The 144179-nt window shown below is 32.4% G+C and overlaps 3 protein-coding genes and 1 long non-coding RNA gene across 4 annotated transcripts; 1 reads left to right on the top strand and 3 right to left on the bottom strand.

Moving 5' to 3' along the window:
- Positions 1–1824: 1824 nt before the first annotated feature.
- LOC123656102 lies at positions 1825–2217 on the bottom strand. The gene is made up of 2 exons (XR_006743494.1): positions 2136–2217; positions 1825–2020 (listed from the first exon to the last, which is right to left on the bottom strand). It is a non-coding gene; the product is annotated as an uncharacterized LOC123656102 (long non-coding RNA).
- Positions 2218–9175: 6958 nt separating this feature from the next.
- LOC123655637 lies at positions 9176–11492 on the bottom strand. The gene is made up of 4 exons (XM_045591401.1): positions 11383–11492; positions 10852–11031; positions 10028–10177; positions 9176–9434 (listed from the first exon to the last, which is right to left on the bottom strand). Exons 1-4 carry the CDS (start codon positions 11458–11460, stop codon positions 9264–9266), a joined length of 579 nt encoding a protein of 192 aa, XP_045447357.1. The 5' UTR covers positions 11461–11492; the 3' UTR covers positions 9176–9263.
- Positions 11493–15608: 4116 nt separating this feature from the next.
- Positions 15609–22984, bottom strand: LOC123655493 (phenoloxidase-activating enzyme 1-like). The gene is made up of 7 exons (XM_045591271.1): positions 22918–22984; positions 19290–19498; positions 18280–18460; positions 17922–18033; positions 17292–17479; positions 16411–16503; positions 15609–16105 (listed from the first exon to the last, which is right to left on the bottom strand). The coding sequence occupies exons 1-7, from the start codon at positions 22967–22969 to the stop codon at positions 15792–15794; spliced, it is 1149 nt and encodes a 382-aa protein (XP_045447227.1). The 5' UTR covers positions 22970–22984; the 3' UTR covers positions 15609–15791.
- Positions 22985–74782: 51798 nt separating this feature from the next.
- LOC123655489 (headcase protein) lies at positions 74783–130673 on the top strand. Its single transcript, XM_045591267.1, has 5 exons — positions 74783–75372; positions 102318–102414; positions 129348–129536; positions 130233–130421; positions 130503–130673. Exons 1-5 carry the CDS (start codon positions 74783–74785, stop codon positions 130671–130673), a joined length of 1236 nt encoding a protein of 411 aa, XP_045447223.1.
- The last annotated feature ends 13506 nt before the right edge of the window (positions 130674–144179 follow it).

The following is a 144179-nucleotide window of genomic DNA, read 5'->3' as shown; positions in this document are numbered from 1 at the left end:
CTTTACAGCAACCATGGTCACGGGAGGACTCCTCACAGTCCCAAGTTAATAATAAACCGCGATAAAATCCGAAAAAAGTTGTTTCATTAAATGAGTAAAATTCGCGTAAACATTAGAAAAAAAAATTATATACCTTTTTTATCTTTTTGAAAGTTTTTATGATTTTTTTTTCGAAAATTTTACGCTATTAACGCTTAATAATTATTATAATTAATTATTTTTATTTATAAATGGCTAGTAATTAGTGTTTTTATAGTCTCTTAATGCTTTTATGGTTAATGAACCATAGTGAAAGATTTTTTTTATGATGTAAGGCAATATGAAAAGTCCTCTTAATTAGTGATAGCTTCAATTTCTGTTCGTTGTTCCCGTTACAAGCATTCGTGAATACCTTCTTCGTAAATTTAATATTCTTACCAGATACTTTTACCTCATTTACGATTTTTAATTAGTGTGACTAATATTTTGTGCAGTAAAGTTTCACTTGATTCAAGTATTCAGTGTTTGCTTACAGACGACGCAATAAAATAATGATCAAAGCAACGAGACGATGTGCTACTGATTACGAATGCGATTAATGATCAATTTGTATTTGATGTTTATTTTCCTAATTTATTGTTATTGTTAATTTTTTGTAATCTCTTTGTACTCCACGGCATCTATCATCTTATTATTATTATCAGGCCATGTGTCGGACTTGGGAAAGTTAACACAATCGTTAATGCCCAGAACACGAAAAATATGTATGGCCTATATTATGTAGGAGAAGTGAACCTTAGAAAAACAAAATAATCAGACTGGAGATATTTGAACTCAAGCCGCGGTCTTATGGTTTAGGGACCGTCCGTTTTCCCACCTGAGCTTAGCTGTACAGATGTTGACGAAATTTTCCTTCATATTCTAATAATATTTCAGCAGTTTTTCATTGCCTGAAAACATTGATAAAACGACATTTTCTAAAACTGAATCCTAGTTGGATAGATTTATTGCCCCCTGCATACTAAATTTCACGAATATCGTTGGAGCCGTTTCCGTGATTTATACAAGAATTGCTCGTTTTAATGTATTTGATATAATTGTAAGAAATTATATTTTACGTACTTCATGTGTAAAACGATGTAGTACCAACTACCTTTCTTATACATATTCTCTTTAAATGTTATCTGGCAAAATTCGCTACTTAGCGATAACTCTGCTTTTGTATTAAATATTTTTTATATTATTAAATTTCTTTAAGAATTAAGTTCTTAAAAAATATATATAACGTCTAAAAAAACTAGCTTACAAACTTCTATACCAAAGTAATAGTCACATAATACTTAAAATAACTCTTCGATGAAATTCCATTTTGCATGAATGGCCAATATGTTTTTATTTTCATTTATGCCACAGATATGTATTAAATATGACAATATTATCTACATCACGATGTGTTTAAGAGGAAAAGAAATGCGAACTTATTTTATTTTTGCCCGACTTAAAAAAGGAGGAGGTTACTCAATTCGACCGTATATATATATATATCTTATCACTTTCACGCGAACAAGTCAATATTGTAGCTCTATGCGATATTGCACATCATTTTTTCATATAAATTCGAGCGGCGTCTAATGACGTTGTGCAAATAGCTGATGATATTAGTATTTAAATATATTGCGCTGACGTTCCTAGACGTCGACGTTAATATACGCCACGCTTCAAATAATTTATAAAAATCTACGCAGTAGCGCATGGGATGTCGATTTGCGATATGCACTTTTAAGATTTGGTAAAGTAGATGATGGCTGACCAAGAGGTCATTGGCCATCTGTAGAAAGGTTCTGCAAGAGTAGCTGTGACTGATCTTCTAAGTCTCTAAAACCGCTAAGTAGAAACGCATCCTCCAAAAGGCCATCTCCTACATTTTTCGCAATACTTCAGAGTCTATTTGACATATTTGCAGTGCTATCTGGACTGGGTCGTAATCAGCATCCGATCCAAATTCTCCATCGTCAACAAAAGGGTCTGGGGTGGTACATATCTAAAACAAACAAAAAATACTAAAGATGTATTTTGAACATATTCAGAATGATTAAAATAAAGTAAAATAAATTATTATAATGTATATAATGTAGTAAGATAGTAAAAATATTTACATTTTACGTCAATATTCTACGCGAACACAATCGGCGCACGCACTACCCCCGCGAGGCGCACAAGTCGAGTGAAGTAATAAAACTTCTTAGGCGAAGCGACGTATAGTGACGTTGTGCGCTAAAAAAAGTAGGTACTGAGTATCAGGACGGAATGCCATCAAAGAAGGCAAAATTAAATCGGTGCGGCGTAGCACTACAATTTTTAGAATTCGATATGTTGTGCACAGCAACCAAACTTTTAAACATTAGTATGGCCAGGCACCGAACCATTACGTTGTGCTCAATAAATCGGGGTTTTGCTGAACGTTATAGTACGTTGTGCCACATCATATCTACCAATATGTGACGTACATACGTACATACACATACAGACGTTGTTCGCATGAAAGTGTTATGTATGTTCGGGGATAACTTCGTCGTTTTTGAACCGAATTTGATAATTCTTTTTTCGTTGGAAAGGGGAAATGCCTGGTGCGGTACCATGATTTGATGATGGGATTCCAAAGAAATCGAGGGAAACTCTCGAAAATCTGCATAACTTTTTACTGGGTGTACCGATTTTGATGATTTTTAAGTCAATGTTTTTTTTAGCTGATGTTTATCATGTTACATTTAAATTTCATCGAGATTTGATTACAACTTTTGGGGTAATCTTTGATAATGCGTATTTACTTGACTATTTTTTCGTCTACCTACGTTGTATTATTTGTCGATATAATTGAAATCGGTTTATTTTTTCGTTTGCTTGCAAACACAATTATCATAACGACATGTAATGAGGATTACAGTAACGATAGTTACAATAATCTCTTCAAACTTCAAACAAATAACTATATTATTATTATCTCCTGCGCTGTAACGAGCATATACAAAAATAATATCAAAGTACACCACTAATGACAACAATTATTAAAAATAAACTATAAACTTTCAAGCGAAGCGGAGATCGTACATTCATCAGCGGATTCGATCGACGTCCAAACAATACAGACGAATAGTTGAACAAAAGTCCTTAAAATCTGCATAAAATTCAAAAACTCTTTATCATCATTCCACTTCAATCGTAATTCCTGCAAAACAAAGGGGAGCGATTGGGAAGATCAATGGTGGCCGACGGCTCAGCGAGTATTTACGGCTTACTGCGCTGTAAATTCAGCGATATCGCGTATGCCTAGGGCGAACCTGCTGCCTGGATTCATAATAATGCTTAAACCTAAATCTCGTTGATTATCATTTTACTGTGCTAACTATGTGACAATGTGCTGAATGTATTTATTTTGTATAAAACAGTTTATTCCGTAGTTATTATGTATATCAGCCGGTTGTTAAGTACCTGAAATAGAGACAGGTATTAAGTTGTTTAATTCTGGCACAGACTACTCTGTGTAAGTGTTTAAAAAATATTTATTTATTTTAATTATAGAGAATTTATTTAATTGTCAAAAAATTACTACATAAAATGCGTTTATAACTACGCATTTAAAATAATTAACACAGAAAAAACTATAAACAAGCAATCCGTTAAATACGCACTTGCTTTATAAAACATCATATGACCAGCGCTGTAAGCCTGTAACATCCGTTTCGATACTTATCTACTACTGATCATTTTCGACGGTTTCTCTTATGTCACGTGACAGGATGTCCTATGGCTTATATGACTTTGTCAGTAACATTTATAATGATCAATCCTACATTAAAATGGGTGATACAAAACACTATGTTAGAAATTAATATATTTTTTACCATATCATAAAACTAGCTATGCAATTACGTTTTCAACGTCCAGACAACAATAGTCATTCATTGCATTCCAAAGGAATATTAATTACTTTCTTCTGCAATGAATACCAGCCACATACAATCAGAGCCCTTGTTAATATCACGTTTATTGTTGAGCCGTAAACGCCGCAACGTTTATTATTTTCCCGTCGTAAAACAACAAAATAATATTGTAACAATCATCTGCGCCCCTATAATCACGATGCGACGTATTTCCAAAATAATACTATTTTATTATACATTGTAATTCAGATTTTTATGCCACATGAGGTTGTTTTATTGCCGAATGAAAACGGGACGGTAATAAAGTTACTGTGCTTTGACTAATCCGGAGAGTGTCTTCTATACAATGTTGACTATTTCGCGATATTCTATGATATATTACGTGCTTTGTTGAATTATTAACACTTATTTTACATTGTAATTTAAAAATAACATTCGATATTATTTTTCAAAAGATGGCCAAATTTTCAGTTCAAAATTTTAAATATAAAATATTTTTGAAAACTTAAAAAATATATATATAAATAATATATATGTTTATATATAAATTAATATATACATGTTTATTATTGGTAGGTGAATCACAGCTGCGCACACAAATATATAAGCATTGACGTTTGATTAAAAAAAATTGATGCTACGGTAAATATAAACTGAAACCAAACCGATTATTATAAAAACTTAGAAGCTAATCATAATGACTTCTGCACACATCAATCAGCATATGCACGAAAATAAAATAAATTAGTCTAGTGCCGTAGTCATATCATTTATCCGTTTTCATATTTTATGATTAAACTTAAAAATTGTTACATACTAAAAAATTTAAATAGCACTCACTTATTCAGTCGTGACTTTAAATCTATATTCACGAGAAAACTCATAAAAGTTTATATTTGTCCCGTTGGTAAATAGCCGGGATATAAACATGTCGTATATGAAAAGATAACTTTAAATGTAATTGAGCTCGCGTCATTTGAAAACGGTCTTTATCCACACACAAATAAAGATTCAAATTCGATATAGCTTAATCTAATTTAGGGAGTAATATTATCTTCTCATTCGAATAGATGAGAAAAAACGGGGGTCCGGCGAGCGAACTTTTTAATTTGTAATTACAGGACAGCGTCCAAGCTTTAAGCATCATTAACTTTCCTCCTAAATGTCTACGTTGTATGTGTTCCGTACATACTTTTTCCAACATAGAAACATTTTATTGTCCGTAACCAAATTAATTTGGATTGTTGAAAAGAGATAGAGCGTATTTGCATAATTAGTTTATTTTTATTTGTTATACAAATAAAATAAATTTAAAGAAAACTTGTACGGAATGTGTGACGTTTATGAGAAAAATTGTAGCGCATTTATGAAATGAAATGTGTACATTAAACTTTATCAATTTATCCGTACCGTAATGTTGAAAAATGTTTATATGTAATACATACATATGCATTACTTGGAACGCAGATAAGGTGAATTAAAGTATTATTATTTATTTTGTGTATATGTTTTATTCATTGTGTTATAAAGTCGTTTAGTTATTTTTATTCACTATACCAAAAATTACTTAAGCCAACGTAGAAATATATTTCAGATTAAAATATCGTTTAAGAATTTTGTGCCGTCACATTTGCTCATTTATTAAAAATTATTAATTATTATATTTAAAATCGAGAAACATTGTGCTTCTTCACAACCTTTTACTAGGTATAAAATTTATATTAATAAAAATATCTTTATTTAAAAATGTATTTTTTAATTATTATACCAAGTTTTTAATCCTTTCCATTTATTTTGGACTTAAGTTTCACATAATCCTTTCTTAACAAATGCTTAAGTCATTTACGGTGATCAATTTTGAATCTGCTTTATATTTTCAAATGTAATTAAATATATTTAGGATTATGCAAAAACTATTTTAATCATTCATTCTATAAAAAATAAAAATACACAACTTAAAATCTGTTTATAATTTTTCATAAACGAAAATCCTTAAAGAAAATCCTCAAAAACTCTATATTGCAATTTATTACAAAGTATCTTCAAGAGGTATTTAATTCCAATATCCCTGTAATCATTCAACATGTTTAACTCAAAAACTCAGCCTCGGATTTCAAAGTGCGTCGTTAGCAGATCTCTACTTGACAATTTTATTACGAACTGACAGCGTATTATTGGAAGTCTTCAAGAGCTCTTCGCACCTCCCTTACGCTAGTTATCACATATTTTTGATGCGTGCGGCTTTTTTGTCCACACTTCACGCGTCTTTTTATGTCGTTTTAGTATAGAGTCTGTCGTTGCTATTGATCACACGTCTTTCATCTTTTGAAAGGTTAAAGCTGAATAACGCATTCGATATGAAGTATTTCGTATATTTTGTGAATAGTACCATTACTAGGTACTTAAATTCGACTAAATCACAAAAATAAACTTGTATGTGAAATCTGAGGATGTCTCTTTAAATAAATCTCATTATAATTATGTCATCTTTAACTAATCTTTAACTACGCGTTACCTTTTCCAATCTGTCAAAGTAAAACCTTTTCCGAGTGTCCGCTTAGATTCCCTCTCAAGTTTTTCGAGACCTGTCCACGACACGGTTTTTCAATTTGGAAAATAGTGCGCTGTCCACTAATTCCTTTTAGAATGAAATGCTGCAGACGGAATATAAAATGGAACGCTTTCCAAAGAAAAAAGTATAACGCATGTTTAAAATTTCTGCTAATCTACAATAGTAATATTAATATTGATTTAAAACTCAAGTTTAAAAGTAAAGTAAGTAGTATTTTGGATAATAACGAGTAATACCTATTTCGTAAAACTATACGTTTTTTTGTTTCAATTATGTCATTATTAAAAAGATACATTATATTTTTTGTGAGTTGTAAAGTCATACGCCTCAAAAATAGGAAATAGAAATTCTTCATTGTAATTAATAAAAGTTGTCAAACTTACTCCATACGTAAACATTCCGCATAAAATGAACAAAAGCCCGTAGAACAAGCAAAGCTGAAATAATTTTGCTCGGCTCGACTAACCCTTCTTCGTAAATTAAAGCACTTCCTTTATCCTGAGGACACGCCAGACGTCAGCGGCATTGTTTTCTCGTCTTCACAATGAGTAACTCCAAATTGTTCACATTAGAGCAACCGCATAAAGTCACTCTTATGATTTTCGTACGCAATATGAAAAATATCATTTTGCATAATTTTATTAAAACCCGTAGCTTTTATTCCAATATCTTATTAGTATTTATTTTTAATTATATGTTTAGTCTGAGTGTTAGCCTTTGTGGGTGTACCCATGCCTTGGAAAGAGAAGTCGTCAGGTCTAGTTGCTGTCAAATACCTACGCCTGATAACAATCATTAGCTTCGATGAAGTTCGTAGTGACTGTTGTGGTATTTTAGTTCATATTTGTTTTTGTTAATGTCGATAAAAAAAATGAATCGCTGAGTGTGTTGCTGAGCGTAAAATTGAATAATTTTTATATGATTAAGACATAAATACTCATACTAAAGTGCGGTAATATGCTGAGTGAGCCTTATTCCAGGCACTTTAATGCAGGTGAACATAATTTTGACTATAATTTTTTTTATATTTACGTCATAAGTTACATTCAGTCATTTTTCGCATTTTAGTACCCGTTATTTAATTTCTTTATTTTATATACAATCCGTTAGAAAAGAATGAGTAAGTGATTCTCATTATTAAATGTAACTATAATTACATTACTGACTTTTATTTATATCATCGTTAAAAAAGTTTTTGGAATTAGTTAAAATTATTTAATTTACTCACATGAAGTTAGTTCAATCATAATACAAAGTATAAATGACAGGTAGTGAAGATCTCTCCGAATTAAACTATGTATTTTAGCAACGATTCGAAGTTTAATGAATCTCAAAGTTTTATTAGGTTTTAAACGAACTGTTTGAAGATGCCGACAATGAATAAAAGCTATGACGCTTAAAGAGATTTTCAATGATTGTGAGGCTTTAATAGATATAAATATGGTAGACAATTATTTTGTAAGTATAGCATTTTATTTGGTATTGTTTTACTCAATAAATTTTGTAACATTTTCAGTTTATTTTCTATTACCATATTTAATTTGTATTATTACACATTTTATGTTTATTTATTATATTTAATGACGTGAAATTAAACTAATTAATGTAAATTTTAATGATTTTAGCAAAAATTAAGTCATAACAAAAGTTTTTATTGGACATTTAAAAGATAAATATGATAATAAAATGACATTTTAAAAGTCAATCTAAACTTTAAACGTGACTAATTATTTTTTCAATACAAAATCACATAAATCCTCCTCGAAATATAAACGGTTATTTGAATAATATTGTAATTTGAAAACGTCGGGCGTCAGTTCATTTGCATAGAACTGATTGTGACCTCAGAAAACTGAGAGTTTTCACGTATGTTTTTCAAACTTTGCGAAAGTTAATGTCGAATTTATCGCGAGAAGTTAAAATTTAATCTTTATATTAAAGTAACGTTGGTATATTATTAAACTAATATTTTTTTAAATATTCTATTACGTTTTCGAACATTTGATTTCATAAATAATCTAAGTAAACTGTTTAAAATTTAATAAACGTCAACTTTTTGACAATCTTGTTATTTTATGTTTTAAACTTTAGTGATCACTAATTAACTTTACGAGTTAGGGCACAATAGGAGATATCATGCTTAAAGTCTGGGGCAGCCTGATTGGGAAAGTACCTGACAGAAGATACACAGCTAAGTAACAATACTCTAAAGCAGTGTTGTGCTCCTGTGTTGAGTAAGATAGCTAGAGCTCCTACGAAGGGTCGGGGATGGAGTTCGCAACGCATTTGCGATGATCGTCTATAAGCTACAGTAATCGCTTACGAGAATATCATCAACGTATTTGAAATCAATTAAATACGCATTATATTAGGGATAACTCAAAAGCTACTCGTCAGATATCCTTCAACCTAGGTTTCATGACAAACACCAACTTTTGAATTAAAAAAAAAATCGGTACACCCAATGCAAACTTATTATTATTTCTTTTACATTTTGAAATATATTTATAAAAAAGAAAAATATTAATTGTTTGCTCGCAAACGAAAAAAAAACCGATGAAACTCCTCCTTTTTTTGAAGTCGGTTAAAAATATATCATTATTATACACGTAAAACGTCATACATACAGTTGAATAAATGTAAATTAAAAGAAAATTAAAATGCAATAAAATTGTGTTGAGAATTGAGATATTTATACAGTTTAATAAAACGAATTTAATTACACATTTATGAAACATATATGAATTATTTTGACAAATAGGTCAACCAACTTAATCTTTTGTCTTTTCTGAAATTCCAGCAAATAGAATGTGACAAGATAGCTGATTTTCAAGTTGGTCTATCATAGACAGTTGTATTTCGTACTCTCCAACGAACTCGTGACGCAAGACGTCCTTCGCAAAATCTAGTGACAATACCATGTTATCTATTGGATATTCTTTCTGAAAAATGAAATAAGAATAAATATCGAACTATATTTGTTCAAATATCTGTTGCCGGTCTAAATGTCAGTCCTTGTGCGTCCCCCACCGTGCCTCGGAGAAGACGTTTGGCTATCGGTCCCGGTTGTTATCATAAGCACCTAATTGCGATCTTTACTCATAGTAGGAGAGTGTAGTACTCGCTAACGTACTACGTACGTAACGTACGTAACGTATTGGAACGTGACGGATTAAGCTACGACCCCTTTCCTATATGGAAAAAGAGGCCTATGTCAAAATTATCTACCTGTTAAATGTTATATTTAAGGGACAATTTTGTAATCTTAAAAGACTTTTTATGAGTCAATCTACTAAAATTATAATGTCACAATAATTAAATCATGATTTTTTATGTCGCTGATTACAGTTGTTAACCGGTATTGGGGAGACGTTGTGAAATATGAATAGCAAATCTACTTCATGTTAAAAATTGTTATTGAGTAGTTAAATCATCAAAAACATAAAAAGGCATCTTCCTAAGAGTCCTCAGTCTTTACAGATATATATTTGTTTCATAAAGTTCTAATTTTAAATAATGTATTACGTATAATTACTTGTTTTATTGGACATTCAGATGACTTTAGACTCTTGACTAAAGGCCACCAAGGTGTGTCTTCTTTATGAAGCGTAGCACATATGCTTCCCGATATTGCATACATGAACTCTTTGGCCAAATCCGTTTGCTTCCATACTTTTAAATCTATCTACAAAAAAAAATAATAATAATTAATGTACCATTTCAAGTCTTAAAAATCAAATTGAGAATTCTGGGTATCTCACTCATTACAGGAATATAAAACTAATTAACAGCAGAATTTTTTGTCTTTTATCTTCTGGAAGTAATGTGTGTTCGTTTAAAAGCACACCCCTGCTACATTACTAAAAATAGATTAAAAATCTCAAAGAATCTCTGACTTAGATATCACTAAGATGTCTTAGAATATTATCAAGTATTTCTTTCACCTAAATCATTTAATTTTATCAAATTATTTTAATTTCAATTTTGTATTTTAAACGATGGCATGAGACGGTGAAAACTGGACATGCTATTACATTTATATGTTCAAAAATGCTGTAAAATATTGTTTTATAGTATTTATTTCACTTCAGCCTATCGCAGTCCACGCTTGGACATACAAAATATACTAAATCGCGATCATACCGTCTGTCGCATACAAAATACAATCTACATATCAAAGTATAACTCAGCGTAAATTGAGAAAAGCCTGGCGCACAGCTAAAGTTAAGGATTGATAACTAGTTACATATACTAATTAGTTACAATAATAAAATCGATTCACAATACTCAGTCATCACAGAAGTTTGCAAAATGTATCACAAAAATTAACGAATAATAAATACATAAAAATTCACATACACTATATTCGTCAGTTATATCCGCCAGTAGTTCTAGTTTCCCAGAGAGACCTAGTTTTCCTTCTTCTTCTTCCTCCTCCCCCTTTATATATGATACAGTTAAGGAATTACATTTAAATACATTGTTTTCGAAACCATCACAATCTCTTATTTCGTCTGTGAATTCCGCAACGTAGTACACCTTAAATAAGTTTATTAATTTACAAAAGTAGCATATTTTTAAGCACAATTAAGAAATATAAATAAATGAGCAATTATATAAAAGGTAAACTATATATATCTCTAAAAGATACTTGTTAATTATGTATAAGATTCTAAAATACTACTAAAACAAGCCATTCGTTATACTGCAACTTATATTATGTATAATTTGCTTTAGAAAAAAATTATGGAAGTGCACACTGGTTCATTGGGGCACAAGCTTTTGCCTATCACAAGAACCAGGGAACTCATTATTGTATGTAAATATTTTTATGAATAAAGCATTATTATTGTTATTTAAAAAAAATCATATTTTTGGACAATTACTTACATCATTTTCTTGCGAAAAACTTTTTGGTATGAATAATAGCAGTAACAATGATCCAACAATCAACTGTATATTATTCATGATCTGTAAACTTTATTGAAACCAAATGGACACATCGTAAAGTGTGCAATCTTTTATATGCTGTGATAGAAATTAGTGCGATTTCCGATGTGATAAATTCTAATGACAACACAAGTACTATTATTGAATCACATAAGTTTGCGTGTTCATTCTTTTACTAAACATAAACAAGCAAGTGACATGAATTTTTGTCATGCACGGTTTTATCTATAGTTTTATCGAAATTACTTAACAAAGTTGCAGTAGACCTTTAGATTTATTTATTTATATCGTATTTATACACGACTTTCAGCATTTTCCTTCGAAACGTTCGATACTGATCCTTACTGGCGGTTAACCACTGTTACTGGTGCATTTTCGACTTTAGTTCTATAAAAATAGATCCTAGTTTATTGTTGACTCCTGGCAGCCTACGTATTTTTATTATTCTCATGTTGAGTTTTGAGGTCACACTATCATCATATTTACTTATTATCTTACTTATCTTTGGATGGTATTTCTATTAGCACAGCTATTTCTAAGGATATCACGAGGGTTTGTTGCTCAACTTCTTTGGTTGCTTGCTCCAAGACATCGTAGCTATAAGTTCATGTTTCAATTTAGTAGATACCAACTTTAGTTCTATATCCTTCATTTTGCTGCCCTGTTGTCTGCACCATTAAAAATAGACTGTTCCATTTTCATAATCTGTTCATACAGTAATTCAGAGCAAGCTCGCAAGACTTCTGATTTCCTCGCGGAAAGTCATCTTTCTCTCTCGACTAATATCCTAAACCTGTTTGTTGTTCTTGATAATTAGGTGTCGTCTTCGTGCACTAAGATACTCACAATCGTTCTCGTGGTTGTCTTCGGGGACCACGAAGGAAAATCTGCGTGAGATTTGATTTTTTGATTGATTGATGCTGAGAGATTTTTCACACACTTTTCATAACTCCATTCTAGCTCGGGGTACTTTAGTACATTGGATCAACATGAAGTATATTTTCACACTTACTGCACTCCAATCTGGGAAATTTACTGGTAACATTTTTTTTTGCATTAAATAGATTTTTTAGTAACATGATAGAAATATAAAGAGCATAAAGTTATAATGGAAATAAAAATTAATAAAATTTTGTTGACAAATGTTAAATTACGGAAAAAATATAATTATAGCTAGTCTATTAAGCATTATACACATTTTCAATTCACAACTTAAGATCGAAATATTTACAGATAGTTTAGTACAAATCATGTCCATATAACTCGTATTTGAACAACTGGATCGAGATAGTCACAGTCCCACACAAAGTTAGGCAGCTAGAATAAATAATAAACTGTGTTACATATGTTTAACTGATGATACAAAAACGATCAGTGATCTTACAAACAAGTAGTGTTTTAATGTAAGCTTAAAATGTATGAAATGCGGCACCAGCGTTGTTTGTAATATTATATTAGTTTACTTTGTTCCATTTATATATTATACATTCCATTTATACCAAAACTATCTGTAAATATTTAGTTCTTAAGTTATGAATTGTAAATATGTATAATGTTAATAAACTATTGTTATAACTTTGTTCCATGAGCGACATAGTAACATCGCATAGTTTAAAAAAATGGTTGTCTGTATAGTTAGATTACGGACGATAGTTTAAAGTAACAACGTCATAACAAAATATTTCCTCGGACGCATAGGCCAATCGAGTGGAAAAGAGATAGTTACGGCGCAAACGTATAATGAACGTAACGGGACAATGAGCGTGACGCTACAGCGAGTCATTCTTTCTCGTACATGCAACCAGCGTTCATCGATTTATTAGATGTTGTCACGTCAAAAAATATTTTATTACAAATGCAAAAAGCTTTATCTTTATAAAACTCAGTTAGCTTTCTACACGATCGTTTTTTATTTATATGTACGATATTTTGTACGAACGCGTTCATTTTAATATTGTAATTTTTTTTATTTATTTTTTTAATTATTAAGAAACAATTTAATACATAAATAAAACAAGTAAACAAAACAAAACTGCTTTTCAAATTAGTCGAATAGATATTCAGGATACGCGGATCCGTGATATTTTTCGCATGAAGTAAACAAATGGGGTGCGTGTGGAGAGTATATCATTTCCGATATAGTAGTTTTATGTAAATGCTGCCTACTTTTAAACTGCCGTAATTTTTAGATTCCGATTGGAACTCCCAATGCTCCCCTTTACGAATTTATTATCTGTACGAAATGAATGAATGTATTTGCAGTTTTGATTTAATGCCGGTTTTTTCTTAACTTTGTTATAATAAAATTTCGGAAATTATTATCTACCGTTACATACATATCATGTATTTTTTTATTGATTTTAATATTTTCTGTAGTTTATCTTGCTGTGCCTTTCTAATGTTAATAATAAATTATTTAGTAAATCTCTTAGAGTTTAACATACAGTGTTAGCAGTAGGTACGCTAAATTTATGCATACAAATACTACTACTATAGGAAGAGTTGCCGGCGACTTATATTCGATACAAATATAAGTCACTACTATACTACCGCTTATGTTATTCTTTATAATCATTTTATTTTTTTCACCACTGCCTTAAAAAAATTTGAACACACACATTGAAAACTATCTTAAAGAGTATGACAAAGTTATATCAGGTGAAGTTATATAATAGTTTTATTATTAAATAAACGTCGCACTCATGACATGCTCATACAACGCTGGTAATTATAATAAGATGAGAGGTACTAAAAAGATAATATAGGTACTGGCTAGACTTCGCAATTAAAGTATGATATTTATGGGAACGTAATTAAAACAATCATGTCATTGAAAAACTTTGGCATAAAATTAAGCAGACAAAGCAAAAAAATTAAATATATATCTTAAACGTAACATTTTAGAATTTAAAGTACTTAAAATATTTAACTATAAGTAAGATTTTTGTTGATTTTCTACAGCAAACAGAAAAGAATCACTGTCATATAAATCAAAATTACGTACTAACAACACAATTACCAACATATTATACCTAGTCCCTCACCAAGAACAATCTCATATTTTTTATCAAAGCAACGGGTTAAGCGCCATCGCCTAGACTACCTACTATCTTATCCGTAGTATTATTATGTAGGTATAAGCTTCTCATTCATTATAATTTTAACATCAAATTTCTTCTTAATTTTTAGCAAAATACATATATTTATATGTATTTGTAGTTGTTGTCTGCACGTCAATTTATTCAAAAAAATAAAAAGTTGGTAACGAATATAAAACATTATGAATGCAACAATGAAACTCATGTCCATTTTTTTATATAACTAGGCCAGCAAACGAGTGTACGGCTTACCTGATAGTAAGCGATTACCGTAGCTTATAAACGCCTGCAACACCAGAAGCATCGCAAGTGCGTTGCCGACCCTATCTCCAATCCCCGCCAGGAGCTTTTGTCACCTTCAGTCAGGCTGTTCCATATTTTGAGCAGGAAATTTGCTGCTGTGCCCTACTTCAGTTAAACATATAAAATAGTATTGTAAATATTCCTATTTCAAAGCAAAAACAAGCTATACATGGACTAGTAAATATATGTACCCATCACTATTCCAAAAGACGGAACATGAAAATTCCATTCCGTCAAGAATTAATAACACCGAAGGGACTAAATACAAATAAAATTTAAGGTTTCCATACCCGTATAACTTTAAAGGGCAAATAATTAAATTATGCGCATAGAATTGTCAGCGCTCCACTTAATTTGATTGCCAGTGACACCTATGCAAATTATACGTTAAGAGTAATTGAATATCTCTGTACTACGGGGATTCTCAATAACTTTGAACGGCATGTGGTGTTGTCTTATATATTAGACTATTTATTAACAATCTACTATATAGAGATACAAATTTTTGATATAGCCATAAATATCTACTTACTATAAATGTGAAAATATTAACCGACACTCAACATTTGGTTTCAAACAAAACATCGTCTTACATTACACAGACAGGTAATAGACATTCCTCATTAAAGTTAATTAATTTATCTAAAAATAGGAACAAGGTCCTGGAGTTGCTAAACGTATTTAATTTTGTCGAAAAAACTGATATTAGTCAGTTAATAACGCCTCCGTCAAATTTAATATATATTTTTCACAAAAACAATAAAATTGAAATTTTAATTCATTTATTATTTTCTTTTAAAGACAGTAATACAATTTTAAAAGTCATTGCAAAGAAACAAACAGTCGGACAGCTCGTATAAAATCTAATCAGGCACGCACATAAGCGTATATTATAATTTTTATGACAACGACTTCGTTTACACTAAGTTTTATTAAATTTAAAGATGGTTATATATTAGTTGAGCGCATTGTATTTTTAATCCAGTCAGTGTAGCTAGATACCGAAGTGTACACGCCCGGCCAACCCTCTCTTCCACATCCATAGCCGAAGGAGACCACGGCCACAGTTTCCCAAATTCCAGAAGGTATTCTTCTCATCAAAGGACCGCCAGAATCTCCCCTACAAGCATCCTGAGCAAAGATTCCTCCCGCACAAAGCTGGCCATCAGTCAAGTCGGCACCAAGAGATCTATACTTAGAAACGCATTCGGATTTGCTGTATATTGGCATACTAAGCTTTAGTTTTACTGGGCTACTCTTTCCTAGAAAAACAAAAACATTATAATATTAATAACATGGTCTCTTTATGAAAACGTTGTATTGTGTATATGTATAATCTATCTTTAATAGGCTAACGTGTTAATAAAAATTAAATAAAATAAAATATTTAAACCATAATCAGTAAAACAGTTTTCAAATTGATGCAAGAATTAAACAGTCAGAATAAAGACATTCTAATTTTGTTTTCTGATTATTCTATACGTAAACAGATGCTATACCATAAGTTTAATAGCATTCTAAGAAAAACTAATATGTTATGAGTAAAATCAATAACAGGGTAACGTACCGGACTCGGTTTTTCCCCAACCGGCCACAAATACATCATTTCCGACACCCAAGCGAAGACTGTTGTCAACCAAACAGATAGGCTGCACGTAATCTGCAAAAAACAAATGTTGGAAAGGTAATTATTAGAACAAATAATATTTATCCTTATGTATATTCCAACAACCATACACGGCTATGTATTTTTATTTCAGTGTGCTTATAAATTACTAGCTGACCCGACGAACTTAAGAGTACCACATATTTTTGTAAATACATATATCATTTTTGTTTCAATTTTCTATTATGCAAGTCTTGTTCAGATAACAACGAATAAAAAAATGATTTGATACCATCGTTCAGAAGTTATGCGAGTTTATAACATCGACGATTTGTTCTAATTCGTATAGATCTACATATAATAAAATGGTAGGAGAGTCAAAACTATACATTGAATATTTTTTTTAAAGAATACTTGGGGTGTGATCTACAATCGATACCGAAGCCAAAATATATAGTTTTTAGAATTTTTGTCTGTTTGTCTGTTTGTCTGTATGTATGTCCGGGATAAACTCAAAAACTACTGCATGGATTTACTTCAAATTTGGCACGAATATTGCTAAGAAGTCGGGTCAACATATAGGCTACATAATATCAAGCTATCTCTTACGGGGAACGAGCAGTGAACCTTTATTTCTTCAACGCATTCTGTAACAACGTGTAATCTAACGACTCATATTTGAATGTTGTTATTATGTTAATAACCATGTCATAAGCTAGCTTCACACTATAAATGAAGACATTCTGTAGTATATTTAGTATCAGCATTGCACCCGTGCGAAGCCGGGGCCGGTCGCTAGTAATAAATAATTTAAACAGATCTAAGAGGATATTTTAACTTACATGAGTACTTCACTCTTTTAGCGAGTCGTACAAGAGCGATATCGTCTTTTCTGTTCTTGTTTCTATCAGAGAAACCAGGGTTTGGATATGCTGAATGCACAGGTATCTCTTGTACGGGATCAGCGCAGGTGTCGGAGAGGCAGTCTACTTCCGATTGAATGTCGTATTCACCCAGCCGAGCGGAGGCTCTAAAATAATACATTTAGAATTTATAATAATAATCATCATGAGCAGACAGACATGATTATAATTGAAATTTATAAATATAATATTAATATTTTAATATTATTTTCTCCGGCGTCGAAATATGTAAGTAGTTTTAAAGCAATTACCTAGGTCAAGTTTCTAATGACAAAATATTATAATTTTTCCTTATTATTTACATATTACCATTTTATGACACATTTTTTAACTTATGAAGATATTTAGAATGTAAAATGAAGCTATTACTATATATATAATATTTGTTACAAAATGTTTCTACGGCTGTTCTGTAGGTTTTTCTGACTATATCTATCTAACGTGTTCAATAAAGATTAGAACTAACCCATTGTAAACTTTACGTCATGTTCGTTTCGCGATTTTTTAATGTAAAAGATTAATTACTTAATTTTCTTTAGAAGTACTCACAGTTTTCCAACAACGGTTTCAATTTCTCCAACAACGCAATGTGCAGCCGTGAGGACGTAACGATGGTTGATCAACACACCTCCACATTGATAAGTCAGTGGCGCATTATTAGCTAATTAAAAAATATAAAAATATTACAAACTTAAAAGTCCGATATGTAAAGTAATCTTAGTTACGAAGAATTCCTCACATTTTCTCCCGTGTTTATTGTATAATGGATAAATATTTCTTAAGAAATTAATAGTGTCAAATTTGAAAATATTAGTTTCATGCTTAATTTATTCACTATATATAAAATCTAATAGAAATTGAATGACAATAATACAATAAATTTAATATATAGTTGCGTATAACATACGTGGTTGGTATCCTAACAATGCCATCCATGGAAATTCGTCCAGGTCTGTGAACTGTCCGCCGTAAAGACGATCACCATTGGTATCTATGCCACACTCGTTCCGTGGCGACGGATAAGAGTCTTCTTCAGATATTGGGTCTTCTCCTGTTGTTGGTCTAGTTGGTCTTAGAACAGGTCGTCTCTAAAAAATACCATATTATGTTCATATAATTCATGTATTACCTTTAGTCTTCGTAGTACATGCTTTAAGAATATGATGAGTTTAATGAGGAAGTATAAGAAGAGACTATAGCGGCAATTGTCCCAGTTCGGATAAACTTTGTGACAAATGTTACAAATTTTATGATGATTAGGTACGTTTATGTTTGTTTTTTGGCATGTTTGCTTTATGATATGTCTGTTTTATAATACTCAACGTACAAGTCGTTAAATAAATAAATAGGTAAGTGACTTTAACTGAGGTAGGGCACAGCAGGAATTTCCTGCTCATGTTGTTTCCTGCTCATTTCATGCATCTTCTATAATCTGGTACCTCGACCTTACAGAAGATCACAGCAAAATAATACTGTTTTCAAGCAGTATTGTGTTCCTGTTAGTGAGTAAAGTGACCAGAGCTCCTGGGGGGATTGGGGATTGGGTCGGCAACGCGCTTGCGATACTTCTGGTGTTGCAGCCGTCTATAAGCTACGGTAATCGCTTACCATCAGGTGAGCCGTACACTTGTTTGCCGACCTAGAGACATAAAAAAAAGTGAATATATAACAAAGTAAATTTTTGGACTACGGACGTTTTCGAAATCCTATCCCTATGGAAAAAATCTCATAAAACATGAACAAATGCAGACCAAATTCTCATACCGAGTTATGAGAGTCTACGAGAACTCTTATGCTCTCATATCTTATGAGAATTTGGTCTGCATTTGTCCATGTTTAATGAGATTTTTTCCATAGGGCAACACAGTACATCCGATAATCCAAAGTAAATCAAAATATTTGTCACTAAGTACTCACTGTCGTAGGTCTCTCCTGCGATTGTGATGGCATGGGACCACAGCACACTCTCGGTACATATCCCTCGAAGCCACATTGTGACTGACGTAGGAAACTGACTGTGTTACTCTTAAGCGGCCTTTGTTCGAACGCAGTAAGAAGGTCTCTACAATCGTATATTGACACGCACTGGCTCTGACGACCAAGGGGTGTCACGCAGCTCATTGAATCTGGTGGTGAGAATGGTTTGATCGTTTGTTACGGATTACAAATTTTATTTTTATAGGAGCAATATGTAAGAGAATAATGATAGTTTAAATTACAAATAGAAATTTCAAACGTACATACATACATGCATACGTGCATAAACTGCAAGTAAAATAAAAGCTTTTAATTAAAATAAATAATCTTCTATACATTACGTGAAGTAAAAACTTTGTACCCCTTTTTATGAAAAATTCCCGGACAGAGGAGTATGAAATTTCGCACACGCATAGTTTATACAGAGAAGACGAACAGAATGCTAATATTTCTTTTCAAAATTATACATAAAAAAAATACAATTAATCAATAATTTTTTTTTTTATATCACTAGGTCGGCAAACAAGCGTACGGCTCACCTTATGATAAGCGATTACCGTAGCATATAGACGCCTGCAACACCAGAAGCATCGCAAGCGCGTTGCCGACCCAATCCCCAATCCCCCCAGGAGCTCTGGTCACCTTACTCACAAACAGGAACACAATACTGCTTGAAAACAGTATTATTTTGCTGTGATCTTCTGTAAGGTCGAGGTACTACCCCAGTCGGGCTGCTCCATATTTTGAGCAGGAAATTCCTGCTGTGCCCTACCTCAGTTAAACACACACTACCATGTATTTGACACCTACGCGTACTCTTACACATAGACTCTTTTGTTTATTATCATAGAAGTAAAGTCTTTGACAACAGAACCTTAATAATGTTAAACTTATAAGATAAAGTAATTGTAATCGAATTTCGACCACTGGGCGACCACTAGTTAAAATAAATACGACAACCGAACGAAAACAGAGTGACTTGATTTTTTGATTGATGACACAAATGTAAGTAAAAACTGCATTTGAATCTAAATGGTACATGAGAGGGTCCGAACAATAGGCTCTTGTAATACAGTTAAAGTGTTAAAGGCAAACAATATACTATTTCTTTGATTCTATAAAAATAAAACGTAAAATATAGCATTGGTAAAAATTTCGTAACAACTGATTGACAATAAACTCAAAACAGATCTTAAAAACATTATTAGGCTGCTTTTTCGCGGAGCCGATGACAATACATATAAATAAATACGTTAACGAGTATGAGTTCTTCGGGTATGGTAAATATTATTATATTATTGAGAAAACCCCAACTGCTTTAACCCTTACTGGGACTTACCTACAGCCACGTACAACACGATACTGGCGAACAAGCCTGATATCGTGTTGGTGAACAGGGGACAGTCGAGGGTGCTTTAGTGAACATCACCATTTCGCATGAAGAGAACCTCGTGAAAGCCGAAAGAAACGTATATATTGTCGTAAAGATCCGTGAAATCATCCCTGTCGTAATATCTGCCCACGATTTCATCCCGGATTACACTTACACACTTTTTAACACTTACCATCTGAGGCTACTGGGGATCGAATGCAATGGGGAAATTACTTGACTAGGCTAGGATTGTCCACCGATTTCTCAGCCTATAGGCCTAACCCCCAGCCGTTTGATCTCCTTGCTAGGGCGTAATCCCGCTTATACTTATTTATGTAAGTATAGTAAATTTATTTTACTATCAATAAAATTATTTATTATATCATATGTTTCTATTATATATTGGTGTGACACCCAGCAATATAATAAATAAAAAATTTCAATACAAAACTTCTTATTCCCTATGAAATTACTTTATCTCTCTATCCTACAAATACTACAGGCAGTATTAAAATTATTGTTGCACGCCTCAGAATTACAAATTCGAAATTAAAAAAATCTTTATCAGATTAATCACATATCTCTGTTATTTGAAAGTTTATTTACTAACAGTAGTCATTAAATATATCTGCAAACTTTAATTACTCGTGTAAATAACATTATTTTACGATTTCTTCTTCCCGTCACTTGCAGTCCTTAACAAAGACTTAATAATTACATGCTTTTGTAATCGTTAGTACGTCGATGTCTTTTTACAATTAACGCTTTTTATAAGGCCGTTCGTTACGCCACAAAGTTGTTTATTAGAATATTATTTGAATGATTTTTCCTCAAATACATTATATTGGTTTATACTCAATTATTATATTACATAATTATAAATGCTAGTAATATTGCGTTCCAATTTATTTTAAATCACATATTTGGGAGATTTTGTCGATTTGTTTGAAAAAAAAAATTGTTATCTTTAATAAGGTACAGCAAATCTATTCTTTGTTTATTTAAGATTTTTAACACAACATGAATTCATTACACTTGACAAGTTTAAAAAACTCTTTGATATATCTGATAATATATAAGAAAATTCGAAATTTTAAGGAAAAATTTATAAATTCTATCTAGACAGACATACCGCGACGATTTTCTATAATATTTACTCGTATACAGTGACGTCAATTAAGCTAACTTAATATACTACTGCTAATTAAAACTGAAATGAAAATAAAATAGATAGAAAAGTAAATTATGTATTTCTATGTAGTTATTAAGTAAAATATTCACGCTTTATCCATGTGAAATTTAATTAAAGGTGAATTCTCGTTTTATATGAAATGATCTTCAATTTGTTTGTTTCTAACAAATATGAAGCATAAAATATTATTTATTTAACATCGAAATATATACAAAGGTATAATATACCCGTAATAAAAAATCTGTTAGCGTTCCGCGTGATATAGCTATGGTTTACACTAAGGTTTTGTTTACATTTTCATTGACTTGCTACATTAATAACACCCTACATTAAATTCATACATCTTTTATCTCCAAAAATACAATTTACTTCGTCTTTATGATATTTGTAGTTATGAATTGTAAAACCATGTTCACTTTTTATACATATAAAGACTATATTACTATAAACAAGGAAAATACTACTTCTACTTAAAATATTCATCAGTCGACAAGATAACGTTGACCTTTTAAAACTAATATTTATGAAACTTGCTTATGTAAATCACGATATAGCCGATATAAGGAAAACATTTAACCAATCGTATTTTTAAATATTTTTTATAAAATTATTCTTTTAAGTTTTTGTACAAAAATTCGAACGACTACATACATTAAAAAAGTTAAGTTACTACTAATTACTTTATACAAAAACCAGAAATCGTAAAAATATTTATTAACTTGGAAAACCAACACAAGAATCATTTCTGACACTTGGCATAATTACTTTAACGATGTGACGTTCCAAAAATGTTTTACATGATGATACATCCAATTTTATTAATAATATAATTATGATAACATTATTATAATAAACTTTTATTAAACAGACTAGATTTTTTACGTAACTCTTCCAATACTAATGGACAACATTAAGCAAATAAAATGAAAATAATAAAAAAGAAAAATCTATATTTTACTGACAAATATGTAAATATAATGTATAAATTAAAAATAAATACTCACATGCACTGGCCCATAAAGTCATAAAACTACAAAGTATAGCAATACACTTCATTTTATTTAATTATTCACTATTAAAATACAATTAAATCACAGAACTTTGTTCATCACTATAGTCAATGTCACGGACGCTAAGTTATGAGTGACTTGAAACACGACGAGATCACTTGTTCGTTGTTCGTTCGCTTTACTATACTGGATCTTAAAGGTCAAATTCAGTACATATATATATAAGTCTTATTATATACACGAGTTGCGGTACAGTTTGCAAGAAAAACAATATATTAGAGTAAAATAAAACTTTTTTTAAATTAATTTTATGTAGTGTTATTATAAAATTAATGTATCGCTAGAATTATTGTAAATAATCGTAAATCATTATTTTTTCTTTAATAGATTACTAAACATTTTATTATTTTTTATATTTAGGTTAAATGGTCAGAAATATTTTAATTATATAATATTAATTTCAAATAACTTTATTAATTTCAACTTTACATACACATTTTAGTTTTCTTATCTAGTATTCCTAATGCATATTTTTAAATATTAATAGATAAGTTAATTACAAATGAAATTAGTCTTTTGAGTTGACTGTACTCTTATTTATTCGATGCGTCAGCCACGGATTTACCGGTTTTTGTAATAGCTGTAGTAATAATGTAATAAATAAGAATACATGAATTTACCATTTTTTTACTAACATAATATTATTTGACTGAATTAAATCAGTAGCCATATGCTCGCACCTCTCTTTCTAGCTCCGTTCGCCTCACCCCCCTCACCCGATCACACTTTTGGTAACGCTCGTCACGCATTCACCAACTTACTCCTCAAGTCAAGAGCTGCGTAAAGAAGTTTTACTTCAAAAATTATGCTTTAATACTTTCAGTCATATATTTTTGTAATAAACTTTATTATAAGCCTTCATAGTAGCAGTAAAACGAGACTTTGTGCTCAATCTACAACTAAGAGTTGTTGTAACATACACTTAAGCGATAAAAGCATTCCGTGTTCCACAATTATTGTGTTTAATGAATCAACGGAGATTTTTATCTAGTTATTTTATAATTTTAAATAGGAATAATAAGAACTTAAACTCTTTAAAAATTTATTCAATAACAAATCACTATTTGATGAAATCTGTAATTCATACTGGCGATTTTAACTATTAACTTATTTCTGATGGGCTTGTTATGGCGTTAATGTATATGTGCAAAAATTATTTGTGGTCTCGAGGATAAAAGGAAGGAAAACGGAAAATGACATGATAATAGAATCACAGCAATTTGTTTAATATTATTATTGTATTTCATACATAATGAATATTTGTGTGGACTACACAGATAATTGTCGAGATCTCGTTGCCCGTGTTCACCCCACATAGGGTGCTTATTGTTACCATATCCCGAGCACAGGATCAGAATCCTGCGGTTCTAGATGAATTGTAGCGGGGCCGTTGGATGTCAAAAGTTTACACTACCGTGCTTAGGTAAAAGGCATTAACTGGCTTTCACTGCTTTCGTTAAATTTTGTCGTCTTTAACTTTTTATGTTTACGATTGTAAAATATATCATTAAACCTATATTATAAAACCTATGTTCATATTTTAATACTTTATATTTAGTTCTAACAATAAAAACTTTGAAATCAATTTTCTCAGATTTGGATCATTTTATATTACCGTATTTATATAAGCATGGCTCTCACTGAATTACCAACAAGAGGCAAGCATGGTTAAGAGGTTAGAGAGACAAAGTTCTTCAGAGTCTAATTTTCGCTCATATAGTAATCACAATGATTAAATAAATATAATTTTTGTTACAAATATTAGAAATTATGGCTGTTATATCATAAAATAATGATAAAATTAACTTAATGAGACTTCATTTGTTATGAAAATTGTAATTATATAACTCTGTTCTTTAATACATATGTAAACATACACATTTAACTTTATTATACCTACAACGAAATACAATTTTCGTTAAAAAATCAATAAATGCTTTTAAAACTATTCAACACCATTTCTGCATTTCAATAAATAACGCAAAAGCTTTTGCTCGTCGTATTTTTTTTTGTGCAAGAGGAATGACAGTAAAACTGATCAGGCAGGTCAAGAAATGCAAGAGGTTCTCAATTCAAATGTATTTTATTTATGTGTGCTATCTCATAACTTTTTAATGGGTACACCAATCTTTATGATTATTTTATTAATCAAAAGCTAGTACTTTTCTGTGGCGCTATAATTTAAATTTCATCGGGATCTGACGAGTATTTTTGAGTTATCCCTATTTATAAATAAAATCCCTATATATAAATTGAATAATGCGTATTTAGTTGATTATTTTTTTCAATTATCTACGTCGCGTCGTATTACATCTCGATGTAAATTGAATTCAGTTTTTTTTCTTTTTTCGTTTTCGAGCAAACACAATTATTTAAAGTAGGTACCTACCGCGTAACCTTCCATATTATATAAATCTTCAGATTTAGTCTTGACTTCTCATACAAATGTATTTTTAAGCAATTAAAAACTAAAACTATCTATATGCTACTGCAACAAAAAGACTTGAAATAAATGTTTTATATTATGAACAATAAGTAACTCTCACCCTTTTTAACTAACTTTCAAAAATAACGAGGTTATCAATTCGATTGTATTTTTTATGTATTTTTTTAAAGTAAATAAATGGTATCAAAGATTACTCAAAAATTTGTATCCAGATCACGATCAAATTTAAATAAGACTACTCGATAAGCATTAGCTTTCGATTAAAGTAAAAATCATCAAAATCAATAAACCCAGTGAAAAGTTACGCGGTAAGTAAGTATAATACAACGTAAGTCTAGAAAAATATTGTCAAGTAAATATGCATTATTAGATATAGCTCAAAAAGTGCTAGCTAAATCTCAATTAATTTAAATGGCACCACATGACACACAACACCTTTTGATTAAAAAAATCGTCGAAATCGGTCCACCCAATCAAAAGTTCTGCGATAACATACATTAAAAAAAAGTTTAAAAAATACAATCGAATACAGAACCTTCTTCTTTTTTGGAAGTCGGTGTAAAAAACTGAATAAATTGTATCAACGATGATACTGGTTTAGTACGTATGTCGTAAATCAGCACCTTGTCGCTGTTCACTAATCGACCCAGTGCCCAATCAGGCAATTCGTTAGAAAGTAGAACGCAATTTCCTTCGCAATTCGCTTAAGGATTAACCTCATTAACTTTCATGTCTCGTCTGCTAATTGTGTTCAGTTCCCCAATTCCTGTCTTTATTCGATTATACACTCGTTATGGGAGAAAATACTATTGGCGATAAATAGTACACGCATAATTTGAGCGTGATTCGAACGATGGTACATTGCTCTTGCGCCGAAAAAAATAAAATAAAAGAATACATCTAAGAAGAAGTAAAAGTTAGAAATTGATTTAACTGAAGTAGGGTACGGCAGCAAATTTTATGCTCAAAATATGGAGGGGCCCAACTGGGGTAGTATCTCGACCTTACAGAAAATCACAGCTATATAATAATACTTTCAAGCAGTTTAGTGTTCCTGTTGATGAGTAAAGTGACCAGAGTTCCTGAGGGGAAATGGCGATATGATTGGCAACGCGCTTGCGATGCTTCTGGTGTTGCAGACGTCTAAGCTACAGTAATCAATGTCCATCAGGTGAGCCGTACGTTTGTTTACTGACCTATTTATTTATTTTTACAATTATTACTAAGTCGGTAACAAGAACTTGCAAATATAAACCAGATTGACATATCTGTCTATAATAATATTTTTACACGATCTTTTTATACGCTATATTTTCAGGAGAATATGTCTAAATAGTTTTTATTTTTTATTTTTTTCAGTGCAAATGAGCAGCGAGATGTACGAGAAGTATCTTAAGGATATATAGGTTTTTTTTTATTGAAAAATTTAAATAAACAAAAAACATCGAAAAACATCAGGCAAATCGTACTATTGTAACTAAAGCACGTATTCAATCGAATGCTTGGACAGAGGGCCGCTGTGGGACTATTGTGAACTCGAGCGAATTAATGTACGTTCACAATCGCCGTTTAAATAAAGCCGTAGAGTTGAATAAAATAGGTACTAAAATAACAAAATAACCAATAATCAATTAATTTTTCAATCAAATGACCTACATAAACAGATTTAAATACAAAATAATTTTCTAAAATGTTTTGAGATAATTGTTTACGTAACATTTAAAATAAAAATAAAGGCAAGTGTATAAAACGTCGTTTGCTATCAAAAATGTACAAACAGTGTTACAGTGGCCTACGTTTCTATGTTTCACAGTGGGTGATAAACCATAGAAACGTCTAACAAAATTAATGAGCACAAGAAGGGACTAAACTTATGTTGATTCTTTTTAAAAACAAACATTAGGTTCAATTACTATACTCAACAAATTCTGTAGTGATTCAATGTTTTTTCTTCTAGTGTAATGAAATTATTGACGAAGATGCTTTCAAGACATACTACTTATACATAATTATATTATTCTTCCAATGATGGTAAAAATCTTAATGTATATAAATTACGCGTCACGTTGTTTGTCCGTGATGGACTCCTAAACTACTTAACTGATTTCAATCAAATTTGCACACCGTGTTCAGTTTAATCTAACTTGGAAGATAGGCTATATTTTATTTCGATATAAATAATTATAATATTCACAAAAAGGCGGTATGAAGTTCGCCAAACCAGCTAGTAAGTTACAATAAAATTTAAAGATAACATTTTTGTTTATTATTGTTTCTTCACAACAATATCTGCAATTACATATTAACAACATCTACACCAGAGTTTATCATTTTCATATATAATACACATATTTACTTTAAGCCTACAGAAGTTTTTATTTACTAAAGATTTCTTAAAAAATTATTTATAGCTAAATATTTTTAAAAGAATAAACAGCAAAAAATTAAAATACTTGCTTTTTACTAAATGCATATGGATACACGGTACATATACCAAAATAACATTTTTTACAATTTTTGCCTGTCTGTCTGTCTATCTGTCCAGTGTGTATCTACTGTTAGTTCCGGTTAATCTCTGAAACTGCTGGACCGATTTTGACAGGATTTTCACTGGCAGATAGCTGATGTAATAAGGAGTAACCAAGGCTACTTTTATTTTAGAATTTTATTTATTTTGTAACTCTGCGAAGTGAACAATATATATTTTTTTAATTCCACGCGGACGAAGTCGCGTGCACAGCTAGTTTACTAATATTTTTGTACTTTTGAATAGACGTCGAACTGAACCGATAGATTTCATGATAAATTACTGATCGGAGGCAGTAAAGGTTGTAGCGTCTCCGAAGTCTCGAAAGGCTACTTAAATAATTCCGAAGAGACATGAGGGACAGTTAACAGTTTCGTACTTGTTTTAAGCATTAGATCACGTATTTTTATACTTTTTGTTAAAATGTACAAAAATTCTGAAAAATTAGTTTTTATTAAAAATGAAAAAGACTTGTTTTTAATTTATGTTTTATGTCTTTAAAAAAAGCAATACAATAGCTTAACGTAGATAAAACACTAAAATTTCCACTAGCCAATACAAACAAGAAGTAAAAATTAAAAGTTAGAAATTATTAACTAATCTAGACTAGTATTTGAAACAAATGAATACAAAATTAAAATCTTATACTATTGTTACGAGCAATTCTTGTATATATGTATATATATAATCGGAATCTCGTAAACGGATCCAACGATTTTTATAAAATTTAGTATATTTTAGTATATTAGGATTCGGGGGAGATAAATCCATCTAGCTAGGATTTGTTTTTAGAAAATGTCGTTTTATCCCTGTTTTTTGGGAGTGAAAAAATATCGTTAGAATACGAAGGTAAATTTCGTATTTCTCAATTTAGTTGCAATAGCTCGGTAGAAAATCGGCCGGTCGAGATCAACTGAGAAGATCATGGTTCAAATCCCCATGTACCTGAATTATTTTTTCTTTTTTTTTCTAATTGCACTCGTTATTTTTTATTTAAATAGCCAGTTCTTATTTTTTATTATTATGTCGGTAAAATCGAAAAATGTTATTCATATTTTATCATTATTATCTTTTAAATATTTTTTGTTTTTGATTTTTTATATTGATTTATATTTTTTATTATTGTTGGTAAAAAAAATACTATTTATATTTTATAAATATGTAATTCGTATTTAAATATGATTTTCAATAATTGTGTGTTGTATGCAAACGAAAAAAAATCGAATTCAATTACATCGACAAGTAATACAATGTAGGTACACGAAAAAATAGTCAAGAAATACGCATTATCAAAGATTACTCCAAAAGTTGTAATCAGATCTCGATGAAATATGCCCACATGATAAACATCGGCTTTTGATTAAATTAAAAATCATCAAAATCGGTACACCCAGTAAAAAGCTATGCGGATTTTCGAGAGTTTCCCTCGATTTCTCTGGGATTCCATCATCTGATCCTGCTTTCCTTATCATGATACCAAACTAGGGATATCTCCTTTCTAACAAAAAAAGAATTACAAAAAACCGGCAGCGAATCATTTTAACTCTTTCTTCTACTACTAATCCTTCACTATTTACTAAAAATACCGAGCTGAGCTCGGTCACCCAGGTACTTCTTATTAAATCTAAGTGTTAATAATCTGTCAATTAACATAGTATCAATAATTATTTTAATCAATAACTTTTCTACTTTTAAGACTTAAAAGTGCACAAGAAGATTTATATACAGTATTAAACATTTTTAACCGGCTTCAAAAAAGAAGGAGGTTACTTAATTCGACCGTATGTATGTATATATATATTTAAATGTATGTTCGGGGATAACTTCGTCGTTTATTAACGGATTTTGATAATTCTTTTTTTTTTTTTTGTTGGAAAGGAGATATACAAGTGTGGTACCATGATAAGGAAACCAGGATCCAGGATGATGGAATCCCAGATAAATCGAAGGAAACCCTCGAAAACCGTAGTGACAACTAGTAATTGAGTCATTACCAAATTTTTTAAAATTTTAGTAAAAATAGATTTTACTTAACTCTTTGTAGCTTTTTAACGACTGCGACCATTCACTGGTGACAAAAGTTAGTAATATCTTGATCAGCGTATATACATTGTTTTAATATATTACCGACAAAATCCAAGGTTTATAGTGATTCTTCATGAGATAGATGTTTATAATTATACAAATATTTATATCCAGTCTAGCTGATTTTCCTTATACGTCTTCCATGCCTGAGAGTACGCAGAGCTTTCGATATCGCATGTTGGTTGGTAGGAAAATTATTCGTAAACTCGCAGCTAAGTATATAAATAAATATCTTATTACATACACACACGGTTGTCTCTTTGGTTGGTCCCATGGTAATAAGCTTAATGCTTATAAGATCAATGAAATCAAATCAAAAATAGTGTATTACCTAACAGTAGGACAGCTGACAATCTGATTCAGTTCAAAGTCAGTCAGTTCAGAATCAAATATTTTTAAATTGCTATACATTTGTTTAAAATACATAGTGACATAAGAAGTCGGATTTGAACAAGCTGTTTCGTTCTATTATATTACTTAAAACTTTTCAATTTAAAAATCTCTGAATATGATTATTCTAAAAAAAAAAAAACGTAATAATATTTGTTGTTGTAAATTTTTCAACACGCTTGAAATTTAAATCAAAATTACAGTTCACATATGAACGAGTAAATATATCAAATTAAAGCCTCACTTACAAATAATGATTTTCACGAGATTGTTGAGGTAGGGTACAACTGGATCTATTCAGCTCAAAGTCTGGAGCAGGCCGACTGGGGAAGTTCCTCAACCTTACTGAAGATCACAGCTAAATAACACTGCTTTCAAGTAGTTTTGTTTTCCTGTGGTGAGTAAAGTTTAACTGGGGGAAGGCACAGCATGAAATTTCGTGCTCAAAATATGGAGCAACCCGATGGCGGGATAACCATCCAACTGCTGACTTTGAAATACTCAGACCGAAGACGGGCAGCAGCGTCCTTGGTGCGACAAAACCAGCCCTGCGGTCACCAACCCGCCTGCGCAGCGTGGTGACTATGAGCAAAACACATGAGTTATCGCCATTTTTGGCGCGACTGCGATAGGCTGATGAGTGTGTGATGTGTATACGATTTATTTTTCAGAAAAAAAACGTCGACAGGATGAGTCATTGTTGTCAATATATTCATATTTACAAAAATTAAAAAAAGCCTCATAATCAATTGGATTACATTAAAATATCTCAATTATATAAAAAAATCTTAAAAATAAATTTAAAACATTTATTTGAAGAAAATTCTGTACGAACCACGCTTTTCACGTCAAATTCGCCGTACCAGTTTTTAGCCGGCCGTCTTTGTTTACGTTATACTTAAGAAAAAGTAGCGGGTGACGGGATAATATTGAAATATCGAGGTGTCTTGAAGCTTAACGTCCTACGAGGTGTCAAGCTGTTATCGATGTGTCCTAAACATTATTTATGATAGTCCAGTAGACAACGCTATTTGCACCGGGATACGTCGTTGATTTATTACTCCTTTTATACCTCTTTTTTCTTTAATAAATATCAAGTCATATTTATATATGTACATTTACTCGCGTGATGTTAAGCTTGTTTATTTATTTTCAATTAACAAAAAATTATTCAAATACCAAGACGACCTCGTACCTAATTCCGGAACATTGTAGGTATAGTACAAAAAAATGTACGTTTTACAAATCGAAAAAAGTCTTGTAATCCTTGAATTTGAAATTAGTTATAATAATTTTTATTACGTCCTTTATCAGTGACTATGCTCTCGGTGTGATTTTTAGGTGTTAATACAATATAACATTTCAAAGAATTCGAATGAATTCATATAAGACAGACTAACAGATTGACTGATGAGAAGTTCAGAGAATTTCACAATTTCCTTAAAATACTTTTTGAATTGATGTGATTATATTTTATTTATTTTACAAGATTTTAAATAAAACATTTATTAGCAACTTATAATATAATAATAGTAATTAGATAAATAACATTAAACTAAAAAAACCTTAAGTATATATATATACATAATATAATAATTGAATTTTTGAATTTGTGTTGCAATTATTAAACAGTGGGCAGGTAAGTAGAACATGCAAAAAGTAACCGATAGTCACATGGTTGAGAGCAGGAGTTTCAAAGGGTTTATTTTTTTCCAGATTTCACATGTGCAGGAATAGAATTCGGTCACGTCAAGACAAATAATAGGCTATACAGATATTTTTCGTGGGCTTGGCGTGAATTATGTGTGTGGCGTGGGTAACGGACCCCTGACTCAGGATTCACATATCATTTTTAGCTCATCATCATCATTCATCATCATTCCAGCCTATTGCAGTCCACTGCTGGACATAGGCCTCCACAAGTTCGCGCCAAAAATGCGTGAACTCATGTGTGTTGCCCATAGTCACCACGCTGGGCAGGCGGGTTGGTGACCGCGGGGCTGGCTTTGTCGCACTTAAGACGCTGCTGCCCGTCTTCGGCCTGTGTGTTTCAAAGCCAGCGGTTAGATAGTTATCCCGCCATCGGTCGGTTTCTTAAGTTCCAAGGTGGTAGTGGAACCTTGTTATCCCTTAGTCGCCTCTTACGACACTCACGGGATTCTTTGGTGCCGTAGCCACACAGCACTATTAGCTGTTGAGCACGAATTGTTTATTATTTATTTACATGTAAAGAAATAAGTTTCTCTTTTTTAAATAAGTGTAAAAGAATCTTTAATTTGAAATAAACATAGTTTTTTTTTTAATAAATTATTATACATAAGCAACAATAAGAATGCACGTATATACACGACATTTAGGTATAGGCTATTCAATAAACATTATTATTAATATGTTGGTATTTACCATAAAGTATTTATACATTATGATTTTCCTAGTGTCATAAGGTTATCAAATAATAATTAACAATATTTCATAAAGTGTATAAGAAATGCTGAGTTTTTACACAAACTAGTTGTAACTCGTATATTAATCTGCTTTAATTTTTAACCGTTCATCATCATCATCGTGGCTTATAGCCAGGCCTCTGCCTGCAACACCAGAAGCATCGCGTTGCAAGCGCGTTGCCGACCTTACCCCACCTCCCCTTCCAGGAAATCTGGTAACATGACTTACCACAGAAAAACAACACTGCTTGAAAGTAGTGTTATTAAGCGTGATCTTCTGTAAGGTGGAGGTACTTCCCCGGTCGGGTTGCTCCAGATTTTAAGCAGGATATTTCCTGCGTAGTTCCTTAGTAGCTGTGCCGTAACTCAGTAGAGTACCTACGCTTCAGCTTGTAATATCCCACTGCTGGGCATAGGCCTCTTTCTCCGTGTAGGAGAAGGATGAGAGCTTAATCCACCACGCTGCTTTAATGCAGGTTAGCGGATATACTCCCTACTATGAGTTACGATCGTTATCACGTTTAAATGATAACAACCGGGACCGACGACTTAACGTGCTTTCCGAGGCACGGTGGAGAGACCCACAAGGACTGCTCAAACACTCAGATCACGGCAAACATCTGTATGGTCAATACAAATGTTTGTCATGTGCGGAGATCGAACCCGCAACCAGAGCTGTGACCGTTGGCGCTAACACGGTGTCGACTCGATGCTCGGGCACTCGGTGGCGGCGAGTAGAGTACCTAGTGAGTAGAATACGTAGATGATAACCAACCAATTTCAAGGTCACGTACTTAAACCGAAGTTCTTACCCGTCATTCGGATCAGCAGCAATAATAATTGTTAGGGACAATTGGTAATACGGGCAAAACTACGAAGAACGTCGAAAATTTAACAAGAGAATATGTGTTTACCGTTTATCTTTAACATTCACACATTCTAGATACTAATCGTCCTGTTGTTCTACGAATTTGAGTACGCTCGAAAACACCAAATAAAAATTAATTGTTTTATTCTTGTTAACAATTTGCTAAAAAACAATACTATTTATGTAGTCACGATTCTATATTACGTATTGATTAGTTTTTCACGTTGATTTAGCTCTCGTAAAATAAACTAAAGGTATACCTATTTAAATGCTAACAAAACATTCAGCTCACGAATTACGACTAAAACTGTAATTAGAAAACCCGCAAAGCTTTAATGAGCGTGGTTTGAATGAAGCTCGCTAAAAGGTTTTTTCAGAGAGCTCTTGTATTGATACAAATGACCGAACTCGTGGATCGAACAGTACGATAAATCAAGGGTAAAGGTCGAGAGATACGCTCTTGTTTATACGGTAACAAACGACGTTGAATCGTGGTCATTTTCGTAATCAACTTGTTTTGCTTTAGAATCGAATGAATCGATGTAAATATCAAACGAGAATTCAACTAACTGTTACTAGCCAAGTACTCGTTTCAATTGATTGTTATCATTAAAATTCTCCTTTGATTAGTGCATCTACTTCAACAGTTAAAGATGAGGTATCAAGATAAATTATATATAAAGAAGTTCTTACAACTTCAGGTACATTTATAAAAAAATTAAATTACACATCCAATCTCAAATAATATTTACCTATCTCTTAAAGTAATAGTAAGATGGGAAATCGTCTGTTTAATAAATTTATATACAAACTGTGTTGTATATTTGTGATAGATATTACACAGACGATGTTTATATTATATGTAGATTATGTTCGTCTCTTATCTTTTTAAGTTGGTTAAAATTTAAAAGTATTTATTTTGAGAATTATTCATCATTTATTTTTTTACTAACGATTATTTCAAAGTAAACATGAAAGCTATTAAAACTTTTTCTCAAAAATAAAACGTATTGTAAAAAATCGTCTAAGTCTATAATAAATTTGTTGATTAAGAAATATGCGAAGACACTTAATTTTATTTCAAACCAATTTCGCAAAATTTCTCGTTAGAATATATTGTACAGTGTACAGCTTATAGTCATAAAATAATTAAATTTCTGTCAGTTGCAATAAATTACTCTGTTATTCAGCTTGTTACAAAAAAGTACAAGAATTCTCAAAAATCACGATATCCTAGTATTATACACAACGTTGATTTATTGCCATCTTCGTGTCCTAGTACTTTATACATCCTTTGTTTGCGTACGACGTCATTATACGTCGCTCGTTTACGCAGTTACGTTCAGTAAATACGTCAATTCAAAATATAAAAGTACTGAATTCACCAACTAAGAGTATGACGACCAGACTAGACATCGCTCCAATTTGTTAAAAAAAAATTGTTATTCAATATGGCATAGCTTACAACTACAGTATTGTTGTAAAATTAGAAGTAAATGTTTTGAGTCCTAAATGAAGCTATTTCAGAACCTAATTTTGTTTTGTTTTGATATGTTTATGTAATTGTTTTATTTAATAAACTTCATAAGTCTTGTTAATGACTTATTCTTTTAATAACGTACTTGGTCATGCAGATTTTTATTCCTAATATGTTAAGTTATTTACTATCTCTAATTTTAATTATTATAGCCGTTTTAAATAATTTTAATCTTAATTATTTTCTACAATTTACTTTTTTTTATTTAAATTGAACAGAATTATTAATCTTAATAAGAACAATAAATAAATAATCTATATAGGATTGAATGCTTATTTTGATCCGATTAGAACCATTGAGAAGGTTAAAAAAATATTTATATACATGATACAAATAAATTCAGTATTATGATATTCTTAAACAAAGTGTAGTTAGAGGTGAGGGGTTGACGCCAGACGACGCAGTTGCGGCACGGCAACACGGTGAGGATGCGACGACACGATGTCACGAAGACACGACAAACGGATAGGGAGGCAGTAAAGACAGACTGCGTAGAAATAGAATAAGAGAGTGAGAGTGAGAGAGAGAGAGTAGAATAATATTTATCCTAGCAGGGTGAGACTTTCTGAGAGCAACCGGTCAAAAGGACACGCTATTAAGTGCGTGCACAAACCAAGCGCTAGAGACTAGTGGACCAGGAGAAGTGCATTTCCTCATGTCTACAACTGGTAGCCAGGAAGGTTTATTCATTTTTACGTATAACTTTGATAGCGTAATGTAACTGAGGTCAGCGCAATCTAACAATGTCACCTTATTTTAATAAAGTTTGTTACAATTCTTATTAAAGTACATCCTAATATAACTTTAAATATATTTTATGTTCAGAGAAAATCAACACTTGTACGTAAGTTTTAAAAACAACATTTGCTGTACAAATTTTCAATTCGAAGTGTATTGAATGGTTGGCGACGGAAATAGAAATCATTATTTAATGTCAATGTTTAACTAGGTTCGTCCCCGGTTCGCCCCGCAAATGGGCCGGTAATGATCGCCTCCGTTTCGGCCGCAGACCAATATCGAAAAAGCAAATTAACTGTAATTCTTCAGTCACATCAATTTATTTGAAATGTACTTTATTTATAGATGGATATTTTAAGAAAGTTTCAAATATAATTTTTCTTTTAAGTTTTCAGTTTTTATAGAGCCTGAACTGCTGTGTTCTTTTTTTAATGGTTCTTGTGAATAATATTATATAAAAATATTTGTAGTGATTAATGACTTTTTAAATGCTTTGCAGTCTTACTGAAACTTTAATTAGTATTATACCTTTTTTATTAGTGGATAATTAGTATTATAAAATTTAAAAATGACAAATAAGATTATTAAATATTCTTAAAATTTATTTTATTAAAAACATTTCAAAACGCTATTTAATTCTATTTCATAACTTTTAATGAAATTGCTTTTTGTAAAAGCATTTGATCTTTTATCAGGATCAGTCAATCCGTGCTTACAGTTTCGTAAATAAAAATAAAGAGCGTCATATAAAGGAGTTTATTTAATATCATGTGAGTGGGGACATCAAAAGACCCATCAAGAATGATATTGAAGTTTGCTGGCTGTTAACGACATTTCTATCGAGTCTGCGACTTCATTTTGTGATTAAAGATTTATAATGCATTTAATCATTGTACAAATTAATCTACATTATAATACGATGAGTTATCGTTTATTCGTAGACTAGCTGGGCCCCGCGGTTTCACGCACGATTATTTGAGGAAAAAATAATCTATAGTAAATCTCGTAAAACGGGCTATTGGATACAAAAATAATGTTTCAATTCGAACCAGTAGTTCTTGAGATTAACGTGTTTAGAAAACCAACCAAACTTTTTAGCTTTATAATATTAGTATAGATAACGGAACATTAAATTTTGATTTTATTGACAATTTCAAGATAGAATTAACTCACATATGTATTAAATTTCGTTCTAATAATATGAGTTAAAGACCAAGAAGAAAGATAAACCTAGATAGAAACACTTCGACAGAGCAATGAACAGAATTCCCCTTATACCCATCTCCCATTTTTTTTAAATATTTTTATGTGTAATTAGCAACATCACTAATTTAATCCTATTATTTTAACAAAAGTCCCCCAATTCTAACACCTAAGCATAACAAATCATATAAAAACAAACATATACGCGCCAAAACAAAAACATCATCCAATTACTTGTGAGATCAGGTGCGAGGTCGACAATTAAAACTGGATATTACGTTGAGGGACATTTAGGTACCGTCTCTTTACTTTATAGTAGCATAAAGAAAGTAAACGCTCTAAAGTCAACGTAAATCGCTTATACGGTGTGTGTGTGTGCAGCTAGACATAAAGGGGAATTAATAAGGCTATTTCGAAGAGCGATTTAGTAGACATATAGCCAATCTTACAGTCAAGAAAAGCTGTTAAAATACACGGCGATATTGAAAGTTATTGATTTTGGGAAATTGCCGTTGCAAAAATTAGGTGTTCGCTCCATTGAGAATAGTTCTGGAAGTGAAATTAGAGAAAATTAAAAATAAAGTAAAAAAATTAAATATACCTCTACTAAAAGGATAGAACATGAATTTTCTAATTGATGGTGAGAACTTCATTATGTAAGTTATAGTGTAGGAATTTTTTTTTCTTATAATGAAATTTAAATTAAAATCGAATTAACAGTTCATGAAATTTGCGCTTAAGTACAGAAATATAAATCCAAAGTTTTATAATATTAGCATAACTCATTAACTTTAATACAATTAATAATTTAATATAAAAATAATTATTTATATTTAATAATTTAATATAACAATAATTCATTAACTTTATATACGTATGTGTATGTCTATTACAACTTTCCATTTATGTATGCCATGTACGTACATATACTTTATTTTAATTTTTTTAACATTATTTATTTGTCTAAATATATTGTATATGTTTAGGTAAAACTGTTCACCTAAACTGTCTACATATATACTATTTCCTTTACCCAAAGGTTGCCTGGAAAAGATCGCTCATTAGCGATAAGGCCGCCTTTTGTACTTATCTCCTGTTTTTATTTTTGTAATTTTGCTCACTCTTGTTGTACAATAAAGAGTTTTTATTATTTTCATTATTATTATTATTATAACCCTTTCAAAATAGTGTCCAATATTATTAAAGCCAATGTTATATTTTTTAGCACTAATATGATGAGACATATTCACAAAATGTCTCATTGCCTTTATATATTTACAAGGCGTCGTATTTAGAATTCAGTCAACTTTTACAAGGTGACGAACTTAAGCTTCATACAGTTTTACTATTACTGACTATAAAAATAAAAAAAAAACATAAACCCACCCTACATTCGATATGTCAGTAAATTCGAACACTTAGATTTGGGCTATCAAAGCTTGAAGCACTCAAAAATCCATTTGAAAAATATATACTTATAGCTTTATAGCGACTACCATAAGAGAATTGGCCATTTAAAAAGGGTGCGTTTATTTTGCCCTCATTCGAATAGCTCCCTTCATCGTTAAAATCTAAGGTGTTATTAGAATTACGACCAGAGTAAGGGTTATATTCTAATGGCGTCTTTACGTCTCTTCACGGCTGATATTAGCAATAAAGTTATGTCATATCATTGTACCGCAGATACTATTTTGTGATATAACTGCTTCATGGTTAGTTTTAATCGCATGTCGTAACAATTTACAATCACAATAATAATTTAATTCTGGTTAGAGTTTGAGACGGGGATCAAAACACGATATTAGTGCTTACCCTCGATACTCGTTTGCATTTACATTGATGATATCGCGTTTGTTGTTATTGTTGTTTGATTCTAAATCCGGACAATAAATGCGTTAAATATTATTTTCATTTGTTCCTACTAATATTGCATAATATCCGTGTTGAAAATGCTATTTGTATTTTGATCTATTTCGAAATCAGAAAACAATTGTCTTATATTATAGTGACAAAGAAAGAAATACAAACAACTCTTTAACTACAAATAAACAACAATCTATATTTCTTTTCGTGTGCTCGTATATAAGTGCTAGTACTTAAATACTCTAAAAGGCGTATGCTATAAAATTGTTACCAAGCGCCTGTTTAGTTATATAAAGCAAAGTAACAAATCGGAGAAAGGATGATGTCATCTTGCAGGGGTAAGGGATGACGTCATTCGCTCCTACCCCTGCGAAAGTAAGTTAGCGGGTCAAACTGGATATAACACATTATAATGATTTATCAACATGTTTGCCTTTGTTGCGCAATAATGTAACTAACTTTCTTTAGCTATTTCACTTATTGTTCTGTGTTATTTTTTATAATTACTTTTATTAAATCATTGCTTTAATACGATTTTAGAGAGCTTATAATTTCCTAACAAAATTATTGTTTATCCAATTTTTAAAAAATTATATAACTTTACCTAAAGTGTAAACTAAAATTAATATTGTACTTTACCAATTTTAAATTGGTATAATATTTAAAAATTTGTATTTGGTGTAAAACTCAAATTTTAATAACATTTTAATTTGGTAGCTATCATCTCCGGATGTGATTGAGTGGCGAATTTATCATAAGGAGTTAGAGCTATATTTTAGTGTATATTCTAAGTATATGATATAGAAATTATTTTAAACATTACCTGGAACAAGACAGGGCGACCAAACGGTAAACCTAGAATACCAATAGCATGTAATTTCACTAATGTTTTTCACCGAACTTCAAGTCTGTAATCTTTCAAATAGATTTCCTTTGCCTTTAAAATGCTAATGCCGCGCTTACATCGAAAATTCAGTTTAATTTTAAAACGGTTGCCTCAGGAACATAATACGAATTTTTATGTAAATATTGACCCTGATCTCATCACCATTGTGAAAGAACTTTCGTGCTGAATGTGATGATTTATTTGCTTATCATACATCTGACGTCGGAAAGGCGAAGGTAATTTTTTAAATTTTTACCGCCTGCTTATGATGTAATATTACGAAATGCGGCACACGGGTTGAAATGTTCGCAGAACAATAAACATGAATTTAATTTAGGTAAATTTTTACGGTTGTCAATTCATATACTTAAACATACTTCATAATTAACAACAAAAAATATTAGTAGGATGAAATATTTACATACACTTTTTGCTTTAAAATATACCGCACACTGTGTATGATGTTATGGATTTAAGAACAGTACAACTAGTATAAATATTGTTAAACAATGATATTGCCATTACTTAGTAGGTATACACGATATATTGAAGAATCGCTTTCGTTCATCAAATAATTATAAAAAAGGAACTGAAAAAAAGTAAACGAGTAACTAATGTGTAGGTACATTTTGCGAACATACAATGAAAAGTTCTTAAGTAACTGGAGATTTCGCCGTCCACTTGAAGTGACAAACGCTTGAGACTCCGAGAAACTTGTTAGAAAACTAAAAAGAACTCGTTGGTAAGATGTTAAGAGAGTCCCGGGCGGGTCCCGACCGGGGTCTTCAGCCACTCGATTTAATTTACATCTTCGCTCGACTGTTCTAACTTCTTGAGTTCGACGAACCGCCACCGTTGCAGATTTATTTTACTGAAAAATCATCTAAATTGATTTTAGTTTTGCATAAATACTACGCTAACTAGTTTTTAAATTTTCTCTTTACTCGACTCGAGTTTTACTGTGAACCAATATATCCTGTAAAGAACGTAAATATCTTGGTAGTCATTTTAAAATGTCATATTTCCGCCAGTCAGTAGTAGAAAAACTTGACGAATTAAGCTACATACAATCTTTTGAATCTTTTAACATGAAAAGATATTTTTACCAAGCCTTACAAATTGTAAGCTACTATAATAAAATACATTTTAAATAATGCCAATATCAAGTCTCCAAGACAGTCATTCGTACTTTTGTTAATGTCAGAACAAAAATTCGGAATGTAAATAAACGCACATATAAATAAATTTGTAAGCGATCCGGGCTTCGAATATATATCTAATTAGAATAAAATATTTCAATTAAAATAACTAACGATTTTTTTTCCTCAATGAATTGAATAAATAAATTCAAAATTGTAAATGTGATCTATCAACGCTCATAAAAAATTTAATTACGATAATTGACGCAACGGGCCTCCTTTGAATAAAATAACTGTTGTTCTTTATCGCTATATTTCCTTCATTAATTTGGTACAAATTATGTATTCATATACATAAATATAATGAAGCTAGTGTCAATTCAATGTTTTATTAAATTTTATTAACTGTAGACTTTATTTCGACTTTTATTTTCAGCCTTGGTGTTTTTTAATATGTATGCATACTTGATATAGTAGAAAAATTGCAACATATTACAACAATAATGTTCTGTATTGCAAACATCCCACAACTGGACACATATGTTTCGTTGCCTTACGAATCCATTCATACTTTTTAGCCGACTTCAAAAAAGGAGAAGGTTACTCAATTCGACCGTATATTTTTTTAAAAGTATGTTCGGAGATTTATTTATTTATTTTACACTTTATTATACACCAAACAAATAAAATAAGCAAGCAACATTAGCAATAATTTGTAGAAAAAAAAATGTACAAATAGGAGATAACTTCGTCGTTTATGAACCGATATTGATAATTCTTTTTTTGTTGGAAAGGAGATATCCCAAGTGTGCTACCATGATAAGGAAAGCAGGGTCTGATGATGGAATCCCAGAGAAATTGAGGGAAACCCTCGAAAATCGTAGTGACGACTAGTGCGTTTGTTCGTTTTTTCCGTCTACTTAGGTTGTATTACTTTTCGATGCCACTGAAGTCAGTTTTTTTCATTTGCAAGCAAACACAATTATTTTACAAAGATAGCACTACTTTCATAAAAAAAAATCAGTTTAAAATAAAGCTGTTTATTTGGGTTCGACATCGCATAACATATTTTTAAGTATAATAATTGTTGACAATTTATCCAACTGCTACTGAGATTTATAAGAATAACTTGTCCAGTTTTTTTTTCTCATAGCACTAAGTTTTAAGTATAGAAAATTGAAAGGATAGGCTCCAGTATACGATTGTTGTGTAAATTGTTGGGTAATCGCAGTATCACAATTTTTTTTATTTCTTCAATTAATGGTGTCTAACTGTTCTTATATCGATTAAATTATACTCACAGGAATTACTTACATATAAAGTCGCTACGCTGTTTCATTTGCAAACAAAATCAATTACTTTATCACTTTATAGCGTCATATTTTTAATAGCTTAAAACGAATCTTGCTTGCTTAATAATAGGTTAAGGAAATAGCAAAAAATTTAAATATAAAACAAAAAAAAAACATTCCATTTACAGATTAAACAGAACTAAGCTACGATTATACACATGTTCAAACCAACAAATAAAACACTCTTCAGCTTTTTAATATTAGCATAGATTTATAGTCTTTGCTTGACAATGACAGAAGTGCATTTCGTTTTTCGAATTCTATATGAATAGGCATAAGGTGTATATTCCACTAATACATTTATTCCTAACGAGATTATTTAAATTGAAAAAAAAATCTGCTTCTCAGTGTTATGTTTAACAAATGAAAATAATGAAGATCGTATAGAGATAAAATCTGACATTTTATACTTTGAATATAAATCTTTTCTTGGAATATAATACGCATTATAAACGATATAAGGTTTTAATACTCAGAGCACGAATTCGTCGCCTGACAATCTTGATATGGAACACTGTATGATAGATTTTCTTGCACGATCTCACCTTTCAGATTTATGATAAAAGTCGAAAAATAGATTATAAATATATAGTTCTAAAGCTGTCTACTAAAAATATAAATGAATTTCTCATATCACTTAAAGATTTGTATTTTTAGTAAATACCTAGTGATGTACTTACATTGACTTTCGGTATTGTTTAATTAGTTAACATTTTGGTTTATTGATTCACAATTAATAGTCTCGGTAAGAAGTAATATAGCCTATAACTATCCAAAAACCTAGTAGGCTTGGTACCTACAGTTTAATGCTCATTAAATATACATTTATTACACAACAATTTGAAGCTTTAAATTTAATTCTATAGCACCTTATTAACACCTTATTATTTTATTATTATTAACTTAATAAAATCGAACATTTTTAGCTTTAAATTAAAAACGTTTAAAATCTTTTAAGATTTCCATATCCTATAATAATGCTATAACGAACTATTTTGTTTCCAAGGATAGTTTGCCTGTAGAGCTGAATATTACGTGCAATGACATAATCAGAAAATTTTATATGATTGCGTATTTTTTTCTTTATTTTATACATTTTAACAAATGAAAAGACTCACTATATTTATAGTCTCAAATTTTTTGGAAACATTTCCATTCTTTTATTAAATTATCAAAAGTAGTACTTATAACGAAATGTCGAAATTGTGTGAGAAATTTTGTTTATTATTATTGAAAAGAGAACTACAAAGCTCGCTCGTGGTAAAAAATCTTTAAACGATATAATCGTTATATTTATAGCAAAATAATTTTTCCAGACTCCCAATACATCGACAACAAATCTTACTTTTGAAACACTTCAGACTTATAAAACAAATTCTTTAGAGTTTGTTCAATCGAGATAATACTCGAAAAGTTTTTTTTTTTCTTAAAATAACTTAACTAGAAAGGCATGAAAGAATGTTTATATGTTTCAACTTAGGCTATTCTTTGTACCTAAATATACTTAAGAAAACAAAGAATTCGTTCTTGGTAATAACGCTCCTCGATTTCGAACGTTCACAATAAACAACGGGTCATAAACTTCGCTGACTGACACGAATATTTCTTATTTTTCTTTGAAACTGATCCCAAAATATTACCCATAGCAGACCGTAAAAGCTAGTCTATTAATTAGAATACGTGTTCAACTTCTGAACGCATGACATCATGTTCGCGGTCTCTCCGACAAGGCCCCTTTGTCTAACTTGACAGATACGGTGTAAATCTTCGTTTTTGACAGGCTGAATCGTTGAATCCGAGCTGAGAAAATATTAATTCTCTGCTTCTTCGGTAGTTACGTCAGAGTTCATCTCGAACCGATGACTACGTGCTAAATGATGAAATGGATTCACGGTTGCATTTGTTTGTACAGGGTACGATAAATATACTGAGTGCCGCTCGAGAAACGGTCGGTTAAAAGAACAAAAACATCGCTGGCTTGTATATTATATTTTTATTGTTGAACAGGCGTGAATCAAATAGTTTTTTATTTCTTACTGTTTTGTAGAAATTTTTATGCAGAAAGCTGCTTTAATATAATAAAAATGACATTAAGCCTTATTATTTTCATATAATAATTATTTTACATACTTCCACGACTACACGTAAAGCATTGCATATGTTTTAAGTTTTATTTTCGTTCCATACGACAGCTGACATATAAGGGCGTTTTGAGAACTAATCGTGACGATGACGGGAAAGTATAAGTGGAAGTAATTACAAGATGGTGTCTTCGACAAAGACACCCGAGGCGATGTCAGAAACAGAAATAGAATGGCGTTTCAGGCGATTTGTTCTCGGATTTGTTTCGAATTTTGTCTAATCAAGTTATAAAAAACGCTTTTAGTTATTGGTAATCACATGATTTTTTGTCATAAGTATATAATCAAATTAGCAGACAAACTTGTGGTTAAGATACATCTAGAACCATTCGTTACATGGTTCAATAAAATTTTAATTTTACGAGAAATTGATAACATATTACAAGTGGGTTTGTCAAATGTTCTGGTATAATTTTTTATGATAATTTGTAACATCAATACATTATTTTTTTTCTAACCTGCATTCCTGCAAGTTTACATCTGCTACTATATTACTTACATCGAAGTCAATAAAATAAATGTATACTTTAAAAGTTATTTGTATAAAATACAGAAGTAACATCACCAATTACCGGTCCATATATAACTTTGCAGAATGTAAAGTATTTCGGTTTGTAACAAGATGCAATACAATTGTACTTGGAGAACGTGAGACACCGAGCTTGAATCCGAGGTGTTTCCAATTTACCAACGACGTTTATAATGCGGGACAAGATTTACAGTCGGCGTTAATTTAAAAAGATCTCAGTGACATAAGGAGCTATATTTGTAAATCTCATTCGAATCTTGCACAAGTGTACGTGACAGTTTCACGATATTTATGATACCCTGGTATCAAAACGAACATTAATCACGTCATATTGTTTATTTATTAAGCGTTTTATTGAAAAATTATTGACAGCTCTATCTTTTACTCTTTAGTTAAATTTTAACCGTAGAGGCAGCTTTTATAAATACTGTAACTTCTAAATAAAAGTAAATCAACTTTCTATGTGTTAAAGTTTATATTCTAAGCAATGATTAAAATTTTATACAAAATTTTCTAGAATAAGTCCACTGAAATAAGCTAAAATCTTTCAATAAAATAATTACAAAAGTACCATGAAAATGATATAGTTACCTAAAACAAAATACAGCGAAATCGAACGAAATTCAAATATTTCCCAAACAGTAACAACATTTTGTGCAATAAACACTCAATGTTTGAACCATTTTTCTTCAATCAGCTCATGTAAATGCGGACGAGATACGTAACACCGCTATAAAAACGCCGTAAGACACGAATTACTCTCCACACCCAGACACGATCAGATAGACAATGTACACGTGGCAACACAAAAGCAGTAGCATTTATATTTTACAGAATAAAGACCAATATCCCGTAGCAATAATAACATATATATATTCAAATCAGTGATTGGGCCATTGTAACCGTGAAGACGCTTAATTAGTATCAAACACGCGATCTTTGGCTTTAAGAATACAGTTACTTGGATATAAAAGAAGAGTACCGCCCAGCCGAGCTCGTAAAGTGGCTGTGCAATGAAAAAATCGTAAAACAAGGGAGCAGAGGCGAAAATATGAATTTTGTGGCGCTGTTCGCCGAAATAAGTTATTTAAAAATAAACCACAGTCTTAAAAGAAATTGCCAAACTTCGTCTTTTACGTGAGAAACTTAGCTGAAATATATTTTGAATGGAAATATGTTAAGAAATGAGTACCGAATGCGCGGTCATGATGTAAAAAAGTAAATTTATGTTATTCATTATTTCGTATCATATAAAAATTTATGTAAAACTCCTCTATATTAATAATAAAAAATATATGAAATTCGATACTTTTTTATTAAAAAGTTAAATTTTTCAAAAATTAAAAAATATTAAAAAAAAACACTTCGTGGCATAGAGTCGTAAAAATGCAGTTGAAAGCCTTCCACTTTTTAGTTTAAATCGTACGATTATAATTTTAAAATAAGCTTGAAAAAATAAAATACCTTGATGTTTAATGCTATTGACAAAGATTTGTTACTAGCATTGCTTACTCGGTACCCATCTCCCTGGTATGAAATCGTTTTCTTTATATCTTCGCGGGCGTAAACTGGCTTTACGTACTAAAAAAGGCAACTCTGATCGCTGTTACGTAGTTGTCGGTGTTCCTCTAGGTGAGATTATATCAATGAAATATTACCTTCTTTACAACTCAATTAAATCTACATTCGATTGTTGTTAATAAGGTCTTTAAGCTGGTGATCACGGTGACACACAGAGTAGTAGTCTAACTATAATATAATCTGCGGTAACTAAATATTCTCTAAAAGCTCAAAATTGTCTTACAAAAGTTCTTTAGGTAAAATATCATGTGAGACTACTATATTAACTTAGGAATGCAGTTTGAGATTATAAAGTTATTACTATGCTTTTACTCATTTTATAAATTAACTTGTCCAAACGACTGATACCAGCCATTATAACTGATGTAAGTGTAATTTGAACGGACTTGATATTTTCAATTACTTTCTTATTTGTATTAAACAGCAAAAAGTCCTATCAATTTATCAAGAAAAGTGTAAAACAAACTGTAGTCGTTTAAATTTTTAAACTTATATCATTAAATGTGACGAGGATTTATTTACACCTATACATCTCTACAAATAAATAAAATTGGAGTGTCTGTTTGTAATATTAAAATAACCGCTTTTTACTAAACGCATATGGATGTATACATGTTACATATTATACCAAAATAACATTTTTTACAATTTTTGTCGGTCTCTCTGTCTGTCTGTTTGTTCCGGCTAAACTGTGAAACGGCTGGACCGATTTTGAGGGGACTTTCGCTGGCAGATAGCCGATGTAATAAGGAGTAACTCAGGCTACTTTTATTTTAGAAATGTATTTATTTATTATTTTAGAAATGTATTTATAACTCTGCGAACGGTACAATAAAATTTTTGTTAAATTCCATGGGGATGAAGTCGCAGGCATAGCTATTTATATTACTATTATTTATTAAAAATGGCTCATAAGCTTATTATATCTTTTCTTACAGTTGTTAAGCGGATATGATTAAATGATATCTATATAAATAATATATATTAAATGATATCTATATAAATAAAAATGATTGTTGACATGATTGTTGAAAGCGCATAAGTTGAGAATAGCTAAAAAATATTGAAAAAAATAATAATTTTTGCAATTAACTTTTGACAGAATAAAGTCTGTCCGGGCAGCTAGGATCTTCGAGCTACGTCAGGACCGACGTCATCCACCGCGACACCAGGACGCCCACCGTGAAGGAGTATGTGCGTCGCCTCGCACGCGCCATGTTCGCTCGCGCGGACAGGAGCACGTGCACGCACCTCCACGGTATCGCACCGCTGCACGCGAGACCGCCAGACGTACGTCCCCTGCCTCGCGTGCTCCTGCTGTCACCGCCGGTTCCCAACACCGATGTCGGTGGCGACGACAGTGATGACTATGACACCCGGGTTTTAACCGCGGTGTCCCCTCGAACTACAATCAGTACAAGATCTCCACATATTTTTTTTTACACAGGCCATAGCCTACTATTGGTAGATATGTCCCTGACCCATCGGGTCAAAACGCATGATCCCGAGGGCGAAGTCTCTCGGTGATGACAGCCCGGGTAGAGAGGCTATGCGTATAAGCCCGTACCCGGACTGACTTAGGTCAGTCTGGAGATGCTCTCCTCCACAAGCGCGTTGCTGACCTTACTCCCAATTCCCTCCAGGAGCTCTGAAAGCAGTATTATTCTGCTGTGTATTTTCTATAAGGTCCAGGTAATTCCCCAGTCGGGCTGCTCCAGATTTTTAGCAGAATGTATCGTGCTGTGCCCTATCTCAGTCAATAATAATTTAAATAATCAGTTAAAAATAAAATAATTTAAGTGTTACTAAAACTTGACATTTTTGCAGAGACCCTAACATATTATTGTTAACAATTATTTTGATGAGTAGGTTATTCATTATTTTGACCGCTTGTCAAACCAATGAAATAAGTTACGCGTTTGCCTGCGTTGTTCTAGTTGAAGGAGGGTATTTGTTTTGACTAAATTACTACTATTTCCTGTATTTTTTTTTTTATAGTTAAACGAAGTTGGTAAACTCAATCGGACCGAACAATCTCTTTCGTGTATTCTCCATTCTACGTGAAATTGGCGAAATCATCTGTGCCATCATGGCACTCATCATTCATCATTACAGCCTATACAGTCCACTGCTGGACATAGGCCTCCACAAGTTTACGCCAAAAATAACGTGAACTCATGTGTTTTGCCCATAGTCACCACGCTGGGCACTATCAGAAGCCATTATACCAAAGAAATGAATGAATGTTTTTTTTTGCATTTTGCCTAATGTTTTATTTTGTTTCGTACATATTTTAAAGAAAATATTTACATAGCTATTTTGATCAGCAATGAGTCGGGATATTAGTGATACTTATTATACATTTTTAATGTCTACTTATACAAGCAACGGATTCGAAGTTCGTTACCTGATTATAAATGTTAGTTAAATTAAATATAAAATGGAACGAGGAAGGTACGTGATTTTCATATTTTTGAATTCCTCACATGCTTTGCTGCCCTTGTATTTATCATTTAAACGGTCAATAACCTATTGAAGGGTTTCTTGATAGTGTATCGTCTTCCTTAATAATTAATTTTACTACTTCAAACGTGATTCGTTTGACAACAATGAAACACAATTAAATGCAAACCATATATAAATACATATTCTTATACATTTTGAATTTAAATTAATAATACTTAAAACCGAAGTAAATTTTTGAAATATATTTTATTTTAAATTGGTTATATTAAACCGAAGTGGTTATATTTTAGGTTTTTTTTTTTTATCAGGGCCGTTAGGCAGTTTATAGGGCCGGCAACACGCTTGCGATGCTTCTGGGGTTGCTGACGTTGGTACAACGGTAATAACTTTAGCCTAGTTATATATATATATAAATACATTACATCCAGAGTCGGGGCGGGAATCGGACCCACAACCCCGGATCAAAAAGCAGGATTAATGCATATTTCGCCAACGGGTAGATCAGGATATGTAATAGCAATAATCGACGTAGTGTGTAGAAAATGTCATAACAAACGGGGTCGCTAGTTAACGCTAGTGTTGACTAAATCTCATATCATGTAAATGTCATTTTAAAGGTACATCAAAAGGAAAACTGATCCCTTTTCCGGTTTGATACCTACCTTCTTTGTCGCGTAGACAGCCTCCGACTTCTTCATTGTGTCGGGCCCTCATAACTTTTATCAATGGACAGATTTCTTTATTACACGAATACTTTTCTAATTCAACCCTCTGATCCTCCTGCTCATTTATTTATTCGTTTCAAAGTAATTCGGTGAAAGGTAATGTGAAAAAAACCCCATTTTTTCTTATTAAAATAGTCCACTGGGAACACCCTAGAGACCTTATTGTTACTCCACCTGCATTCTTCAGCTTAGTTCAACATAAGTAAATCTTATTATATTCGTCAATGGGAATCGAGTTACTTTAGGGAACTCTCATTCTATATTTATAAGACGCCGCAAGTAAAATTTTCAGAAACGACATTTAAACATATAACTCGCTTACAAAGCTGGATTGACAGATAAATATTTTTGACGAACTATGACAATTAATGACAAGGCGTTAATTAAGTGTCGAAGTTTTATTATTATTTACTTAACTAGTTTTCGAGACGCTTCTAGATATAAATGCATATCAAGCAAAACATACTTTGTCGTTAGTCTACTTAAATTATATTACAAGGAAAACTACGATTTTATCTAAAAATAGTATTAAATTAATTTCAATAAAAAACAGAGACATATTAAAGTAACGAATTAATATTTATGAGTTAACTATATAATGTTGGTATTGCCTTATTACGTCGTTAATAAGTTTGGAATGAATACCTCAGCCCGTAAGCACCATAAACTTACTGGCAACCTGATAGCTCCCCTAACTTCACGTGTTCACATAGATTTTTAAACAGAGGAACTGAAGGGTCGCCTTTATTTTCTGAGTTAAGTACACGGTTACGACACACTCGTAAAACACGGATCACTGAAAATTTTTGATATGTAACTTTTCTATTCAAATGCCGAGTTTACGAGCTGGCCCGTTATAATTTTACTGACGTCATATTTTTTCTCGACGTCGTGATTATGAACGGTGGTTCAAAAGAATTTTTTAATAAAAAAAATGTTATTTCTTTTTAATCACTTCCCTTTTACGGCGTCCCTGGGACTTCTCTTTTCAATTTTGCACGGTGGCACTATAAAACTTGTTTATTTCTGTTTTATTATTAACATTTCGGAATTGGCGGTAATCGATTTCTTTTAACTAGAAAAACTCGTTCTGTTTTAAAGTGATTTAGTGCTCGTACAGCTAATAACAAATTTATATTACGTTAGATATACCTAAATGTTAAATCATATTGTAACTAGTCTGGCCATAAATACTGTTACATAAAAACTTTTCCTTTTTTTTCAATTTTTTAATTATTTTGAAATTGGAACACGTATATTATTTTAAAAACTTATTTCGATTTTGCGCCATTTCACTTATTTTTTCGTGTTTATTATCAAATTTCAATATGGAATAGGGTCTTAAAGAAAATAGGATTGCAGTGATCACCTTGCACAAAGTGAGTATGGAGCCGTCGATCATATTCCAGACACTTCAAAAGCTTGGTATCAGCCGTATGTTCGTATATCGTACTATCAACAGATACAGCAACACTTCGTCTGTCGAAGACCAGAAAAGATCGGGGCGGTTGCGTGTTGTTGGAACTACAAAGGCTGTTAATGCTGTTAATGCCAGAATTCGTCGAAACCCGATTAGGAAGCAAAAAATCTTATCGCGAGAAATGAAGATTCCCAGGACAATTCCTAGGACTCTGTCGCGTATTATAAAACAAGACCTGAAGCTCGGTGCTTATCGCCGATATACAGTACATACCCTAAATCAATCTTTACAATTACAGAGAGTGGATGATCAAAAAAGGCCTTCTGTCGCGATACGCAGGCGAAAGGCACAGAAATATCCTCTTTACCGATAAAAAAAATTTCACGATTGAAGAACACTACAATAAGCAAAACGATAAAGTATACGCTCACAGTTCTAAAAAAGCTGCTCAAGTTGTCGAAAAGGTACAACGTGGTCATCATCCTGTGTTAGTGATGGTTTGGTGGGGCGTGTCCTTAATCAAGGAGTTACAAAACTACATTTTTGTAAAAAAGGAGTGAAAACTTCAGCCAAAGTGTATCAAGATACAGTCTTGGATCATGTTGTGAAACCTCTCAGCAATACATTTTTTAAAAATATACCGGTGACTTTCCAGCAGGATTCTGCACCTGGTCACAAGGCACGAACTACCCAAGCCTGGCTTGAAATCAACGTTCCGGACTTTATAAGAGGTGAAGACTGGCCCTCATCTAGCCCAAACCTCAACCCTTTAGACTTCAAATTATGGTCAGTTTGAGAAGACATGGCCTGCTCTAAACGACACGGCGAGTCTCTTAAAAACTCTTTGGAGCAAGCAGTAGCGAAATTTCCCTTGGAAACAGTGCTAAAAGTGGCCATTTCGAATAGAACATTTTTTATTTTTTGCTGAGACGTTAATAAATAAATATGTGGTATAAATTTTAACAATATTACATTAATTCATTAAAAAAAATGCATTTTCATTTGTAACAGAACTTATGGCTGGACTAGGTATAATAAGTTTATTGTGACACGTATCCTTGTTGGACCACAAACACATTGAATATTTTAATAACTTAAAATATTTACAAATCTTTACCCGTACTTAAAGTGAATATAATGGTCTAGTTGTCCGTGCAAGTGGCTAGGCTGTTTAAAATGATTAAGTTTAATATGAGTGTATGTGCGTTGTCTTTATTAACCGATTTCCAAAAGAGGAGTGGGTTTTCAATTTCATTGTATTTTTTATATAGGTACATATACTTTTGACTGGGTGGTGACTAACTTTTTTAATCGAAAGGTCGTGCGTGTCATGTGGTACTTTTCGAGCTATGTCTAATAATACCTACGTATATACTTGACAATTTTTTCGTCGACCTACGTTGTATTACATCGCATAACTTTTCACTGGGTGTAATACTGATTTTGATGATTCTTGTTTTAGTCGAAAGCTTAGTCAAATTCTTGTTTTGTAGTTCAATTTAAATTTGACTGAGATCTGATTACAAATTTTTGAGTAATCTTTAATTACTTAACGTTTTATTACTTGTCAATGGAATTGAAGGTTTTTTTTTTTGTTTCGTTTGCGAATAAACACAATTATTGATATACTTTAAAGGCAATCAAATCGTAACATCATTTCCTTTTTTACCATGCTAATGAATATTTAAAAAATATATATTAATAATGTACGAATAACACAAAAAAAAAATTGAACACATTTGGCCGGCTTTATTTATCGTTAGTATATAAACAAAGACAAGTGTCCATTGTGTATTGACTCAATCGTCCATTGCTGAAACTAACGGATTTCTTACAATCAAATTTTTTCGCTGCTATAAATCATTACATTCCTGAGACTTAAAATTATCATTTACAATTTTTGTCACGTCTCCCAGAATCGCAGTTACTATTCTGCAAAAGTTTGGTCTCTAATAACCATAGGTTCGTCAAAATATATTGATTTATTATCATATTTATTTATCCCTTTAGAGACAATTTTTATCATATAAAATAACATTAAGAATTAATAGGTATATAATAAGCAAATTAGTCTCCCAAATAAAAAACTTAATAACGAAGTGATTGTATTGAGTTATAGGAAAAATATGTAAATTAGGTTAATTCCCTTTATTATGACAATTACCGTTTATTCGAGTACATACGAGTACATGAGTATGTTGCTTGAAGCTATTGTAACTAAAACTTTTAAAATGCCTTATACTATATATGTTAGGTCCTTACACATGAAATTGGCGTTCTGGATAGTCGGAACATAAAGACGATTTTTTTTAATATATAATATATATTAATCAATGCTGCTGTGTGACTACGGCAGTAAAGAATATCCCCTATCTTCCCGTGGGTGACTTAAGAGGCGTCTAAGGGATAACACAGTTTCACTACCACCTTGCAACCTAAACAGCCGACCGATTCGATGGCGGGATAGCCATCCAACTGCTTGCTGGCTTTGAAATACACAGGACGAAGACGGGTAGCAGCGTCTTCGGTGCGACAAAGCCAGCCCTGCGGTCACCAACCCTGCCCAGCGTGGCGACTATGGGCAAAACACATGAGTTCGCACCATTTTTGGCGCGAACTTCTGGAGGCCTATGGCTAGCAGTGAAATGCGATAGGCTGGAGTGATGATATTTAATTAATCAAAGTATGTACCATAGCACATAAATTACCATAGCATAAAAAACAAATGAATTATGGTTTTTGAAAGGCAAATGCGTAAACAGCTATATAAATTTGAATTTGGAATTTTTAACCAAAGATTTGAGAGTGGCCAAGTACGACAAAACGCCAATGTCATAATTATATAAGGATCTTATACACAGATGTACTGTTGTAATAAATAATATTTATGCTAAACATAAAAATATGCTTAGGTACATAGCTATAACAGATAATGAGTAATAAAATAAAATAAACAAATCCATTTTTATTGCCATCACGAATATCAAAAAGTGCTCTAATTTATAATCGTATGATGTCATATGTATGCTGGAAGTCAATAAGAATAAAAGATGCGCAATGAAAAACATGTGGCGCGGTAGCGTGAGAATATAAAAAACCAAACCGATAAAAGAGACAAGTTTTATTCATAAACATTATAAACATAACTTTCGTGCTATAATTTGATGCAATCGACGCAAAGAAACCGCGATTATTCTTGTATCAAAGATACGAAAGGTCGTTAAGATGTTTAAACTTCGGTATGTTCTTATGACTGCATTTTAAATTATAAGCTATAATTCTCAATGGTAATCTTGAAAATAAATGTAATAATTGTAGGAAGTAGAAAATATAATTACTAAAATAGCCAAGCCATTGGTGACTTGGTAACGTACGGGACAAGACATTTCATTAGATCAATATCAATTAAATTAGTAAACAAATTGCAAAACAATGACTAGCTATAAACACTCGTTTTCTATTTATACAGTTTTTTTTCTTCAAAGGCCGTTTGTTAGTAATTATTAACGAGCATAAAGAACACATCTTTTTTTTTCTTTCGCCAAAATGGAGGCGTAGTAACGACTACCGTTGTGTTAAAAGGATAAAATGTTATGCTGACACACACACATGTCAGCCTATTGCAGTCTACTGCTGGACATAGGCCTCCACAAGTTCGCACCAAAAAAGGTGTGAACTCTTGTGTTTTGCCCATAGTCATCACGCTGGGCAGGCTGCTGCCCGTCTTCGGTCTGTTTGTTTCAATGTGGGCAAAACACATGAGTTCACGCCGTTTTTGGCATAAACTTGTAGAGGCCTTTGTCCAGCAGTTGATTGCGATAGGCTGAAGTCATGATGCTTTCTTTCTTTAAACCTTCTAGTACAGATACTTATTATAAGAATAACATTTCACGGCACATTACATCACTGATTCACGTGTGATATTAATATAAATTGATCACGTGCACATTGTGAGCTTGAAATTTAGGTCAATTAAGTGGTAAGATAAAAATCAAAATAAATAAAGCTTTTTAAGTTTCCGAGTATCGGAAACAGGGTCAGGTCAACAGTCGGGTACAAAGTATGTGTTGTTTTTTGACCACAGTTATGCAACAGGGCGTTGAACATGAGTAGAAATACAAATCCGAAGTTTCTTAGAAACGTGCTTTAGAGAGAAACATCGTCGTTTTATCGATCCGAACTCGATATGGGAACATAGTCGAAATTCAAAGCATACTTTATTAGTTTGTTGAAATAGAGCGACTCCAATTAGCGATGTTTTCGTGTGTTAATCGAACATAACAATCTGTTCTTACGTTTTCAAGCGACTAGTCTACTGCTTTCTTTTCATATACCTTCATACCTAATCATATAAATTTCGATATTTTAAAAATTTACTACATTGGACTTAGGAGTAAAAGAAATAAAAAGGGATTACTGTTGATATATAAAAAAAATTCTTTTTACATTCACTAATTTGCTGTATTTTACTTTAGTAAATCCGGGATATATGCCAAACTTTTTTTCTTTTACTCGTAGCTTCTAACATACATGTAATATACACTTGATTTTCATATGTTCCCTAACTTTGATCCTGTATTCAATAAAACATGTATCGTTTTTGCCGACTAGTCAATAAATAAACCATGTATTTTAGTTTGAAAATTAAATTGCATACCAGGATATATGTTTCAAACGCCGTATATATGCCCCAGACTTAATTTTCGAGAGGGGATATATGCCCTTTGGATTTATTAGGTATTTCTTTCTTAAAGAAAGTAAGAGAAGAGTACGTGTTATATAGCTAGTTAGAACAAAAACAAAACATTACGAGCACAGCTTAGACGTCAATCATCTTAATTTTTGATATTAATTTCAAAAACTCCTAAACTAGTCACTGGATAAAACAATTGCTTAACTAAACACATGCAATAAAACATTTCAAGTAAAATATTTCAGAGATCAACATAATCATTGCTGTTGGTGTCACTGTAATAATCAAGACATTCCACGCAATGATCTATAAATATATTTATTATGATATATAATTATATTTATTTTAATAATTTATAATAAAATCCAAGTGAATATTTAATATTGTGTTCATCACTTAACAGATAATACGTTTTTGTTATTGAAAATCGTTATACTTTGTTAACGGTGTTACTAAAAAACAATTTAATTTAACGACGTCACTATATATCTGAACTAACGATTCACGCTCTTAAGTTTAGTTATTTCGTCCTCTGTCTGAACAAATATAAGCTTTAGGAAACCTATTGAGTCTCACAAATAGCGAAGAAGTCGGGTATGTAGGTACAAACTAAACAAGTCAAACAGGTCTCAGGTTTTCAAAGTATCTTTTTATACGGTTTCCAATTTCTTTCTCGCACAAACAACATAATAAAGGGGATGTATGCAAGCTACCGTGATAATAGCATCGTGTTTGGATAGAGGTACGGCAAATATGTACACAGAGTAACTCAACTAGGTGGAAACTATGATCGTTATAGCGAAATTAAAATAAAAACGAAAATGTTTTACAAATTTTACTATATCATAGTTTGTTATAGAAGATATTGCATATTAAAATATCATACAGGAGTGTATTTTTTATTTTATAGTTTGCTATGAACATTTTTACAACTACTACTTATACGGGTCTTGAGCCACCCGTTACCACGGCATCTGCAATTTCGCCAAAATGTCGGGAGTTCCAAAACGATAATTGCGGTACGTCTCATTGAATTAAAAGTGTTCAAAAGTGAATTATTTAATCCCCTTAACTATATATGTAGTGTTATGTTGAAACTGGCCATTAGAAGTTAATTGAAAGCGTGCCTACTCATGTCTACAGGAAGACACTAGATCTTGCGAATATATTTGTATAATTAAGAAATATTTTTAAAATGTACCCAGTAAAATAAAGTAACCATATACGAGGTCAAGCGGAAAATTTTTGCGGAATCTAAAGAACACGCAGCTGTATAAAAATTGCGCGGCGAGCTGAGCGACCATTATTCCAAACCATAAATAACTCCACTCCACTATACAAAAACGACTAACCCTTCATTGCCTCTTCCTTTTACGGTTCCGCGAAAAGAAATAAAATATGTGCGAACCAAAACAAAGGCTATAACATCGAAATGACATGGCCACACGGTTTTCGCGGACCGAGCGTTGGGGGAGTAAAAAAATTGAAACTATAATTTCGCATTATGTAACAGACGGAAGGAGTTGCCCGACGGGATTCATATGCAGGCAAAGTTTAAAAATAACCCAAGGTTAGCCGGCGGCAAACCGTCGAGGGTCCCTTTCAGAGATCAAGGTCTACCAGTTTTGCGGGATGCCTTCGACTACATCCACCATGTTTTGTTCAAAAAACCAGAATTGGAACTGTATAGGTATGGAAAGTTGATGCGTATCTTAATTAATGGAATAGCGATTGCTCTTGGTTTCTTCTTATTTGAATAAGTAGTTATTGTAGCAAAAATAAAAGCTATAACACAAAAGGATATAAAAATAAACACGATTCAAATTTTTTTGACTAAATTCTTACAATTTTTATAGTCATAATATATGTTTTAGTTGAATATCTAGGTTAACAAAGTAAAGTTTACCTTATATTATTCAAGGATTTTTATAAAAAAGTGAGTTAGTAAGAAAAATATAATCTAATTTCGTAAATCATTAATAACAAATACGGTACTGTATTTTAAAATTCTTTTAAAAGGAAAAACGTAATTCGTTAATGTAAAAAGTTAAATACCATAAGTGTAAAAAGGTAACTTAAATTTTCGTCTTTTGATACTTGTATGTCGTGTTATTCAGTATGCTTATAATATATGCTTATATTATGTAGTGCTTTAAAGTCAGTTGCGCGTTAATTTCAAACCTTATGCGCGTAGCAGAAAATATGTTAAGAACTTTAGAAGTAGATGTTTAAGTGCAGAAGCCGATATATTAACTAATTACAACATACTAACATAGGTTTGGTACGTTGAAAGATGTCACATCATAAATAAATAAAATGAGTAAATTTTTGTGTGTGGTGAAACTTTTTGTTCTGTTTTAATTTATTAAAAATATATTTTTGAATGAAAGTATTATAAAACCATATAACTAAACGTGTTGTGCAGAAAAAAAGTTATAGGAATTTTATAACTGAAAATTATTTCTTAAAGTATTTTAAAAATATTCTCAATATGTCAGAAGTGTAAGCCGTTATGCTATTTTCATTATCTTAAACGATGTGTGACAGCTGCGCACTATTATACTATATACATAATATTATTAATTCGCACCTTTAACATTTTTTCTTAAGATATTTAGAAACGAGCTTCGACGTAAGTCCCTACAACAAATATATCCAATAAACAATTGACGTAAAAACAAGTTCACCTATAAAAGTTTCCTCGCACGCGCAGGCAAAATACAAGCAAAAAGCGTACATCGCAGTCCTTGAACAACCCCTTAGCAGGTGTACGCTTCGATGCACCTGCCAACATTATGCAGTGACCTATAAAAAAATAATTAAACAATTTGTTCCTCTATTACTATCACTTAGATGTGGGTCAAATAAAAACGTTATATGTTTTTGTTTTGACGATTTAGCTTCGTCTAAGGCTACGCTTTGTTGTGTCGTGTCCAAAATTCATTGCGCATTTAATTACGATGTTTTGATCGTGACTTTGCATGTCATGTTAGTTACATGACTGTGTTCCTTTGCTCGTATTACTTTACCTAAAAAACGATTATTATTGTTATTTTAAATAACGAAATAGTAAGTAAAAGAAATAAATACTAAATTCTAAGTAAAAAGTAATTGTGATTAAAAGTTTTATAGTTCATATTCAGTAATGGATTTAATTTAAATATTAAATAAAACTTTAATTGGTATTTTCATTCTTTAATTTTTATTAAATAAATTCTATTTTCCGTTGGCTTAAAATACAAATTGGGTTAAATTGTGTGTTGCATAGAATGAAAAAATACATGCGATCCATGGAATTTGCAACAGTACATGGAACAGCGCGTAAACGCTACGATCATTTTTCTTAATAACCCAGCAGTAGGCATTTAAAAACTGATTCAGTAGTCAATAGATCAATCACTAAATTTTAAATTATAGTAAATAATGAATCATATAAAAACTAGACATCTGTTAATTTGTATGTATCAGAACAACCATTGAAACAACGGGAAATCCGCAACAATAAGGCTAGACGTTGGCTCATCGTCAAAACACCGCAGAATCGTAGCCATCAGTCATTATGTGCTAACGAAGTCACACTCGGCAAAATAATATGTAACGTTTTTTGTATTCCACAGCGCATCCGCTCTGCAGAGGAAATGAGGGCATTATGTAAAAATTCACTGGAACGTTTTTATGGTGTACCTACTACTACGCATCGCTTAACAAGATGCATTATTTTGTAATGGACTTATTTTTAATTAAAATTATTGTTTTTAATTTCAAAATTACAGCTTGTAATTTGAGCTTTCTTTAATATCTTGACTTATATTCAATAACTTAAAGAGCTGTAAAGCGAAGATCATAAATTTCGTTTATTACTTTTCTGTAAAGTTAAATACGTACAGTCAATTATAAAGGCATAGTTTATGTAAAAATACATCTGTAGTTAAAACTTTTATGAGAGTTCTTTTTTACAAAACGATTCATGAATTTCGCATCAAATTTTTGTAATAAATAATTCAATGGCTATACAAGAGGTCACACAGATGTGCGGACTTCAAACCGCACCTTTAATAAAACAAAGATGTAACTCAAAATTTGTGGATTTGGAGATTTTACAAGAAAACCCGTCTTCGTCGCGTAAAGAATAGGTAGACTTCGACTCCGGCGTTTTAACTATAAGATACAGAGAGATACGCGACTGTTGCTCTCTTTTCTATGAACTGGAACTGACAAGTCAGTTCTTATAAAGTGGCGTGATTCAGAGATGCACCGGCAGTGAGCGGAGATTAAAGTGCTGCCGTTTTGAGTAACATCAAATAATTCGATATTAGATTAAAAGGGATTTAAAATAAAAAGATGATTTTTGTTATACTTCATTCTCTCAGAAAACGCATTTGATAATGATGTGTAACATTTGGATTTACTTCGGTTTTGTTTTAAAAATTGACAAATTTTACAAAGTTAACGCCTAACACTTCAGTTTTATATTGAAATATATGCCTTAGTTGTTGTAGTAATTGGTTAAGTATCACTTTATTGTAATAAATAAGGCTATTTATAAAAGTCACTTTTGTTTACTTCTTTTTATTATTTAGAATGACGAAAGATAAGTAAAAACTTTCAACATTAATTCCCTTTTCGTGTAAAAGCTAAGAATAACTTGTAACTGTTGTGCTTATTTGTATAGGTTTTGAAAACGGAGTCGTCTTAGAGCTCACAATTTTTGTTAAGTTTCAGCGTATCGAGCGTAAAAGTTATAAGATAAACATAATAGTGTATCATTACAACCTATACAGTCCACTGCTGGACATAGGCCTCCATAAGCTTTCGCCAAAAATAGCGTGAACTTATGTGTTTTGCCCATAGTCACCACGCTGGGCAGGCGGGTTGGTGACCGCAGGGCTGGCTTTGTCGCTCCGAAGACGCTGCTGCCCGTCTTCGGCCTGTGTATTTCAAAGCCAGCAGTTGGATGGTTATCCCGCCACCGGTCGGCTTTTTAAGTAATATAATAATAGTGTAATAAGTTATAATTTTTTTTTCATCTGATTACTGTAATAAATGTGAAAGTTTATGAGGATGACGTATGGATGGATGATTGTTACTCTTTTAAGCAAAACGACTGAATAGATCATTGTCATTCAACAATGCTGCTATTTTGACGTTAAATAATTATGATTATTATTCATCCTTAAAATATACTAGTGTTATGAATTATTGTTATTTTAGACTAAAGAAGTTATGCAGGTTGAAGAGGAAAATCAACAAAATACATATATCTCCAGAGGCCAAAAATGTAAATGCAGAGCTGACGAAAATGATGACACCGACTCAATATTTTACTGTCACTTATGAGTTGACGAGAAAAATGACACCTAAATAATACTAGCCATTTACAGTCCTCTAGTTCCGATTCATCTAGCTCATCATCGTCAAGCTCTTCTAGCTCATCTTCATCCAGTTTTTCAAGCCCCAATAGTTCAATGCCTACCCAAAACCCTGCCCCACAAAACTTTACAACGGATTGTGAAGAAAAGACGTCTTACACCAATTCACCACAAAATACTGAGCAAAATATGAGCAAATTCAGCTGAGAGAGCGACGAAATTACAATAGTGTGGCCAGTTACAATATTTCTCCAGTATAATACACAGATCTAAATGACGTCGACCTGAGTGACGACGATGCACTGTAGATTTTAATACGTTGTTTAATAAGCCTGTCAACAGAAGAAATTTTATGTTTGAAAATCAAAGTTCTTCTGACTCTGACTGCAATAATAAACCAAATATTTGTCAGTCAGTTCAGCCTATTGCAATGCACTGCTGGACATAGGCCTCCCCAAGTTCGCACTAGACATCCCGGTTTTCCGCAATCCTCATCCAGCTTATACCGGCAATCTTAGGTAGATCGTCGGTCCAACGGGTCAGAGGACGTCACACACTGTGTTTGCCAAGACGCGATCTCGTCTCCAGGACGCGTCTGCTCCAACAGCCACCGGTCCTGCGCCACAGATGACCAGCCCACTGCCACTTCAACTTGCTAATTCTGTGGGCTATATCGGTTACTTTCGTTCTCTCGCGGTAGTCTCGTTTCTAATCCTATCTTTGAGGGAAACCCCAAGCATGGCCAGTTCCATTGCACGTTGCGGGACTTTATATTTGTGGACCAGTCCCTTCGTCAGTGTCCATGTCTCGGCTCGGTAATGTTAACACAGGCAGGACGTATTGCTCGAAGATTTTTGTCTTCAAGCATTGCGGAATCTTCGAAGTGAAGACTCGACGAAGCCTGCCAAATGCCGCCCAGCCCCACCGAATTCTCCTATCGGGCTCCTTCTCAAAGTTGTTGCGGCCTAGTTGGATAGTATGGCCTAAGTAAATATAATCCTGAACAACTTAGAGAAGGGTACCATCGACCGATACCTGTCTCGGTATGACTTGGTTGTTAGACATAACTTTCGTTTTGTCCAAGTTCATACAGAGAACGACACGTCGGGAGGACTCGTTTAGACCGGCTAGCATTTGGCCTAACTCATCTAACGTGTCCGCAAAGATGACGATATCGTCGGCGAAATGAAGGTGAGATGTATTCACCGTTGACATTGATGCCTTGTTCAAGGTCTTAAAGATATCCTCCAGCGCAGTGGTAAACAGTTTCGGTGATATTACATCATGCTGTCTTACCCCACGCCGCAGGGAAATAGGTCTTGTTCTCTGGTCCTGGACATGAACGGTCATCGTCGTTGCGTCGTACATACATCTCAGTATCACGATATATCGCCAGTCGATATGACATCTCTGCAGAGAGTCCAGGACAGCCCAGGTCTCGACACAGTTGAAGGTTTTCTCGCAGTCCACAAATTCCATACACAGCGGCTGATTATATGTCTCTGTCTTTTGAATAATCTGTCGAACAGTATGGATGTGTTCTACGGTGTTGTAGTCATTTCGAAACCCAACCTGCTCTGGTGGTTGGAATTCGTCGAGTCTTATGGCGAGACGATTCAAATGTGCAGAAAATATTAGATTCCGACGATATTTAACTTAGGGTTTCACCAACCAAAAAAAGGTCAGTGTGATATATGTGTATCATATGATAATTCAAACAATGAGCAAAAACAAGATGATAGACAATATAAGAAAGAAGAGACTGCTGATTTTTATACTATTTACTAGCTGACCCCGCAAACGTTGTTTTACCATATATGATAACTTAGGGGTATGAAAAATAGATGTTGTTCGATTCTCAGACCTACCCGATATGCACACAAAATTTCGTGTGAATCGGTCTAGCCGTTTCGGAGGAGTTTAACTACAAACACCGCGACACGAGAATTTTATATATTAGATTATTTGTGGTTAGTAATTATTTGTGATTTTAGGAGATATTTACTAGAGACTCATCATCTTCATTACAGCCTATACAGTCCACTACTGGACATAGGCCTCCACAAGTTTACGCCAAAAATAGCGTGAACTCATGTGTTTTGCCCATAGTCACCACGCTGGGCAGGCGGGTTGGTGACTGCAGTACTGGCTTTGTCGCACCGAAGACGCTGCTGCCCGTCTTCGGCCTGTGTATTTCAAAGCCAGCAGTTGGGTGGTTATCCCGCCACCGGTCGGCTTTTTAAGTTCCAAGGTGGTAGTGGAACTGTGTTATCCCTTAGTCGCCTCTTACGACACCCACGGGAAGAGAGGGGGTGGCTATATTCTTTGGTACCGTAGCCACACAGTACCCGTAGCCACACAGTACCCGTAGCCACACAGTACTAGAGACTAATTGTACCTAATTCTTATAATAGTGTATAGTTTTTGTTTTGTTTAAAAAACAATATTTGTAGCCATATAGAGATATATAAATATCGGATAATTAATAAAAATTTGTTTAATTTAAAAAAAAGGTGATAAATTTCAGTTTTCGTTTTATAAAAAAATGATGCATTAGTACATACAACATCATAATTACAATTAAATAATCATAAAACGAAACATTGTGATTTATTTTTAAAACTTTTTGTTATGTTTTAATACTAAAGAGAATTTTTTTGAAATACTACCTAAAATATTAAGTAATTTTTGGCATAAAGAGATTTAAGTCGGAACTTTTTTTTCATCTCCATTTTACAGCTATTATAGATTTTAACACAGTTGTTTTTCTATTATTCTATTTATCTCTGTACTTTAAACTACTGATATCAATAATAAAAGTCATTAAAAGCATTACAAATAATTGGTAATTTTTAATCAAACACAATGCGGAAAAAGTGCTAAACTTCAAACGCCAATTCCCACAAATTGCGATTTTTGAGTTACATCTTTGTTTTATTAAGGGTGCGAAACAAAAGGTTTACCTATACCTAATAATATCGCGGGATCGAAACGAGTTGAGACGCAGTTCCTGCGACTTATTTTCTTTGCACATAACATTTCATAAGAACTCCCTTTGTACCTTGTATTAAAGTTGAGTTTTGCGTAACTTTAATGGCTGACAGATATTTTTTAAATTTGTTAAGATATAATTCGGCTGGTGCTTGATACACGTGTTTAGCTCCCCTCGAAATGCACCTATCACCTGGTGGGGCCAGTCGAAATAAAATTGGGTCACACGTTGTGCCACTAGTTTCATAATTCGACTTCACTACGAAATATTCCGATATGATCTGCTCGGTACGATACTCCCACACGATAAATTTCTTTTTATCAACGTTTATATCATTTTAATAGATTGTTTAAACTAATTTAGGATAATTCTATGTATTCACACAGTGTTTAACACGCAAATATAAAGGCTGTTATTTAATGGAACAAGTTCCGTAGTAAGCTGCGTAGTTCGGCTATGCAATAAAAGACGACATTAACATCATATTATGTGTAAAATATTCAAAATTTAATCGCGGAATGAAGACTTAATCGCTAAATCAATTAAAAAAAGAACATACCATTCTGTAATTCTCTAGGGCTTGATCTTAGCCTTGGACCGGTCCTGGCGCCATTGTTCCTTTCAACACCACCCCATACAAATGGCTATAGTATACTACACACGTGCGCACTTTGAATAATCGGCATTCGGTGTACATGAATGACGCTATAGTTCTTATTATTTTCGTAAGGGAATTGGTCAAACGCGTTTGTTTACAATTTTTTTTTATACTGAGAACCGTGTTTATTTTTGTACGATCTTATAAAAATTAAATTTTTTTAATGTTGTTTATTTTTCTAAAACATGAATTAATATTTAATATAGAAGCCATTTGCACATTCTTAATTAAATAAAACCTTGATAGTAAACATCTTCCTGCCCTTATCCCACTTGTAGAGTAGGGTCGGCAATCGCATACTCTAATTCTCAAACTCATGTTTTAAGTGATTTGGCATGGTATATTCTACGACCGGCCGGACATCAACCCTCCTTGGGAATTCTTGGCTATGAAGAAGGATAGGTGAGAAGGATTTATGTAAGAGAAGGATCTGAGGTTACGGATACCAGTGCCGCGGATTACGGGAAAGGGTATGTGACACTAGCAGCTAGAGCAATTCGGGGTCATTTTTTTAAATAGTGACTGTTTTATTTAAACTAGAACAAAATCCAAATGGAAATAAAGTTTTTAAATAATTTAATACGCTCCAACAAAACTTTTGAATCGTTTTCACATAGTAATTATTTATTTACAGAATTATTAATAACGTGAAGATGCCACCGATTTGAAAAAGCATTCTGCTGATAAGAATCGACAAGAAGCAGAACAGTACTGTGTCTGAGTACCTAGCTAGGTACAATGTAGCTGATGATCTGAGAAATGACCATAAAATATTTTCTACACATTTGAAAAAGGTTGGCTATACAAAAAAGCTCGATATATAGCTGCCACAAGAACTCACTGTAAGAAACCTAATGGACCGTGTACTCATTTGCGATTCTCTCTTAAGACGTATATCGAACCATTTTTGAAAAGATTGATCATGGTTGACGAAAAAAGGATCACCTAATCGTAAGAATATACAAAAGAAATCTGTGTCAAAGGTCGGCCGATGTGTACAGACTATCGCGATGGCCTATGTGTAATGTTGAGTGTATAGTGGGTTTGGAAGGGCATCATTTATTTTGAGCTTTTACCGCCCAGCAAAACCATCGATTCGGATTTCTACTGTCAACAGCTGATGAGACTTGACCACGAAGATGAGACTGAAGCAGAATTGATCAAAAGAAAATATGTGGTCTTTCATCACGATAACGCCGTCACATACGTCTGTAGCTACTCAACAAAAATAGAGTTTGACTGGGAAGTCTTAAGGCATCCACAACATATATATAGCCCCGATCTTGCACCCTCAGATGGAAATCTGTTTCAATCTCTTCAGAATTATTTAGGTAGTGTAAAGTGTAAGTGTCAAGTTAATATCAAGAGAGGACTCTCAAAACTACTTGTCGTGGTTTTTTGATAAGAAGTCTCAAAATTTCTATAGTAATGGAATCCTGTCCTCTCTACCTACGAGATGGCGACAAGTTATCGAACAAAATGGTACATCCATATTATAATCAATGTAAATAAATGTTTGTAAAATCAATAATAAAATTGAACTTTTCCCCGACTGATATAGTGTTTTTTAAGTAATAAACTAAGTTAGCGCTAAGTGTATCGGTGTAGTAAGAAAACCATAGCAAGGTATTTTTTTTGTATCCGCGCTTTTTAAACGATTTTTAATGTATATGCCGTTACATACATATTACATACCTATATGTATTAGGTTATATTCGTATGTTTCTATATGTTCACCGCTGTCCGCTATATCGTCAAGTTAACCAATTAAAAAAAATTGAAGTAAATCTCTTTACGCACGCTTGACTGGGGTAAGCTGGTCAATGCGTGACGTGAGCGTTACGAAAACTGTGATCGGGTGAGACGAACGGAATTTGAGAGGGAGATATAAGTTAATGGATAGAAAGAGAGAGAGTTACGTTTCGTAAGTTTTACGTCAGTCGTCAGTGTGGTCTAAAGCAGACACATTTTTTTTTGGTGGAATATACGGCTCACTCAAGATGTAGTGTATATGTTACGCTCAAAGATCGAAAACGCTCATTGAGCGGAAAAATAGCTCACAACGCGATGTGGTCACAGTAAAACATCCACATAGCGAAATTCGTGTTATGGCTCTAATGAAAACGCGCACGACGCGTTGTGGCAATCAAAGAAAGACCAAATAGCGAAATTCGTGTCGTGGCTTACATGCTATTCGATCTCAACGCGTTGTGGCAATGAAGAAAAGCCATGACGCGTATGGAATACTATTTGATTACAACGCACACTACTTTCCGATATAGATCCTACTAGGCCTAGGCTGGAAACGTTTTGGTAGATGTCCTTAAGAAATATTTTTCATTTTATAAAATCACGGCATAACGTGTTTCTCATTATCAAATATATTAAGTATATAATTATATAAATTAAATGAAATGAAATCTCAATCATGTCATAGTGTGTGAATATTACGTGTTTGATAAACGCAAAAGACATGCTATATTCAAATTACTGACGGCACATACGAATACATTTTTATTTAAAATGTCTGATTTATTTCTAATTAAAATGTAATTAATTTAACAATACATGGTTATTCTAACTATTATCTAGTCATTTATCACGTCATAAAATCACGGCATAACGTGTTTCTCATTATCAAATATATTAAGTATATAATTATATAAAATAAAATGAAACGATATTTATTATTTATTGAGATTACTTTATATTTAAAAAAATCAATGTATTAAGTAATAACTGAACACAAAATATTCATATCATTTGTATATTACTCATAATTCACACAAAATGATAAGAGTTTTAATTTTTTCATGACAATTAAAATTCTTTCAATAAATAAAAATATTTAACACAAATGTTTATTGATCACCAATAAACAACAACAATGTATCTATATTAGAAATAACTATAATTGTGAAAAATAAGTATTTGATTGCTATTTATTTTTACATGAACTATTACTGTGGCATTTTGAGTTGCATTTTATATTCTTGGAGCGACACTTGCACTTTTTAACCGACTTCCAAAAAAGGAGGAGGTTCTCAATTCGACTGTATTTTTTTTTTATTTTTTATGTATGTTACATCAGAACTTTTGACTGGGTGGAGCGATTTCGACAAATTTTCTTTTAATCGAAAGGTTGTGTGTGCCAATTTGTCCCATTTAAATTTATTTGAGATCTAACAACTACTTTTCGAGCTATATCTAATAATGCGTTTTTACTTGACGCTTTTTTCGTCGACCTACGTTGTATTATACCGCATAACTTTCTACTGGATATACCGATTTTGATAATTCTTTTTTTGTTAGAAAGGGGATATCCCTGGTTTGGTACCATGATAAGGAAACCAGGATCTGATGATGGGATCACAAAGAAATCGAGGAAACTTTTTGAAAATCCGCAATAAATTTTTACTGAGTGTACCGATTTTAATAATTTTTAATTTAATCTAAAGCTGATGTTTGTCATGTGGTCACATATAAATTTTATTGAGATCTGATAACAACTTTTTGAGTAATCTTTGATAACGCGCAGTTACTTGACTATTTTTTCGTCGATCTACGTTGTACTACTCGTCGATGTAATCGAAGTCGGTTTTTTTTCGTTTGCGAGCAAACACAATTATTATCAATACAGTATCTTTTGCAGTGGCACATTATAAACCCTTGCTTACTTCCAGACGATAATATAGATGCCGAGCGAAGTGTTAACGATAAAGTTGAGGGCACATCACAAATGTTAATAAAGTTGGTTTCAGAAAGTGTAAATTCATTACGTGCATAAAGTCTATCGAGTGTACCTTCCTTGTTTCCTAACTGGTAGAGACCTGATGGATTAATGCTCATAACAACACACATAACATTCCTGGGTGTTGCACGTCCTCTATCAACTTCAGGAACTCTAACTAAAACGTTAGTACCAATTTCAACACAGGGAAATTTCAAATTAGACAATGAAACCATTTTGTTTGCCTGTTCCTGTAGACCTAATTTAACACATTCTCTTTCAACGTTTATGCTATTCTTTCTGAAACAGAGCTACAGTAAGTTACATTTGCTCTCTTTACTTTTTCTGTAGTCATAATAAAACTGCGATCAGTGCTTTTTTCCACAAACTCACGTAATTTATCGTAAAACAATTCTTTTTTATTCGTCATAATTAGCGCTGACATTAAAATTCACTCTCATAAACAGAAAAGAAATGAATAAAACTGAGGTTTCAATGCGTCTTTGCACCCGAGCCGACACCGACAAGTTACACCTGTCCGTCGTGATATGGTTAACACAATAAATGCTCAGAACGTGTCATGGCTTTTCTTCATTGCCACAACGCGTTGAGATCGAATAGCATGTAAGCCACGACACGAATTTCGCTATTTGGTCTTTCTTTGATTGCCACAACGCGTCGTACGCGTTTTCATTAGAGCCATAACACGAATTTCGCTATGTGGATGTTTTACTGTGACCACATCGCGTTGTGAGCTATTTTTCCGCTCAATGAGCGTTTTCGATCTTACTTTATCTTACTGAGATAGGGTACGGAAGGAGGTATCCTGCTCAAAATCTGGAGCATTCCGACTGGGTAAGTACTTTACAGAAGATCACAGCTAAATAATACTGCTATCATGCAGCGTTGTGTTCCTGTGGTGGTAAGGAGAGAAGAGCTCCTGAGGAGATTGGAGTTAGGGTCGGTAACGCGCTTGCGATGCTTTTGGTGTTGCAAGCGTCATCTATGTATAAGCCACGGCAAACGCTTACCATCAGGCATGAGCCGTACCTACGCTCGTTTGCCAACCTAGTTGTATATACATATAAGAACATAGAATCTAATTTAAATTTTCAGCATTTACTATTCATAATTATAGCAAACACTCATTTTAACTTATAATTTAGTCGACAGTAACTTTTATATAAATAATTGTGTTTGCTCGCAAACGAAAAAAAACCGACTTCAATTACATCGACAAGTAATACGACGTAGGTAGACGAAAAAATAGTCAAGTAAATACGCGTTACCAAATAATACTTAAAAAGTTGTAATCATATCTCGATGAAATTTAAATGTCACCACATGATAAACATCAGCTTTCAATAAAATTAAAAATCATCAAAAACGGTTCACCCAGTAAAAAGTTATGCGGTATAAATACAACGTAGGTCAACGAAAAAATAGTCAAGTAAAAACGCATTATTAGATATAACTCTAGTGGCGTGCATAAAGTTTTTAAACAGGGTAGGCAGTCCAAAAAAATATGAACAGCCACACTGCACCTACTTTCTCGCAATTTTTTCCTAATTTATTTCAATTTTGTTGGGAATAGAGGCTTTTAGATAATTTCAAGAGCAGACAAGTAAATTATTGGACACGTAAAGTGCATTTATACTAATAATGCAGGCATACAAATACACGTACAGCAACCAACTGATACTTATCAAACAAATCTGTTACTAGATAGACACAGTGACCTCATAAGGCCGGCACTCTGATAATTTCGTTTGTGTCAAAAATAGGAAATCATCGATAACACTATTAACTAGTTACAAAATTGTATGCTTAATAATAAAGTATTTGTTTATTTATTAATAAATGAAAAATTATAACGTCATTGTTTATATGTATATATATGTTAAATCGATACGCCTGAAGAATTTTTAAATTTATCCGTAAAATAGAACGTGTTGAATTTGGATGCACTATTTACTTTCATCAAACACACATCTCCGTCACATATTTCACAAGTAAACTTATTCATCACTAATAGGGTAATGGCACCAGTGGTCAGCCTCATAACAACTTTTTGAAGTTTGGAAAGCTGGCATTTTTACAGGAGTCGTCGGATAATGAAACGTAGTACATGATTGGATTAATTGTTTATTATAGTTTTTAAACAACATATGTCAAAAACAACCTCTCTCTTTATAAAATATATATATAAATTCAAACAAAATATGGCACTTTTTGCCAGTGGTCAGCCTCTAAAATCCAGTAATCAGCCTTGATGAACCCAGTGTTCAGCCCTTATAACTATGAATAAGCATGAGATCAAAATGAGTATTATTTATATCAAAATCAACAATATTATTTATATCTCTCTTATTTCTTATAGCTAAACAATCACAGTACTTATTTGTGTTCTTATTTTTCTAGAACTTAATCATTAAAACATCAATATTTATTTATAAAATAATCAACGACATTAGTATCTGTGCATACTTATATACTATGTAAATTTCTTTTAGGTTTAATACGCATAACACGAAAGAGAAAAGGGCCACTAGCAAATCTACTAATAGTACCTAGTAAAATCTATTTACAATCAAATAATCACAGCCATAATCTTCCTATTTTTGTATGTCTCAACTCTCTTATATATCAACGAAGATATCTATCTTGTACTCATATCTATCTAATCATCCGAACTGTTACTTGTAATTAAGATATACATTATTTCCCGGTACCCTATACACTTAGATTTTTTAACACACTTTTTTTATTTTCTTTGGATAGGGTTTCGTCAGTAGGAACTGAATCTCAAGATCTATTTTCCTTTTCCTTGTTCACTTTTTATTTACTTTACTAGTGCTCACGCTTACTTTTTTAATTCGTTTGGCTGCTATTTTTTCTGCGTGTTCTTTTTTTATTATTTCCCGTTTTAATTTTCTTTCTAAGATAGAGAAATCACTTTTCCAGTTTTGGGGCAAATCATAAAACTTGTTTCATCACCATTAAATATTCTCATAGGATCATCCAGTATATTCAGAGCATCGTGTTTTTTTAAGAACTCTGTCAAGTCTTAAAACCACTTTCTTATATATTCTTCTGTTATTACTGCTCGTCCCTTAGAAATTTCTTCAGCTGTTCGTATAGATAAGGAAGGGTATCTTCGAAAAAAGGATTTAAGCCATTTTTTTCCTGGTCTGTCATTTACGAAAGGATTAGGTCTTCCATCGGCCTTTACTATTGCTTGGACCGTATTTAATAAATTGTCAGTCTTTAAAGGAAACCCGCATTTTGTTAATTTTGGACACAAATCTACCAGTGCTTATTCTGCTTTATTAAAAATGGAATCTGGACCCATTTTTCTTGGACCTTCTGGGACACGTAGGTGGAGCCGATCTTGTAGTGTGCCTCCAAGAATTCCAAACGTTCTACTAGCCTCTCTTATCGGCATTCCGTTTCGTATGGCTTCGATGGTGGAAGAGAGCTTCTCTGGAGGATAAGTTTGTCTTGGCGACATTTTGGGCTAAAAATATCTTCTCAATTACTGAAATACAAACTACCTAAATACATTTTATAACCATTTGAGGTAAAACTAAAATGTAGTCTATCGGGGCTGAATACTGGATCAGCAACACCTAGTGGCCAGCCGCGTAAAAATAAAATGTTAAATGCGGCTGACCACTGGGTTTTTTGTGGAATATGAAAGAACATGCCTTACTAAATTTGAAAATTTTAATTTATTGGTTGTAATGACGCCTTTTCTCGCAATTTTAAAAATAATTCAAGAATCCAGTGAACAGCCCCGGGGGGCCGACCATTGGATCTTTTATAAAAAAGTAGTACCCAATGGTCAGCCCCTACAATATTTACTTAAATCAGCGATATTTTTATTCAAATTTAATATAATTCAATACATGAAGTACTACACAATGTCAAATTGCATAAAAGCCTATCACATTTAATAATAAAACATGTTTTTTCTTACCTTTTAAAAGAACACCACGCGAAGTAAAAAATATGGCGGACGTGACACTACTGCTCTTTTCAACCGCCGTCACCTGTAAGAACGGGTTTAAATCTCCCCCCTGATTCCCTGCCGCACCTATTGTGTGACATATTATTCAATGAGGAATCAAAGTTTCTATTTAGGTACACGTGATTCATTTATTCTAATTGTAGCAATATTTATGACCAATAAACGACGCAAAAGGCTGACCACTGGTTACTGGCTGGCCACTGGTGCTGTTACCCTATATTATTATTTTTACTAATAACAAGATCGCACAAACGAAAAATTCAAAGCGAATCACTACTATTACGAAATTACTCTGTGGAATGTTGCGATTATTCAACCGCGTCAAAAATCATAATTATTGGTAAAAACGGTATCGAATTCAAGACAATTTGATTTGACAGGTTATTCTTAGGCTGTGCCTACTGTCATTGTTAAACCGACCAATGTTAAAAACACAATACTTTGTTCGTATTCCATATGATGTGCGACATTATAAAATTGTAGGATTATATAATGTCCTACTGTCATTGCTAACATTTTGTTAGCGATTGTAGGCAGAAGTTTCTTAAAATGCCCGTCGTCGATTCGCGCGAAGCGCTGATATCGCATAGGTATATGACGGCGGGTTTTTCAATTGAAGCGGATTTAAATTGAATTATGGTTTATGTCTTTTTCAAAAATATGTAATGTTCATGTTTTATATATCATTTTTAGTAACATGACAAGGTAGGCAGTTTCTTTCTGCCTATATGGAATGCACGCTACGGCCTAACTCGAAAAGTAATTGTTAGATCTCAAATGAATTTTAAATGGGACCAAATAACACGCCTTTTGATTAAAAAAAATATCGAAATTGGTCCACCCAGTCAAAAGTTCTGAAGTAACATACATAAAAAAAACAATCGAATTGAGAACCTCCTCCTTTATTGGAAGTCGGTTAATTAAGTATCTAATGTATTGCAAATTAGAACGTAAAAACTGAACTTGTTGGTTGTGCCTTCAACGAGTGTATCAAATTTACATAACTTTAAAAAAAAATCAATAACATTGTCTAAGAGTAGTACTGAACTACGATCGATTTGAAAAAAAAAAAAAAAAAACTACGAAACATTTTGAAAATTGAGTCAACCGTTAATGAGTAGTGACTAGTGCGTTTGTTAATTTTTTTCGTTTACTTACGTTGTATTACTTGTCGATGTACCTAATTGACGTCGGTTTTTTCGTTTGCGAGCAAACACAATTTTTAAAATTTTCAATTTGACTACAGACTTTGACAATCAACAAAAAAGATATGCGTGTATGTGTCAAATACATGGTAGTGTGTGTAATGTTTTTTTATTGATTTAATATATTATAATTATAGTTTTATGCATAATTAAAAAATTTTTTTTACAATATTCCTACATACTATCATGTAAGTATAATATTATATATTATAGATGTAGTATTAAGAGTAAAAACTAAAGAGTTTCTGAACCAAAACAATCAAAGGAATTGACCAGATAGTGACCAATTAATAGTAATATATTTCAACCAGGCAATTCGAATGAGGTATTGTTAGTGTTCAATCATGTTTAACGAAACTAGATAATAAAATAATAATAGCGCAGCGTAACGAATTTAGTGCTTGCCAATCAGAAGTCCTGGCAAAAATACATAGTGCAAGGCTACTTGCACATCGACATCGACCACCGCTGCCTCGTCCGTTCCCGCGCGAAAGTGAAAATTTGCTAGGCACTTTCTCCCCACCCGGCCCGACGCGCGTCGGCCGCATCGCCCCGCCCCTCGCTGCACCCCCGCGCCCCCTCGCGCGCCGCAAGGTCAGCCCCGCGTGCAGGCGGGTGGCGCGGCGGCGCGGCGACGCGCTGCGCTCTTGAAATTTCGCTTTCGTTCACTCGCGGTTATTAGTCGGCCGCGCGCGCTCCGGCAAGCATGTGTATCGCGTGACGCGTTTTGGTATTTCGCGGCGGCACGTTCGATTTCGTTGACGAGTCGATCGTGGTGCGACATGGCTCCACGACGACAAGGCGCGACCGGCGAACGTGAGGCCGAAGATATTCACGGGTGCTGCGTTCCCGGTGAATGCCTCCGCCCCCGAGAGCCTGTACGCATCGAGGACGCTATCCGCGTGCTATGCAACAACGACACGTGTGCCGTAGGCCGGTACATGCATAGAGAATGCTTTGAGCAATGGGAGGCCGGGGTGCTCGCCTATCTTAAATCCTGTGGCCGCGCTCGTTCGTGGTCTGAAAGGCAGAGACATCAGAATCTTTGGACAAAGAAAGGCTACGACTTGGCTTTCAAGGCGTGCGGGTGTCGTTGCGGTCGTGGACACCTAAAGAAAGACCTCGACTGGACACCACCAGGATTAGCTATCAGAGCTGACGATGAGAAAAAGAAGCGGAGGCGAGCGAGATCCGGTCGGACGCCGGCTGTTGTTGACGCACGCAGCAGAGCCTTCAGTCTTTCCAGTTCTGGCTCCTGTTCTCCGCCCTCTGCACCTTCAGAGCCCTCGACGAGCCCTACACATGCTGCACCTCACACAATGACCCCAGCGAAGAGAAACTCTAAACCTGAAATCGTTTCCGACAGAATTAGGTAAGCAAAGTTGTCAGTTATTTAAAAATATATATTTACACAACATGGCTGTCTTTTAATAATACTCTTTATCAAATGTTCAATTTACCAATAAAAAACTTGAACATCTTGTTAACATTTCAATGAATAATAATATAAGGGCAGGTAAGTATACACGATGGCATTAATACGAAAGTGTGTTATTAAAAGTCGAAGCATGTCTCCTGTTCGCGGAGTTGTAACAACCGCATACGTATAAAATAATAATCATGACTTGTTTCCTGGGATTAAGAACGAGCGGCGCCATGCCGGTTAAAACGCAAACTAGGATATTAATATAAAACTAAACCCACGCGTTTTTGTATGTGTACGAACCACTAGCTACGCCTACGGTGTTTTGAATGTGGCTCGCCGGTTGTTTATATTAAATCGTCTAAGCTTCGTTTAATTGGCGGAGAACTGGTTGTGTGCTCGGCGGTGTCGATCGAAAACCGGACCCCTTTTACTGTGCATTGAATAAGATACAAACTTAGTTATTTATACAATTCAAGCCTTTTAGAAAACTAATCATAATCGAGTAAGTAGAAAGTACCTAAGGTTAATTGCACTTTGACTTTCATATTCGATTACGATTTTTTAACCGACTTCAAAAAAACTCAATTCGACCGTATATATATATATATATATATATATATATATATATATATATATATATATATATATTATATGTACGTTTGGGGATAATTCCGTTGTTTATGAACCGATTTTGATAATTCTTTTTTTGTTGAAAAGGAGATATCCCCAGTTTGGTACCATGATAAGGAAAACAGGATCTGATGATGGGATCCCAGAGAAATCGAGGTAAACTCTCGAAAATCAGCATAACTTTTTACTGGGTGTAACGATTTTGATGATTTTTTATTTAATCGAAAGCCGATGTTTATCATGTGGTCACATTTAAATTTCATCGAGATCTGATTACAATTTTTGGAGTAATCTTTGATAATGCGTATTTACTTGACTATTTTTTTCGTCTACCTACCTACGTTGTATTACTTGTCGATATAATTGAAGTCGGGTTTTCTTCGTTTGCCTGCAAACACACTTATTAATTAAAATATTTGATATATTTAGTTATTTACATACCTATATATAGTATAACATAAATTAATAGAAATAAGTTGAATTTTTGAAATAATGTTTACAACCACATTATTATACATATGTAGTACCATACATCTGTAAAATAACACTATATTATAAATAAACGTGTCAACACCTGTTAGTTATTATTTAACACATTATAATTATTAATTTAATCAAAACATAACTATCGTTCATTAGCTTTCGTAATGATATTTAATTACAATCGCGATATTGTGTTAGCCGGAAACGGTGCCCGAGTCACCTGTCTTTGTTTACAACATTTTAAATTCGCTGGACCTGTCCAAATCGTTAAGGAGTAAAAATGTTAATTATGTTAAAATACATGCTATTTTTAACCGACTTCAAAAAAGGAGGAGGTTACTCAATTCGACCGTATATATATATTTTTTTGTTGTTTATAAGAATGTTCAGGGATAACTTCGTGGTTTATGAACCGATTTTGATAATTCTTTTCTTGTTGGAAAGGAGATATCCTAAGTGTGGTACCATGATAAGGAAACCAGGATCTGATGATGGGATCCCAGAAAAATCGAGGGAAGCCCTCAAAAACTTGCATAACTTTTTACTGGGTGTACCGATTTTGATAATTTTCAATTTAATCGAAAGCCGATGTTTATCATGTGGCCACATTGAAATTTAATCGAGATCTGATTACAACTTTTGGAATAAACTTTGATAATGCGTATTTACTTAACTATTTTTTTCGTTTACCTACATTATATTACTTGTGATTAATTTTAAGTAACTTAATATTGTGTTTAATTAATTATTTAAATATCTCAAATTTTACAATAGAGATTTATCTTTAATAAAGTTAATATATGAAATGTACAAATACGTATACAATATTTAAAATTAAAAATGCAAATAAACATACATTAAATGCACCCAAAAAAGGCATCTGACCCTTAGGGCGTATTTTTGATTAACAATTGCAATTCAATACCTACATTGTTCAAAACAATGACTTTTGTAGGTACAACATTTGGCGTTAGTGTTTAACTCGGAAAGCGCATCCGAAATTGTTGGAGCCCTAAAAATGCAATTTCGCCGGTCCCATACATTAACTCCGCTTCGTTGCACAGCTGGTTTCCGCTTCCCGTACATACTACGTAGTTACTGACAAAAATGCATTTTCCCGAAATTGCCGCAGCTGCCCTTCGTTTCATTTGTTGCGGTTTCTTCGCTAAAACTCATTACGTCCCTTTACCTTATCGAATAAGGTTAAAAATGTTATATTTTTCTGCATTGTTATCCAACGTACAGTATTGTTGTTTTGTAACGCGATAACGGATTCAGTTTATTCAATTTTATAACTATATTTTCATTTATACATAAAATATAGAAACAGTAAATAAAACTTTCTTGAACTAATTTAGTCGATACAATTTCAATAAACCAATTTTCATTGTTTTTAATATATATTGAGATATAAAGTGTATTTAAAATAAGGGAGTTAATTGCAAACGAAGTAAATTACATTACTCGAACTGTTTGTTAAATGTGTGTTATGAGTAAAGGATTAAAAATAGCATGTTATCAGTACGTTTTATTTGACGCGGACGAATAATTCTTGTTTACAATATTTTGTTTTATGAGACTGTTTTTAATTATCGCGACACATGTATACTGTTCTGTAATGCACTTGATATCAGTTATTTTTGTTTTTAAGTTTTAGACCTTACTGATCGATTTGTATTGAGATCCAAATATTTAGTAGTATTATTTGTCTTGGTGTCTTTTTACTCGGAATTCTAAGTAGCGACACAAATTATAGTTAATGTTGACGGCGCAGTAGATAAATACTTTAACAATGACTAAAATATTCGCCATCTTTCATTGCTTATCAAACTATTGCATATTACCACAACGTTCCAATAAAATATATTTTTTTTACCTATTTTATTAGGGGTATTTATTTTATACGTCTGGCATGTCAAACCCATCGCACATTTAACTATCTTACAGAAGTAATTGTCTTATATGATTATAGGTATTTAAATTAAAATCATTGACCAACAGATATTATATCATAACAGAAACAGATATTGCTTTAGCCACTGCATAAGTGGTATCTGACAAAGCATTTTAGTCCTCCAGATGCTAAAAATAAATTCTTTAAGCAAAGATTATTTTGGGACATTGTTATATGTAATAACTAGCTGACCTTGCGAACTTTATACTGCCTTATTTTTTTTTTCAATAATCTAATCTTCTAATATATAAAATTCTCGTGTCGCGGTGTTTGTAGTTAAACTCCTCCGAAACGGCTTGACCGATTCTCATGAAATTTTGTGTGCATATTGGGTAGGTCTGAGAATCGAACAACATCTATTTTTCATCCCCCTAAATGTTAAGAATTGTCCACCCCTAATTTTTTTTTAATTTTAGATAAATTATTTATTTTTTGTTTTTTATGATACAACATTAAAAAATACATACAACCCTAAACGATCAACCCCTATATTTTATTTTTTAATTATAAATTAATTTTTTTGGCAAGATTTTTATTTTGTCATGACAGAATAATTTTGCACGATTTATTTTTGTGTTATCCACACATTAGGAATTCAAAACATTTTTTAATATCATATTAAAAATCGACCGTTCCAGCGGGGATCGAACCTGCATCTCCGACTCCGACCGATATGATGATTTTATGTTCGGTTCGCTTAAACGATTATAAAATCAATCATATAAAATCATCATATCAAAAATTTCGATCTAACGGCTACATCGTTTCATAGCTTAATTGGCTAGAGCACCGACACGGTCAGTCGGATTTTAATTTTTCTGTGCACTAAATAAAGCATACTTTCATTCTCCACAACGCTTTTGATTATAAGTAAATCCACGCAAAATGATAGATGATAGTTTATTGACAAAACAACGTTTGCCGGGTCAACTAGTTACATATATCAAAATAAAATATAGCCTATCTTTCAAGTTGCATCAAACTGCACATGGTGTGCAAATATGATTAAAATCGGTTTAGTAGTTTAGGAGTCCATCGTGGACAAACAACGTGACGCGTAACTTACACATATATTAAGATATACGTAACACCGTTAATGTTATATTCAGATTTGAGTAATAAATGTTCATCGTAAGGTAATGCAAATTCCCTCTGCTTATTATTATACGCGTTATTTATATTAGAGATAGAGAATCAATTAAAACTTCAATCTCACGAGGTTTCAAAAGAGATATTAAGATTATCAGGTTATGGCAAAACTATTTGTTCACTTGTTTAAAACAGACACGTGATTTTGTTTACTAATATTAAGTATAATTTGTATCAAAGTACTTATACCTACTTACATAGCTGCATTATAGTGTGTAATTACTATTATAATTTTCATTGTTCCATAGGTTACATACTCTGGCGTCTTATTTTTTAGTGAATCAAATCTTATATACCTACGAGACATACCTTGTTTAATTGAAATAGTGATCTTAACAAATCTATCATACCTACTTATTCACACTTTATAAGTGCCGATTACCTATGCAAAGTCTTGCAAAGTGCACGAATTCTTGAACACGAAACATTTATGAAATAATTTCTATTCATAAATTGAAAATTCTAGCAGTAAGAAGGTAATGTATACAATTTATTTTCTATTTTTATATCTCCTGCTAAGTTTTGTTATCTCTAAAATTCACTGTAATTAGCTAGTATTCCGTTCAATACATCAAAGACCGCGAAATCAACGAGTCATTTAATATTTATAAGATTTTATTACAAACTTTTTAAATTAAATACTTTTTTGAATATAATTTTAAAACTGGAATTAAAATTATAAATCTTGTCATGAACGCCTCGATGCCTCGAGAAATAAATATTATTAATGCGATAGTTTATATGCGTGTGCACGTTGTAATTCCGTTAACTGATTGTAAAATACCATATGAGACGAAAATGGTCGATTTTAATGAGTATTTCATTTTGTAAATCTCGTCCCTCTAATCTCGTGTTATCACACCTAAGGTACATAGTGTTTACACTCTTCACTAACCTTCTAGAAAGACTACTCAGTATCACATACTGATAAACTCTTTTATACAATTTTGTAGCTTTATAAATAACATGGATAAAATATTATATTAAAGATAAAACAAAGCTTAATTAGATAAACAAAGAGGTTTTGTGGAAAATTAAAAGTTGATTGCAATAATTAAGTAATATTGTCGTGTATTAATTCATTAATATCAATTATTTATACGGTCCCGTGATGGTTTTTTTTCTTATTAGTAATATTTAAATTTTTTTAGTAACCCTTATTTCAAGCGGAAATAATCCTCTAAATGTTAATACTTCTTACTATAATTTAACCCTTAAAGTCTAATTACTATAATATATGCAAGTCCAGTTTATACCTCACGGGTACTTTACTGTTTCGATAGAAGCGACTTTGATAGATTTGAAATTTTGAACGAAGGAGGCATCTATTTTTTTAAGCGTATTTTTACGTATCCATTCTGAGGAAACTTGCACGTGTCATATATTCTAAAACACGTATCATTTGTGGCAACTCGTTCCGAAATGGAAATGGTGCATTAAACTCACTCAATTCGTGAGCTCAACATGTCTTAAACGGCGTGTGGGACATTTATGGATTTTAGGTATTTCTTTGTTTTTATTTTTTTTTAACAAATTAAAAACTATTCTTCTGACAAACAACTGTCAGCATAAAGTTTTAGAATTTTTTTAATAATTTTGTCTTATATTTTGTGTATACTCGTATTGTATTAGTGGGGGAAAATTAATATCATATTAATATGTTATATAACTTACCAGCCGCTCGGATCCTTCGACGTTAAAGCAATTTGTATTCCATTCATGAATCATTGTGTGCCCGTTGGTCGCATTATCGATCTAATATGAATTTATAAAACTGGTTAGACGTTTAAAACGTACAGGGTACACTTATTTATCATCTAATGACCGCCGCAGGATGTTTATAAGGTTGAATATTTAATACATCAACATCGTTAGCACTTTTGGCTAAAAATACGTATGCATTCTCTATACCTATATACTGGAAGTGTTTCTCACAACTTATGTTTTGTAATTTTTTATGATACAAAATAATACATCAAAAACAAAGAAATGAATACTGAGAATGCGTTTCAAGCAAAAAAAAATATCGCAGTTACGACTCAATTGTAAACAGACCTTTAACGAAATCAAACGCTATTTATATACATAGTCTGGTGACTGTTTTAAGAAATTAATGTTTCACGTTTAAAAATATTATGATGTGGTCAAACTGGTTTTTTTGTAATTTTAAATATTAACATTTAAATGGAGACTTATTTGTCGGAAAATATAGCTATCATTATTAGGGAGATACTCTATTTGTCAACGTTTACAAACATTTACAATTTTGTGTGACTTGCAACAGTTCTCAAATGTACCTAATCTGTCAAAGTAAATATATTTTTTATCGGTGTGGCTAGATATGATTTTTTATGCCGGAAGGTGTTTTTTTATTTAGTTTTTGATTCGCGAAATGATTGGCACGAGATATTGTCGGATAACGTTTATTGTAACCTTGAGACAAGCCCACAGCGAACCAATGTAAACATTGTAGACTTAAGGCATGGTTGCCTGTCATTTTATGGGTTATTAACATTACAAAAAATTCTCTCTAACTTCAATTTGATTATCACTGTAAATAAAACTAAACAAACACTAGTGCATAAGCTTCTTTGGAAACTATAAAGATAAACAAGAAGAATTATGTAAATTAACCAAAATATTTAAAATTTGAACGTCGTAATTATTGTTTTTAGTTCTTAGTAGTTAATTTAAATCTAAAGTATACAAACAAATGGTATGAATTCTCACCATAAATTTAACTCAATCAACAAGCGAGTAACGAAGATTAAAAGCGAGATAGGTACATTGTGAAATTTGTTTATTTACACGACAATAATAAAACCAGTCAAGAGTTATATTTGTTTTAAGTAGTTGTAGACTGATATTCTTAAGTTCACATGATAAAGATTCTTTGTGTACAAATAAATATACAAATTAATCAGACCTTCGAGGGCCGTTCCTTAACAGATCGTCTGAGGCGCGACCGCTATGACTCAGACGTCAGTGGGGCGTAAATATGGCGAGGGTGGCCCCTAAAGGGTATCGGTAAATGATCAGATACACAATTTAAAGTTAAGGAATCGATAATATTGATATTTAATAATTGAGTCTGCTGGAAACGAAAAAAAATCCGACTTCAATTACATCGACAAGTAATATAATGTAGGTAAACGAAAAAATAGTCAAGTAAATACGCATTATCAAAGATTACTCCAAAAGTTGTAATCAGATCTCGATGAAATTTACATGTGACCACAATATGATACACATCGGCTTTCGAATAAATTAAAAATCATCAAAATCGGTACACCCAGTTAAAAGTTATCCGGGTTTTCTAAGGTTTCCCTCGATTTCTCTGGGATTCCATCATCAGATCCTGGCTTCCTTATCATGGTACCACACCTGGGATATCTTCTTTCCTATAAAAAAAGAATTATCAAAATCGTTTCATAAACGAAGAAGTTATCCCCAAACATATATAAAAATATATATATACGGTCCGATTGAGTAACCTTCTCCTTTTTTGACGTCGGTTAAAAATTAGTCAACATAACAAAAATGTCACTTGATCCCAATATTTTGCGAATAAATACTACGGTTGTATGAATCGTAGTTAAAAATCTGGTTTTTCCTCCTAGCATCTGTTCACATCACCACTGAGGCGTAACATTACTAAATGTAAATGGTAATGTATTAAATTACTCGTTTTTAAGTACTACAATTCGAGTCTTAAATTCTTGCCAGACGAGGCGGTGATTTCCGTTCCCATGTCGACAGTGGTTGAGGGCGGCAAGGCTCGTTAACGTCGTTTTTAGGGCGTGATCGACGCAACGGCGCATGCCTGCATAAATTGCAGTCGAACACAATATTCTCCCGATTCCTGTCTACGTGCATCTCTTTCACGGAAGCGTGCGTTTGTGCTGCCGCGTCACGTAACATCGTGGTCGACCTTGTACCGAGTTTAGGACGCTAATAACATAGGAAAATAAGGATACGCTCTTAGCTGCATTGAAACAATGCCGTGTTACATGTACCTTTGCGAGCTTAAAAGTACTGTGTCTCGGTAATTTTACTTGCAAATTCCTGTCATTATACACAGCCTGGCAAAGATATATTTACTTGTGCATTGTATGCATTGTGTTGTACTCAAGTGGGCACGCACCAATGTGCTTCGGTATAATGCGAATACGTCAAAATATTTTCTCCCTATTCTCGGGTTTTGCCTACAACATTCGTTTAATTTTGCCGATGTAACCTCGCTGGAATAAAACTTTATTTGAAATAAGGCCAGCTTGTAAGCTTATACCAATAAAAAAATCTAGGAATGTCTGTATTAATGAAATGTGAATGTCTGTGTTAATACGAATTCAAAACATTATTAGAAAAATCAAACGCTTATTGTCATCCATGTATGGTCAGTTAGCGCAGATCTTACGTAGTCACTAACCGAAGCAGCGATAATTCAGAGCAATCCATGCATAATTCAGCCATTAATTCTCGAAATGACTCCAAGTTCTGTTGGCTAGACGTAGTTGACCAACCTTATACGATGCTATATGTCAGGATTCAATACAACTTTCAAGACTGCTAAAACGACTTTGTAACGAGTTCGGAGCAATTTAAAAGCAGTCTGTACATTCTATTCTATCGTCTGAAACTTGTCCAATAATGTTAAATAAATCTCGTTTGTCTTAAATAATTCGGTGTATTTCTCATAAACTTTCTACTCAATAATTTGTTTCTGCGATAATTTTTTACTCAGTATGTCAATTGATATTAATGTAACGTATACGAGCCGATGTTATCATTGCAGCGGAGAAAGTTCTGTTAGGTTCAGGGACGAGCTGTTGCTATTTGCGTCTCGTCGCTCGGCGGGCGATCGTCGATGCAATTAAATTTGTAAGCAAAGCTTTATGCTTCAGCTAAATATAAAACTATCTTGCGACGTTGCCGTGCCGAACTCGTCAAATGGTTGTTTCGTTCTCTACCTTTTGGTTATGAACCCCTCGATCGTTTGTATTTGTTCTACAAATATTAACTACCCACTTTCGTACGTTATTTACCATTCTTAAGATATACAGTAACTCTAAAAATAATCGGAATCATTGTTTTACTACCCGATCAAAATGGTGGAATGTGTATTTAATAAATTACATTTTGATAGTAAATGGTGAATGCAAGAGGTAGTATTTGAATGTTGAAATCTTAGTCTACAAAAGTTCAGTAGTTCATTGAGCTCTAACACTTATTGTACTTATCGAAAGGTCAAATCTGCGATGTTAATAAAGGAAAAACGTTATACACAAGCGAGATCGTTGCGAACAATTGTTAACGTTGACTATTTGCTTAATACTCGCGAGTCTCATACGTTGGATAAATATTAAATACCCTAGTTGTTCAAGAGTTATAATAGACTACAGTGTAATAGATCATAGAAATATACATTTACAAAGATTAAGGGTAGGTATTTGTAGTTAGAGTTAATGTTCTGTTAACATTTAGAACTTATATAAAATATGTTTACGTAACCTTTTTGATCAGCGTGACGATCACTTTCTCATCAAAAATAAATATATATTTGTTCATTAATAAGCGCTTCGCTTGAGATCAGCCGAGGCTAGATTGAACAATTTTGGCTTGTTATTGCTTCAAAATGGTTGTAATCGTTTAAGAAAATTGTAGAATGAAACAAAACAAAGTTAAATACTTCGAAAAATACGAAACTACTTTTTTTTTCAAGTTGAAATTTTGGGACAAGCGGCATCAGCTCAGTTAGTTTTGAAAAAGGGAAATTATTTTTCATGTAGTTTCACAGATAGTTTTGATTTTAAAGTTTCCTACATATAAATAATTTATCGTTTTTGATACAAGAATTTTAACGTAAATCAGAAGGTATTTTCCACAGACGTTCTGTTCTCCAGAGCGTACTCAGTCAGAAATTTTTAGACTTACTACATATTAGGTTATTTACATGTAGGTATAACCCACTTGGCCCTGGTGTCTAAAGCTTGAAATTATACTGAGGAGACTGGGGATGACGTTTAGATTAGATAGCTGATTTATGGTTGCGTTGACTTGTCAGTTTGCTATCAAGTGTATTGTAAACATTTAAGAAAATATCATACGTATTGTAAAACAAGAATGCAATTGAATGAAATTAATTTAAATATAAGTTGCATCTTATTTTACTTTATTCATAAAGTCGGTTGGTCACTCGTTACAAATAAAAACGAGTGTACTATAGACCACACGACTGAAGTAAAACTTACGAAATGTAACTCTCTCTTTTTCTGTCTCCACTAACTTATATGTCCCTCTCAACTGCCGTTCGCGTCGCCTGGTCACACTTTTCGTAACGCGTTCGTCACGCATTCACCAGATTACTCCCCAATTCAAGCGTGCGTAGAGGTTTTACTCCAAAAGTGTAATATGTTTTGACGGTGCGAAGGTTTATGGTTTATAAACTACAATTATTAATTATATACATAAGTAGATTTACTATTTACCTACTAGTTGCGTAACATTGTTGTTCACTACAGTGGTACTTCATTAGCGCCGCTGCACTTGTATAAAGTTTTATTTACAAACTATTTACGGTTGTAGTTTTCATGACATTGTCGACGATAATTGCAGAGGATCACGAGAACTAACCAACCTCAACACGTATGCTATTCCAAGGTCTAGAACTTTCAACATATTTGTTTAGATATCAGACTTGCGTTGTCATTTGTTTCCTGCGATAAACAACGGTGTATAGTAAAAACGTACGTTGTCACTGTTTTTAAACGATTGTGTATTCTTCGAATGTTGAAAATAAGTAGTATATGTTTCGATATTATTTGTTAACGCAATATTTCGCGTTTTTGTCAACACAAAACTACTTGTTTTTTGGAAAGGTTAAAGTTGGCAAAATAACCCTTAAACCAATTGCACGGTAAATGTGAGTAACTTTCGTGATTCTTAAAAGTGGAATTGGCGAGTCACAATTACGTCTTAGGGACTTTAAACAACTGTCTTTACTGAGTCAGGTGGAACTTCAATAAAAATTGTTAATTAGTTTGTTTACATATAAATCTAAGATATTCGATATGTTTTTTGGTATAAAGTCAAATTATGATGCTAATTTGATGACGTGACGTTAAAAAGTAAATAAAGCAATAATTTAAATAAACGTTTTATTTTTATTGATGTTTTTCCATAATTACTTACGAAAATAATGAAATCACTATCCATGTTTATTTGACCGTATATTGTCTATAGAAATTCCTTTTTTAAGAAATAAATATTACTTGTGTATAAAAACGGTTGCGTTATTATATTAGTATTCATTTAACACTCGAAAGTTATAGCATCTTTTGTAGTCTCACTAAAACAGCTTTTGAAAATGTGGATATTAAAGACATTATATCTTAAAGAAAAGTATGTATACATAAGAGGGAAAAGATTACGTTTTTCCAACACAGAATTTAGTAGTCGTTTTTTTTCCTTCTTTTTTTAAATGCAAATAATTATTTAAATACTGCAATCATCGAAACTAAAATTAAACTTTAAAATAACAATCATTATCTTGATAACTTATTTGCTGTATTATTAGTCACACGCAAATAAAACCATGTTTATTGTAACTCGCAATACGCAGTGAGTGCACCAGCTAATAATAGAACTATTATTGTCAGACAAGACGCAAAGTCAAGTATGAAGAATAATTAAACAAATTATAGTACGATTGTAATCTTTTATCGCATTTCAGGAAGAAAGAGTTTACTGTTGACTGTGTTAACACTTAAATTTATAGTATAGTACGATACAATACGATTCAGCCTGCAACATTCCACAGCTAGTTGTAGGCCTCTTTCTCCATGTATCACAGGTAGAATTAAGAAGGTGAAAAAAAAATTTATTTACAATAAACTACAATATATGCTTTGTGGCTACGGCAGTAAAGAATGTATCCACCCCCTCTCTTCCCGTGGGTATCGTAAAAGGCGAGTAAGGGATAACACAGTTCCACTACCACCTTGGAACTTGTAAAGCCGACCGATAGCGGAATAACCAACCATCCAACTTTTTCTTGGCTTTCAAATACACAGGCGAAGACGGGCAGTAGCGTCTTCGGTGCGACAAAGTCAGCCCTGGTCATCAACCCGCCTGCCCAACGTGATGACTATGGGCGAAACACATGTGTTCACGCTATAATACCTGACGCGAACTTATAAAAGGAAGATTGGAGCTTAATCTAACGCGCTCCTCCAGTGCGGTTTGGCCCTATTAAAAAATTAAATTAATTAAATGAAATTAATTAAATTAAATTAATTAAATTAAATTAATTAAAGTATAGTGTGCACAATTATATATTCATTGACCATGTTATATATTTTCGCTTCTGTCTGTAATATCTCACAGTCTATCAGTGATCAGAGCTTAATCCACCACGCTGTCCCGGTTTTTATCATGCACACCTGATAGCGATCGTTACTCATAGTAGGCAATATATCCGCAAACCCGCAGTAGAGCAGCATGGTGGATTAACCTCTGATCTTTCGTCCTACATGGAGAAAGAGGCCTATGCCTAGCAGTGGGATATTACAGGCTGAAGCGCAAGTTCCAGTTAATTTGACAAAGTCGTTAATTTTGCTAGATACAACTGATGCAAAGATATTGGTTGTTTAAAGAAACTGAAAAGTCCGGATTATGAAAGTATAAAGAAGAAAATGCAGTGATTTCCGTAAACTGGGTTGCAGTATGAGATTAAAGTTACATGTTTTTGCATTCTCATATTGATTTCTTTCCTCAGAATCTTTGATATCACAAGTATTTGATTTAAATAGTCCGTTTAAAGTTTTTTTTTTATATATGTCGGTGATTTGTTTAAGAATGTTTATTTAGAAAACGTTGAAAACAAATGAAAATTTGTAAAAATTTCAATATATTTAAAAGTTGACAATAAAAAGAAATCCACACCACACACACATTTTGACCACACGACTGAAGTAAAACTTCTTTAGTTCCATCTTACTTATATCTTCCACTCAACTTCCGTTCGCCTAGTCCGTCACAATTTTCGTAACGCTCTCGTCACACATTTACCAGCTTACTCCCCAAGCGTGCGTAAAGAAGTTTTACTTCAATAAACATCAATGGTCTCAAGATAAAAAGCAGTATTTTACTTTAAATTTATACTTTTATTTATTTCATTATTAATATAAATATGATATAAGTATTTTACTTTAAATTTATACTTTATTTCATTATTGTGTATAAGATAGCTTATTTAAATTTTAAATGAAACTAATATTGCAAAATGACACGAATAACACATTTTCTCAGAGTATCATTTCCAACCTTATTGCTAGCGATTCTAGAAAACATGTTTTTAATTGTCTTGATATTATATCATTGTTATACGTTCATATTTTTATACCTTAACTGGTCAAAACTTATTGCAAGTTTTATTCGTACAAGTAATGATCCCGATGGAAGGTTGCTTTGAAACTTCTACGTATTTGTTTTCGGATAAAGTTTCATCGCAATCAATTTGTTCAGTCAATCATTTTATCAGCTTAATGGTGAAGACGAACAGACCTTCCACACAAATTTTAGTGTTTATAGTACTTATACGGGATGCAGCGATGTATGAAATCAACAAACACTTAAATAATAAAATTTGTGTATTATAAAATGTATGTAAACACAATAACAACTATGCCAATGTATGCAGAAGTTTCTCTGTTTATGTTAATAATTTAATCAACTAAAGTGTGTAAATGTATTCTTACTGATGTTTTTGTTTTAATAAAGTCAGATAATTTATCATCCAATAAGATATTTATCTAAATTACTTGTATAAATAAATTATTATAAACTTCCGTATACCTACAAAGTTTTTTTTGGAGTCAGATATTTACAAGAAACAAGATTGAACTATAAAATATAACCCATTAAATAAAGGATACTCTCAATCGAAATAGCTCACATATATTATAATATATTTAAATTAGTATAGATAAATCAAGATGTCTACAATTTTTAGCCATTAACGAGAAGGTTTTTTTTTTCTTTACACGAGCGTATTTTTTATAGGACTTAAATCTATTGTCAGGAATTTTTTTATCTCAAACAATTATCTTCAGAACTGGTATTAAACCCTCTTAAATTCGTTTTTAATATTAAAATATTTTTTCTATGTAAAGATTATAAATATTAATTTTTAATTTTTATTATTTAGTATTAACATAATAATGTTATATATTAATAATTGTGTTTCGCGCAAACAAAAAAAAAAAACAGACTTCAGTTCCATTGATAATTAGATAATACCACGCAGGTCGACGAAAAAGTAGTCAAGTAAATACGCATTATTACATAAAACTCGAAAAGTACTTGTCAGATCTCAATTAAATTTATGTGGGACCACACACATGCACTACCTATTAATAAAAAAAATAATAAAAAATTGATATCGGTCCACTCAGTCAAAAGTTCCGAGGCAAAATACATAAAAAATGTGCAATCGAAATAAGAATCTCCTCCTTTTGTTGAAGTTGGTCAAAAAGTGTATAAATATGTACACGAATATTAACTAAATAAATATTTTTAACAAAAATCATCCATAAAAAAATTAAATTTCATGTACACAAATTATTAATTTTCAAAATATTCCATTGACAAATAAAGTATTATCAATTTGTCAATATTTTCTGTACAATGCAGTCGTCCAAATTATACCGTAAATTATCTATAAAATACGTTAAGTTGAAAACGTATTCAAGAGAATAATTTCAAGCTGTTCAATTTGATACGGTCGATTGAGTTGTTTTGCTTTTTACATACAATAAAGATAGTCGGGATCGAACGCCACGCCCCCGCGCAATTCGACTAATTGCCTAATTATTTTTATTACCCGTTTGTTTGGGAACGAGCGTCTCGAGTCTTGACTCATGACCTATTTTTCAATTTAACCTAACATAAAAACACCTATTCGCTTTGTTTTTTTTTACTCCAGTATGTGAGTTTCTTATCAATACTAATATTAAACTATAGTTTGTTTTTGTTTTTTTGAGCGTGCCAATTTTTAGATCTATACGTATTACTAAAATTAAGCTTTGCTTTAAAACCCTATTTATCATTTTCCGTTACAGTATGGGCTGTAAAACATCACAACATTGAATATAGTGCTGAAATCTTATATACATAAAAAGGTACTTTTGTATTGAAATCCGACACGTACACCGAATTTTCGTTCACTATAAAACCGATAAAAAAAAAGACCGCCGACACCTTTATCATACTTCAAAGAAATGTTTTGACTCGAATCTTTAATGAGGGAATTTTGCCTTGAAATAATCCGATAGAGGATTCGGTTGCTTTGTTCCTGATACGGTACACTATGAAATCCTAATGAGGGTCATGTTTATATTAAAACCTTGGGAACGAGATGACAGTATCATTCGTTCGCATGAATGGGGACTATTCGTCACTGCGATTTTTATATTAATATTTCATAAGTAGGTATATCTAGACAACCTGCTTAGTTTCTGGGCATTGTTAAATGTAAGAATAAAATTAAAAATTTCGTCAACGTTTTTGCATTTTTCTAAGTACCTATACACTGATGTAACCCTATAAATTTTTTCCGCATGTATTATAGAATTCTGTTTGTATTATGAGTTTAAAACGCTATAAATATACAGTTATTTTATATACACAATTAAATCGACTAAAATTGGTTGAAAATTGGGTTGAAATTGTTGCCAAACATTCAAACACTTTAACCTACCTACTAAAAATCGTCATCATAAGTGTAATAATATGTTTACCTCAACATGTAGCAAAATATAACCGGTATTTGAACAACGTGCAATAAAACGTAGGCGAAACACTAGTCATATTACCATAATAGTAAAATTCGTGAGCTAAACAACCGTGTCGACTGTTAGGTAATCGAATTTAGTGGGGCCCATTGTGTGACCGAGGCCAAGGTCTTCGTTGTTTACACCGCACGACGTACGTTCTGCGTTGCATTATAGACTTAATATTGTACATTCTTAAAGCTCAGACTCTTAGCTTAGATTTAAACCTACCTGTACTAATATTTAAGTGTTTTTACGCATTAGTTTTAAGATCTCGAGCTGATAATAAAAATATGTTTACGTTAGGAAATCTTTATCTATATCAAGGAACGTTGCAGGCTTTAAAATATCACACTATGACTCATAGATGAAAAAACAACGAGTATCGAATTATCTTGTGTAGAAGGTTTTTTTGTTTAGTTTTTAATAATTATTTTTTTTTAATTCCCATGCAATATAATCACTAATAAGCAAACATAACGTGAATCATTTTTCGACAAGAAAAAGGTTTGTTAAATAGTCCATATACATGTATGTATGTATGTATGTATGACCATTCAAATAAATAAATAAATATTTACAATATACACACACGATCATCTATTTGTTCTTAAAGTAAGCAATTTAATGCTTGGGTCATAAAAAATACACATATACCTAATTAAATGTATATATTACACCCAGACTAGGGGTGGGAATCGAATCCACAACCCCGGAGCAGAAAGTAGGGTCACTACAAACTGCGCTAACGAGCTAGTCAAAAGTGTAAAAATAAAACAGTTCAAGGATCACTGCTGTGTATGATATTCATCTATCATTTACCAAAAAAATAAAGTAAAATGCACAAGGGACAAGGATTTATGTTTATACAGATATCTAAAGACCTCGCTCAAAAATTCATTCCATCAATTGTTTCAAAACAACGTAACAATGTCAGTGTACATTATTAAGCGATTACGATCTTGTTTACAATAATTTACCTTTCAGGTTTACTGTGGGATGCGATGGTAATGGTTTATTTAAGTGATTTAATAAATAAGAAAATCGAACAAGTATGTGATATCTGTCAATAATTTAACTTTTACGACGGACTCGAAAAATCCCACGCCTTCAACTCGCGTACGAAATTAATAGGTTCGTATTCATGAACTGGCAGTTGTTTATTCCTGTCTACGAGCAATCATCATTGTGGGCTTACAGACGAGAGACGATTATTCAATGACACAATGGCTGACGAGTCCTTGTAAACATACCTACAATTACACCTACTAATTATGTAAGTGCAATAGAAATTTCGAGGCACGTTCGATAAATATGCATAAAATTGCGACTCGCAGTCACCTTGGTGGTTTTGTTTCTGTTTTATTTTCGTTCAGCGCCTACAGGAAACACGTTCCTACAATTCGTTCTTTTTGAATACTGTAGAAACCTTAAGTACGTGTAAGTCTTCACAAACATTTCCGAATACCCTAATACGCATACAGTTTAGTTGCACTTCGCTGGCTTTCGTCGCATGTGGTGCTAGAGTTATGCACATACATTTATTAGGTACTGCGTCCACATGCGTACTTTGTATTATATTTATTAACCTTGGATTTTAATCTATATTGTAGTAGGTTAGGTAGCATAATTTGTCGGAGTTTGAGATTGAATGATTTATTTAATGTGTACGAGTATATTATAGGTATATTGTCAGACACAGATTAATAAGTTACGATTTACGAATTTGTCGTGAGAAAACACGTCAAACAAGCTTTAACCAACTACTCATTCACGGCATACACAATTTGTATTTAACCTGCATAAAAATCGACTTATTTGTTATCGAAACCATAAAACAAATTGAATTCAGTCAAAATATATATAATATACCTACAGACAATCGTGATGTGAATTTAAGACATAACTTACGTAATATATTTATAAATTATACACATTCTTTAACAAAATATCCAAGAACAATGTCAGGGTTGAGCGTAAATATATAATCGGTTTTATGTATAGCTGTATTGTTATATGAAACTCGATTCCTGAGCCGGTCGCAGCGGACCGTTCTGAATGAGAAAGTCGACCGGTTCCCGGCACCCACTAGGTCTACTTTCATATCACAATGGATTGCCTTATCTCTAAACTTAACAGACAGCTACTGTGCACTATTCAATTAATGTTAAGAATGTTTTTTTTTTAAATATATATTAGAAATAAATACAATGTTGGGATGTCTAAAAACTACATTTTTTACAACTATAAAATGTTTGTTGGCAATGATAATACGCACATACGTCGGTAAATGAAATTTGCGATAAATAATATGAATGAAAAAATAAAATTATATTATCCACACAAAAATTAGGTATTTTACACAATTTTAATCTTTATTCTTTATCTTTTAAATGGTTATAATTATAATAACAGTTGCCATTTAAAATGAAATAAATAAACAATCTTTTTGGTATTTTATGTACTATAGTTCTTTTTTTAATGTATTTTATATCCTTTTTTACTACATTTTTTTTAATATAGATTACCAGCTATAAAAAAATACATCTCATTAAAAAAAATATGGTCATTTAGTACAAAAATGTTTTTGTTTTGTTTTATTAAAATAAACGAGTAAACGAGTGTAATAAAAGTGTTGTCTCATCGTTCGTCTGACGGAAATACGGTAGACTTAATATGGGTAACCTTGAAAAAACAATGCTTTAGGCCTTAGTTGTTTGTAATCAACAAAAAAAAAAAAACAAGAGCGTATCGTTGCTCCAATTACATAAGAATAACGTGAGGCTTCTTATTTATAATGTTGACATTAAAGTGCGCACGCGACAACAGACCTTAAAAACAAATTAATAAGGTCCTATACCTATATCCGCACGACAACTTATATTGCCTGATTAATATAATGTATGTCGTTTATTTTTAAAGACTAAATATCAGGTACCTATATCAAATAATTATATCTGTGTTTATTTTATAATTATAAAGTAGTATTTTTCCAATGCAACATCGTAATCGTCCTATATAACGTAAACGTTTCAACTTTATGTACCTGTCTACGTATGCTTTATTCATTGATTTATAAACGCCTTTATTGCATAAATCATTGAACAAAACGGTCAAAAGCATTTTCTACCAGCCAATCTTAGGACGTAAATGTGCAGACGTTTATAGACGTGAAAAATCTGAAACAGCAAATTTATATTTTAAAAAGGCGTAAGAAGATAACCAAATGTAGTATTCGTCATGTAAGAAATAAAAAGGAGATCAAGCGACGATTAAATTGTATTATCTCGATTAAGTTATTAAAATATTAAAGATAATTATGTATTAATTGGATGCAAATGTAGCAACAATGTCGATGGTACGTATGTATAATAAATTCCTTTTTTATATCATTATTTAATCGAGGTAGGTTATGTACTAATTTTTTTCGCCTCGTTTATTTTTCAAATGCAGCGTAATAAATGACCTTGTTTACGAGCTACAAACTCTTTTGAATCAATACATAGTGAATGCAATATGGCGATGTTGGCCTTGGATGTTGAATAAAAATAAACATGTTTGTGTCGACACGATTTTGTATGACAGGAGCCGAGAACGCGACTTTGCTCGGACGAATTTTGGACAGTAATATACATTTGAGAATTACTTAATTTTCAAAAACGTAATATATTATACATTAAACCTAAGATACTCATAATTACAATACGATGATTAATATTTCAACAAACGCTCTTGTGTAGTGGTACGTGTGCCATGTACGCGCCTAAACACCGGCAGTTTGCGGGTTCAATTCTCGCTCGGGATGGATATTTCGCACCCTTAATAAAACAAAGATGTAACTCAAAAATCGCAATTTGTGGGAATTGGCGTTTGAAGTTTAGCACTTTTTCCGCATTGTGTTTGATTAAAAATTACCAATTATTTGTAATGCTTTTAATGACTTTTATTATTGATATCAGTAGTTTAAAGTACAGAGATTAATAGAATAATAGAAAAACAACTGTGCTAAAATCTATAATAGCTGTAAAATGGAGATGAAAAAAAAGTTCCGACTTAAATCTCTTTATGCCAAAAATTACTTAATATTTTAGGTAGTATTTCAAAAAAATTCTCTTTAGTATTAAAACATAACAAAAAGTTTTAAAAATAAATCACAATGTTTCGTTTTATGATTATTTAATTGTAATTATGATGTTGTATGTACTAATGCATCATTTTTTTATAAAACGAAAACTGAAATTTATCACCTTTTTTTTTAAATTAAACAAATTTTTATTAATCATCCGATATTTATATATCTCTTTATGGCTACAAATATTGTTTTTTAAACAAAACAAAGACTATACACTATTATAAGAATTAGGTACAATTAGTCTCTAGTACTGTGTGGCTACGGGTACTGTGTGGCTACGGTACCAAAGAATATAGCCACGCCCTCTCTTCCCGTGGGTGTCGTAAGAGGCGACTAAGGGATAACACAGTTCCACTACCACCTTAGAACTTAAAAAGCCGACCGGTGGCGGGATAACCACCCAACTGCTGGCTTTGAAATACACAGGCCAAAGACGGGCAGCAGCGTCTTCGGTGCGACAAAGCCAGTACTGCGGGCACCAACCCGCCTGCCCAGCGTGGTGACTATGGGCAAAACACATGAGTTCACGCTATTTTTGGCGTAAACTTGTGGAGGCCTATGTCCAGCAGTAGACTGTATAGGCTGTAATGATGATGATGAGTCTCTAGTAAATATCTCCTAAAATCACAAATAATTACTAACCACAAATAATCTAATATATAAAATTCTCGTGTCGCGGTGTTTGTAGTTAAACTCCTCCGAAACGGCTAGACCGATTCACACGAAATTTTGTGTGCATATCGGGTAGGTCTGAGAATCGAACAACATCTATTTTTCATACCCCTAAGTTATCATATATGGCAAAACAACGTTTGCGGGGTCAGCTAGTAAATAGTATAAAAATCAGCAGTCTCTTCTTTCTTATATTGTCTATCATCTTGTTTTTGCTCATTGTTTGAATTATCATATGATACACATATATCACACTGACCTTTTTTTGGTTGGTGAAACCCTAAGTTAAATACCGTCGGAATCAATATTTTCTGCACATTTGAATCGTCTCGCCATAAGACTCGACGAATTCCAACCACCAGAGCAGGTTGGGTTTCGAAATGACCAACACCGTAGACCACATCCATACTGTTCGACAGATTATTCAAAATACAGAGACATATAATCAGCCGCTGTGTATGGAATTTGTTGACTGCGAGAAAGCCTTCAACTGTGTCGAGACCTGGGCTGTCCTGGACTCTCTGCAGAGATGTCATATCGACTGGCGATATATCGTGGTACTGAGATGTATGTACGACGCAACGACGATGACCGTTCATGTCCAGGACCAGAGAACAAGACCTATTTCCCTGCGGCGTGGGGTAAGACAGCAAGATGTAATATCACCGAAACTGTTTACCACTGCGCTGGAGGATATCTTTAAGACCTTGAACAAGGCATCAATGTCAACGGTGAATACATCTCACCTTCATTTCGCCGACGATATCGTCATCTTTGCGGATACGTTAGATGAGTTAGGCCAAATGCTAGCCGGTCTAAACGAGTCCTCCCGACGTGTCGTTCTCTGTATGAACTTGGACAAAACGAAAGTTATGTCTAACAACCAAGTCATACCGAGACAGGTATCGGTCGATGGTACCCTTCTCTAAGTTGTTCAGGATTATATTTACTTAGGCCATACTATCCAACTAGGCCGCAACAACTTTGAGAAGGAGGCAAATAGGAGAATTCGGTGGGGCTGGGCGGCATTTGGCAGGCTTCGTTGAGTCTTCACTTCGAAGATTCCGCAATGCTTGAAGACAAAAATCTTCGAGCAAAACGTCCTGCCTGTGTTAACATTACCGAGCCGAGACATGGACACTGACGAAGGGACTGGTCCACAAATATAAAGTCCCTCAACGTGCAATGGAACTGGCCATGCTTGGGGTTTCCCTCAAAGATAGGATTAGAAACGAGACTACCGCGAGAGAACGAAAGTAACCGATATAGCCCACAGAATTAGCAAGTTGAAGTGGCAGTGGGCTGGTCATCTGTGGCGCAGGACCGGTGGCTGTTGGAGCAGACGCGTCCTGGAGAAGAGATCGCGTCTTGGCAAACACAGTGTGTGACGTCCTCTGGCCCGTTGGACCGACGATCTACGTAAGATTGCCGGTGTAAGCTGGATGAGGATTGCGGAAAACCGGGATGTCTAGCGCGAACTTGGGGAGGCCTATGTCCAGCAGTGCATTGCAATAGGCTGAACTGACTGACAAATTTTTGGTTTATTATTGCAGTCAGAGTCAGAAGAACTTTGATTTTCAAACATAAAATTTCTTCTGTTGACAGGCTTATTAAACAACGTATTAAAATCTACAGTGCATCGTCGTCACTCAGGTCGACGTCACTTAGATCTGTGTATTATACTGGAGAAATATTGTAACTGGCCACACTATTGTAATTTCGTCGCTCTCTCAGCTGAATTTGCTCATATTTTGCTCAGTATTTTGTGGTGAATTGGTGTAAGACGTCTTTTCTTCACAATCCGTTGTAAAGTTTTGTGGGGCAGGGTTTTGGGTAGGCATTGAACTATTGGAGCTTGAAAAACTGGATAAAGATGAGCTAGAAGAGCTTGACGATGATGAGCTAGATGAATCGGAACTAGATTAAGATGATCTTGAAGACGAACTAAAGGCTGAGGCGACGTGTAAATGGCTAGTATTATTTAGGTGTCATTTTCTACTCGTCAACTCATAAGTGACAGTAAAATATTGAGTCGGTGTCATCATTTTCGTCAGCTCTGCAGTTACATTTTTGGCCTCTGGAGATATATGTATTTTGTTGATTTTCCTCTTTAACCTGCATAACTTCTTTAGTCTAAAATAACAATAATTCATAACACTGTAGTATATTTTAAGGATGAATAATAATCATAATTATTTAACGTCAAAATAGCAGCATTGTTGAATGACAATGATCTATTCAGTCGTTTTGCCATAAAAGAGTAACAATCATCCATCCATACGTCATCCTCATAAACTTTCACATTTATTACAGTAATCAGATGAAAAAAAATCATAACTTATTACACTATTATTATATTACTTAAAAAGCCGACCGGTGGCGGGATAACCATCCAACTGCTGGCTTTGAAATACACAGGCCGAAGACGGGCAGCAGCGTCTTCGGAGCGACAAAGCCAGCCCTGCGGTCACCAACCCGCCTGCCCAGCGTGGTGACTATGGGCAAAACACATAAGTTCACGCTATTTTTGGGGAAAGCTTATGGAGGCCTATGTCCAGCAGTGGACTGTATAGGTTGTAATGATACACTATTATGTTTATCTTATAACTTTTACGCTCGATACGCTGAAACTTAACAAAAATTGTGAGCTCTAAGACGACTCCGTTTTCAAAACCTATACAAATAAGCACAGCAGTTACAAGTTATTCTTAACTTTTACACGAAAAGGGAATTAATGTTGAAAGTTTTTACTTATCTTTCGTCATTCTAAATAATAAAAAGAAGTAAACAAAAGTGACTTTTATAAATAGCCTTATTTATTACAATAAAGTGATACTTAACCAATTACTCCAACAACTAAGGCATATATTTCAATATAAAACTGAAGTGTTAGGCGTTAACTTTGTAAAATTTGTCAATTTTTAAAACAAAACCGAAGTAAATCCAAATGTTACACATCATTATCAAATGCGTTTTCTGAGAGAATGAAGTATAACAAAAATCATTTTTTTATTTTAAATCCCTTTTAATCTAATATCGAATTATTTGATGTTACTCAAAACGGCAGCACTTTAATCTCCGCTCACTGCCGGTGCATCTCTGAATCACGCCACTTTATAAGAACTGACTTGTCAGTTCCAGTTCATAGAAAAGAGAGCAACAGTCGCGTATCTCTCTGTATCTTATAGTTAAAACGCCGGAGTCGAAGTCTACCTATTCTTTACGCGACGAAGACGGGTTTTCTTGTAAAATCTCCAAATCCACAAATTTTGAGTTACATCTTTGTTTTATTAAAGGTGCGATTTGTATTTCTACAAATATATTTTTTCGGTTTAGATCCTTGTGGGTCTCCCCATAGTGCGTCAGAGAGCACATTGAGCTTGTGCGTCTCGGTTGTTATTGTATATGTTCCTGATAGCGATCGTTACTTATAGTAGTGAATAAATCCGCCAACCCGCAATGGAGCAGCGTGGTGGATTAAGCTTTTCCTTCTCCTTCACGGAGAAATAGGCTTATGCCCAGCAGTGGGATGTTATAGGCTGAATCATAACACACAACACTATTATGTCCATAAATAGACTCCAGTAGAGATCATTAATGTCGTAATGAGTCTGTATTTGTGAATATTAATTCACTTATTTCAAAACTTATATCTATGGAAAAATAGGAACGAATATTAGTAATGATTGTTTGTTACTGTTATGATGTTATTGTTAAATGTATGTATTCTTAGTCATGATATTCGGTTGAAATTTTAAGTCTGTATTGTTCATGTTGTACAAAAATAATTAGTTTTGATCGAAGTAATACTAAATAGAAATAACTTATTTACAATATTTAGGTATATCTATTTTCTAAAATTCGAGTAGGATGTTGTTTATCTACATTTTTATCGAAATAACTTTTTTGTATTGAATATATTGATTTTATTTTCGATATAAAATTAAAATGAAATTAAAATAAATATTTAACTTATTGTAAACTTTTGAAAATATTTTTTCTTAAACATTAAATATAATAACTAGAGCCGGTTTAACATCTTTATTTAAATACTAAATGGTTCATGAATAATATTTGTTTGACTGATTTCATATTCCTAACCAGAAAGCTATTATATTCAATGTGCAAATAAATGAAATGGAAAAATCAACGATTACTCATTTATTATTATATAATTTTCAGTAGGTAAACCTTTTAATGTATGCTAATTTTTATATTAGCTAAAACCATGCTAAAACATAATTTTATTGTACGATTATTTTGCATTATCTTCATATTTAGATAAAAAATATAATTATCTAAATTACTAATTAGTTTGTTTTGTATATTTCACAAGCGCTAAAAGCCGTACAGTATGGCCTAGCCAGACTCGACCATGTTAGACTGTTAGTAAAGTTTGTGTTTAGCAAACAACTTGAGGTCATCTAAAGGTTTAATTTACTTTTAAAATAGCATCTAAAATTTCAAAATAATATATTTTGGTATAATTTATTAGACAACAGCTAACCTTACTTCAAATGTTTAACAATTAACTTTTGTTGCTATAAGTTATTCTTATCCAACCTTAAGTTGTGTTCTAAGTGATCAGATATTATGTCATTTGACACCCTCAAAAGAGATAGTATTACTTGCATACGATTAAAAAACGCCCGTCTACATTACAGTGCAATGCTCATTTATGAATGTGTGTAGAATTTTTATACGTCGGAAACGGATACGAATGCGCAGCTGTCTTAAAGTAATTGAGCAATAGTCTGTTGCAACAGAACCACATTTTAAATACGATATTAAATATAAACTCGTTACTTATGTACGCCAAACTGAAGAACATAATTAGAAATAATAAATGAGCGCGTTAACTTACACCATAAAATATCTATTTAAGATTATGCAGCAAACGCTACTGTTTTAATGACTATGCTTGTAATGTAATAACAAAATCCAAGTTCCGTCGTCGAAAAATGTAATCGGTGTTTTTATTATATCAACGCAAATGTAAACACAATGCTGTTGACACGCCCCGCCGCGATACGAGAGCCGGTATCTAATTCGACTGACCTTGGCAATGAAAAACAAGTTTTTTTCGCGCAACCTTGAAGTTTGTTTTGCATTTTGCTGAGCGCCACCGATATGCCTTGCAAATTGTCTGTTAAACAGATTATAATGCGCCACGAGCTTTTTTATTTTTGACTAATATCACTGTTGAGATATAATCTAACGAGAGTGCTTTATGCTCTTTATACAATACGGAGTAATTGATTGCTCCGTCAGGAGAAATATGTTTTGAGTTATACAGCAATAAAGATAAAACTGCGGGTCGCACGGCAACGGATTACGCTATTTATAAACTTGTCTTTGTTCTCAATTTTTGACTTGAGGCTGAAATGAAAACACATGTATGTTTAAATATGGTAGATGTAAATTCACCGCTATTGCAAAATTAATAAATAATACCAAAGCGGTTTACATAAAATGTAACGTCCGTCATCTCTATGGATCGAATAATAAGTAAAAAAATAAATTCATACTCTCACTCACGTCTTTAAAGTACAAGGTCAGTTGAAAACAATACCTACGTTGTTTTTGTAACAACCAAAACAGGACTACGATATTTTTAAACTTTTGTTTTTCAATAGGTTGTTTTGAAAGGCAATCTGCGGTATTTGCTCCACTAAATTTCAAGGAGTTATAAATGTGCGTTGTAATTTTGAAATTCTAAAATATCGAACGTAAACAGACATACTAAATTGTCTTTGTTTGTACTGTTACTTTGAATTATGCATTATAACGATCAAATTACTTTCTTTGTCTATTCATCTTTGGGTTTTTTTTTTCAGACTATTGTAATCAATTTGGTCTGACATTTTAGGAACATTTAGTTATTTAGTTTAGTTGAAATACAATAATCATTGCTGAAAATCATCCTTTAAAGTTACAAATACATATTATTTGTTTTAAATGTAAAATATCAGTTTCCTTGACAATTTAGGACAGGATATATTATTCTAGTGGCCTTAATAAAAATTCATTTTACTTACAGAGCCGGCGCTGGTGCGAATGGGATATTTTCGAGGAGGTTGGACTTTTCCACATTCAATCTCCTGCCGAAGCATAAAGTCAACTCATATCAGATTAAGGTAAGTCTATGAGGTCTGACATTTTTACTTCCTTATAATAGTGCCATTTGTTTATTTATACAAATCATCATTTTTCATATTAAGTAACGTAAAATACAATTTTTCATATTTTTGTTTTTAACAATCCTAATGGTTATTGCTATCTTTTATAATTAACTGTTTGTATAGTGACAATCTAAATTACCAACAGCAAGTTATCTCAGCCATAAATTCATGGTAAGTAAATGATGGCATCCACTTGAACCACTTACTATCGATTGAAGTGGAAATTGATTAAGATTGGCAGACAAGAAAAACTACTTTGCACTTCCAATAAATCAAGACAAATATTTGGATATATGATCGATTTTGAAAAATATTGTTGTTTATTAAAATTTGTATGTCAAGAAATATCGGGGAGATATTTTTTATTGTTATTTATCGTTTTCAGCACATGAACCACTTAGGAAGGTAGGAGTAATACAATTTAAACTTGCTGCTTTCATTCAATGATAATTTACAATAAGAGGTTCTTTTTTATCACTAAACTCATTAGTTTTGCCATCAACTACTTGGTCCTCTTTATGGTCTGTTAGAGATATTTATTCAGAAAATTTTACACAGAATAAATTATTGTTATTTATAAATGAATAAATCTTTTATATCTAATTCAGTTCAGCATCTGGTCCTCGTGATGTACGGGATGTGTGACTAAAATATTTTTATTACCGAAAAAGGTTTACAGAGGTGAAAGTTTGCTTTTGTTAGAAGTGCCGTAAAAAACACTTTTCACGATAAAACGCCGTCACGGGAGGCGCCCTCGGTCGGTACGTTTTCTACCAAATAAAGGTAACTCTCGTGTAATTTAATCGCGCCACTAGGTGTTTTACGACTACCTTACTGACTTTTCTACTGAATTCAAATGTTTATTTTAAAGCACGTAGCTACAAAAGTCTACTTCGAATCACATTAGCATATAGAACTGTGCAAAGTAAACGTTGATATTAAGTTAGTGTGTTTAGACTATCTTGTATCATGTCATATCAACAAAAACTATAACAATTATGATATATTATAATTATGATATATTAAGATACTACGAGTAGGTACAAGTACACCTTAGTTTTTCAATACCAGTTTTTATGAGACTTGGCGCATTTTAATGTAACATTACTTGGTTCCATAGTTATCGAATTCGAGTTATTTTGCTGCTGTCAGTAACTCAGTACTGAATATATATGTTTGTATGCGACGGCAGTTGGTATCTAATCTCCACAGGCCTTGAGTACGTTGTATGTCAACCGACGGTCATTCGCCCGCCCGCCGTGCCTGTTTCTATTTTTACCCAGCGTTTGTTTGATATTTATTACAGCCCAACGTTTGCAAGTAATTTTAAAGTTGTAGCGATTAAGTATTGTTTCACGCCTGAACATAAAGTCAACGTTATAATGCGTTAGTGTTCTTTCATGACCTCTACATGAGCTCATACAATCAACCAATTATTATCACTATACTTTCAAACGCGAGTGTGTCAAGTTGAATAAGGAATTATAAATCAGAAACGAGGTTTAGGATAATCTGCAATAATAATTTAAAACATACTTCTTACTTTATCGCTTAAACACGACCGGTATTGTCTCGTACAATCGTTTTGCTCAGCGTCGCGTGACAGCACCTCGTTTGTATACCACCTGGGGAAACTTCATATATTTGTGTTCCCATATATTAGTCTATTCGAAGAACTTTTATGGAAATAGTCAATTGCAAAATTAATGTCTAAAGAGAAACTGTTACAGAATTGCTCTCCCTTTAATTTACCGTTTATTTCATTTGGTCCTTCATTAGTTTTTTCGGCTGTTTGTCTTGGATGTAAAAACAGTAGTATGTCGAATATTAAGTTACGCCACGGTTGATAACAGTGACGAGCGAATCGCGTTTTTGTAAATCAGCATCATTAAAGCTGCGACTACTTTTTCTATTTATGGTCAGCATATTGATCAGACCGGTTAGCTGTACATTCCAAACTTGGCTTATGAATTCATCGTGTAAGCAATTTTCACATCGGCCGGTACATGAGCTGGTCAAATCTAACTACTTGTATTTATGGTTCAACGAGCACTTAACTTAATTAAAAGAATTGTGAGATTTATTTAATTTATTCAAACTAAATAAAATTGCTAATATACTGTTTAAATTTTGAAATCATTATTGCATCTTATTAAAGTTTACTTGTGTTAATAAAATCATACTCGCTGTATACTACAGACGACATAAAATCGTAGCTATTGTGTCATTTTATTATTTTTATGTCATTTACTAACATTCTATTGTGACAATATACCAGAATAACATGAAAATGCTTTGTGCAGTGAAATATTTCAAAATATTTTATTGTTGTGCAAATAATAATTCCACTCGTCAGAAAGATGCGGCGGACGCGCGGTCGTCCATGTAACTAAATCCGACTGACTGCGCTTGGCTACCCAATACCCCACTCAAGGCTTCCCATGTGGATTAGCACCGTGTTTTTTTCTTTTAAATCGTCTTGCCGAGCTCACAACAAGATAATGACTTTATTATTTTGGCTCCGACTCATATTGGAATTGATAAATCGGATAGCGTTAAATTGAAAACTTTTCCGATCAGTGAAATGTTTGCATGGACCATTACTGATTTTTAAATTGATTTTTAGTGCTAATGCAGATGTGATTCCGCAATTTTAATAATAAAACATGCTTTGAATGAACTCGTAGTAATAGGGTTATTATACTGTTTGCTGTTTTTTATCGTGTATATTTAATTCATAAATCAAACGGTATTGTGCTGTCATGAGTTTTATATGGCTTAAAAATTTATTACAAATGCGTTACGATTTTCTTAACGATCCATAAATGGCATGAAATAAGAAAGTAGCCGGCTAATAGATACAATAGGGTTGGATTGCCAGCTAGGTCTTGTAGTGCAACTTTCATGGACTAGAAAAACTCGTAGCTCGATGTTAGCATGACGTACAATCTTATACTAGTACACATATCGATCGTTTCGTAAGACATCCATTGACGTAATTGGATCGTTGGTATGTTTTATACAATTTTTTATGGTCCTTAAATCGTGAAAAATGTCAGCAGCGCTAACTGTGTCGCAACTGGTCGCTTGAGCATTTTCTATTGCCTGATTTCACACATCGTTTATAAATACGATCGTTACGATCGAAAAGACTAACTTAGGAACTTAGTCTAACGAGTACTGGTTTCAGTATTTCGTGTGTCTCCGATCAACTTTTTATAAAGTTATCGCAAGTATCCACTTGCAGAACTTTTAAACCATAGATGGAAATGGCTTGGGAGCCGGTTTTTGTAATCATCGGTCTATATTGAATTCAATCTGGATAAGACTGCCTTGTTTGCATATTTTACGAGTTGTGTTAAATATCTCGACGTTGTAATGAAATTGACTGTTGCTCGTCCATCTCTCAAGTAGACCTTATTCAGCTCAATAATCCTTTTTTTATTTTTTACTCAAAAAATTACGAAAAAAAATTTTTATGTACCCTAATCACTTACAGTATTTGTTCATATAAAAAGTTTTTCTTAAAAATGTTGGCAAACTTAGCTCTACCAAGAAGGTTAACTTTCATTTGCTAATATATTAAATTTGATTCCTAAAATTTTCCATGAAATCTATTAAAAAGGTAAAACACTTGTCTAAATATTACTTGCTGCGTGCAATAAACTTAACATTTTAAGTCTCACTCATATTCTGCAATAGAAGTAAAATTTCATTTCAATTTAAATTGACAATTTGCCTGGCTTGTCTTGTACGTTTATTCTCGCTTATCTAAATTCATTGAGTGACTTGTAAACAAAGTAATTTCACTGTGCTCTTTATGCAAACCGCAATATGAGCCCACACTTCGCCCACAATGATCGTCTGACTCTAGACACGTACGCACACAATGATTCATTTTTATACACACACAAAAAATATTGCTTGACGTTTAGGAACTTTTTGCAATAACTAGAAGCAATAGTTATCAATAAGTAATTTTTCTAAAAGGAAACAATTATGAAACTGATAACCGCTACTGTTTTCTGTTTAATATTTTGATTTTATTATTATTATATTTTTAATGTGTAGATATGGAATAAAGTTATATTGTACTAGTTTAAAAAAATCCACATACAGTCATCGCTGCGTAGACTTAGCATAAAAAAATAAAAAAATATATAGTATAGATACGAATACGTAATCATCTTTGATTAAAAAAAATGTTACTGGAATATTTTGCAGTATTTTTCGGATTTCAACAGATAAAAAAATGCCACGGTGATTCAAACTGGGCCAGTATTCGTTTATGTATATCGTTATTATTAGATGATAAAATGAACTTAAATGCTTTTTCGTCGTGACTTAACACACCCGCCGTCTTAAAATACTTCCTAGGCTATTAAAATGTTGTAAATCGTAGAAGTTGGTATATTATTAAAAAAAAAATATATATATATTATAACGTGCCATGATATTTTCGAAACATACATTTATTTAACTCGTAACACACAATTTTTCTAAAGGTTTAGATGTTGTAATCATGTAAGTTTTTCACCAAACAAGATAGTATACATTGTAAGACACGTTGTTGCTATTGGATATTAGAATAGAACTAGAGCGGTCGTTGACCTCTGCAAATACTATTATTATCTCGATAACACTAATAATGTTTGGATAAACATGCTTGATTCTGAGCCAAATTTGAATGTACGATTTATTGTTGTAATAAATAGTTATAATGTGAATGGTGTAGATGTTAATAGGGTTACGTAAGAGTTTGTTGGCATGGTCGACAAGCGGCAGTGGTAACCCTGAAGTCGGGCGTGAGGTCGACGCTCGCGCACGTCCCACTTAGAGTGCACGGCTGCGCCTGCGCCACAACGATTGCAAATCTCTAGCGCATAGACTAAACTAACTAATGTCGTCATGTTGATTTGTTGCGTTTCTATTCGTTGAATTACGATAAAACTTTATAAAAATTCTACTTATATTTATAGTAACAATTTTCTATGGAACACAGTTTTGCCAATAAAAACCATCATCATCTTCCTGCCCTTATCCCACTTATGTAGGGTCGGCACAACATGTTTTTCTCTTCCATCCCTCTCCTTCTTACCATCAGTAACTGTAATTTACAAATGCTTATTTTTATAAATTCAATACCTTGTTATATATAAGAGTACTAAAACTACTGTTACTATTAACTGAGTGATAAACGTAACAATAAAAACCTTACATGTTTTTACCATAAGTTCATTAATCAAGTTTTGATCAAAACGAATGTACGCTTTACTGCATTACTACAAATACTTGTGTAAATATTTCTATAAATCGTATGTTTCTATCTCGTTTCCCATATAGGGTCAAATTTAAGTACTACCTTTAATAACACAAGCGTATCGCGTAATCGAGATCTAATTGCAAGGTGTGGTTTGCTATTTTATGGCTTAACAAATTATTATAGCACATTAAGATAGAATTAGATAACTCTAGTGAATTATGTTGCTCGTAAAGCGTACGGGATGCTTCATATTCATTACATGAAAATACTTGACAAAGATCTTAACTAAACTGTGCTAAGTCTGATTTAAATATAGTTTGCGTATTATAAATTGAATTCTTGAAATTAATTGAAAAAAAAAACATTTGTTTTCTTTGTCGTGTAAATTATGACTATATTCTAGCAACTGCTAGTGAACAAAATTAAATTTAAAAAGTAGGTATGTTCTTTTTATAATTTAATGTTACATTGTATTCTGAATAAAAATTTCTTAGAATTGTGTATTAATATAACATAATACGAGTATGTTGTTTATCAAAATTATTGCAGTCATTTGTCCTTTATTTATAATACATTATTTTGCGATACGGCTTATTTCGTTACTGAATACTGTGAGTAAGGCAGCTTATCAATGTGTACTCAAATTATAATTATTTATATTTACAACAGAAAAGTTTTCTGTTAACCCTCTTTTTATCCTTAGAGGTGGTAAACTATTCACATAATTATTAAAAAAGTCTTATTTTAATCCCTATTCATTAAAAATAATTATTTACAATTGTTCTCTTCTTCCTTTTATGTTCCACCCTTAGAATATAAATACATAATTTGTTTCAGATTTAAATGAGACTAGTTATAAAAAGAATGAAGGAGAATGGTTCTTAAATGGAAACAATATCGCCTTAAGAGCCATTTCACAATTTTACGCTCTGCAAGTTTAGGTAAATTTGGTTGTATCGCGCGAGTCGTGCGAGCCGCGCGATGTTTGTGCTAGTACGTATAGTGTGACAACCAAAAGACCATCGTGATCATTTTCTGATGTATAATAAAAATTATAACTATGGTATAAAATGTTTTTTACATAATTAATTTGTTAAAAATTTCAAGTATGTTATATAACAACAGTCTATAAATTTAAAATAAAATTAAAAAAATCAATTTTATGAAACAATTTTTTTAAATTGATTTAGTTTTTTCAGTTTACGAATGAATCTAATATTTACGATATGAATAAAAAAGCATTTAATGACATCGACACCGACAAACATATTAATTAACAAATAACAAGACAAACAGATTGAAATGCCTATTTGTATTGATAGTGTGAGAAAAGAAAATTAAATTATACATTTGTTTACAGAAATTATCATTATATTATTTTACAGTCATTTTCGTAATATGTTTATTTTATTTATATTTTATTATGAAAGTATCAAATGCGTTTTATCCGCTATAACAACAGGCGCTTGGCGCGTGTGAGCGAAAGAGACGGCTGCGCAGAATTTGGCGTGGACCTTACCTCTAAGAGCGCTAGCGCTCGACTGATTTACCGGGCTTGATGCGTGGCAATATATACTATCTTTTTATTATTTAATATAAAATGTATTAAAAATAATTACATCTTTTAATTATTTTTTTTGTATTCCTTAATGATGTAAGTTTACTTTGATGAAGATAGTTCGTTAAAATTTCTTAGTTTTCTAAGAGAAATATCGCTTTTAAAATTGTACTTATTTGGAAAATATTCGTAACTTTAAATTTTTTTTATCGTTTAATAGAGATACAAATGGAATAAAAATCTATGATAGTGGACAACAAAATTATATTCCACATATTATGATATTTTTTTAAAATGGTTTCAACGTAGAGGTTATTGAAAAGTAGGACTTCAAAGTATACATTGCGACCGTTTACCCAGGGAGGAGGCTGATGAAAAGGTTAATAATTTTATACACATAATATAAATCAAAATTCTGATCTGACTATGGACTACAACAAAGGTTGCTCTATTATATTTCAAGAATATAAATTACATTATTGCATCCAACACTGAGATTAACGACGTCAAAATATTACAATTTCGCGGATTGTTACCGATTTTTGTGAAATGGCTCTTAACATTTACAAAAATTAAACCTTTTTTAGGTAAAATAAAAGTACCATTGATAGTTTAATAAAAGTTAAAGTACTAATATTTTAAAGCTGAAGAGTTTGTTTGTTTGAACGCTCTAATCTCAGGAACTACTGGTCCGATTTGAAAATTTCTTTCAGTGTTAGATAGCCCATTTATCGAGGAAGGTTTATAGACTATATATCATCACGCTAAGACCAATACAAGCGGAGCACCAATGAAGAATGTTTCAAAATCGTTTTTTTCCCTTTTGAAAACTTCCGCTGCGTTCACTGCAGTTTCTTAAAAATCATGTATGACAGAATTGTTCCTATTACGCAGACGAAGTCATAACATGTGACATAAAGTATTAATAAGTTCTTACTGTACCAAATAGAAAAATAATTGTAAGAAAAGATTCACTTCAACAATATCACAGAGATTTCTAAAGTAAAACACAATGGTCCTAGCACATCTCTCGCAGTGATTTCACATTTAAGGCTAAAGAAAACAGTATGCCAAAGGTTAACAGGAATTTCCTTACCACGGTATGCCTTAAAGTACTAATAAAACTAAATTATCAGTGCCTACGTGACCTACCTACACGTTACTCATATTATGATAGCTACGGTTATGGACGAGGGAATATATTAATGCGAACTGCGTTTCTACAATGATTGAACAATGTATTATTGTAAACTATTTTATAACTACTATACTTCGTTATTTTATGTACCTTCTTACTTTACAATGCGACTCAATTGAACACTCGATTGTTTATCAACTCGACATGTTTATAATTCATTCAAATCACTACTCGCCTTGTATTTATTTTCGACACAAACTTGATACAAGCCGTGTATTTATATTTATAGATGCAATTTTGCTGCATACCGTTTTTAACTTGAAAAAGTATTACAATGTTCTTTTTAATTAGTAATTAAAATGTATAAAATTAAAGTCAAGATTAAATTAAAATTCGAAAGCTTGGTATAAGTGAATGAAATAGACAGTAATGATTTTAGATGTCGGAGATTTGTAGAGGAATATTTTTAAGTAGAAACGGGAATGGAGACGATTGCCGGAGTGCCATTAGCCGTATTGTTATTGCCAGCATTCGAGTAATGAAGCGCTCGTTTTCGACTTTAATATTACCGTTTCGCTCCCTCGCTATCACTAGTTCCATTCTGCCACGTCCCATCGCTCTTTTTGTGTATGTATACTTTTAATTAAATCTGTCGACTTGTTAGCATTATTTGAAATTAGCAAAAATCTTTTACTACGTTAGTACTAAATGGACTTAGATATTTTAAAAAAGTATCTATTAAATTAAAAAGATAGTATCTTTCTTAACTGGCATAGTCATACTTTAGATTATAATACGTTGTCGATACATCGCTATCTGATTTCAAACTTAAACTGTTCTTACTTGATTCACCGTCTAAAAATAGAAGTAAAATAATGTAAGTAAATTTGCTTCTACGTTATACTTATCGGGGTTAAATTCAATATATATGTAGGTATATATATAAGTTAAGTTTTTTTTTTGTTAGATATTGAAATTTTGCGTCTTATTAGACGACGTGCAAACATTCACCACACTCCCAACACGAGCTTGCTCGATAATATTTTTCCAGTCATTGCTTCGAACATCCACGAGTACGTACTTCGAAGGGCTATTTACATGAAAAGTCAGTGAAATATTCACATCAATTGTCGATTGTCACGTCTTATTGAGATATTCAAACTTTCTCCGACGCGGGTTGTGCATATAATTTAAATAATAAGACGCCTGGCATTGTAGTACAACGCAGCTCACGAACTTCAAATATTGATTATTCATTCTTTAAATCAGTGCAGATGTGTGAAATTTATAATCTGACTTTGTAAGATGCACGCGATCGTAACGTAACGTTGTAATTGTTTTGACACTTTCGCCCATGAAATCGTAGCGCCGTGCTAGGTGAAATTCAAGACTATTTATAAAACGGTCGAGTCCTTACTCGACGCTTATTGATCGTTTACGGAGCACGCACCCCGACGCATTACGGTAGGTTAGTATGCCCGCGGTTCCGTTCGTAGCTCCCGGAACCCGCCGAAAGCAGCCGAAATTTTACATCCCCGGCCGTTATTGATCGGACTTGACATTGAAATCGTAATAGACGCAAACAGCTGGGAGGTGAGGGTGCGTGCTGGACCCTCCTCACGCGACCCTCGACGATCCGCAAGCTTTTTTTTTTGACGGAAATAGTAGAGTTCGCGTTTAGTGGTAATAAGAATTAAAGTACTCCTAGCTAAAACAAACGATTTTAAGTAAATGCCAATTAAAGATATTCATCGACTGCAATGAAGTTGAACGTCCTTAATGTCTAGTAATTATGCACGAGAGCCCTAAGACGGTCGATGTGGCGTTCTAAAATCTCATTTATATTCAGTGTGGTCGGAGTTTGAATGTTATCTAAAATCCGTGTTTAGGTGTCGGGCGGGATTGGTCTAATCTCGAAACTAAACACATTGTTAAGTTAGCTCGAGCTTTGTCCTGGAGCCGGTTCTCCGATCCCATGTTTAGATCGTAATATGAATTCTTGAAGTTACTTGATTTTGTTCACCCGTCATTTTAGATTGCTTAATCAAATATGTTTTGGAAATAGTTACCGACTTGTAATTTCATTATCGCTAATACGAGTATATGCCAACGTATAACCTATACCTAATGTCTCTTTTTGACAATAACTGTTAATTGTTAATAAGGTCGTATACATGTCTTCGAAGAGTTGCAACAGTACGTCTTATCAAATGACTTTACCGTTCACGTTTCTTGTCTGCGACAAGTTTAAACTGACATTCGCTTCCTGTTGTAAGTTGTCACTTGTCCTTTATGTCTAATTGCTACTTTCGTTGATATACATAATGACTTTTAGTGTACATGAGATAAAAATGAACTATTTAAATTTAATTATTTTTTAGTCATTCAAACTACACGCTTATACTTAAGCATATTACTGTAGCATTATCTGAGTCCTCGTTTAGGTCTCCTTAGACTATTTTTTGTCATTGTGTTGAATTCTACTGTTGCGAGAGCATTTCACTCAATTTTATTGTATTTTTATTGCAATTGACGATTGGGCATTCAATTCTTTACATTTTTGAATTATAGTGTATTTTTTATTTTACAACAAAGTCTTTAGCAGTAACATTTTATACGTTTATCGTAGTATGTTGCAGTGGCATGCGAAAGTTTAATGGCAATAAATTATCTACAGACGCTATTGTTCTTGACGCAATGGACCGCTATTTCATTATGACAACTTCACGACTGTGAATCCGGTAGACCAGACGAGAATTAATTACGAAATCTCTTCACAGTCAGCAAATATATCGATAATTTAAAAGTTAGACATCAATATTTTTAAAACCTTTGAAATAGTTCAACACAATTTTGTTATTTTTCTGTGCAATTACTCACGTCTTGTTTTAGTATCATAAACAAACAATTTTATATGTTCTTATCCATATTTATTATGCTATAAAATAAATCCAAATAACACAGCGTAGCGAAACAATTATCTCCAATAAAAAGTAATGTTGATAAATTGATGCAATTCTACAGCTATATGAAGATATTACGACTGTCCGTTTTTTGAACCACAACTAAGCTTGTTTTTTTACGTATTTATACGTATTCAGTTTTTGCTAGCCAGATACGTATTAAAAATTAGAAAAGTAATACATTTTTTATCACAACATCAACGTAAAGAAAGCTGTAGATACACCGAGATATTTTTACTGGATACAGAGCAGTCTTATCGAATTTATTCCATCAGACGAAATTATTTTGAATAAAAAATTTATAAATAGAAAATGCGCTGTGGCTTATCCAATGAATTGTATAGAATCACGACACCTCTGAGTTAAATAAGTGATCACCGGTCGGCGACGTGAGCAGAAATTGAAATAACGCCATCGCCATCTGGGCTTTCAGAAATGTATCTAACACGGTCTGTTCAGGGCGATCTAAAATTTTCATAAACTAATTTAAAAATGAAAATGGCAAGTAAACTACTATATTATGTGTAACAATTTGGGCAATTTCAAAATGCGAAAGCAAAGGTCGATAGATTGGCTGTGGCGCGTCGGGCGGCGGGCTAGCCCACTAATCGATCGGTGTCTGTGTGCACACAGCTTGCTGGCTGCACTCCTGCCGGCGCCCTGCCATTTGTCTCGCTCGCGGTCGCGCCGGTGCCAATAATCCATCCCTCTCGCTTCGTTATTCATCGTCCCTAACCACCCGGTAGTAGCTGCCTCCCAGTGTCCTCCCGTATTTAGACACTGCACTATCTAATTTATGTTTTCAATTGTACGCTTTTTAAATACTAATACTACTCGGTGCGGAGCAGTTACTTCTATGACTATAGCTTGTGTTATCGTTATGAGGAATACCTAATAGGCTAAATATTTACGAATTGGTTTTCCAAGTTCTTACGAGTTTATAAAGCATTCTGGTATAAATTTGAATTTATCCGCACTTGCAGTTTACATGTTTCAACTTGTTTATTATAGGACCTTAATTTCCTATCACTTTAAGTTTATCATGACTATATTGTATGGGTATTAAATTTATAGCAATATAAAGGTTCTCTGTGAACGAATTTTATCTACTTTCAATTGTTTGAAGGCCTTGACACAAGCACCAACTAGCTTAGGAATAGTACAGTGGCATTTTAGTATCGGTAAGTGCGTCTGCGCAGCTCGCTTACATAACACACCTGCCATATCGGGCTGAACTACGCTCACTCGCCCATTCTATGAATTACTTATAGGTCATAGACCCTATGTATTATTTCATTCTACTTGGCATGCGATACAGTATATCGGTGACTGGATTTACTTAAGTGGAAACCATTTTCAATATAGATCGCAATGCATTCGACGCGTTATTTATGAAGATACTTACAGGATTATGGGACTGTCATAAAAACAAGACTGGTCGCGTCCTTATTATCCGCATTATAGTTTGCGGGGATTACTTTCTTCGTTTTCATGACTTGAACAAACCAGTGTTTGGCGTTTTCTTTAAATCATTTAGCGTCCTCGTGGAGCCGAACGCGGATAAAAGGGACTGCCTGCTTTAAACAGTACGAGCACTCTTCACAACGATTGTGCCAACACGGCGATAAAATTCTAAACACGCTTTCACGCTTCATCTTGTTAAAAACTAAATTACTTAGTAAAACACTTTCAAGGCGTATTGAGGGCACTGGTGTTGTGGTTTAGTATTTAATGATGAGTGTCTAATATAGTTTACAAAAAAAAATGTTTTTATAATTTACTGTCGATTTCTTAAAAGATTTTTAGAAATAGGTATTACTTAGTAGAATATTGCGTGATTTTGCATTTGTTTATAAAAAAGAGGTATAATCTTGTAGATATATGTAATTTTGTATGAACATGTAAACATAATTTCATCTTGCCTGTCAGTCGACAGTAATTATGTATTACTATAATAGGTAATAGAGACAAGTCCTATACAGTAATAGTCAATTACACCAAGATATACCTAGAACGATCGTTTTGTATATTCATCTGATAAAGCTAATAAAACTAGTAATACATATATTTATGCAGTGATTATTAAAAAAATAGTCACGTGGCAGATATATAATATATTGCTTTAATGCAATCATAGCTATAGTGATGAAAATCTAATTATAAATGTAAAATATCTTTATTATTAGTCTTAATTAAATACAACAATAAATAAAAATAAAAACAACAATATAAAAATGTTGTACTCGTAATAAAAAGCAGTGTGTGTTTTCCCATTTTTTTTTACCTTAATTGTTTTTTTTTTTTTAATAATCTTAAGTATTAATTAAGACAAATGTTTATTTGCAAAATTGTAAAAAAAAAAATACTAAAAGTTGAACGCATCCTCGACTTTTGCACACGGTACAGTGACATTCTAGAAAGAATTACTTGCACGCATGCGCTTCCACCTAATTGTTATCTATTTCACGGAGTTTTACTTAAATTGTTAACTATGGGAGTTTTTATCTTTTAACATACTCGTACGAGCGTTTCGAACGATAGTACAAGTTACATAATACTTCGGTTTATTACAGTACAATGACCGATTGAAATCAGAGGGCGTAGTTTACCTTGCTATCGCAATGTTGAATGTAACAGGTTTACTACTACATACAAATATTTAGCGATGTAGTGAATTCTAAAAATATCGTTTTTCATTGTGATTGTGTCACCGACAAGAATTGTTACAGTACTTATATTTGGATTCTTATCATCACATAAATGTGGAAAAAGGCTACAGATTTAACAATTTGTTAGAGTTGTAACACAAAAAACAAATGAAATTTATAAATGATATTTTTTTTTATTTACTTTAGGGAATATTTAGTGCGTAATAACTAAGTAATTATTACTCCGACCGGATATTTCAAATAAAGTAGAACTCATTTGAGTTATAACATTAGATTAATAAGATTTAATCTCTGAATTGCAACGATATATTTGATGTTATCCCTCTTCCAATGTGAAACGCTTGAGTAATACCGTATATATAGACGTACCTTCTAGTTTCGTAATACATTTTCAAATAATTACAATAATCCATTAATAATAATATATGGCAACCCTAAATTAGAACTACACCTGGCAATCACGTTTTTTGTCGTATATTGGCAGCAGTTACATTTATAAAGGGCGTACTAGAACAACTTATAGTATGTTATGCAAGGACCATACGGTAGGTCACATGCTAGTTTTAGATCTATTATCATCTAGACGTAAGTACTATATTGCAATACCACATAGATGTCAAACTACTGTCGAGTATTGTACATGTTTATTATGTTAGCCTTGAAGCGGACGTTATCCTCTATACGATACTTAGCTTATCGTGTGCGTGCCTTTACTTACGCACGTATAATGAGCCACAGTAATATATACAAGAGTAATTTCTGCTTAATGGTTTGTTATTATCAGCTCTATTTTTATATGAATGGGATTTAATTAGGTCGAGACTTCCTCTGTGTGATTATTTGTTAATAGATAGTTCTTTTATACTATAAAGTCATTAAGAAAACAAGCATCATATTAAATGTAAATTTGTTTTTTTCGCATGAAGTGTGTTACGGAAAGAACATTGTTTTGCTTAAAAATATTATGAAGTTCTCTATGATGAAAGAAACATTTACGACTACGACATGTACGACTGTTTTTATTGGTTTAAATTTTTTTTTTATACCACTAGGTCGACAAATAAGCGTACGGCTCACCTGATGATAAGAGGTTACCGTAGCTTATAGACGCCTGCAACACCAGAAGCATCGCAAGCGCGTTGCCGACCCAATCCCCAATCCCCCCCAGGAGCTCTGGTCACCTTACTCACCAACAGGAGCACAATACTGTTTGAAAACAGTATTATTTAGCTGTGATCTTCTGTAAGATCGAGGTACTACCCCAGTCGGGCTGCTCCATATTTTGAGCAGGAAATTCCTGCTGTGCCCTACCTCAATTGGCAAAATATCTAATTATTAATAAACTAATAACAACTGCTCTTGTGTGTGTAATGTGAGTGAAGGCGCTTAAACACCAACGGTTTGCGGTTTCGATTCCCGCTCGGGATGGATATTTGTATTTGTACAAATATTTTTTTCCGGTCTAGATGTATGTTCTTGTGTGTCTCCTCCGTGTCTCGGAGAGCACGTTAAGCTGTTGGTACCGTTTCTTATCGTAAATACCTAATAGTGATCGTTACTGATGGTAGGGAATATATTCGCCAACCCGCAGTGGGTAATCGTGGTGGATTAAGCTCCAATCCTTCTTCTACATGGGGAAAGAGGCCTATGCCCAGTAGTGGGATGTTAGAGCCTGAATCATAAATAAATTAATGATGTAATTGAAAACTTTAATTAATATCGTAACTAACTGTAGTTGTTTAACTTACCTATAAAACCGTTTTTTGATAAAACCTACTAGTTTTTCTCACATTTAGTCTTGTTACAAAATGTAACGATAATTATTTCTATGCAACTCATTACCGTAATAATAAATAATATTAAATTGTTCATAAAAATATAAAAATAGTTTTTTTGTGGATATATCTAGCTTCTAGTTCTATACTGTAGCCATAATGGCACAACACACATCACACACAGATACTTCAAATCAGCCCTTTATCGAATATGAACAAATATATATATATATATATATATATATATATATATATAATATATATATATATTTTTTTTTTTTTTTTATAAAAATAAATAGATCCATATTTAGCTAGTAACCGATAATTCATTTGAATTTTATAACTTGGACGCAGAAGATAATTTATTCTTAAACTATTTTTTTGTTTGAATGTACAATTTAATATCGGTCTCAAAATCGACTTTTATCTTGTAACATTATTATGAAGTAATCAGACACTGTTTGTTTGATCAACTCTTCTTATTTACTATTTTTTATTTTTATTGCAAGTTATACAAGATTCTATCTGAAAACACCGTTGTCTGTATGCTTAGATATTTAAAACAACGCAACGGATTTTGATGCGGTTTACTTTAATAAATAGAGCGATTCATAGGATTATATGTATAATACATGCATAATATAGTAGAGGAACACTGATAGTTTTAAAAGATTTCTAATGCAAATATTTATTTTATATTTTATATTTAATATCAGCATTGCACCCGTACGAAGCCGGGGCGGGTCGCTAGTAATATTAAAAACAGAAATAAAATGAACTGTCATGTCAATACAGTACTCACTTTACTAATACTAATCCTGTAGATTGTTTGATCGCTCTTATGTCAATGTTTTTATATCATTAAAATACACGAAGCTTATCTACAAAATGCAAATTGAAACCTAAGGCTCGTTAATTCCAAACGCGAACACTTCTCTCGTACGAGTCCAATGCAATAGTAATTCAATGACAATTGCAACACTAGGACGAATTACAAACAAACGTCGATAGTAAAGCGCCAGCTATAACCGACCTGGTTCACTGTATACGAGACGTCAGATAAATGGAAATATTATTTTTTTATAAAACGAGCGGTGTCTATTTTATTCTGGTCAGTTTGAATTCGGAATGCTGCGACGCATCGACAGGATAGTTACAGTGTGCAAATTAAAAGTAGCTTATTTATTATGTGCGAAAATAAGAAAAAAAAATGGAATGGAAATTTAAAAATCGTATGGTCCACGTTTTTAAATCAATTATTTACGTATTACGTATTTAAAAATTGCGATTTGATTTTTTTTTACCGCGCTTTTATTAGCTTGGTTTGTATGTATGTATGTATTTAAGTAATGGAATCTTTGAGCATAATTTTCACCGATTTCCAGAAGATTGATTAGTTTGAATCTTTGCACACGTATCAAGGACCTATGACAATACAATAATTCAATAACAGTTCCCCAATATCCTTAATTAGGCCAGGATTCATAAATTCTTTCGTGGATCCTCTGTAAAGACGTAAGAGAGGTGAAGCTAGCGCGCGATCTGCGCATGCTTGCAGTTTCTGATTTACTCTTTCGCTTGGGCACTCGGCACAGCACAACGGAGGCGGTAACTTTTTCAGGCTAGTTGCATTGAAAATCGAAAAATAATTATTAATTATAGTTTAAAAAAAAAAATAGGAAACTACGCTTTTATAGCTAATCAAACTAAAAAGTAGAAAATATTTTTTAAAATAAATGTAATGTGTAAAATGCACCCCACGTTTTCTTTTACTCTAAATTGAATTATTCCCTTAATAACTTTAATTTTATAAATTTTTTATTTTGAAGTAATTAATTATGATTGATTGTTTGATCTTCTACTACTGTAATATAAACTCTTTGTAACTAAAAATATAAAAGCGTGGTTTTCTAGTTTTTTTTAAACTATAATCTATTTTCGTTTCATTTAAGCGTTGACTTACATATCTACCTAATTACCTATGTATGCTAATTTTGTTTGAAACTAATTTGTAAACTATCAGGTAAGTACTTCGCGTTTTTGAGGTCTATTGTTAAAATCATTACAAAGTTATTGTACAGAAACGTGGTTATTTGATAAAACGTTATGTTTATTTTCACTTTATCAATATTGTCACTTTATTTTCGTTTCAATGATAATTGCTTACAAGGCTATTTGTTGGCAACTTAGCAAAACACCGCTGATAACTCTCGGAGGTGACATAACGAAGTGCAGGGTTATCGTTGCTCGGTCGGTTTATACTTAACTAGAACCTGATAACGTAATCACAGATTCGTATAATTTCTCGTGTGTCTTAAACGTAAGTTGAAAATTCATTTAAGTGAAATTTCGATTGAAGAGTTGAAATAATTCCGATTAAAAAGTTCTTATCGATCAACATAAATTATTTCAATAATAGGTACCTACAGACGTTTGACGTTGTTTAGGTGTTTGTGTCTCGAAGCTGTGTGTTTTCTCGAACCTAGGCACAGGATTCCTCACAACGGACCTCAGTAATTTTGTTATGAACTTATAAAAAATTCATATACGAAATTTTAAAAGTAAAAAGTTAATCAATATGTTTATTAATAGTTATTAAGTTTTCAATTAAATATGTGAAAACAATACAAGCCATGATGTTAATTTTAATAAGATAATGATTCAATTTATTAGCACAATAAGTAGTAAACTATTCTGATTAATTTGCATGCATAATGCTATACATTTAATGATAGTTGTTTACTTTGTTTAACGAATCACTATTGTTAGTTCGATCAGCGATAAATTAAATCTTACATCATTACAACAATTCTACTGATGTCCTTAACATTCCAAGAGCTGGCGTAGGTCATGTGAATTGAATAAACTAATATTTATACACACACATAGGCTTTACCCGTGTTTTGTCCCGCGTGAGTCACGATCCCGTAGGAATTTTGGAATAAAAAGTTGTCTAGGTGTTAATTCAGTTCTCTAATTCCTTACATACAAGATTTGTCACACAATTTTAGTTTAAAATATTTATCCTGTCTTCCTTCACAAAGTTATGCGTTTGTAATAAATTTCACTAATATGTGGACAGTAATAATATTCTAATAAAGAATTTATGATTGTGTAATATTTTCAATAATATCTATTTCTTATAAATATGTTTTATCTTACATTACGTGTTTAATTTCCTAAAATTGATCTTGTAAAAGTAAAGGTGGTATAATACTTTTTTCGTACTCCTTCAAATTACCTCAAATTAATAAATACAGTTAAGTATGTGTCGTTTATCGACGAATTGGGTTTTAGATATTTACGATGATAATGTTATATGTAGGTCTTCGAGAAAATCTAGATACTCGCGTATAGATAATATTTAATTTAATTTATCAACGATATAATCCATTTAATATATAGTTACTGAACCTAATTTAGGTCAAATTTCAAATACTCAGTCAATTAATTCCCTAAGACGAAGTCTATCCAAAGTCGAAGTCTTTGTCTACGAAGTAAATTAGATTAAATACTAAAATATCCAACGTTTCAATTTCGGAGAAATCAAACAATTTCATTTGGGAAATTAATTGGAATTTTGTGAGTAAGAAAGTTTTCTAATACTTGTAGGGTATATTGATTACGCATTTTTCTTAATTTGCGATGTGTTTCTATATCAATGTATGATATGTATGTATATTCACGTATTATATGTATATATTATGTATGTACACTTCCATGCCGTCTAATTCTTGTCATGTCCTTTTCATGCTAGAGGTTGTCTGGAAGAGATCGCTCTTTTAGCGATAAGACCGCCTTTTGTACATGTCTATATTTTCTTTTACGGTGTAAAATTTTTCTCTGATAGTGTACAATAAAGAGTATTTGTATTGTATTGTATTGTATCAATATTGCTCCATAACTACTATCTGTAAGTTTCGTATTATAAAAATATTAAATTTTAAATTTCCGTTTTCCTACATACTTATTTAAAAAAAAACAATGATTAATATACAGCAAACATTATTACGTAAAGATATTGGTACATATTATGAAAACGGCAAAGCGTACACTGAAATCCGATGTGATAATTTTTTAGGAGATGACATCAGGTAGTCTATAAATTACTTTAGATATCTTTTAAGGTACCAACGGCGTTGTCTTGATAATTTTTGGATTTGTTCCCATTTGATTACCGCCCATTATTCTTTTTCGTTCTTACCGTATGCTTAGTAAATATTTCTACCCTTAATCTGTTGTCTATCTAGTACAATAAAAATTACCGAAACTAAATATTATTACTTACTGAGTTATTCTAAAATTTGTTTGTTACTGATCATTGTAATGTTCCTATAATAGAAGTCAACGTAATAAATGTAATTTAATCGTATTATCTACGTATATCTGGTATCTATATATGATAACTATAATACACGTGTTTCTGATATCTGTATGCAGAAAAAAATTGTAAAATTTTGAGCTAAAAAACAAAAAAAAAATTATGTGTCAACATGTTGACCTGGTGTTGTACTTGTGTATCATTTTAAAACCTGTAAAAAAAGAATTCGGCAAGTGTTTGTATGCAATCGATTTACCCTAAAACTAGCGGATTTTAATAATGTACCTCTTGGTAATTGACTAGGCTATCCAGAACATAAGTTATAAAACAATATTATAAACTACACGGCTTAATAAAAAAGGTATCAAACAGAACGGGTGTTATATAAATGAATAATTAGGTAAAGTACAGAAGTAAGTGCCCATGGCTGGTTCATCATACGCTTAGGTTAATCATATTGACTCAGCTGAAACAGCACGTGGTCGTCCACGTTATCAACAAGTCGACACATGCATCAACACAGCCGTAGTTTTGTTAAAGGAATCTTTGTTACCACGTCCCTGAGCTTAGTGATTCGCAAACACGATAAGACAGTATATCTGAAAATAAAATGTTATTTACGTACATCACAATTCGTAACAACACAATTCAGCCTGTAACATCCCACTGCTAGGCATAGGCTTATATATTATCTACTACGAGTAACGATCACTATCAGGTGTATATGATAGCAACCGGGACCGACAGCTTAACATGCTTTCCGTGGCACAAAAGAACAGACATCCAAACCGGAAAGAAATATTTGTACAAATACAAATATCCATCCCGAGCGGGAATCGAACCCGCAAACCGTCGGTGTTTTAGACGCCTTCACTCAACCACTGCACCATTACGGTTTTTACGTACATCACTAAAAACTAAATTACATATAAATAAAAATAATTCTCCTAAATGTATATATGCTCATATCTTTAGCTGCACAAAATGGGATATTTTTTGTGTCTTTGTCAGGACAAGGTTTGAAATTAGAAAAAGAAAAAAAGGTTGAATATAATCATTTATTAGGTTTTGTATTGTAAATATGTACAATTATTGTGCAATAAAGTAAATAAAATAAGATGTTCACGTAAATACAATTTATCAAAGTACACACAAGTGATATTTATAGGATTAACTGGATGTTTATTAAATCAACAAATCCAAAAAATTTCAGACTATTTTGTCAGTATTCGATCTAATGAACAAATAGCATTAAACCAATATCGATTTACGAATGTGACGCACAGACGATATTGGATGTTCGAAAACAAATACATTGTTAAGTTGAAATCAATGGTTAAATGAACTTTGAGACATCTCACGACTTAAAAGGCATTTTATATATTCTACAAAACATACGAACAATATGTTTTAAATAAATTTCAAAAATACAATGAATAATAGAGATGATGGATATTTTTTTAGTGAAAATTTAGAAGCTTTATTATTATCGTATTGACAAATAAAGACATTGAGTCCAGAGTTTAAGATTTATTTATTTTATAGTTTACACTAAATTTCGTGTGTATTCGTATTGTAAATTATTAAAGTAAAAAAAGTGATTTGAATTTATAGACATTGAGTGAAGTAAGATAAAATTTATCTAGAAAATCTACTCGTATGTTTCGAAATATCTAGTATAAAATATTCCATGATTTTAAATATTATTTAGAAATAAGTCTTTATATTAGTTAATAAATAACTTAAGCTTCAAAACAAAACATATCAACTGAAATGTTTAACGTAAATACTTACAATTACTCACGAGTTTGCGTGCCTTGACCTACATCAATACACACATTAGCGTTATTTATGTATCATTTTACGCTTGGACAAACGAAATACATTTATATATCTTGTTCGCCGACAGTAAAATACATTTTAGTTGTGTTTAAATAGAAGCTTGGATCACAGTTGATACTTTATCGTCTTTATTTTATTTCAATGTATCTTAGTTCTTTGATAACGAAAAGTAAAATACGACGTGCACTATTATACAACTATTATGCTAATTAGTAATTATAGTTTTAAATGTAGTTAAAGTCAAGTATATCTGTACTTATATGATAATCTGTAATGTTCAATTGCAATAGTTTACTGCATCTTGTGTTACGCAGTATTAAAAATTTATCATCCAATTTGCTTTTTTGCAAATTGTTTGAAATCTAATGACGTCTTAGAAGTCTACCAACAGATTCTTTTTAAAACATTTTTTTCCATAGCCAAATTTGACAAGAATTTTTAAAATGTAAATAATGCAAGAAAGTTGTTGCCTGCACTGAAAAATTCGGGACTAAGAAAGCGGTAGAAACTTAGTTTAAACCTAGCATACCGGCTGAGACCCTTATTACATTTTTTTTACCTCTTAATATTGTTAAAATGTTGTTTTCACTTTAAAATCGCATTATAAATAAACCCTTATAACCTTTCTAACAGGCATTATCTATTAGAATTAATGACAGTATGAAATGGGTACTGAGTGACACAACAATACATCTAACAATGAATTAAAGTTAAGTAGATTCTCGTGTACCACGTAAACTTCATGTCTAGTAAAACTTTAAAGTATTGCAACAAGAAACATCTTTCTGATGATATCGTTTGTTTGCAACTTAACGTAATTCAAACCTTATCTATATCTAGATAGTAGAGCTCGAAAGAACAGGGTTAAGGATTTGGGGGTCATTAAAACAGATTTTTCGATAGAGGGTTTTGTATTAAAGGTTGATTTGGCAAGTGTCAAAATAAAACGCAAGAAAAACAGCAATGGACGTCCAGCCTTACACTAACAGTCACTGTTAATATAGGTATGTCAATTTCGAAACCCAATAAACTCAAAATAGTTTTTTTTATGAAGCAAACATTTATTTCCATCTTTATTGACAGAAAAATGACGCTTACACGATCTTTATTAAAAGTGTTTCTTCAGCAAGTGTTGTCAGAACGCTCAATCAAACTCGCATCAAAAAGTTCGCAACTATCAAACTCAACCTTAACAATATGACATCAATTTCAAGCTAATTTTTTTATTAAAGTTTTAACGTAGAACAACTTTGCACTCAATTTCTTTTGTCAATATGAAAGCAATTGGTGTTCTATTTCATATAATCAAATTATAACTGCCGATAGTTTTACTTGAGAGATATGTAAGGAAATATATCTATGGGTATTTTTGAGAGCAAGATTTTTGTTAAAATAATAACTTTTAGATTTTTTTTTTTCTATACGTTAGTATGTTTGTTCTGCCATCACGCAAAATCTATAACATAAATTTGGATGCGGTGAAAACAGTTTTGTTTCACCTTAATATACTGTCTAGAATTGGAGACAATGAAGTGAATATAGTGAAATACATATTTATATAGATTTTTAACGCACATACGTAAAACAACGGTGGCGAAGTTGCGAGTATAAGCGAGTGTAAGCGAGTGTAAGCTATTAGCTAGTAATAATGTAAGAATATAAATAATATAAGGTAAAATCAACATACAAATACGTTATTCTGATAAGAGTCATTGCATGTCAAGAATATTTAATGAAATAAAATACAAGGTTTTGCAAGATTAATAAGCGGTTTCAAAATGTTACAGTATGGAATTTTCGACGCCCGCCCTTTCTTGGAATATTTCAGACGTGAGTCTAATTCACGCGAGGAAATATCTTGAATACGAAACATTAAATTTTCGCACAATCTTTATTCGCGTTTTTGTGATATGAAATTTCGTTTCAGGTGAATCTTATATAGAAATTCCCGTCTCGAATAAATTCCCTGGATGCATATATTCCTGCGAAGATATTCAGTTCCATATTTAAAGTACGCAATTCAGAGTTAGCGTTCAAAATTAATTAATATTTTAAGATCAACGAAAGGATTGGTCAAATTATAGGAAAACAATTAACAATACTTTAATAACTTAACAGATCTTTTTATTATGTAAAAAAAAAGATAATTTACTATATATTTTTTTATGAACGAGAGATATTGTAATATCCATTCTAGATATAAAGAAACAGTAAATATTTGTTAAAACAATTCAATTTGAAAGAATGAGTTATTCATTTTCTTAATACATTTTCATATATAAAAAGTAAAATATTACTGCGATGCTCTCAGACAATGGAAAACATAGAGCAAAACGCAATGCAGCCGTCGGGATAAATGTATTGGGCACCACAAATACCATCCACTAGCAGATATATTGTTTGAAACGCTGCTGAAAAATTGCAATTCTATGCGACTGTCAGCGCGACGACTCACGAGTTTGACGCGTTATTTGTGCGGAAGTTTAATATATCACTTATAGTATATGTATAAAGATTAATTTTCTAAAGAATATATTGGCAGTTTTTAATTAAACAAAATATGTACGTTCTCAGATCTCACAACAAATTATACAGTGAAAAATATTTTAACTAAAATTAAACTAAGAGTTTATTAATATTAAAATATTTTTTAAGGTAGCAATTGGCATAGGAATTGAAATTAGTACGAATATTTCCCCCCGTAAGTCAAACATATTTGTTTTTATTAAATTAATTATATCTACTAAATTCATCATACTTCATATTTATTATCTAAACTCTTACTTCCCCCTTATTACTTACGTCAATCTGCATCCCAAAGCTAACAAGAGCCTTCGTAAATCTCTTTAATTATTACACCACCTTCAATTTAGGAACTTTTAATGTGTATACATTCGTTTGCGGCATGTCGACGACTAACAACGCTTCAAGCACACTCTATTCCTCTCGTCTCCTCTTCTAAACGACCACTTGTCGCTTTTATTGTTTGAACTACACAACAAACGAACGAAGTTTAAATTTTGGGAGGATCTAAATATCGAACTGTATTTGCATTAGTATAATTAATGTTAAATATATCTGATTTGACTATTGCTCTGGGGTATATTATACATATTGATTATGCTATTAATGATAATATTTCTTGGTGTACATTTAATTTCAGTATCACTAGTAATAACCTTACAAGTCCATCACTTGCAATCGTGAAGTGTAGACTTCATAAATATTTATTTGTTAAGATTAACCATAGGACTAATCTTAACAAATATATATTTTATTTGTAATGTTTAAAAATATTTATTGCAGTGTAACTATTGTCTTTAACTTTCAGAGTGCTTATTAATCTTGAAATGTAGGTGCTAAATTGTGCAAGTTATGAATATTCATCGCACTAAGTATAGCGGCATATCGATCGCAACCAGCTGCGGAACAAAAATTTTATATAACTTAATAAAATTATTTAGTCGCTCATTAATCTTCAAATAAAAATACCAGTACTCGTTTAAATCGACTTACTTGCTTCTTTCTTACTACCGTTTCGAAGTTAAATAAAGAAGTAAGTATCTATTTTGCGGTCAAAAATTCTTCTTTTACTATATTCAGAACAACATCACTAACAAATGTATAATATTATATTTGCTGACAAGTCTGCCTCCAATCTTAATATTTTTTTTAAATGTTAAAATATACCCCCATGTAGTATTAATTATTTATGAATTTGCAGATAGCTCGAACGAATCAATCACACACGTCTTTCTCAGATGTTTTATCTGACCTGTTATTTATCATTTACAAAATGGACGACAGGCTTGTTACCAGTCCAATTTGGAAATGGATGAGTCGTTATCGCTTCGTTAATCATCTCGTTTGTAATTGTGCTGAAATTTAGATTTAGACATGTCGTCTGAGCTAGGCATTGCATTCATGTTTGCGATGACGAATGGTTCACCCCGTCTCGTATCTTGGCAAACTGCACTATTCTATATTGCAAATCATACTGTATTTGTTCGCGTAGGTCAACGCTCTCACCGAGACGTTTTATGTGTTCCTGGTGTCATGACGTCATTCTAATAATAGAATAATAGGAATGTTAACATCAAACATGCTGGCATGCACGACGTTAACCGATTGTATGTCTCCTGCATTTTACGTCCAGATTGACCATTTCAAAACAGAACTCGAATATTAAGACAATCTTAGTTTTAAATACGACGTAACCAGAAATTTTTCCTAATCATACATAATATAAATACAATTTTCTAAAATTAATAATTAAGTTCTACAACACAGGCCATAACTCGTTAAATTTCATTACCACTCGCTTGCACAAAATACCCGTACGTGAACGAATTGTGCTCACAATCGATCTCTGCGGTGCTTAGGAACCTTTGTTTGACTTCGACTCCGAATTCAGCATAATTGCCTTTCAGCCTTTCATTATTCAACTTTATGCAGTCATTTGCTTGGATTATTACAAAGAGAGAGACACTGTGGTGTCTTAGGTGGATACATTCGTCACAATATATAATCATGTGGTATAAAATATTGAAATCGCAAAGTTATCGTAAAAATAACGCGCCAATAATACACGATTCTTCATTATATTATAAAGAGACTAAATTATAAGCTGTCCATGCCCCTATGTCGTGGTTTTTTTTTATATTCCTATTATCGTAGGGAGTCTTCAAAAACTAGAAATATAGCCTAATATTTTTATACATTTTCAGACACTCATTAACAAAAATTATGCATATATACAAAAAAAAACGAAAACATACACAGCTGAAGGTTTTTTTTTTTGTTATATAAAAAAATTTGGCATGTTTTGGGAAGGAAATACTCGACTACGAAATGCTGTTTTGGTCAATAATTATCTACCTAAAATGAGCTGCAGTTGTTCCTTTCTTGGCGCGGACCGTGGCGACGGCAGACAGCGGACAGGAACATTTTATTCAAATACTTATTTTTCAAAAGTTTCTCAGGTACCCTTTCCTCTAAAATAATAAAATAAATAAATGAATATCGTATAACATACACACATGGTCGTCTGTTCCTATGGTAAGAAATTTAATGCTTGTGTTACAGGTAACAGCCGACTGTTATAACTATTTTTTTTTTTTTTGATAAAAATATATAGAAATAATACATCAATATATAAATACAAATATTATATTACACCCAGACTCAGGCGGGAATCGAACCCGCAACCCGCAGAACAGGAAGCAGGGCCACTACAAACTGAGCCAATGAGCTAGTCATAAAAAAATTAGTTTATAAAAAGCAAAACCAAATAACGGGTATACCCGTTATTTGGTTTTTTTTTTATACCGTAGTTCTTAATATATTTCTCTTGTTACAGATTGAAGACGAGGGTAACCACGGCAATGATGACACTAGGCTGTTCATCCTCTCGACGCTCGCCGGCCAACACAAGCCGCGCGTGTCTTGTGCGCTGTGTAAGGAGACTCTGCACGTTTTCGACCGATATCCACTGGTTGACGGAACCTTCTTCCTTAGTCCTCGACAACATACCAGCAGCGCAGTTGAGGTTAGCTAAATATTTAATGTTTTAGTGTAAAAAAAAAAATTAACATTTCTAATGAACTTGATTCCATTTTAGTTACACTTGCTACTTTCAACTATACGGAATGCAAGAAATTAAATTGTATTTCTAACTTAAATAAGATAGTGGAAGTTTAGAAAAGTCAACAAAATAACAGAGACTTTCTTGCAAGTCGGTTTAAACTTCTCGTCTTGCGTTTGTTTATTCAGTGAATTACGACATCTATGTGAGCGCTCACTGATACTTACGTGTTTTTGTTTGATGTTAGAATAAGTATCTTATTCGCTTTACATGTCTCCCTACCTTAACATCTAATATGTATCTATATTCTTTATAATTATTTATTATTAAAATTTTTGTACAGTTATTTATATACAAATTTAGTAAGCAACGGTGGACTTATAGATCGCTTCCAGCAAACCTGTGATAGTGAATACTAATGTTACATAGCCGGCTAAAAGAGTACAGTAATGTAGATATCATACAGATTCTTGAAAATAAAAAGCTAATTAAATAATATTCATAACATATACATATACATCATATATACATATACACACAACTACTTATATAAGATTATACACATAAATATTACGTTATATATCTATATAAAATACATATGCATAAGATTTAAACATACATTTTCGTGTACTTTTATTAAAATAAACTTTTGTTATGCAGGTGAAAGTGGAAGGACGCACGCAATATCTAACGTGCGTGTGCATGGGGTGCTTAGAGCGATGCGACCCTGAACGCACGATTCGTTGCCGATTCTGCGGACAAAAGTGGGACGGCTCGTCGCTTGTTCTCGGTACAATGTACTCTTATGACATCTTCATGGCAACGCCCTGTTGCGCTGAGAGATTGAAGGTTGGTTATATTATTGAAATTTGAATATAGATTGAAATGTTAACAGTGACCCAAGCTTTAACAATAACATTTTGTCAACAGTGTAACAACTGCTACAAGCCACTACTGCACCCTCACCAGCGCCTCAATTACTCGGACTACTCTCACCCAGTGACATGCCCTCATTGTCGTATTGTTGACACGCATTTCGTGAAACCGCTTTCATACTGTTTCACAAAACGGGTTTTTCCGCTCTTCCAGCAGTGGCCATAACAAACGGCGGTGCCGGGGCCCTCCCCCGGCACCCCCCCAGAAACGTGGGGACTAGCGCCGTCGCCTTCACGACGGGCTTCCCCGCCTGCGTTGCGCCCAGTCGTCAATACGAGCATGGCATCACGCGCGCCTGAAACAACCGATGAGTCTGCCAAGTTCCTGAATCCGACCTTGGCGAGCATAACGGAGTCGTTGTCTTTGCTTGGCTTGAGTCCGGAAACACTCGCAATGAGCCTTGGAGAATCGCTTGCGGAACGTTACTTAGCGACACTGCGGCCTAAGCCAGTAGAGAGGCCGATGATTCCCCTAAATACGTGCAGCGCCCCTCACCGCATCCCCGTCGCTGAGCCATCGAACCTCCAGCTATTCTCGAACGACTTCATCGACTACCTTAACCAAATCGCGTAAACCGTATTTGTGTGACCTCTGACGTAACTGATATAATGGACTTTTACGTGACCTCTTCGAGGCGTTAGGAATAATTTTTGTTAAAATTAAGTTGGTATTATTGAAAATAATTTTATGTATCGGTTTAGATCATACTATTGATTTTATTTTAATTTTATTCTGCACTTTGTTGATGTAAAATAGGTAGATGTTGATTTTATCAAAAAAATAATAATAATTAGGGATATGTAATGACACCAGAAATTGCATTTTTTTTTTAATTTTCAATTGAGCAAAAGAGTTGGTGGTATATTCCTTTTGAAGGATCCAAAAAATTTTTTTTTCTATTACTTAAAATTACAGTGATACTATAATAACCCTATTTGATAGGGCGTTTGAGTGGTGTGTTGTTTAGTTCAATTTAGTTTATTAGTTATGTTTTATTTTAGCAAAATTTTAAACTTAACATTAAGTGTTATACAATATTTTTGTAGATTTATGGCGATTTTTCTTTTCTCCCACCAAATGCCACATGCGTTCTGTAAGTGTTGCGGATGTCATATTAGGTTATTTTCTTCGATATCATTTTCATCTACTTACAAATAATATCATTTCACTTAATTATTGTAGAGGAAATTAATTGTAAGTGATTGCTGTGTCACCAATAATATGATTAGCTTGTCAATATTACATTATCATTGTAAGATTATGTATTTAAGAAGTTCTGTTTTTATTGAAATCATTAATATATTCAGTGATCAGCGGAGTTCTATGAAACTTTTTTTAAATATAGATTTTGGAATCGTGCCATATCAAATGAAATAACCTCAATATTTGAACAGAAATTATTTTGTAAGATAAATGTCCGCTTATCACTGAAGCATTTATTTATACGAAACAAGCGGTACTTTTGTTATTGAGATGAAAAATTTGGCTACGTCTATAAGTTTAGGTTAGGGTTTTTCTTATAATTATCATGAATGTCTATTTATTTGTAAGAATAGCGCTTCGACATTTAATAAGCGAATAAGTGATGCACATTTACTCATTAATGTTTAACGTTAACGTTTTAGGTAAGATTTTTGATACATTTGATACTTATTACTCGCAAAAGTGATTAAAAGTGATAAAATTCCTAGTACTAGTGCGTGTTTAGTAAATAGCGGATAGAGACAAAGTGGTGCGGATAGGTAGGCGCATAGAGGTGGACGCTTGCTAGCGAGCTGTACTTCTACACTGACTTCTCTTCAGAAGCAAGATACCAGCAGGATTATCTTACTTCCAACTGATTAATATAGCATCGCTGTAAAGGTCTTTCTCGTTGGTCACATCTGCGTCCATACCGTACTCATCGGTGGTACCATAAACAATCACAGACTCGCTAGTGGCGATTCACCTTCGTTCGGCTCGTTTACAAAATTAGGGTAAAGTGATATCCGTGAACGGTCCAAGTTCACGACGTAGGCAATAATTCTATAAAGACTTGACGATTTTTATAGGTGAAAATTTTTGCATTATTCAAAAAAAAAAAAAAAAACAAAACTGCCATTTATCTTTCACTAAAGTAATCGCTTTCGTTTCATAACTTGGTAGGTGTACTGCGTTTTGAAACATTGTACGTGGACTGAATACGAGTTTGTTCATACGTGTTGCGTAGTTTTAAAGCCTAGGGTATCATCACCTGTCGCACCTCATCTAGCCATCGTCCGCATCACTGCACCTCATTAATCGCCATTCTTGTCATCTGACACGGTTTGATTGGCGGCGAACTGGCTTACTATCATCCGATCATCAATTTACAGTTAAATTGTTTGTTGTAACTAAAATTCATTTAAATTATTGGACTAAAATATGTGACCAAAAACCTTAAATTGTCCGAGTCATTTGGTTTCCTTGAATTGAAAGTTAAGTTAATGTTTTCGTTTAGTTGCTACATATCTTGAAACTTTTTTTTTTTGTATTTATCGTATTTTTAATGTAAAATACATATGCATTGTAATGCATTGTAAGTTAATGTTTGTGGTATTAGTAGCCAGTTCGTCGAGTGTGATTGTTCTTGTAATACCTCTCTAAGCTTTTTTTTTAATTTGTATTCTCGTTTAAAGTTACTCTAAGATTGAGAATATTATATATCGAAAATATGGTAGCACAGTATAGGATTGTAAATAACGCAGTTTTTCTACACGCAGATGCTTACAAAGTGTTTATTGAGATATATTATTGCATATTTCTAGTTTAGCCATAAATCGATAGTACATAATGTCAACAATATCAAAAATCCCTAATTATTTTAAACGATTCCACCGAAATGTACTGTCATGACATATGTTAATCAATTTTAATTTTATCGAAGTTTGCTCGTTCGAATATAGAATTATATTTAAAAGTTTAATTAATGTACATTTAAATAAATGTATGTATCCAATAAAAAAATATTTGAAAAAAATTAAAAAAAAATATGACGAGCTGTTGTTGGTATATTTAGGAAAATATTAAAAAAAAGAACCAGATCATCTGATGGTGGCCATGTACAAATAAAAGTGAAATGACATTACATTTCGGTTATTTAGCGAAAGCAACACAAATTATAGAATCATATTGTTTAATAGTCAATACAGAGCCATCTAGCGTATATGTATTATCATAGGAAAGGATTATTATGAGGCGAAGCATGCAAAGTTATCCCCTCTCTCCGGTACAAATTCAAAGTAATTACGATATATTGAAAATTAATATCCTCTTACGAGTTTATAAAAGTCCTCCGAAACACAAAGGATCTTTTAAATATTTTATAAAATGTAACATTACCTCTCTAGATACTAAAATAGAAAATTTTATAATTATATTGGTCAGAAGGCTCCTTAATTAAAAATACGTTTCAAAGTTATCCTTTATATTTAAGATGTAATTAAACGTAAATACAATTAGTACTTTTAGTTGCAGAGTACAAAAAATAAAGGAAAAACGTATTTTAATAACTGCCTATTAAATCTTAAATCTTCCTCTGTTATTAATTAATTCGTAACTTTAAATAAAATATTGTTTTACCCCTTTTTAAAGTTCGTTCGTAATTGTAGAGTAACTTATTTAACCTTTTAACTTGAATTATCATATATGAATAATTTAATCTTTATATCGTTAAGAATTGTCCTATGTCGAATATTTGTATATCTTATACCCAATACTTGATTTGAAAGTTCCGTCGATCACATAACCGAGGCTCCATCAAAAGAGGATGTTATTAAAGAACACAATCCTAATCCGCTACGAAATGCAAGGTTGTATAGATGTACGAGTAGGTTGGAGTCACGTTAACAGAGCAGTTCGACATTTCCTACATAAAGAACAGAAACGTAATCGTAGTATGTGTTTGATTATTCATATTTTAGTCACTTAGTTATTTGTTCAGTTTGAATAAATATAATTAATTACACAAACGTTGCAAACTTCTTAGTTTATTTGCACATATTTGTTAAATTTTGTAACTAATGACAATTTATTTAGACACCTACATTCAAATTTCTTCATGTTGAATTTAATGGGGTGTAATTTAGTGAATTGCTTAAAAGTACAAAGAAACAATTTGTTACTTTTGCAAATTTTATAAAGTAAATCAAATACATATTGAAGGTAACAGTGATCTAGATAATCTTTACGAAATAGTTTCTGTAAATCCTAAATGAAACGCACTAGCGTTTCTCCTCACAGAAGTGACTAACCGTTATACTTTTTGTTTTAAAGAAAATTTAGTTTTACGTTTGTAAATTAGGAGCGAAAAATTGTTAATCATTATAGAAACTATATCTTGTATTAGTTTACATACATTTTATTTGGTCTCGTATTTTATAAAATGATATTAGTATAGTACATAGTAGGAGCACACCATAAGTAGATAACCATTGGCATAACAAATGCCGAAGTAGGCGTCGTGTCTTGCTTTTCAACCTAGATTAATCGGACCTTATTTCAACGGTAGTTCTTATTTAGGGTCATAAGTATTTCCTTTAACGATAACGAGTGAATGGGATGCGTGTTTGTGGCCATATATTAAATAAGTCATCTCTTTTTATTTTCATTATTACTTATCGCTTTCGATTTCCTCGTGTAAGGTGAGTTTCGTTATAAATCGTGTACTTTCTGGTCATAGAGACACGTTCGCGCGTGCGCATAGATATGAGAAATTAACATTATTTTTTTAGAACGGTTTCACTATCATTATTAGTTATCTCTCACTCTTAAAACCCTGCCCCTTCACATTTTTTCTTGCCTTGCTATACGTAATTGGCATTCATCTAAATTTTTGTCTGAATTTCCAAATAATACAGTCCAAAAATGTGATAGGTAAGAAGACTATGGTCGCACATTCTTAACTATGTTAAATAAGTAAGTCTAGATAAACTATTTGATAGTTATAAAACAGCAAAAAATTTAAATGACGCAAATATTTAGATCAATGGAGTTTTCTATTCAAAAACGTTTTCTATCTTAAAATGTAGACTACTTGATCATTCGTAATAAAAAATAAAAAAAAAAAAACAATTTAGCATTGTCCATAATGGGAGTGAAGTGTGAGCTGGGAATATTTTTAGACTCCGTTGGTCTGCCATAATGCCAATATAAGGCATCCGATACCCGGCGTCAGTAATAAACGCTCAAAATTTCCAACGCATTGGCTGAATATAGTATACGGCTGTTATTGGTTAGTGAAAGATGCAAATCAACGTGGTAATTATATTTTGATACTCGATGTTTTCTACACTAATGTAGTTGTATGTATAAACATTTTGTATTAACTTTTGTAGTTTAGGGCTTACACATCGCGTTCCATCGCATTTATCAATTTTAGTGTTATGGTACGATATGATGCCATCGATAAATTTTTAGCACCAGGATATTTTTTTATCTTAAAAATGCGATGAGAGATGATAAGTGATATTTCAGCATTAACTGAAAAATCCCAAGTCGGATGTCGACCATTTTAAGAGCAAACGCACACAACCAAAAGACTGCCTAGACGATAATATTCTAAAAATTTGTGTGTTTATTAATTTTTTAGCATTGTTTATAAATTCGTTTTATTCAGTTGTAATTTAAAAATGAATCAGAAAAGTCCTCGTATTTCAACCAAATATAATGCTTATGTATTTCATTAAATCTATGTTATTTTCTTAATGCGTTTGCTCCATCCAGTTACGAAGAAAATTTCACACCGAATACCTAAGATTTGTGACCCAGTCGTCGAAAATAAAGTAAAAAAAGAATTGTGGTTATAAAGATTTCATTGGTGATAATGTTACGAATTGGTTAATGATAATAATTAAGTTATTGCATGGCAATTAGACTAACGTTAACTACATAATGCGCGGGGTGCATCAGGGTATGAGTGTCATTATTTGTACGTATTAATAAATAATTTTTGTACTTTCGTAACGATAAAGAGTAATTTAGGGATAACGTTTTTTCTATTAATGTGTAAATTCGTAAAATAACATCAAGTAATGTACTTTTTTTACTGAAAACCTAGATGTAGTATTTTTGTAAGACAAAACGAGTCACGAACTCGTGCGTGTATCACAGCGATAATAGATATTGTAAAAGACCGCCCGTTCGTTGGAATTTAAGAAGTAGTCTTGACCGATGCCGTGAATGTTCTAACGATCATTCGGCCTGCGGACTATTGAGATTTCTTCTTGATACGAGACTTACGGAGCAAGGTCCATTATGTCTAGGCTAAGCTAATTTACGTAACGTGAGTTTTTCGGATGCTTTGTAAAAGTTATTTTATTGCAACTTTTTGTTCAAAAACAATTTCCTAATTGTCATTTCTGCAGTTATCATATAACTTGACTTTTGAAAGCATCTCAATTTAACATATAATTTTTCATTTTAAGAAATGGTATGTTTGGATGAATGAATAATTAATCGTGTTATTACATTTTCCTTCATTTCTCGTGTAGGTACGAGTATACTGGTTATCTACACACTTTAATATTAACAATGGGTGTGGTCGTGTCGTATATGTATTTTGCTATGATCTCTCGTTTACTTACAATTTTTCTGAAATATGGAAGGAAAATTAAGATGGATAGGGTAAGAAGCTCAGAGAAACGCCAATTGATTAAATTTAAGCGTAACGGTTAAGTGCTTGAAATACAAATAAGAATCGTTTTATAATATTATATAATATTTAACATATACCATTAAAATTGATATTATTCTTAAAATTACTAAATATGTCTATGTATATTTTTATAAAAGAGCAGTCAATGCGAAAGGAATTGGTGGAATGAAAACATAAGTGCATAGCGGTTAAGCGTTTAGGATATTCAGTTATAATAAGGATATATGACGTTTTGTAACAATTCAAATATGGAGAAAGCTATTGATTTATAATGATAGTGAGCGTTGTATTGTCTATTTTGTAATGTTGGTAAAGCATGATGTAGTGTCTAAGGTTGTTTCAGAAAATTGTAATAAAACTAAGGAGATAAAAAAAAAAAAACGTTATATTTTATACGGATCCTGATATACGCTCGCCGCCCGAGCGGTGGGCATTGTGTTACTTTACGAATATAGATTGTAAGTTTACTCTTTAAAAGAGTTTTCGCAGGTAGTAGTTTTAGTAGGCTTAGTGTTTTTTATACTGGCTTGATGTTGTGACATTTATTATTAATATGATATCGATATCGATAAAACGCTGAACTACCGAACGAGCGGCCAACACTGATCAATAGCAGAATGTGTAGTGGGTACTCGGTGAATGAGAGATTTCGTTGATTTTGTTTACGGACGAGCGGGCAGCATTCCTGCAGTTGTGATCTTTACCAAAGTGTCGCTGTTCGCAAGCATATCATTTTATTACGACGCTAGATACATTTTCGGTACAAAATTTAGCGAAGTTTTTATTCTATTCAATAATTAATATATTGTTAGACAATTCCTCGTCGTCAGCTTTGTAATGGATGTCAAAGAATCGACCTCAGATTAAATGAAAGCCGTTTCTAGTCGACTTCATCGGCTTACGAATGAATCGTTCGTCTAATCAGTGATGTCAGCGGGTTCAAATTGCTCCATTACAATTCTGGCGATGAACCTGAATTACTTCAGTTATTTAGCAGAATTATATTATTGTCTAGTGTTTCCGATTATGTTACGTTTTATATTGCTTATATTATATATTATTGTACAATGTTCATTAAGTATTTAATATTCATTTGATGAGGACCTAGTCGATTCTCTATGATATCACATCTCCCAAAGTACAAATTCCTTGTTGTTTAGTCCAATTTTGTTTAACTGTTATTGACTGGAAATTATTTTAGAGAGTTCGCGCCGTCTATCAGGTCGTGTGAATTGTAGGTTCTATTTACGAGCCTGTATCGGTTTTATTGAGTCTTTGTCTACGACAGGAGAATATAGTGTTCGCTCTGTTTATTTTAAAAGGTCACCTATTGTCTCCGACAGAGATCTTTACATAGATAACTTAAACAGATCGTTCAAATGAACCCTTAAAATTATTTCGGTAGATACTAATGTTACGTGCCGCTTAGGCAACTACAGAGTACGATTATATTATGTTTAGCAGCTCTTATTATAGTTTGGAGTTAAAATAAATTTAAATTTAAAATTACCTATTTTTAGTTAATGCACAATTAATAATCCAAACTTAGTTACGTCCTTACCCTCACTTATTCTTACTGTATGCATACACCGGTTAATTTTAAGTTACATTTAAACTTGTAAACTTATGCTCAGCATTCATTATTACTTTTTTACTTACTATTTTATTTTGTTATACGTAATCGCCTACTACACATTATCTAATTGGAAAGGTAATTAGTATTGAAATATATTTCGAATGACACTATACCTACAATAAAACCTTTATAAAATATAATAAAAATTTTAAAAATATATAAAATTGTTTTACTTGTCAAACCCTATCCTTAGTTGTTATTTTTACCGTCAAAATGAAAATATAAGATATCAAAGTATTTGCGAGGTCTCGCCTAAAACTATTTCTTGTAAGTAGATACAATGTCTGAAATTTGAACATAGCTATTGTTTCAAATGTCGTTAACAACTTATGTCGATATATTAATGAAAGTATAAGTTTTAGATTGGCTACAAAACGAGGTAAAATAAAGCAAATAAAGTGTTCAAGAATTTTTCATACGCTCAGTTAATGCAAATATAATAGAGAAATTTGTACAAAATATAAAACTACCATCTTATATTCATTAATTATTATTAATTGTTGTTTGTAATATTTATTTAAAAAACTAAATCGTACACAGAGCTCACTTAAAATATAAAACTAAATATCATAGAATATAATCTTCGTTACTTAGATTGTTTAATAAGGTTTTTTGTTGCACATTATCTCCTTAGTGCAAAACACGTTAAAAAAAACAATGATAGCAACTAAGAACTGATTTAAACTTTAGTGATCAGATTGAATACACTAATATCCTTCTAAGTATAGACCAAGTTACCAACCTCTAACACGCATTTGGCAGCACAGCTTTAATGAATCACATGGAAAGGCTATCTAATGACAGTCGCCGGAAACAGCAGGTTTCTGTCGATTTAAGACCCCTGCAGGAGGCCAAGGCCTAGGTTGTGGAACGGAATTTACAACTACAATAGAGTTTAGAAAATTTAGCTTATATGAAAAACAGCTTTTAGCATACTCTTAAATCTTTAAGAGAACCCTTTCAATTAATTGTTGTACTACAACCATTATTCAGACAAAAATAATTATTACAAAAGAAAAATTAGACAAACCTATTCGTACTAAATTTGTATAAGCGTAAGTTAAAATAATGGATATAACAAAAGATATATTCAGTAAAGAAACATTATTTGCATTAATCGTAAACATCTCCGCTCGTTATCAGAAACTGTTTATCTCTTAAATGTATGTATTAACCAAACTGGCTTAAGTTGATGCTTAATAAATATCGCAACCTTTCGCTTAAGTAAATAATGGCTCCTCCAAAACACAAGCTATATCTCACACCCTAGAAGAGGATTAATGTAAAGCTGTATCAAATAGTCAGCGATTTCAACTAATTTTATACTCAAAAATATTTTATTCGTTGAAAAGAAATAAGGACAACAGAAGTGTACAAAAATTATTCATAAATGAATACCAAAACAAATCTATAAGTTCATTAGGATATAAGAATATTTCTGTAAAAGATAAGTATTATAGAAATATTATGTAACAAAATATAGAACCCTAATACTTTTTTTCCACTTGCTACGTACTGACTGAGACATACTGAAAAATAGTAATAAAGAAATGTAATAAATAATATATTATTTGTAAATTGTACTCGTAGTATGATGTCGCGTTGCCGCGGCGTTCATAGCATTGGCTGCTTCGCTAGCGGTTCTGAATTCGAAACACGCACTTGACAAACATTTGTACAGGTTCATATCTTTGTCTTAGTCGGTGCACACCCATAATAGAAGTAAATCTTACTAGGAGGCTATAAATGCGAAGTTCAATAACATACCTATCAACAAGCATAAATTAAAATTGCAAAACCAATTTAATTTGCACCTTACATGTACAATGTTCAAGGCCCTTCGAACTTTAATTACCCTTTGATTTTATTACGAAATTTTGATACGCTGTATTTCCTTGATGGATAAACTCAGCATAATAAAAACAACCAAAAAACGTCTAATGACTGACAGGTGTAAATATTTTTCATTAGTTTGCAAGCCATTCGATCTACTTTAATGATTCATTTTATGTAACATGCAAGGTGTGTAACTTGATACACAATTGCGTAGCTAATGACTTATTGAATCAATTTTTATGTCATCATTATATATTTATGTCTACAATTTGAAGTTCACATTAACCCATATGTGCTCACCGCCCCATTTTTAAAACGGCAGGTTATTTATTTTCTGTGTCAAACTAAAACTGTGGTTTGATTATTGAATGGTACTGTTCGCTTTGTTTACATTTTGACATTATGAAGAAAAAAAAACGAAAAGTTGTTGGCGCCATTTTTTCTGTTTTTTGGAAGAATAGTAAGTGCAAGTGTGGTGTTCACGATGGCGAGAATAAAAAGTAAGTTTATTTTTTATTTATTTATAAGTAAAACCGTGTAAAGCAGTTTTTTTATATGTATTATTTTATATTTGATTAGTTTTGTGATAAAAATCGTTTCTTTCGGTTAAGATTTAGTTTTTTAGAGGCATTATTTATAGCGCCCCATTATTGGAGCGCTGGGCACGTACTTGCATGTTGATTTCAAACTTCATAGTATATGTGTTATATTTTATTTACATTGTTTATAGCAACTTCCAGTTATATTGGTACTTTATATGTTATATTTTTATATTTATTATGTTGTTTTAGGTTAAGTTTGGCAGAAATTATGGACTTATTGGTGACGGAAGATGAGGACACTATCTACACATAGCCTAGCAACCAAATTTTGACGAGAGACTGCGATAGTGACGAAGTAAATACGCTTGTAGGTAATATCAATCACTTGACAGGCAAACTACTACGAGCCGAGGCGCTGCTTGTATGTGTGCGCAAATCGGGTTCACTTTTACAAAGATAAGTTATAGAAGTGGACTCGATTGATGACGACAAGATATCCCTATCGGAGATACATTCACTTCTGCGCCAAAAAGAGGTAGCACAAGTAACACTAATCCCGATCTAGGTGTTGGAAGATCTGTCATTACGAACTTGGCGACCAAATTGCTTACAGATTTTCAAGTTCATGTTTACATAGACAATTTCTTTACATCGTTTAGATTGCTTATCGCTTTGAAGGATTTTGGTCACCAGGGGACATGAACAATACGGGCCAAAGGGTCGAAAATGCGCTGCTGGAGTCAATCGACGACATAAAGAAAAAACAGCGTGGGAGCTATGATCATCACGCCTGATGTTTCATCAAATCATTGATGAAACATCAGGCGTGTCCCTAGTGCGATACAACGTCAGTAACGTCGTTACCGTAGCTTCGACCTGTGAAGGTGTTTCTCCAGTTGGATCCGCAAGCGATGGTCAAGTGCTGAAAAAAAACCCTCGATTCAACAGCCTTTTTGTGTTCAAATGTACATATCAATATACATATACACAATCAATATATGGGCGGAATAGATCGTCTAGATCAAAATACAGGCTGCTACCGCAATAGCATAAATAAAAAAAGTGGTATTATTCTGATGTGTGGATGTGTATAGATGTTCTTAGATGTAATAAAAATTTCTTTACAACCTCTATAACAGTTATTTTATTAATATTACCCTTTAAAATAAATGCAATTGAAAAAGTTAAGGAGTGGTTATAGACGTGATCTGCCGTGCTCAGCGCCCCAAAATTGGGGCGGTGAAAATGTCCAAAACGGCATATTTTTTTTATTTAATTTTTAGAATACCTTTATTTTTATGCTTATTGGACTTAGAATAAAACGAAAAAATATCAGTTTTTACGAAAAAAAAAAGTTGAGCACATATGGGTTAATAAATTATTTGGTACAATATTCGATATTGGAATTAACCTAACATTTTTTTTTCTATCTTTTCGAATTTAAACTCCTTAAACTATATTATTTTAAGATACGAATTCACTGAGGTGATACGATAAGTAACACATTTTATTGTAAAGGTAAACCGAATTGATGGGAAATTTATAATATCAAAAAGTTAAATGACACATCATTTACATTTTTTAAACAAATTCTAAAAGAAATCTAAAATACGTTAACAGGTATAATTCAATAAGAAAATATAACCAGAATATATATATATATATATATATATATATATATATATATATATATATATATATACACACTCACAGTAACAAAGAATAGAAAAAAACAAATATTAATAAGCAATTTAAACATAAATTTATTATAAAATAACAATTCGCTTGCAAATTGAAAGTACCCTTAGCTATGGATGTTGGGACGGACTCAATTCTATTTAAATGCGTATCTAATCCCACCTTCACAAATTTCGAGATAACGACAGAAACGAGCTTCTTACAAACGAACATATATTTCCTCTGTTATTAGTGTAAGGATTACATAAAGATTCAATTTGCATAACATTGCAATATATTAGGATGTGTCACAAGTTACTTCTAGATAGATAACTAGTTAGGTGTCATGTAAAAGATTCCACCATTATATATGTATATATTTTATTCTTGATTCAAAAACGTTTTAAATAACATTCTTATTTCTATAATTGATTTATAATAAATTCATAGTTTGTTGGTGATTATAGTACTAAATCTCAATCGGCTTCATTAAACTCCTCCATTATCGCACTATAAGCGCTCTCGAAATTGAATCATAAAATTATTCATCATTCTGAAAATTGTCTGGCGTTCAGATCCTCATTATCAATTAATTTTATCGCTGAGATAGTTATAAGATGCGTTAATTACTGGCTCAATATTAAATATGTAGTACTAGATCGCTGCATCACGGCGAGATTTTGCTTGTAAATTAACCGTACTCCGTGTAACGATGTCGCGCAATAAATTATATTAAATCTCGTTTATTCATTCGCATTTATATTTTAATTTTTATCTTTTATCTCGCTCACACCCCTTAACATATTTTCAGTCTGTATAGATTGGTTATCGTTTTACAGAAAATACCAGACTGGATATTATAGTGTTTATTAAAACAGATTTATTAATATAAAGTGCTTAATGATAATAAAGCGTTGTATTTGCATTTACAATCTATAAATAGATCTCAATAACCTACGGCTAAATAGGAGATTTATATTATAATATTGCAACGGTCTTATGACCTTTCTCATATATTTTGTGTTGGTATTTTATAGCAAGAAATATGCTAACGGTTAACGCCTAATGATTTAATATGATTAATAAGGCAAATAATGCAATTAATATCATACATTTACTTGGGGTCTATAGGATTTAGTTTTTCATGTCAATACTGTACCTCTAATGCTCACTGTTTTGAGTTGTTGCATGCGCTGAGTCATAAATTCTCCTCACAACGTATCGATGGAAAAATAAAAAATAAAAACGCAAAGGACATGTGTGTTATTATGGTACATTTGTCACGTTGGCCTCTCGTAACTCAATGT

Source organism: Melitaea cinxia, chromosome 8, assembly GCF_905220565.1.
Source record: "Melitaea cinxia chromosome 8, ilMelCinx1.1, whole genome shotgun sequence".
In the NCBI taxonomy this organism is placed as follows: Eukaryota; Metazoa; Arthropoda; class Insecta; order Lepidoptera; family Nymphalidae; genus Melitaea; species Melitaea cinxia.
Note: the sequence above shows the minus strand (reverse complement) of the source record. Positions and strands in the feature narration are given on the sequence as shown.

Bases quoted from the DNA above. Each gene is read 5' to 3' on its own strand.
- LOC123655489 (XM_045591267.1), top strand. From the start codon at position 74,783: ATGGCTCCACGACGACAAGGCGCGACCGGCGAACGTGAGGCCGAAGAT. The intron at 75,373-102,317 runs GTAAGCAAAGTT...TTTTACTTACAG, and splicing joins ATCGTTTCCGACAGAATTAG to AGCCGGCGCTGGTGCGAATG. The intron at 129,537-130,232 runs GTTAGCTAAATA...TTTGTTATGCAG, and splicing joins ATACCAGCAGCGCAGTTGAG to GTGAAAGTGGAAGGACGCAC.
- LOC123655493 (XM_045591271.1), bottom strand. From the start codon at position 22,969: ATGAAGTGTATTGCTATACTTTGTAGTTTTATGACTTTATGGGCCAGT. The intron at 18,461-19,289 runs GTGAGTACTTAG...GGTATTTTTTAG, and splicing joins CGCAGGAGAGACCTACGACA to AGACGACCTGTTCTAAGACC. The intron at 17,480-17,921 runs GTGAGTACTTCT...GTATTATTTTAG, and splicing joins GAAACCGTTGTTGGAAAACT to AGCCTCCGCTCGGCTGGGTG.
- LOC123655637 (XM_045591401.1), bottom strand. From the start codon at position 11,460: ATGAATAATATACAGTTGATTGTTGGATCATTGTTACTGCTATTATTC. The intron at 11,032-11,382 runs GTAAGTAATTGT...AACTTATTTAAG, and splicing joins GTTTTTCGCAAGAAAATGAT to GTGTACTACGTTGCGGAATT. The intron at 9,435-10,027 runs GTAATTATACGT...TTCATTTTTCAG, and splicing joins CTGAATGTCCAATAAAACAA to AAAGAATATCCAATAGATAA.